The 130,257-nt window shown below is 46.4% G+C and overlaps 1 protein-coding gene and 1 long non-coding RNA gene across 4 annotated transcripts; one reads left to right on the forward strand and one right to left on the reverse strand.

The window, feature by feature from the left end:
* The first annotated feature begins 29,013 nt into the window (after positions 1-29,013).
* Positions 29,014-113,130, forward strand: LOC128323473 (uncharacterized). Of its 2 annotated transcripts, none has more exons than XR_008306283.1 (3): positions 29,014-29,146; positions 30,879-30,969; positions 112,653-113,130. It is a non-coding gene; the product is annotated as an uncharacterized LOC128323473 (long non-coding RNA). The 2 variants fall into 2 exon arrangements; XR_008306282.1 differs by lacking the exon at positions 112,653-113,130 and adding an exon at positions 31,110-31,467.
* ZNF706 (zinc finger protein 706) lies at positions 105,200-120,939 on the reverse strand. Of its 2 annotated transcripts, none has more exons than XM_053246678.1 (4): positions 120,759-120,939; positions 109,899-110,035; positions 107,690-107,794; positions 105,200-107,289 (listed from the first exon to the last, which is right to left on the reverse strand). In XM_053246678.1, the coding sequence occupies exons 2-3, from the start codon at positions 110,031-110,033 to the stop codon at positions 107,699-107,701; spliced, it is 231 nt and encodes a 76-aa protein (XP_053102653.1). In that variant the 5' UTR covers positions 110,034-110,035; positions 120,759-120,939; the 3' UTR covers positions 105,200-107,289; positions 107,690-107,698. The 2 variants fall into 2 exon arrangements, with proteins under 2 accessions (XP_053102653.1, XP_053102652.1); XM_053246677.1 differs by lacking the exon at positions 120,759-120,939 and adding an exon at positions 118,297-118,320.
* Between the last annotated feature and the right edge of the window lie 9,318 nt (positions 120,940-130,257).

Raw genomic sequence — 130,257 nt, forward strand, 5'->3', positions numbered from 1 at the left:
GGAAGGAGTGCTTCAACAAACAGAGCAGGAAATCTCTAAGTTTTAAGAATACTTCTTCAAGATAGGACCTGCTTCTGAGCAGCAAAGATGCCTAAAACTTCCACCATGCTTAGGCACAGGCTCCGGTAAGAGAGTAACTAGCCCTATCCAGCCCCAGCACAGTACCTCCAGTGACTGTTGCTGGGGTCTATCTTGTGTTTCTTTTTAGATTGTGAGCCCTTTGTGGACAGGGATCCAACTTATTTATTTATTATTTCTCTGTGTAAACTGCCCTGAGCCATTTTTGGAAGGGCAGTATAGAAATCAAATCAAATCAAATCAATCAATCAATCAATCAATAAAGACATGCACACAAGGATATACTGCAACATTTTGTTGTGGGTCCATACATGTGGAGAAGAAATACAGCAAGAAACTGCAGTGCAGACTGATTCACCAATGACATTTCCCAGTGATGGGCTCTGTGATGGTTGGCAGCAGCTCCAGTCCTGTCAATCACCTTTTAAGCCCAAGGAACTACCCTCCAGGTAGGATTCCTAAGGGAGGGGCTTTAAAATGGCGCAGGGAGTGGCAGTTAAACTGACTTTCTGTAAGCTCAGAGTGGGAGAGAGGGGCAGACAAGGCTTGAGAGGGGATCTCTAGAGAGATAGAGTCTGTTCTGGGACTGGTGGGGTTCCAGGAAGGGACTTGGTACAAGATCGGTGTCTATAGGTGATCCAACTGTGGCTACCTCAGTCAGTTTGCTCTCTATCTACACTGTACATCTACCCATGTACAGTGTGAAGAACATCTGTCAGTGGGTGAAGTCTGTGTGTCACAAATGTTACATGATAAAAAAATATGCACGGAAGCCAAGCCTTGTTATTGTTGTTATATAAACCATTATGAGTATGGAACCCTGCTTTGGTGGAGAGAAAGCTTTAAGCTGCTTGGACATAAATAAACTTGTGTTTTTTTTTAATGTAAAAGTCCATCCTGTGTCCAGTACGTTATACTTTCTCCTCATGCAGCCCTCAGCTACTCTTCCAGGGATGGTCCGGATAAAAACTCAAGCAGAAAGAGCTTGGTGGTGGTGGTGGTGGCAGCAGTAAAGGCTAGGTAAAAGGAAGTAGAGAGGAAATACACATTTCTCAGTGATATTGGTCCACATAAGAACAGCCTTGCTGGATCAGGCCTAAGGCCTATCTAGTCCAGCATCCTGTTTCACCCAGTGGCCCACCAGTTGTGCTGCTGGAAGCCACAGGCAGGAGTTGAGGGCATGCCCTCCCTCCTGCTGTTACTCCCCTGCAACTGGTACTCAGAGGCATCCTGCCTCTGAGGCTGGAGATGGCCTATAGCCCTTGTTTACATTGAACTGCATTTGCCATTTTGTTGCCCACTCCCCCAGTTTGGAGAGATCCTTTTGGAGCTCCTCATAATCTGTTTTAGAGAAATATAAGGTTGTTGACCTCTCTAGTTTTGGGTACAGACCCACCTCACTAGCTGTGTCTCAGGCTGACCAACAGGGTGCCACTCATCAGAGGCTCACTCTTGCCAGTGATTCCCATATACTCAAAAAAGCACCTGCAATTTTAGGTGGCAAATCCTTCAGGTGACTCTTAGTCAAGAATTATGCATAAACCTGAATCCCTTCTATTCCCCAATCTTGCCAGGATTCAGATCAGTTAGACTGCCATTAATTTTGGAGAATTCACAATGGAAACCTCTCTCAAGGTGATGGTTGGCATTTGTCATAAAAACCTATTCTTTGCTGATGACATGCTAATTTTCCTTCCAACTGATTGTGTCGGAGGAGTAAATGGAGCAGTGGGAAACTGATGTGTTAATGGAGATGTTAAAATAATTGCATGACTCTCTTAAACAACCCTTTTGCAAGCAAGTGTCCACTCCAACTTTATGACGTTTACAACCCAGGTGGGGCCATGAACTACCCAGGCATTGGGTAAAACACTTGGAATCCATGTCATACCTTGATTGCTGGGCAATATGACAAGTTCACTTCTGCCCTAACTCTTGGAGCTGCTCCTGCCCCCAAATAGAGAGCAAACACATTTGCTCCAAAAGATCCTGGGCATATTGGCTGAAATGATGAGGGAAATTACTCAGAGTAGTTCTATTGAAATTAAAAGGACAAAGTAGGCAATGCCTAATGTGCCCTTTAAATTTCAACAGGACTGCTTTGAGTAATTTTCCTCATCATGTAGGCCACTGAAAAGAGGCCTGTGGTTGTTGTTTCTAAATATACAAATACTGACAGAGGCAATAATAGACATAAAAGGGAAAGGCTGGATGGAAGGGAAGCCAGAGAGAGGACTCATACTCTGGCTACAGCTGTCCCTGTTCACCAGGGAGAGACCCTTTTTCTGGAATCTGTCCTCAGTAGATCAAAATCACTGACCCCTATTGATGGGAGGAGAGCTGGTCTTGTGGCAGCAAGCATAAATTGTCCCCTTTGCTAAGCAGGGTCTGTCCTGGTTGCATAAGAATGGGAGACGATATGCATGCACACTGTAAGATATTCCCCTTTGGAGATGGAGCTGCTCTGGGAAGAGCATCTGCATGCTTGAATGCAGAAGTTCCCAAGTTCCCTCCCTGGCATCTCCAAGATAGGGCTGAGAGAGACTCCCACCTGCAACCTTGGAGAAGTCGCTGCCAGTCTGTGCAGACAATACTGAGCTAGATGGACCAATGTTCTGACTCAGCAGATGGAAGCTTCCTATGTCCCTGTGTTCCTGTGCCTCTGTGTTTGTCACTTGAGGATGTAGTGTTCTTTTTCTTTTCTGGTTTGAAGAGTTGCTAAATGTGTCATTCTTCAGAATGCAACCCTTCATTGCATTCTGGGTGGGTGGATGCATTATGCCTCTAGTGCTCCTGCATGTCAATGGGTGCACAACACTAAGGTATTGTGCAATGTACAGTATACAGTGGGTGGAATCCAGTTTTTAGCAATGCATAATAGTTAGTCCTCCTTGGGCAGCAATCCTTAGAGGCTGTTCTCACACACAGCCTACCCCTGGCTAGGGAAGCCCAAACGGGGCTAGTCTGCTCATGAGAACTGCCAGGATCGGGACTGATCCCAGCAGAGCAGTGCCACCTAGTCCAGCTTTTAGCCTGGGTTAACAGTGCCAACACTCCATTAGCCCAGGCTCTAGGATCGTGTGTCTCCTTGGGCTTCATGTAGCCTGTGGAGACACAGAGACAGGCACCTGGAGTGCCTAGATTCTCCTGGGGGAATCCCCCAGTGCACACGTTGTCCTGGCCTCTGGAGTTCCTCACTGCCTAGTGCAGCGGAGGACTGCCTAGGAGCAAAGATAGATGGATCATCTGGGGGGAAGGTAAGCTTTTTGCAGCCTTCCCCCTGCATGCCCACTCCCCTGCCCGTCCAGCCATGTGGATAGTATGATACCTGGTTGTTGCTCATGTGTTCCTCTTTTCATCTGCAAAATGTTGGAGGGTATGCACTCAAAATGGCATTATTTGTGCAGAAATGATTGGAGAAACCAGGTACTGTTGACAGCAGAATTGTAGGACCATGTCTCTAGGATAGTTTTGAAAGTTTTTGTGAATGTACTGAAATCGCCTGTACTGTTGACTTTAGCCAAGCAGCATCCATTCCTGTTCCCCACTTGTGTCCCACACAGATTAGTACAGCCCATGCAATTTATTATTATTTATTTTATTATTTATTTACACCATCAGACAGGTGTTATTGACTGGTTTGCTTTATCGAGTCCTTCCCAAGGACCTGGGATGGCTGAATTTTATTGTCAATGGTTATAGATATCGTCGCAGAATATAGGCTGTTCCCAGTAAAGCTGCTTTTTGTAACTGGCTGATGGTGATTTCTGTGGCCCCTGTGGTGTTGAGGTGCTCTTCAAGGTCTTTTGGAACTGCACCCAAGGCGCCAATTACCACTGGGATTATTTTTGTCTTTTTCTGCCACTGTCTTTCAATTTCAATTTGTAGATCTTTGTATTTGGTGATTTTTTCTATTTCTTTATCTTCTATTCTGCTATCCCCTGGTATTGCTATGTTGATTATTTTGACTTGTTTTTCTTTCTTCTCAACAATGCTGATAATAAAATTCAACCATCCCAGGTCCTTGGTAAGGACTCGATGTCTGGATAAAACAAACCAGTCAATAACACCTGTCTGATGGTATAAACAATAATAATAATAATTTGTGTAGTATAACTTAGTGCTAACACCCCACAAAAACAAAGAACTTATTTTTAAAGGTACCTGCTAACTCCCACTTCATGGAAGTTCAGATATCATGTGGAACTTCAGTTTATTCCGTCTAATTGTGATAAGGTTGTATGTCCAAACCCATGCCAGTCAACAAGCTTTGGTTTATTTCAAACAGCTAAACCATGATCTGAACCCAAGGTCTGAAATTTGTTTGTTTGTCCTAACCATGGTATTGTGCGATATCTGAATGCACAATCTATTTATTTATTATTTATTTAAAATATTATACCCCACCCCTCCAGTACACTACTGCTCGGGGCGGCTCACAACATTTAAAAAACAGTTACAATATAAAATCAAACTAATAAAATTAACCAAATGGAACAAGTTAAAAATCCAAGCTAAAACCACAATCAAAATTATCTTTTAAAGTTCCAAGTTAAAATCTTAAAGCTAAAAACTAAGAATTATAAAAACTAAAAACTAAAGAACCTACCAGATATACACAGCAGGTGAAACATTTAAAAGCCTCTTTTAAAAGATGTGTTTTTAGTAGTTGTTTTTAAACATTGAGAGAGGGAGTATGGCGAAGCTCTTCAGGGAGGGCGTTCCAAAGCTGAGGGGCCACAACCTAAAAGGCCCTGTTGCTAGTCTCCGCCAATCAGATCTCTGTTAGTGGTGGGGCCATGAGCAGGGCCTGAGATGATGAGCGGAGGGCCCTGACAGGTCCGTATCAGCAAATGCAGTCCAAAAGGTACTCTGGACCCAAGCTGTATAGGGTTTAAAGGTCAAGACCAGCACCTTGAATCTAGCCCGGAAATTGAATGGTAGCCAATGAAGCTAGCGCAGGATGGGTGTGATACTCGTGAAGCAACTTGCACCCACAAGCATCTTTGCAGCAGCATTCTGAACCATCTGAAGCTTCCGAACCGTCTTCAAGGTCAGCCCCACATAAAGCGCATTGCAGTAATCCAATTTGGACATTACCAAAGCATGAGTGACTGAGGTCAGGTCATTCTTTTCCAAGTAGGGTTGCAGCTGGTGCACCAGCCATAGCTGGTAAAAGGCACTTGTGCACACTGTTGCCACCTGTGCCTCCAAGGACAGCGTTGTGTTCAGAAGCACCCCCAAGCTGCAGACTTTGTCTTTCAGAGGCAGTGTGACCCTGTCCAAGACCAGATTTACCTCACTACTTGGATAGTCAGTTTTACCAACCCAGAGCACCTCCATCTTATCTGGATTAAGTTTCAGCTTGTTTGCCCCCATCCAGTCCAGAACAGCCTCCAAACATTCATGGTTTAATTTTGGTTTATTTCAGTAGCTCCATCCTTTCAAAGCTGTTGCATGTAGAGAGAGGAAAACCTCGCTCACGGGAAGTAAGGGCAGGACCTGAACAAACCACAATATGGAAAAACAAACCAAGATTTGGTGATAATCTATAACAGGGGTTGCCAGTTGTTGCTAAACTACAATTCCCATCACCCCTGCTATAATTTATTGTGGCTGAGAATGATGGGAGTTGTAGTTTAGCAACATCTGGAGTACACCCTTATCTATAGCACCAATACCAATATGTTAAAATAAATCATGACTCTGTGTGATGTTTGAACCTGCCCCATGTCTTTTTGGTTTACAGACAAATCACTGAAGTGAGAATGTGGGAAGCTCTCACTTCCCATACTCACTCACACTCATACCCAAGAAGCATCTGATATCCAACTTTTCTTCAGGCCTGGGAACTGTAGTTCAACTTCAGAATTGTTCTTCAAAATACACAAATAATTTATTCACAGTTTCCATACCGCAAATTACACACTGCTACACAAGGAGCCATTTTGTTTTGTTTAACAAATGCAGATAAATATTCTGTCCTTATCCTTATTGTTTTCTTTTTTAACAAAAGGTCATTATGACATAGGAAATGGTACTATTACTTTGTTGGCAAAAATAAATAAATCTCCCTATTCAGTCTGTTTTGTACTCAAAGCTCATGTAACCTTCAATTAGCACCAGGGAAAGATTTCCTTTCTTAGAGTACATAATTTAATTGTGGGGGGGCGGGGGGGATAGCCTACATGTATATATGAATGTGGTACAGCAGAAATCTGATTGTATATTGCCATGTACAACATTTTACAGTTTAAAGTCAGGTATGTCACTTTAGCTGCAATCAATCAATATCTTTATTTTGGTCTTTGACCAGCACAAGGTAGAAAGAAGCAATAAATTTAACAATGGCATTAATAACAGTAAGGTCTATGCCTAAAAACAAATAACAACTATGGAGTTAAAAGGTGGTTGCATAAGAACTATAAAATTGCCCTGAAGCTATAATCTGTGAAAGTCTTCAAAAAGCTATGAAATTAGAACATCAGCTATAATAAAAATAATATAAACTATAATAAAAGTAATAAAGTATAGAGTGATACTCTGTGCTATTTAAAATGCTAAAGCGATAAGCTATAACAATAAAAGCAAAAGAGATAAGCTGTAGTAGTAAACACTATAAAACTTAGGCCGCCTTCAGACAACACCAAGCTGGAGATAAACGTGCCAGAGGTTCAACTTTGTGATCGTCCGAATACGTGAAACTGTGGTTTCATCACCCAACCTTCGACTGTTTTTTTACCCCAAATCATAATTTGAACCTTCAGTTTTTAGCTGGTTACGTTGCTGAAACCTGAGGTTTGAAGGTGGCATTGTGTCGTCCAAATTCTGCCGCCACTGTATCCTAGGTTCCAACCCCAAACTGCTCCTGCTACCTTCGAGAGGCCAGTTCAGAGCAGTCCCAAAATGCATCAGTTCTAGGGCAGCCACGTTTCTTACTGTCCACCTCTGATGCTCTACTCCCTGCCGTCTCCTTTCTCCTCCCACTGCTGCTTGGTAACAGGGATGCCATGTCCCTACAGTTCCCGCAGTTAAAGGGACATAAAAGCATTGGAGACAGCCAGCTTCCCCTTCATCTTTTGGACCTTCCCTGTTCCTTGGACAAAAAAGGATGGGAGAATAAGGTGGAGACTGAGTTGCTTGTTGCACAAACACATTGCTCCCCACTAACAGTAATAGTTGAACACATTTTTTACAACATACATCTCAATCGTCCTCAGTTCCCCCATCTTTCCATTGTACAGGACCTCTACCTGCAATTCATATAGGAAATGTTGTGACAGCTCCCAATTGAACAAGGAGAATAGGCACATGTGCTGGGAACCTATCAGTTGCCTAACACCTGACCTAGCGCATCTGCTGGGGGGACCATTCTGTTAAAGGTATTCCATGTGTTGCCTGTCCTGGCAGCACTACCATAGGTGTGTTCCATGGCTGGACATTATCTGTATATTTACTGTGGATGTGGACAGCAGTGTTCCCTCTAATTGTACAGAGGGATGTATGTAAATTCTTGGATATGGGGATATCTACAGATATACAACCTAGCACTCTGTTTAGGAGGCATCCTTGACAGGTGTGGTAGAATGCGTTCCCACAAAGGAAGAGCAATCATGAAAGGGACAACCCTTTTTTGGAGTGGAATGCCCAGCATTCTCTTCTTTCTCCTTCCTTTCTAAGAAACCCTTTCCCTCCCTTGTTAAACTAAAACAGCATGGGAGATTGTGTGCTACAGGCATGAGTGGGATTGCCAGGTGCAGCCAGTCTATCTTTAAACAGTTAAGGTGGGAAGAGAGGGACCAAATCATCTCTTCCTCTGGAGAATGGGCCCCCCAAGTCCCTTTTCCTCCAGGGAGATTAAAAGAGGACCACCACAAGGGGAACACAGGGATCCTTATATTAGGACGTAAAGGTAAAGTGTGCCATCAAATCGGTGTTGACTCCTGGTGACCACAGAGCCCTGTGGTTTTTCTTTGGTAGAATAAAGGAGGAGTTTACCATTGCCATCTCCCGCACAGTATGAGATGATGCCTTTCAACACCTTCCTATACCGCTGCTGCCTGATATAGATGTTTCCCATCGGGATTCGAACAACCATTTTTCTGGCTGTTTACTGATAACCATGGCCAGTAAGCCAGCAAGCAGATTCCTCCTAGGGAGAGTTCCCTTACTGTTCTCAGGCTGCCATCCGATGGCAAGGTATGCTTCAGCACTGTGATCACTAATGGTGGTGGTGGAGGAATCCCCACCACAGCCATTTTAAATGCAGTGAATGCAAACTAGGTGTGGAAACCCTCAACCCCTTCTTCAAAGTTTGGATACATAGACCATGGGTTACTCCTCCTAACCAAAGGTAGGGGCCACATGGCTTCATGAGGGCAGGTAACATCTCCCAGAAATCCCATCAGTAATTCATTTGCATGAAATCAACCCCAGATTCTGGCAGTGGCTGTGTGGTTGTGTCACTCGAGAAAGTTTTTCTGGTGCACCGTACCTTCCACCACTGTCCAGGCCAAGAACCCACCCACCCTTAGCCCAAAGTTCTCTGTTGCCATTCTGTGCGTATCCCCCAGGACCCCATTGCCATCTTGAAGTGCCATTCTGGAATATCAATAATTGTGCTTCCGCATGACTGTGTAGTTGGAAGTTCCTGCAAAGGCAGTGGTGCAAGTGATGTGAAGAAGGGGTCAAAATGCCCTTGCACTGCTGAAGGATAGGCGATCACGGCCAAAAAGCCATGATCACGCTGAGCATGCCACCTCAAAGATCGTGCCCAACGGTAGCCACTTTTCTGATGCCGTCTCCACAGTCTGGAGACACGAACAGCCCGTAGCTTGCTGGGATTCAGCCTCAGCAGACCAGGAAGAGGGAGGAGCTCCTTTGCCCAGAAGCCAGAGGTTGCCGGACTGCAGTTGAGGGATCGTCTGAGGGACAATTCCTGGCTTCAGAAATTAATCTTGGGTTCGACAACTCAAGGTTTCACACTATGTCTGAAGGCAGCCTAAGCAACTGGAAATCAGAGGCCACAATACAGGTATGAGCTGTGTCAGGTTTGGTTAATTCTTGCTGGTGGCTAGACCTCGTCAAATTTTGTATGCTGCCACACAAAACTTGGCAAAATGATGTGTTATAAAGGGGTTACAGTCAGACCTATATCGGGCAGCAGCGATATAGGAAGATGCTGAAAGGCATCATCTCATACTGCGTGGGAGATGGCAATGGTAAACCCCTCCTGTAATCTATCAAAGACAACCACAGGGCTCTGTAGTCACTAGGAGTCTACACTGACTCGACGGCACACTTTACCTTTAATAGGGAGACATAAAATTGGCCAGAGCGGCCTGGCAGCCTGCTAAGTAATAGAAGAATAAAGGTATTGCAGCTGTCTCTGTAGAATGAGCAATAAAGGAGGACATGCTCAGTGGTTTCAACTTGGCCGATGTTGCTGGGGCAGAGACGAAAAGGGGATCTTCCTATATCTTCCATCTAACGCAGCCAAAGGGAGGGCATGACAATGAGCTAAGGTGAAGGCCCTTCTATGGTTAGGGGCTTCTAGCTGCAAAAGATATGCAGCAGGTATTGCTATATACCTTAGACTTTCAGTGATAGATGTAAAATCCAAGCAAAAGAGTTGTGGTATGCAAGGAATCAGGAATATTAATAGTTTAATGAAATAGATATTATGTACAGAGAGGCAAGTGTGGACTGCTTTTTAGTGCTCTTGCTGCTGGCTGTATATTAACCCTGCCTCTACTCCAGGACCGGAATACAAGTAACTAAAGCCCCATTCAAAAACTGGAATAGTTTTTGATATTTAGTTTTTAGTTCAAGGAATAGATTAACCAAAACCCACCACAATAGGTAAGTTTGAAGCCCTGCCTAAATCGGTTTGGTGCTCTGTGTCCATGATGCGCTGTTTAAGGAGTGTTCTGGCCTCCTTAGGGAACCCAGGGAAAGTGGTGGTGGGGTGGGGAGGAGAGAGCCCAAGTAATGATAGTTTTGCTAGCAGGGGTCGCTTCCATGCAGATTGATAGCAATCTTCCAACATTAGAGGGGCTAGGCCCATTGGGAATAGGGATAGTCTCAGCCATTATTTGACTATGGTCAACCATACTCTGGCCTCCACTTTCACCAGGTCTGCCTACAATCGAAGATTGGCATTAGAGTCTCAGCGGAGTATCTGGAACACTGCTCTATAAAACTGGGACTGGACAAGCTCCAGAAAGGCAAAGTTGGGGAAAGGGTCCAGCTGAGTGGGGTAAAGGAGTTGTGCCAGTGATTTCGCTTCAAACAGTTTAAGGGTTGCAGGAATGTAGTGGCCTTCTCTTGTTCAGGAAAAATTTAGGATGGCAGCAGTGCTCCTTGGGGCATTTTGGACAACATAGCTGTTGTGAGCCTTCTTAGTACAAGAAGCATGAAGGACCACCCCCAGGTATTTGGAGCATGAGACCTTCTCAACTGTGTACCCATTTATATTCCAACAGTATGTCTTTAATCTCTTGGCAAAGACCATGATTTTGGTTTTATGGGAATTCCCCCCCCCCAATAAATCCTCCTTACAGTATTGGGCATGGGCTCTCAATGCTCTTCTGAGTCTTATGGGGGTCCTTGAGAGAATTGCTGCATCATATGCATAGAGCAGATGTGTTTCTTTGCCAACTTTGGAGGATGAACGTCCAAATTATTTAGGTGAGCCACCATGGCATTTATATACAAATTAAACAGGAGCGGGGCAAGTATGCAACCTTGTTTGATGCCCTTGTAGGTTGGGATGATGCTTGATATGTGACCTTGAAGGATGCATCTGGCTTTCAAGGACGTGCCATTGTGAAGGGTGCAAATGAGAGATAGCAAGCACCGGCTGATTGAAGAGGCTTCCAGTTTTGCTTGGGAAACTGGGTCAAATGCAGCCTTAAGATCTATGAAGGCTTCATATAGGGAAACTATGGTGTGAGTAGAATATTTCTCAATTAAGCATTGTAGTACTAGGCACTGGGTCAGTGGTGGATCATCCCTCCCTGAATCCGGCCTGCTCCTCCACTTGTTCCAGCCTGTCCCTTTGTTTCCAGTATATATGTCTGGCATAAAGCTTACTGACTGTGCTGAGCAGACTGTGGTGTCTATTGTTTGCTGGGTCATCCCTCCTACCTTTTTTGAAGATGGGGGAAAAAACTACTAGACCCCATTTCCCGAGGATACGACTGTGCTTGTCAATAAATGTAATCAGTGAGGCCAGAATGGGAGCCCTCCATGCTGAGTTGATTAACTCAGTGGGGATTAAATTATCACCAGGAGCCTTCCCAGGTCTTAACTCGGAGATCAAACCTATGACCTCAGCAGGTGTCACTGGTGGCCAAGCAGGCAGATCCTCAACATCATGCTGAGAGCATCCATGATCCACTTCTTTAACTCTTTACAGTTGACTGAAATTCCTTTCCCACACCTCTGATGGAATAAAGCTGCCCAAGGGTATCAGGCTCTTGCTGGGTTTATCATGGTGATGTGCCAAAATAGGGCCAAGTTGTTGGTTCTGACTGCTTGAATGAGATGTGACTAGGTGGCGTTCATAGAGTCTCTTTTCTTGTGTTTGAGAAATTATTTGTATGATCTCTTCTGCTTAAGGAGGTCCTGCACAGACATTGGTCTTATGTTGGCTTTATAGGCATTGTAGTAGGCGATAAGCATTTTAAAAAATTGCTTCAACACATTCAGAGTCAAACCATGGTTTGGAATGATACAGGTGGTGTTGGGGGTGAGCAGTATTTTTATGGGTTACGTGCTTTTGTAATTCCTGCATTAGGTTGTTATAGCTCTTTAGGATTGAGTTAGGGGACTCTGCTGAGAGCAGGTAGAGGAGAATGTGCTGGAAATGCTCTGAGGTAAGTTGTTCCATTATTGCTTTGTCCAGTTGGATGGGCCATTTGATGTGGCCGGCTCTTCCCACTAGTAGACTGTGAGGTTGGTATGGAGCCTCAGCTTGGGGCTGCTGAATGGAAGGTTTTAAGTGGAACATTTCTGATACAAATGGCTCCAGCAGACCCCTGGGTATTGCATGGGGCAGCTGCAGCTCTTGGTATGGTGTGGGTGATATAGGAACCTCTTCCTTTGGAATTGCTGTGTCTGTGCAAAATGCCTAGGGCTCTTCAGCATCAGAAAGAGGCATGCATAAAGGTATTATGAGCTGTGACTAGGTGATCTCAGGGGTAGCCCCATTCCTTGAGTTTGACTGGCATTAAGGGGAGAGCCTCGGCTATGTCTGTTTCACTGTCATTGGCCTCTGAGTCAGAGTCAAAGTCAGAAAAACGAACTGATCGTTTCCTCCTTGATCTTGATGGAATTGTAGCCTTGACACTTGGGTCGGTGCCCAGCGAGAGGCACGTGGGGTTCCACTTTAGCTTAATTTTAGCAGCTTTAACAAGCAAGAATGTTGTAGACAATATAAACGTGATTTGCAAAATTAAGGTAGGAATAGCTGAGAATGGCAAAAGCAACGTTGTGTGGGAACATAGGGAATAAAAGATGAACATTTCCAGGAAAGGAAGAAGGTTCAAGGGAAACACTCTTCAAAAAGTCCAGAAAAATGGCAAAGCTGAAAGGAAAATGGAAGAGTTTGTAAGAGGCAAGATGTAAATATAAATAGGGGGAAAACTGGGGTGCATATCCCCCCTAGGCATTTGAAGAGTTCCCCCCTTAATTTTAGGGAACTCCCCCAACACCATACCTAATAATCCATCTCTTCTCCCCAAAAATATCACCCCCAAAAAAACATTTAGTGAAGAGTTGCTGCTCAAGCTCTCCCTGTGTCTGCACCCCTGAAAAGGAATGAAAAGGCTATAAGAGTCTGCATAATTTTAGCTGCTTCTTCCTATGGTGTGTTTAGAGCCCACTATGGGTGGCTTCACAAGATCAGCTGCAAGCTGGTAACACTAAAATGTCAGGATGCGAGAGTTCATGCTCCTGGTGGGTGTGACATCTAAATCCACCCAAATCTGGTTCCCATGCTGCATTACTGAGATTCTTCTGACTTCTGTCTGAGATCTGTAACCAAGAATTGAGGTTGGGTGGATTCAGGAGAATTTCAGTAACGTGGTACGGGAACCAAACCAGACGCTGTGCCTGCTGGGAGTACATGCTTTTGCACCCCAATTTTTACCGACATATTACCAGCTTGCTGACTTGCAACAGGTTGTGTGAAGTTACACATAATGTTACACACAAAAGCGTGTAACACAGCTGCCAAGGCTGTTCCTTTAAATAAAGCAAAGCAGTTTTTCGGGAGAGTTGGTTCAGCAATGTGACAAGGATGGGGTGCTTAACCCTCCTCCCCCCACTTTCGGGATGCCATGTTACCTGGTTGCTTGGGTGTCCCTGTGGAGTCTGGAGAAGGGCGTGGCATCCCTCCTGTGGGGCTTTTGCTCCTTTCAAGGGGCAGTAGGGATGAGAAGGATCCAGGCTGGTCAGATCCCAATGGGGTCATTATTATTTATTCGATTTCTATACCACCTTTCCAAAAATGGCTCAGGGCAGTTTACATAGAGAAATAACAAATAAATAAGATGGATCCCTGTCTCCAAAGGGCTCACAAACTAAAAAGAACCAAGATAGAGACCAGCAACAGTCACTGGAGGCACTGTGCTGGGGGTGGATAGGGCCAGTTACTCTCCCCCTGCTAAATAAAGAGAATCTCCACGTTAAAAAGGTGCCTCTTTGCCCAGTTAGCAGGGGTTGTGAGGGCAAGGCAGGGAGAGCTGCAGGAAACAGCTCTGGGGAGACAGCTAGGTTGGGTGGGGCAGGAAACAGGAAACAAGGTCAGGAAGGGGGCGGGGCTGGAAGTGGGCTTTAAGCCCTGTCAGCTCTGCATTGGGCTATTTAAAGACAAGGCAGCTGATGAGGAGGGGCTGCTTCTGAGTATGGGAGCCAGGAGTTTTCCAGGAGAGGGAACTGGCTGAATGCAGCAAGCCAGGAGAAGGACCACTCAGGTGGCAATCTAACCTCCTCTCTTGGCTGTTTCTGAGGCTGACCTTTGCGGGTGGTGGTGCTGATCCAGTCATTTTGGAGTCCAAGAAGGGCTAGGAGCCCACCCCATCCCCTGGGAGTCTGATGACACCCACCTACAGCCTCTCTGCTTCAAATCACACCCTTCCAGCAGCGGCTGGTAGGCAGTGGGGCAGCAAGGGGGCAGGGAAGAGCCTGGTCACCTAACCCCCAGCTTCCTCCATACCAGCAAACCTGGGTATTTACCTAAGCCTACCAGCTTGGAGGAAAACAGAAAGTGGTGGTGCAGGGGGAGCAGAAAAGCAGGGGCCAAAGTAGAAAGCAGAGATATTTGGTGGAGCGGGGGTGGGGTGGAAGGCAGGCAGAAGCAGAAAAGCCAGAAAGGCAAAAAAGCAGAAGGAAAGGCAGAATCGTAGAAAGGCATCCCTGCCCATCCCTGCAGCGCTGCACCACTGTAGCCTGAACCAGGTCCAGTCTGCTTTGGCTATAGAACTGGGCTGAACTGGCTTGGGGGAATATGCTTGTAAAGGGGAATCCGGTGGAGGATTGCCCCTTTCAGGGGTAAGGGGTGGCTGAGCAGGGGTGGCAAGCGACAGGCGCAGAGCCAGCCGAGCTGCAGCCTGTGTCCAGCCCCGCTCGGCGGCCCCTTCCGATATGCCCGTGCGTGTGATGTCATGTGCACGGGGCGTGGCTCGGGCTCCATAGGAGCCTAGAGCAAACTCCCTCCTCCCATGCCCGGGCCGCTGAGAGCCTGGGCAAACTCTTTGTCATGTGTAAGGGGGCGTGGCCTTGGCTGCCGAGAGCCCGAACGAGCTCTCGGCGTGTCATTTCAGGCAGGGTTGGCTGCCTAATAGGACATTTCCCCCTTTCTCTGCCTCCAGAGAGGGAGAGGAAGGGAAAAACATTCTATTGGGCAGTCGGAGCTGCCTGAAGTAATTGGTGAAGTGTTTGCCAGGGTTCTCGGCAGCCCCGGCGTGGGAGGGGGGAGTGCGCCTATGGAGCCCGAGCCACACAGGGCGGGAATCTCTCGGCGGCCTTTTGCCATTGGCGGCCTGGGTTCTTTGAACCCTTTCGCCCAATGGTGGCTCTGCCTCTGGCAAGTGAGTAAATAAGCTGCTTAACTGGCTGGCGCAGCTGCCAACACCAGCAATCACTGGCACTCGCCCTCCCGGCAGTTCCAAGCAGCACACTCCCCCTTTTTGACTGAGGTGGTGGTTCGGCGGCAGCTTGTGAAAGAGGGGAGAGTGTATTGCTTGGGGCTGCCAGGGAGGTGAGCGGTGGCAAGTGGTGCTGAGCGGCGGAGGCAGCACCCCCGCCAGCCAGGTAAACCGCTTACTTGCTTGCTTGCCGCCCCTGCCCAGCCCCCTTATCAAGCCAAACTGAACGGGGCCTGATTCAGATCTATCAGGGACCGAACCGCCCCCAGTTTGTTCTACAGTTGAACTGATGAACTGGCCTCGGTTTGAGGCGAACTGGTTTGGCATGAACCATTTATGCCTGGACCTACTCAGAAAGGATTCCTGCTGTTGCTTACCTTCTCAGAAATGGCAGTGGAAATGAGACCTCTGCGGAGGAGATCTAATTGGTGCTGGATTTAATTGGCGTCCTGCTCACTAAAGGTCCGGAGGCACTTGCCACTGGCAAGTGGATTTTTAGATGTCTGTCTATATTTGTGGCTGGGGATGATAGGGTTTGTATTCCAACCATATCTGGAAACCCAAGATTGGGAACTCCTGCCTTAAAGGACTGACCTCATGGAAACAAGTTTCATTCCACACCTACCATATGCAATTCTTGGAATGCAAATTGGCAAAACTGGCATTACTAAGGCAGAAACACTGGTTGACATCCTGACTAAATTTACTCGAGGAAGTTAGCCAAGCCTAACTTGTCCAGTTAATTTCAATGGGACTTCTTTGATTACATTTAATCAGAATGTCAGCCACCATTTCTGCAAGGGAAATATTGATAGGTACTAACAATGCAGTTCCAGTAAGGGGCATGAAACTATTTCAGTGTGTTTAACAAATGCATCCTAATGTTCTGCCTTTAATGATCTCCCTTTTGCTTTCCTTCTAACAAAAGATCTCTGTGATCCAGCAAATTGTACTGTTACTTTGTCAGCTTAAAAAAAAAAATCCATATCCATTGTGTTTTTCACCCAGAGCACAGTACCCTTAAAATAGAATCTGGGAAAGAATGTCATATCTTAGCAGGCTACATAATTTAATTAGAAAAAAAATACACTTAGACAAGGTATTGCAGAAAGCGAAAGAATGTAATTCTGCAAAAGTACGGCCAAGGAAGGAAAAAGAGGCTTTGGGGGGAAAGAGTCAATTGTAGATGACTTGTATAAGACTTATTATGGCTTAGGGGAGACAAGCACTTTACTTTAACAATTTGCACAGCATTAAAAGAAATCCTTCTTTTGCCAAATGCATATTATTAAGCATAAACTTTAAAGGGAACTATCATACATCCTTATTTTTAAACTGAAAAGGAGTTACAGTTAACCTCCTGTGGCCATATTTAATGCTTCTAAAGTCCTGTTTTGGGGAACATAGGTTTAAAGTGATGTAATGGCCATGTGAATCGCTCTGAGGCCTCCAGTTTGGAGATTTAGTTAACATTTGATTGCAATTCAGGTTGATTACATGGGCAATTCTGGGCATTTCCAGACTGCAATATACTGTAGGATGTTCAAAGCTTTTGCATGACGTGAGTATCAAACACAATCTGACTCTCCACAGACAAGCTGCTGCAAGCTTCTGTGCTACTTCCTAGGGTGATCTTACCCTCTGTACATATACCAAGCAGGGAACTTGTGTGGTTTTTGCAGCGCCACCTGCTAGCCAGCTCTTGCTTTCTGAGAAGAACCTGCCCTTTTTTTATTACCACTTTTGTGGCCACTGGCGAAAGGGTGGGCTCTTCTTAGAATGCAAGAGCTAGTCAGCTAGTGGTGTTGTGAAAACCACGTGAGGCCCCTGCTCCTCATGTGTACAGCGATTGCAATAGGAGTGTGGAACCTGGAACCTTGCAGCAGCATATGCACAGGGAGTAAGATTGTGCTTGGAACTTGCATGAAAGCTGTGAACATCCTGCAGTTTATTGCCACCTGGAAATATTCTCTTTCTAAGGGGTCTTTCTAGGGTTGCCAACATTCCATTGCCCAAATAAAGGACAGGAGCGTGTGGGAGTCTGTGTGCCATACGTGTTTTTACCACTTTCAGCTTAAACTATAACTTACAACTGGGGCAGAGGGAGACCAACGGTGGCCCGGGTTCAGCCCGCCACCACAGCCCTCTAACCCCACCCCGCATAAATTGTACGCATCTGACATAAGATGCAGGGGGCGTAGTTAAGCCACACACCTTGCATCTCAGATGCAGGGGGCATAGCTTAGCTTGCAAACAGGGCTGAGTGGCCCCATTTGCAAGCTAAGTCCGTCCAACGCTGTGTTCAGCTAGCGCCTTTAAAAGGCAGGGAGAGCTGCTCCAGCCACACTGCAAACAGGGCGCTGGCCAGATTCTGCTCATCAACGGGACTGTGCAGCCCCGTTCGTGAGTGAAATAACACCCCTGTGTCTGATGTTGGATGCAGGGGCATGGCTGGGGCGCGAGGTGCAGCCCCTGAAGTGTGGCGGCCCAGGTTCTTCAAACCCGTCCAAGCAATGGTGGCTCTGCCCGTGCTTACAACTTTGATTGCTTCTCCTCTGTTTATTGATATAACCCTGGTTAGCCAAACTGGGTGTGATGCAATTTTGTTTTCTAGAAAGAGAAGTGTTAGCCAGTAAAAAGAGACTTCACACATGAGCACTATCTAGTAGTCATAGCTTGCATGATTTTCATGATCCCAATACCCGGAGAATGGTAAATTAGCCAATCATTGATGGCTGTTGCTTTCATTAATGTCCCCAGTACGGTACTGTTGGCAATCCTAAGCCTGCAGGCCACCAGAACCAAAGAGTACTCTAGTTGGGGAGGAAGAAGGGAAAGGAGTTGGGGTTCATGATCAGGACTTTTATGTTGTTGTTAGTGAAAATAACTGGTTTCATCTGAGCTATAGGTTCTTCCCATTAGCGAAAATATAGGGCAAATGACATCCCATAAGGGACAGACAGTTGGGGCTGAAATAAGGGATGTCCCTGCTGATAAGGGACTGTTGGTAAGCCTAGGTCTTTCCCATTTACTTTGATAGCCAGCTATCTGGAAGGTATCTAGAATGCATAAATATCACAACCACCCACAAACTATGGATGATTTAGCACAGCAATTCCCAAACTGTGGCATATGTACTCCTGGGGGATGCTTGAGGCTGTTCCATGTAGGTTAACATCTCCCTATTCCAGGCCTCTCCTTTGTTTGTTGCTTAACTGTTGAGGTGAAACACCAATGGCTTCTATGGTTACACAACAAAAACTGTACCATTCTTCTGACTAGGAAAGATCCCACTTGGAATGCTGTGTCCAGTCCTGGGCACTGCATTTTAAGAAGACATTGATAGATGGGAAGGGGTTTAGATGACGGCAGTAAAGAGGGTGAGGAGTATGGAAACCAAGTCCTGTGAGGAATGGCTGAAGGAGCTGGGCATGTTTAGCCTAGAGAAAAGAAGACTAAGGAGAGGTCTTTGAAGACAACTATCATATCTGAAGGGTTCTCACACAGAAGAAAGAGCAGACTTGTTCTCTTTTGTTCCTGAGGACAGGACTAGAACCAATGGGTTGAAATTACAAGGAGCCAAATGTAGATTAAGTATTAGGAGCAATTTCCTAACAGTCAGAGTAGATCGATAGTGGAACAGTCTGCCTTTCAGAGGTGCACCTAGGTAATTCTGGAACCTTGACCTAAAGGCATATTAGGCCCCTCCTCTGCTGCTGCCACTGCCACCACAAAATAAGCTACAATGCACTATTTTTTTTTTTTTACACCAGAACATGCTCAGGGAAAGTGGGAAACTTTTTTTTTTCCTTCTAAAAAAATTCCTTTTTGTAGAAGGAATTCTGAATAAGATACTTCCCACTGACCCACAGATATCAGTAGTGGCTGGTGCAGGTGCCATGTGGGCGGGGGGGGGGCAGCTAGAGGCACCTTTAAGGGTAAATTAAATTTTAATGGTGTTTTAATGTAAACCACCCTGAGCCTTTTGGAAGGGCGGTATAAAAGTTTTAAAAATAAATAAATAAATAAATAGATGCTTATCTCTGCTCTTGCCGCACCTGAACACTGCTTGGAGCAGCAGCATGCCGCCCAGCGCGCTACCCAGCTGGTGGGGGATCAACTTCATGGAGGCCAGGTGAGTGGTGGAGGTGATCCCCCAACACAGGAGGCGCTGGGTGGCAAACTGCTGCTCTGAGCAGTGTTCAGGTGTGGTGAGAGCGGAGGTGAGCATCAATTAATTTACCCTTAAAGGTGCCTCTTGCTGCCCCCCCCCCGCAGTGCCCGCACTGGCCACTACTGATACCACATTTTGCATGGACAATCCTGCCACTTCAGTTAACTGAATGCACTCACACACTCACTCACTCACTCGTGGTTACATGTGGCTGTTCTCTGGACTGGTCTGGTCTGGTGATATTTCTCTCTTGGCCTGTGTGTGTGTGTGTGTGTGTGGTGGCAAGCAAGGGAGGTGTGTGCTGGCTGGTTCACTGCAGGGGCTTGCCTGGCACTCCTGTTTGCTTCTGCCTCTCCGTCTCCACTCATGCCTGTAGTCACTGTGAGCTCGGCCTGTGAGGGGGAAGAGCCTCTCTCTCTCCCTCTCCTTCTCTCTGGAGCCTGGCTGATGCTACCAGTGCTGCTGCCTGTGCTTGGAGCTCCTTCGCAGCATCCTTCACTTCCTCTCGTGCTGCCCCGCTTCACCTCGTGTGACACATGTGTGTGCCGTTACATCATGTCATGTGCACACTGCTTGCCGGCAGTGACTGCACAGGTACAAGCAGGCCTAGGTGCACTTGCCCCTCAGCATTGCACCTGCTGCACAACAGAGGAGCTTGGCCGGGCAGGCTGCTAGCAGGGTGCCTAGCGGTGGCAGCAGTTTGCACAGCACAGGCCGGTGGCATGGCCACCACTTTGGTCCCTGGTGGGACATTTTGGGCCCACTCCTGATGGAGAACCAGATGTTGGACTGGAAGTCCGGTCCAAAGGGCACCACTGCTGCCTTTCACAATGATGGGCTCTCCTCTGGAGGTTTTCAAACAGAGGCTGAATGTCCATCTGTCAGGTATGCTGTGACCATTCCCTGCACTGTGCAGGAGATTGGCCTAGGAGACCTCCAAGGTCCCTTCCAGCTCTAGCATTCTGTGATTCTATTATTTCTCCTTTATAACTTATACAGAAGCAGAAGTACTTGGGCTTCTGTTTTATGCTGCTTCTTGTGTACTGTGGAGAAACAAACTATTTTTAAACTCTTCCAGATGGCAATAAACAACATTTTGAAAAAAGCTTGTGAATCCATTGAAGGCGAGAGCTTACTCAGCACCAGCACACTTTTGCAGACTACTGTTGTCTTTTCCAGCAGGATCTCACATGCAGGTCGCACAGTCATCAGGGACTTTGTGCAATTTCTGCAGCGCCACCTACTGGCCAGCTTTTGTTTTCAATAATGACTAACCCACCCTTTCCCCTGTTTATTGGAAAAGCAATACTGTAAAGGGGTGAGTTTATTACTAAATGCGAGAGTGGGCCAGCAGGTGATGCTGTGGAAATTGCGGGAGGTCTCTGCAGGCTGTGTGACCTGCATGTGAGATTGCACTGGAAAAGACAACAGGAGTCTATGAGAGTGTGTGGATGCAACTTACTCACAAGCTAACTGAGCAAAGAAGCACCTTTTAAAAGTGGTGATTCTCTTTATTTAGCAGGAGGAGAGCAACTGGCCCTATCCTTCCCCCAACACAGCATCTGACCAGTGGCTGTTGCTGGTGTCTAACATATTTCTTTTTCAGATTGTGAGGCATTTGGGGACAGGGAGCCATCTATATCTACGTAAACTGCTTTGGGAACTTTTGTTGTTTTGTATATACCACTCAACTGATAGTGGAAAGCACCACCACCACTGCATTCAAATCTAAAAACAAACAAAAATACCACGAATAAAAACCAACTCTAAAATAGTTTAAATAGCCAGTAAGCTAATGTTAGAAAACCAGCAATTACAAATTAAAAGCTTCCTGGAAGAGGAAGACTTTTGTCTAGTACCTAAATGTATACAAGGAAGTAGCCACGTGGGTCTCTCTAGGAAGAGTATTTCATAGATGGGGGGCCACTACTGAAAAGGATCTCTCCCTGGTAGCTACCCATTGTATCACTGTAGGCAACGACACCCAGAGGAGAGCCTCTGAAAATGATCTTAAAGAACAGGCAGGAACGTATCAGAGAAGGTGCTCCTTCAGGTAGGCTGATCCTAAGCTGTTGAGGGCTTTAACGGTCAACAGCATCACCTTGAAATAAGCCTGGAAATGCTGGCAACCAGTGCAACTGACATAACACTAGTGTAATATGTTCAAACTGGCCCAGATCCCAGTGAACAGCCTAGCCACACTGTTATACACCAGGTCAAGTTTCCAGATTAGCTCCAAGCTCCCTCCTCCTCTTTTTTATATATCACTTTCCCACAAAAGTTCTTAAAGCAGTTTACATAGAACAAGTTGTTCTAGTGGGACTTAATCTGCCTACATTCCTTTCACTATTCTTACAACCGGACTAAATTTGGTCCAGATCAGTTTGGCAGTTCACAAGTTAGCCCACTTGCACCTCAGACGTTCATGTGTCCGCCATCTTGAATTGGGGTGGATGATATCATCACAAACTATGCCCTTGAGCAATCCCTGTGTGTACCTACACCTGTAGCAAATTTGGTTTATATCGGTTAGGCGGTCCACAAGTTAGCTCACTTGCACCTCAAACATTTACGCATCCACTATCTTGAATTGGGGTGCATGGCATCATCACAAACTACGCCTACATTCCTTTCACTATTCTTACAACCGGACTAAATTTGGTCCAGATCAGTTTGGCAGTTCACAAGTTAGCCCACTTGCACCTCAAACGTTCATGCGTCTGCCATCTTGAATTGGGGTGGATGATATCATCACAAACTATGCCCTTGAGCAATCCCTGTGTGTACCTACACCTGTAGCAAATTTGGTTTATATCGGTTAGGCGGTCCACAAGTTAGCCCACTTGCACCTCAAACGTTTACGCATCCACTATCTTGAATTGGGGTACATGGCATCATCACAAACTATGCCATTGAGGTGCCCCTGTGTGTCCCTACAACTGTACCAAATTTGATTCATATTGGTCCATGCATTGCGAAGTTGATAGTGGGGGGACACACAAACACATGGGCGCGCACACACACACACACACACACACACAATGCTGGGTGATCTCATAACCCTACTGGAAAATAGACTAAAAATAAATAAGAAATAAATAAGATGGTTCCATCACTCAAAAGTGCTCACAACCCACAAAGAAAGAAACACACAGTAGACAACAGCAGTAGACAACACACAAAGAAACAGCATAGTAGACAAACAAACACACAGTAGACAACAGCCACTTTTGTGCTGGGGCTGGCTAGGGACGGTTGCTTTCCCCCTGCTAATAAAAAGAGAATCACCACTTTAAAAGGTGCTCAGTTAGCAGGGGTCAAAGGTAGCTCCATGCAGGATGCATTGCAATAATCCAGGCAGGAGGTTACCAGTGCATGAAAAATTCTTGCCAGGCTATCTCTGTCCAGGTGACAGAGGCTGGATATATAAGCACCCCTAGGCTAAGAATCTGCTGCTTCAGGGGGATTATAATCCCCCCTACAGCAGGTTGAGCACCACCACCTAACCAGACAGATGAGCCACCGACAGGAGCTCCAGCTTCCCTGGATGGAGTGTCAGTCTGCTGGCTCTTGTCCAGCCTGTTACCGAGTCCAAGCACCAGTTCAGGATGGCCACCACCTCACTGGTATTTGGTGAAAGAGATAGATAGAGCTGAGCATCATCAGCATACTGGTGACATCTTGCTCCATCCCCTCGGACAACCTCTCCCAGTCAGAGGCGTAACTAGGGAAAACGGCGCCCAGGGCAAGCACTGAAATGGTGCCCCCCCGCGCCCCTCCCAACATACTACATTATACTTAGGTTTTTCCTCACAAGCGCCCGCCGCCGCCGCCAAGCCAGGCCACTGACTGGCTGCCAGGTGCCAGCAAAGCAATGGGGGGGGCACAGGCGGCGCGGAAGGGACCACTCGTGGGGAAGGGGGCACCGACGCACTCCCTTGACTGCTGCAGCGCTGCTGCACTGAGCAGGAAACATTTGTATTAACAAAAAATTAAAAATTAAAAAAAATTGGTCATGGCGCCCCCCCCCACGTGACCAGAAAAGATGGCGCCCGGGGCACGTGCCCCCCCTGCCCCCCTATAGTTACGCCTCTGCTCCCAGTGGTTTCATGTAGATGTTGAAGAGCACGGGGGACAAAATAGAGCTCCAAGGGGCCCCCCAAACAGAGTCTCCAATCCATGGGGCAGAACAATAGACCCCAGCACCTTCCGGAGACAGCCATCTCAAATTATTGCAAAGATCATTAAAATCTAATTAAATTACTGATTGTAAAAAGAGAGAGAATAGTATTCCATGTCATTGGTGTGTGTGTGTGTGTGTGTGTGTGTGTGTGTGTGTGTGTTTGTGTGTGTAATCCTGACTTTCATGCTTCTTTCTGCATGTGAACACAGGTGAGCATGATCTCAAAGATGTACAGGATATTCTGTGGCGGTGCCACATAACTAAGAAGAGCTTGAACAGTGTGCTTGAGGACAATGTGTCAGAATCGATGACATATTGCTGTGTAACACTCTAGGGTGTCATCTCTGCAACTGTCTTTTTTGTGTCTAATGCACAATCCTGGCTGATCTCTTTTTGATGAAGTCACCTATCTCTATTTGTCACTGAGAGAAATGTTTTTTGATGCATGTCACTGTATTTGTAAGCCCTAAAGGTTTCTGCTTCAGTGTTTTTCTGTGAGTCATTGTGTATACCTTCTGCAGGTCTGTTCCCTCACTGTTTACATTGGCTACCCCTAGAGATAAGTCTTAGAGCTGATTCATGCATGTATTCACATCACCCAGTGTCTCTTCCACTAGTGACCTATCACTCTATGATTTGTAACAAAAAGTGAGAGCAGCCTCCATTAAAAATCACTGTGTTTCGGATGAACAGAGTATATGAAACCTCTTTTTGTGGGATTTGATTAGTGATGGGCAATTCCCACATGTAAATCTCAAGCAATGAGCGCATGGGTGAACTTGTCTATAATCCATCTTTCCTTTAGACAATTTTTACACTGCCTTTCCATTGTAATACTCACAGCATTGTATAAGATAAAAATGAAACACAACAAAACATAGTACAATACAACATAAAGGCAGCATTAGCCCAGCAGGGGAGAGACAGCAGCATAAATAATTAATTAATAGGGGAAGACTAATTTTATTTAAATTTAAAAGTATTTACCTGCCTATGAAAAGAGGCCAAGGCTTGTAGGCCTCAAGAGGGAGTGAGTTCCACAATCTAGGCGTCATCACAGATAAGGCCCTATCCTGTCCCTCTGATAAAGGTGATGAGGAGACCCACAGTAAACAGCCATCAGATGATCTCAGTGTTCATGCAAGAAGGGCTTTATCTGCAGGGGCCCAATCCAGTCCAAGTTGAGCACTTTTACATTCCAACTAGCCAACCCACACAGAGCATCTGTGAGCTCTTTGGGGCCAGCCGGCTGTTCCCCCCCTCCTGTCTCACTCTCTCTTGCCTCCCTCCTGCCCCACTCTTTCTTGCCCCCTCCCTCCTGCTCCCTCCCCACTCTCTTGCCTCCCTTCCCCTGCCCCACTCTCTCTTGTCCTACCTTCCCTTTCTCTTCTCCCTGCCCCACACCCCCACCCACACTGAGCAACTTCCAGCCGGACCTCACCGCCGCCTCAGCCAGGTCCTCCTTACCGGGTGGCAGAGGGCCGAAAAGGGCCCCACCGCCGCCGTTCCTCCTCCTGAGCGGCAAACTGGGGAGTCCCGCCACCTGTTTCCCTCCGGCCCCAGGCTGCCTCACTCGCTTCCCCCCCCTTGCCCTCTTGCCGGTGCCTTCTCTCCCCTCGCCTGTGCCTGGCCGTCCCGCCGCTGCCTCCTGCTCCCGGCGGCCAGACCAGGCCAGGCCACCGTTGCTGCAGCCTCCTCTTCCTCCTCCTCACCTGGGATGGCCTGGCCAGGCCAGGCCGTCCTGCCACCTCCACCTCCCAGCGGCTAGCGGCCAGCCGAAGCCGCCGCCTCAGGCCGTTTCGTGGCCCGCCACCACCGCCATTTTCTATTGCCCACAACTCTCACCCAAGGCGTTGCGAGAGTTCCGCCACCAAATCCAGGACACACATGCCGGCTAAGAGAATTAAATATATAGATTATTTCAGTGGGAGAATTCAGCATAGGCTTAAATCTTTCTCTTTTCATTATATTGATGGTATATGCAAGCGCTTAAGGCTGAAGGCGGACAATAGTTTTTAGGAGAAACCCTACTCAGATATTACATTGCATGTGTGTACAGATGTCTATACACAGGTGCATGTTTTTGTGTGAATGACTGTACCTGTGTTAATTTTAAAAGTGAACCCAGGTACAGACCACCTCAATTGCAGGTTACACATAGGATGTGCGCTGCTGTATGTGCATTCAGCACGACTTGTGTGAATAATTGCACATGCACACACAGTGCACAGACTGTATTGCATTAAACATGTGAATAGGGCTAGAGCTGCAAGTCGTTTAAGAGAGGCCTCACTAAGTTCCTGTGATGTACATAAACATTATTTTTGTCCCACTGTGCTTCTGCTCAAACAGGTTTTCCACTGTAGGTTTCTGCAAGAGCACAAAACCAGTTAGGCGAAGGTGGGAAGAGTATGCCCTCCACAAACGGCAGCCTCCCTTTCAAACCACCTCCAGCTCTTTTATTCTAAAGCCTAATCTTGCCTAGGTTGTGCCTTTAGTGTGCAAAAATATTGACTGAAGTGGTGCCTTTACTTTCCTGCTGGAGAGTAGGATTCCTCTCCTGTCTCTGCCTTGTGCTCTTCTTTTCTTTTCCCTTCTCCCCATTTGTTTTTTCTTGATTTTGTTTTAAAAGTCGCTAAAATAAATCACACCAGAGCAACCATAATGGAATATTTAAACTTCCATGTTGTAATTTGGGGGTTCTCAACCATGGCTGTAGTTGCTAGATTCCCAGCATCCCAAGAGCTTGTGACTCATGAGGCAGGGCAGCTTAATGCTGTCATAGGTTTGTCTCAACTTGAAAGATAAAAATCTGATACCTGGCTGGGGCTCATGGGAGAGGCTCCAGGGTGGAGCCCAGCAATTCCTTTTGCCCCGAACCGTTGCAGGAGTGGTCTTCGGTCTCCGCTTTGCCCCTGGTCTGTAGGATGCCCCGTTTCAACGTTGCTAATATTTCAAAAGAGATTCACCAGACCTTTGGGTGAAAATGGATACTGGCCAAGGCAGTCGCTGAGCTTTACCTGACCTCTGCTCTGAAGGAACACGCTACTGGCAGAAAGAACTCCTCCAGAGAAAAAGGATGCTCTGAAAATAGCTCGGAGGCCTGCATCATGAGTACATTTCAGCATGAAGCAAACTCGTAATAGTCAGACATAAATCCCTGAAAACTGGGATTCATAATACAATAAGTGTGTGTGTGTGGGGGGGGGTGTCTTTTCTTTTGTTTGATATGCATGGGTAGTTTTAGCAATTCCTTTCCTTGCGTAGCACAGCACCAAAGGCAGCATCATTCCATATCTGACCTGTGCACTGCTTGGAGTTTGTGCAATATAAATATAGCATATTACTCAAGGAGGTTTGAAAGCCTAACGAAGCCCTTCTTCCCATCAGTAATTGCAGCTCTCAGAGAGGCAGAAGGAGAAGGAGAAGGAGGAAAGCAATCCAGAATTTCCTCTGTCATTCAGGATGCTCTTCCAGCAGAGATATAAGCAAACAAGCACTTAATGTGCGCTGCATAGATAATTGCATGGGGAGGGAGAGAGGAGAGGGAGGGGAAAACGTGGCACCCTCTGGCATGAAATATGCAATAAGCAGCAATTCCACATAGCAGGCAGTGCCTAATGCTGCACTGGCTCCCTGCTAGCTGCAAAAGCTGCAAATTAATTCAAAGCTGGTTCTGATGATGGCGAGAAGGCGTTGAGAAGAGGTGGGAGCGAAGAACACGCTCCTCACTCATTGGTGCCTTCTGCAAAACTGGTGTGTGTGTGTGAGAGAGAGAGAGAGAGAGAGAGAGAGACTCACTCTGATCAAGCAGTCTAATGGATGCAAAAAAGCATTTACATTCAGAACCATGTGTGAGAGCCACCTCTGATGGAAATTCAGTTGCTGGGGAAATGCTGCCCTTCTCCACTGGAAACCTTTAGCACAAGGAGCCAAGACCATCACTGTCACAACTTTGATTAAGAATTAATGAGATGGAAGGCCAGTTTCAATGAGGTTCATTTCCCCCTTAGCATATTCCTAGGGTAACTATGAGTGCTTGTACTGGTCAGTCTGAAACAACTGCTGTGTTAGGATTGGTGTACGTCTGTGTGTATGTGTGTGTAGTGTAGAAAAGGAAGTTGACTTTTGTCCATTTGTTTGGGGGACTTAACCAATTGTGTGAATGATCCAGCGTGTCCAGATTGCAGCTCACTATGTCTTGGAAAGCCTTTGAAAAGGGAGGGGGTTCATCATGTGTGGCAAGGCATCTGCTGAACGCATGTTGCATGGTCAGCATGGCAAATGCATTGACTTTAGCAAATAAAAGATGGTCATGTGAATTGATTCTCAGAGATGCAAGCCCAGGGTTGCACAGGGAATTTATTTATTCTGTTTACATTTTTGCATGCTCAGTTCTACTGTCTCTGTCTCTCTCCTTCTCCTGAACCATCATGCACCTGAAGTGGGCTATTGCCAGAGAACATTTATGCCACAATAATGGCACCAGTATTTAAGACCATATATTTAAGATATGGGAAAAGAGAGCTGATCTTGTGGTAGCAAGCATGAATTGTCCACTTTGCGAAGCAGGATCCCTGGCATCTCCAGTTAGGGTGGGAGAGACGCCTGTCTGCAACCTTGAAGAAACTGCTTCCCATCTATGTAGACAATACTGAGCTAGATGGACCAGTGGTCTGACTCAGTAAATGAGGCAGCTTCCTATGTTCCTCTGGCACTGTCAGTTTGCTGCAACGGTCTATTATTTCTGAAATGTTCCTCCTATCTTTCTCCACACGATAGAGTCACACTATTATATTATGTTGAGTAAGGAAATGGCACTCCCATAGACTATGGTATGGCCCAGTGACTAATAGGAACTAATGACCACTGGATAACGCCCAAGGGTCAGGATGAAGAGTGCTATAGAAATGTAAACAAACAAACAAATGAATGAATAGATGGTGGCTGTGATTCCTAGCCTTTATATTGAGGAATCATATCAGTGGCACAGTGAATCAACTCTGGGGGCCTGTACCAATGCAGAATGAAGGTGGGAGAACTGTATGACCAAATGCTCCTTTGGATGAAATATGTCCTCCAGTCAGCAAACTAGTAGGGGTGTGCACAAAACCGGCTGGCCTGGTTCGGTTCAGGTCTGAACAGGATCCGGGCCAATTTGGTTTTGTAGCCCATCGAACACCCCCACCCCGGTTCGAGTGCGGGGGTGTTCATGATAATTCAATTTTTTTATTTACCCTCTCCAGGGGGCTTCTCCAAGGCCACAGGGGGGGTCCACGGAGGTCCCCCCTCCCCCACTGGTCTTCCTTGTGCCCAAAATCATGCAATTTGCCATTCTTCAGCCCTTTCTGGGCTTCCCCCCCTCACGGCAGCCATTTTGGAGGCCACCATGCATGCAGGGGCCCATTGCACATGTGCAGTGGCCTCCAAAATGGCCACCGAGATGGGGGAAAGGCCCGGAAAGGGATTGGAAGGAAGCACCCTTGCTGGTGGCTGGAACCCTTCTAAGTTTTGCTGAAATCAAGAGAAAGCAGAAACTGATGACTGCAGCGTTCCCTGGTTCGTTCGTTCATTTGTTTATTTATGTGAGAATTTATTTGATGCGGGTTGCAGAAATGACTGTGTTACAGACAAACTGCCGGTCAGCCGAGAAATGCCAGCATTTTATTAAACAGAGGGCTTTGACATATCTAATCAAAAAACAAGCTCCAGAGTTCATCCCCATTGAATGTTGCTATAGGCTTAACAAGGGATTCCCTCTCCCCACCGAAGAATGAGTGCATATTCTGGCCACAAACCAAAAGAATTAAGCCTTGGATTGCAAACCAAAGCGTGGGAGAGGAAGCACAGTGAGGTTTTCCCTTAGTAGCCCTATCTGTGATGAATTGCATAAAGCGCTTGCTCACTCAGCCTCCCCCCTCCCCCACGCGCTCACTCACTCAGCCTCCCCCCTCCTCACATTACTCAGCCTCCCCCATTCTCCCACCTCCCTCCCCGTTCTCTCAGCCTCCTTCCTCCCCTTCAGTTGCTCACTCAGGGAGAGTCTCCTTGCAAGGAGGATGGCCAGTCTGGGGTGGGAGAGCACACCATGGGTTGGCCTCCGTCGCCCCACCAAGTCTCCTTGCAAGAAGGATGGCCAAGCCAGGGTTTGCCATCTGGCCTGCATGGATGGGCCTCGATGCGCCTCGATTCATGGATGGGCCTCGATTCCGCGCCATGGATGGGCCTCGATTCCGCCCCGGCTCAGCCATCCTCCTCATGAGGAGACTCGGTGGGGCCACAATGCTGCTGCTCAATGTCTCTTCTGTTTCCTTCCACCTCGGCTCTTTCGCCTCCTCCTCGGCAGCAGCAGCTGTTTCTCTGTCCACCACTTAGCCCTACTCCATGCCTTCTCTCTCTCTCTCTCTCTCTCTCTCTCTCTCTCTCTCTCTCTCTCTGTCTCAACACTCTCTCACAACTCTCGCGAGATGTGCCACGCACCTCCCAAGATGTCCTACTTATGCCCTTAGGCTTAGATAGATAGATAGATAACTGCCGTCAGGGGAAGAGGAAAGTGGCGGCGCCGGGCAGGCAGGCGGGCAGGGAGAAAATGACGGCAACAGGTGGGCAAGAGAAAACAGCGGTGGCGGGGGGGAAGAGAGAGAGAAAATGGCAGCAGGGAAAACTAGAGGCGCAGATGCTCTGCGCTCGGCCCAGCTAGTTATCATCATTATCATCATCATCATCATTGTAGAAGGGAAAGAGTTGCGGCATGCAAGGACAAGGCAGAGGAGTGGAATCAGAAATATTAATAGTTTAATAAAATAGATATTATGTACAGAGAGGCAAGTGCAGACTGCTTTTGAGTGCTCTTGCTGCTGACTGTTTGTTAGCCCCACCTCTACTCTAGGACTGGAATACAAGTAACCAAAGTCCCATTCAAAAGCTGGCCTGGATCAAGGAATGGGTTAACTCAAAACACCACCACCACCACCATCATCATCTTTAGGGCTGATAAGGGTCAACATCATTGGACAGCTGCTGGGAACCAAAGACCCTCATACACTGGCATGGCTGGCCAATGGCTGTAATAAAAACTGACTGACATACCCCTGCAGATCTCAAGATAATCTCAGACCCCTGTGGATCTCAAGAATAATCCCTGTCCAAAAAGCATTCTATCAATACTTTATTATCCCTTTAGAAACGCTGCTTTTCCACCATACTTTTTTAGACTTGTATAATGGGAAAGGAGGGAAGAGCTAGTCGAAGAAACTGTCTCCATCTCTCCTTTTCTAATTCTAAATCTCAGGCTTTTAAATCAGAAATTCTGCATGGAACATCAGACAGATACACAAGAGAACTGTTGCTCCAGAGTACTTTCTGACAGCTCATTCTGACAGGTAAGACTATTGATAAAGGTCAGGAAATGATGACTGAGGTATAAAAGACACAGATTACTCAGTCTTACTCAGAATGTGCATGATTCCATTTAAAAGACACACGTACACACTCACAAAGCAAAATATTTATGTGGGTGCAGATTACCAAATCAGGTGAAGTCACTACAGGCCTGAATAAAAGAACTCTGTACCATCGAGAGAGGACCGAAGAGGAGAACGTCAGGTCAAGAAGCTCATGCCATCAGCTTCTGAAGAGACCAAAGGCCTGAGAGAATCCAACTGAGACAGATAATTCCTCAACTTTCAAGGGGTTACTTAACGATCTATTCATAATAGAACTATTCACACACTAAGGCAGTGGTGCACAAATCAAATGCCCCAGTGGGCAGGAACACCACATGACTTGGTGTGCAGGGGCTGAGGTCAATTTTCAGCAGGTTAATTTTTTGCATTAAAATTAATTATTAAAAATATTAATGCAAGTGAGGGGGCAGAGGGTTGGAGTAGTGGTGGGAAGGTGAGGGGAAAGAGGGCAGGGGACATTTGGTCTTAAGCGGTTAACTCCTTAAGAGGAGGTGCTGCTCTTCGTGAGCAGGACAGGCCAAGGGCTCTTCTTGGTTCTTGCAGAACATTCCTACCTACAGGCCAGCAAAAAGGTCTGTGGGACGGATCTGGTCCCTGGGGCCTTATGCCGCACAGGCCAGCACTAAGCCAGTTTACACAATCATTAATGGGGTAGGGCAAACATCCCACTCAGTTTTGGGAACTGTTTGTCTGTTCCCAGTTTTGGTTCAGTTCTAGCAAAAACCTAGGTAGGAGGAGGTCTTTGAAACAGGAGCTGGATATGGTAGCACTGTTTTACCAAGCTCTTTAACAAGGTAGGAGGAAAGGGTGTCCTACCCAGCTCCTGTCTCAGAGGCAATCACTCCCCACTCCTGCTACCTAGGTCTTTGCTAGCAGGCGAGTGGAAATTGGGAGCGCGCATAGCTCCTGAAGCTGGGTAGGAAGTCCTACCTAGCCCATTCACAACTGTGTGAACTGGCTTATTATGTTGTCTGGGCATGTAGATATCTGCACATACGTGTGTGTGTTTGTGTGTGTGAATGAGAATAGATGTGTTCATTCTAAAAGCGAACCTGGGCCCTGGGCCCACAAATGTCAGGTACAGGTAGGGATGTGCGAACAGGTTCAATGGTCTGGTGTTGACCCTCCCCCCACCCCGGTTCAGTTCGACACTGGACCAAAACCGGGCGTGTGTGGGGGTGTGGGGGTGTGTGTTTGCGTCTCCAGGGGTCCCCCCTCCCCCACCAGCCTCCTTTATGTGTGAAATCACCCTGTTCAGGCAGTCTTGGCCCGTTCCAGGCCTCATCCCTGTCACAGTGGCCATTTTCTGCTGCCACACATGCCTAATGGGCCTCTGCATGGCCTGGGCCATGACAGGGTAAGTCCAAAATAAAAAATTAAAAAAACATTTTTTTAAAAAATGGTTCACGAACCCCACCCCCCAACTGAACTGAGCCAGGGGGTGGGGGGTGGTTTGAGGGGGTGCTAGACTGAACTGCCCTAGTCCAGTTCAGGTCCAGTTTGGCCCCGAACTGAACTGGGCCGGCCAGTTTTGTGCACACCACTAGGTACAGGTTATGCATGTTTACCATCTGTATGATCCCTACCGCATGTTGAGGTCATCTGGAGAGATCTGTCTGGAGCTGCCATTGGTGCATCTGGTGGTGACTCAGGACCAGGCTTTCTCTGTAGCTGCTCCTGGGTTGTGGAACGCACTCCGTGTAGAAATTCATGGTTTAGAAACGTTATTGGCCTTTAAGAGAGCCCTTAAAATACATTTTTTTGGTCTGGCTTTCCAGGATTTTTAAATTGTTTTAACTGCTTTAAACTGTGACTGAATTGTTTCAGTTTTTATGTGGTTTTGAGTTTGATTTTCAGATGATTATATTTTGTTTTGGTTTTGTAAACTGCCCACAGCTGTTAGATGAGGCACTATAGAAATGGAGTGAATGAATGAATAAATAAATGTGTGCATATATACATGTGTACAGATGAACAATGAGTCAGTTCCAATGATACACCAAGGGTCAGTTTGGTCCAAATGATTGGGGGGGGGCATGCTGAGTGCACACCCATTGTGATGCCTTTTACAGGTTTCCTTACACTCTCCTGATTCATCCCTTTATCGTGGAGGAAAGGCTGCTTGGCCTAATGGCAGCTATACATGCACTTCAGATACAAGGTCAACTACACCCTACAGCTGCCACTTTCTTTTCTGGCAGGGGCAGCTCTTGTGCCTTTAATGTCTGCATGATGAAGGGATCCTAGATTTCCAAGGATGATGATAGCAGCAGCCTGAGCAGCTTTTTGGCCCTCTGCAAGACTAGCAAAAAGCTATAGAAAATGAACACATTTCCCCCACATATTCTGAATTTGCATAATCATCTATACAGGTCATAGTATTTCATTTTGTTGTTGCAGAATTTGGGTTACCATGGTGAAGCATTTTGGTCTATATTTTAAAAGCGATGATCTGTTCTTTGATAAACAAAAATATAACAAGTTCTGTGAAGTGCAGAGTTAAGATATGAAGTTAGGGTGAGTTTAACGTCATAAAGCTATCAATGGCAATATCAAGGTATAGTTTTAGCTTCTGCAGCATAATACATAAAATCTTTTATGTACTGTTTGTTTGTTTAAGAATTTATATAATTCATGATGATGCCCCACCTCCACCTTGGCAGGGGGCCCATTAGGATGGTCTGCCCCAGAAGGTTATTGCATCCAATAGGATTCCAAGAAGCCTTGGAGGGATTTAGTGTTGGTTCTGCTGGTGATCCTGTCAACACTCTGGATACGATCACTCCTAAGCATCTTCTCTGGCCAGTGGTGGACCACTGTGTGAAACAGGATGCTGGACTAGATGGGCCTTGGGCCTGATCCAGCAGGGGCTGTTCCTATGTTTTTATAACCTACTTCGAAACTGGCCCCTTGGTATACGGAAGAACTACAGGGGCTGAAGCAGCAAGGTAGATGACTAGAGCCCAAGTAGAGAAAGACTCGATTCAAATCTGACAGATTACTACATAGAGTGCATTTGAAGATCTATGCTCAGGTGATATGTGCGGCAAAGAAGTAATTCTTTCACTCCCATATTGCATCTGCAACTTCATATCTGGCGGAGTTGTTCAGGGTTGTGAAGGGGCTAATGTGCGCCTCTTTCCCCTTGACTCAGTACTTGGAACCAACAGTTGCCAGCTGTGACATTTTAAATGAGTTTTTTGTGTGGACAAAATCTCTCATATTTGGGCCAACTTAGATTCAAACTCCACAATTGTTACAGAGTCTGATGCCGATTTGTCTAGCAGCTCCTCTTTTGTAAAGACCCTGGATCAATTTCAGTTTGCGACTCCTGAGGATGTGGACAAGTTGCTTGGAATAGTGCGGCCTACCACCTGTCCTCTTGATCCTTGCCCGACACGGCTTATACTATCTGGCAGGGAGGCTGTTGTAGAGGGCCTGGTAGAGATTATAAATGTTTCTCTGAAGGAAAGCAGGATGTCTCCTTGTCTGAAGGAGGCAATCATTAGACTACTTCTGAAGAAGATTGCCTTGTATCCCTCAGAGTTAAGTAATTACAGGCCTGTTTCCAACCTTCCATGGTTGGGCAAGGTGATTTAGAAGGTGGTGGCCTCCCAGCTCCAGGTGGTCTTGGAGGAAATTGATCATCTAGAACCATTTCAAACTGACTTTTGGGTGGGCTATGGGGTGGAGACTGCCTTGGTCACCCTGATGGATGATCTCCAATTGGGAATTGAAGAGGGAGTGTGACTCTGTTGGTCCTTTTGGATCTCTCAGCAGCTTTCAGTACTATTGAACATAGTATCCTTCTGGAACATCTGAAGGAATTGGGGGTGGGAGGCACTGCTTTGCAGTGGTTTCGCTCCTATCTCATGGGCAGATTGCACATGGTGTCCCTTGGAAACTGTTGTTCCTCTAAATCTGAACTTTTGTATGGTGACCCTCAGTGCTCCATATTGTGTCTGATGTTGTTTAACATCTACATGAAACCACTGGGAGAGATCACCAGGAGATTTGGTGCAGGGTGTTATCAGTATGCTGATGACACCCAAATCTACTTCTCCATGTCAACTTAAATGCCTGCCTGGGGGCAGTGATGGTCTGGATGAGGGATAGCAATCTGAGGCTGAATCCAGATAAGACCTCCGTACTTATTGTCCAGGGTCTGAACTTGGGAGACAGTACTGACCTGCCGGTTCTGAATGGGGTCATGCTTCCCCGGAAGGAACAGGTACGCAGTCTGGGAGCGCTTCTGGATCCCAACCTCTCCCTGGTGTTCCAGGCTGAGGCGGTGGCCAGAGGTGCTTTTTATCAGCTTCGGCTGATTCACCAGCTGCTTCCGTTTCTTGAGACAAACGATCTGAAAAGGGTGGTACATATGCTGGTAACCTCTAGGCTGGATTACTGCAATGTGCTCTATGTGGGGCTGCCTTTGTAAGTAGGCCGGAAACTGCAGTTGGTCCAGAATGCGGCGGCCAGGTTGGTCTCTGGATCATCTAGGAGAGACCATATTACTCCTGTGTTGAAAGAATTACACGGGCTGCTGATACGTTTCCAGGCAAAATACAAGGTGTTGGTTATTACCTATAAAGCCCTAAATAGATTAGGCCCTGGGTATTTAAGAAAACGTCTCCTTCATCATGAGCCCCCAACCAGGGGCGTAACAAGGCTGGAGTGGGCCCAGAGACAAAATTTTAAAATTGGCCCCTCACTGACACACACACACACACACTTCACAATATATAATCATGTGACTTGCCTCTGGGGGGCCCCTTGAGGCATGGGGGGCCCCAGGCAGCCACCTCCCCTTGCCTAACTGTAGTTACGCCCCTGGCCCCAACGCCTGTTGAGATCATCTAGAGAGGTTCATTTGCAGTTGCTGCCAACCTGCTTGGTGGCTACTTGGGAATGGGCCTTCTTTGTTGCTGCCCCTGGACCTTGGAATGCGCTCCCTGTTGAAATAAGAGCCTCTCCATCTCTGGCAACTTTTTAAAAGGTGCTGAAGACACATTTGTTCACCCAGGCTTTTAATTAGATACATGGTTTAATTTTTAATGCTGGTTTTAAATGATTTTAATGTTAATGATTTTAATGTTTAAATGATTTTAATTGCTTGAGTGATTTAGTTTTGATTTTAACTGTTAATTGATTTTAATTGTTTTTATTTGTTGTAAACCACCCTGAGCCATTTTTGGAGGGGTGGTATATAAATAAAATAAAATAAAATAAAATAAAATAAAATAAAATAAAATAAAATAAAATAAATAGAGTTGTCTGTGTGCATTCTGTACTTTACACAGAATGAAAAGACAGGTCCTTGTCCCAAGGGGTTAACAATCTAAAATCTGTCCCAGAGCCTTTTGATGGGATGGTTTATAAATGTAATAAAAGAAAGAAAGAGAGAGAGAAAGAAAGAAAGAAAGAAAGAAAGAGAGAGAGAGAGAGAGAGAGAGAGAGAGAGAGAAAGAAAGAAAGAAAGAAAGAAAGAAAGAAAGAAAGAAAGAAAGAAAGAAAGAAAGAAAGAAGGCAATAGAAGAAGAGGGGAGGGGAGGAAGAGATGAGAGAAGAACAAGAGAAGAATATACAATGATTTCATTTACACATACCTGGGCTTAGTTACAACAGAGTATGGACAATATGTTAAGGTTACATAGGAAGCTGACTTAATTCCAAGTGAATACTCTCTATATTGACTGGCAGAAGCTTTCCAAGGTTTCAGGCAGGAGTCTTTCCCAGATACCTAGAAATGCCACCCATTGAACCTGGGACCTTCTGCATGCAAACAGACGTTCTACTATTGGAATAAGACTCCCATCCCCTAAACCAAATATCTTAAGATTCACATGTCTGCTACCCCAAGCAGTAGTGTACTGGAGGGGTGGGGTATAAATATTCTAAAAAAACAAACAGATGTGGTTGCCCATCCAAATGCAAACCAAGGCAAACCCTGCTTAGCAAAGAGGACAATTCATGCTCGTTGCTGTAATACTAGATCTCCACCCCTATGAACATTTGACCTGATAGCTCCTTAGTTTCAGACACAACCAATGAACGCATTACCCCATTTCTTATCTTTCTGGTTCTGTCCATGGCCACCTCTTGCATATTTTGAACAGCCATACATTTTTCTGCTTAGAACCATGAGAATGGGTCGTAGCTGACGAGAACTTTTTTACCACCTAGGAAAGTGGTTCAGCAAATTTATGGCAGTCATGTCCTTTTCTATTAAACTCTCAGTTCTCAGTTTTTAAAACCTTGTGAACACCACAGATTTTGCCCTTCTTCAATTCTCTCCTATAAGAATTGCCCTGAAGTGTAAAAATTATCTGACACGTTTTCCTAGAATAGGGATGTTGGTGTCCTGACTAATTTTCAGCTGATTAATTATCCTTCGGTACTATACAGCAGAGACGATTTTATTCTTTAATATTGCTTCCCTGAAAGCAGCACATACGTAGGGCTGCTGTCTGCTTTTCAAAGGATTGCTCCTTTCTCTTCAGAGGTTGCTATATTTTAGTGATGGCTGCACACAGAATGTAGACTATTATTAGAGAATGTTTAACACATGGTTTACAAAAGCAGTAGTGAATAGAGTTTCCCGATAAAACACGGCCGCGTACCAACGAATGTGTGGTTGCAAAGGCAGAGAGAATACATCACTGTACGCAAGTCCCTACGGGTTTGGGAAGAGTACGGTTAAAGGAGTCCAGTGAGAGGAGTGTCCAAAAGGTCCAAGGGAGGAACGAATCCCAGCCTCACCTTGGTATTACATACCATATGATTCCAGGGTGATTGTTGTCACACTATAGTTAGAGAGAGTACCTGTGCAGTTGTGCAAGGGAATACAGAATATGGGTTGAAGCTAGCAAAAGCTAAGCCCCTACCAGTCCTCCCAAAAGCAAATGGGGTTTAAGCATTTATCTGTCACAGATCTGTGTGTAGTCAAATAGTTTTCACACACAATACTAAACATCTGATTTGATTTTCTCTCTCTATCCATATTATCTGTGAGTGTTGCCAATGTGGGTGAGGGAGAGGATCAATGCAGGAGGGGAAATCACATATCTTTTCTAGTCAGTATAGGTTTTATATTTGTGTTCTAGACCAATTTAAGCCTCATGCTTTCAAGGAACTCAAGGCAGTGCATATGGTCCCTCCCTCTATTTTATCATCACAACATCCCTGTAGGTAGGTTAGGCCAGTGTTCTGCACTGTCAGGTCCAGAGGCCAGTGGCGGCCCCCATCAACCCTAAGTGCGGCCTCCTGTCTTCTGGGGGGGCCTCAAAATGTTCTGGAGGGCCACCCCAGAGCCCTGCCACTGCCCCACATCCACCAGGCAAGTAAAATCTTTTTTAAAAATCTTTTTTTTAAGCACCGCTGCACGGTGGGGATGGAGACTACCAGCAGGTGTGTCGGCCCTTGGGGGAGGGAGGAGGTGGCAAGAGCTCCTTCTCTGAGCCCACCTTTCTCCCAAATGACAGATCGAGCCATTTCCAGGCCATTTTGGGCCTCTGCGCACGTGTGCTTGCGTCTTTGCTGCAGAAAAATATAGATCTGGTGAAAAATCAAGACATTCTCAGCATGGCCTTTCTCTTGCTTCTATGCAAATAATATCACACACTCCCCCACACTCTGATCAGGAGCCAGCAGGTTGGCTGGGAGAGGACACCAAAGAGCAGGCTGTTTCCCAACTGGTGGGACCCCCTCCCTCATGGGCCCAGGGACCATTGTCACTCTTTGTTCGTTTATAGCTATGCCCCTGGAGCCCACACCTGAGACAACCGCTTTACCCTGCTTTATGGAAAGGATGCCTCTGGAAATAATTTGAAGCAGCATAACCTACCTGCAGCCCAAAGTAGTTCAGGTCACTCTACCACCTTAGGAGTCTATCACCTCATTGTATAGCCTGATTCAGACATTATGCTGTATGAGTATATAGATAATTGTACACTCGCACATGTGTTTATGTGAATGACTGTGCCTGTATTCATTTTAAAAGTGAACCTGGATACAGACCCTTCAAATGCCTGGTACAGATCGGAAGTGCATTTCTGTACCTGCATTCAGCATCCCATGTGAATGACTGTACCTGAGCACAGATCTGTACCTGCGTGCACTGTACACACGTTGTACTAGCGTTGAACATAACATGTGAATGGGACTTATGGGAAGACCTGAAGTTGTACAAAAGATATCCTAGTCTATATAATGGTGGTAACTGTGGCTACCCCCTCGCACTCCCCCTCCCACACACTGAAGCTCTGCCCTCATACAGATGCCCACTTAAAATACTCTCCAGATACAGAGCATTTCTCTGCAGATACAAATACTGTACTCAGGGAGAAATCCTCCCTGTGCCTGAGAATGCTGGATGTCCCCTTTTCTCAGATATGGGGAGGATCTTTCTCTGAGAACAGCACTGATCTCTGCAGTCAAATGCTCTATATGCTTAGAGAGCAGGGGGAGCGGCTGGTTTAAGTGTATCTGCACAGTGGCAGGCCTTGCTAGTGTGTCCCCATGGGCACTGTACCTGGGTACAGCATTTACAGTTTTAATAATGCCTGAACAGAGCTCAGGCCTCAAAGCAAGCCCATAGAACCCCAGCCTTTTCCTTTTGGGCACAGCTAGTGGAAAGCTGTTACTTTTTCTTTTCTTGGCAAACGTGTCTTAAATTTAATTTCAGCAAATGTTCACGGGTTACCAGACTGCCACAGCCTCCTGACCAGTGTCAGCTGTGCTAATCCTACACATGGAAAGAAGCTGTATGACAGATACTCTAGTCTATATCATAGTGGTAACTGTGGCAATCCCCCCCACACACACCCCACTCATACAAAAGAACCTTGTAGGTGTATGACAAATGTCTCAGCACAAGTCGGAATTATGTTCTGTGGAGAAGGAGGGAGAGAAAGATTTGGCAAGCAGCTCTGTGTTTTCTTAGAAACTCTCAGGAGGCTCTGGTTATGAAGGCAGAAAGTGGTAATGCTTTTACACAGTGTATCTGAAAGGACTGTGTTGAGGACATAACAATTTCTGGAATAATTTCAGTCTTTCTCTTTTAAAAAATAAAATCACTGAAACTGCTGCAGCATCTTATAATAAGCTGCGGTAGCGCAGAGGTTTATTTAGGAACTAGGAGAACCTCTTCAGTTCCCATCTGATTTGGCTTTCACACTGACACCAGAAGGATCAACAGAGGTGCACCTAGGAAATTTTGGAGCCTGGACCTAAAGGCCTTTGGAGTGCAACCCCCCCCCCCCCCCGCCGCATGTTAAGCATCATCCCCCTTACCACCTACACACCCCATGACACACGCAGTATTTTTAACACATGGGTTCTTGAGGGCACAAACAGCAAATGAACTCACAAGAATGTAAGAATATAAAACAGGTCTATTTATGCAAATATGCATCAGCAGATACATTTCAACATGCAACTTAACATATTCCCATCCCACATATTTCTTTCCCCATTCTCCCCGCTCCCCCAGTCCCTAAAGCAGAGATCACGCTTGGCCGCCTGGCGACCACACCACCTGGGGACAGACTAAAGAGGATTTGGGGGGGTCCCAGGGGAAGCTTGGACTTCAGCCCGGAAGTTCAGGGGTAAGAGTACCTCTGAGGATCAATGCCTTTGGTCATCTCCCCGCCTGTGACACTCTAATCCATAATGGTTTGACTGTTCTTGCTTACATTGTTATTTCTGACATTTTTATTGTTGTGAACTGTCTTGAGCAGCCAGGAAAGGTGGTATAGAGGTGTTTTCAGTAAATTTTGTAACTGAAACATCCAGAGAGATAACTGTGTTACTCTGCTGCAGCAAAACCAGAGAAAAGTATTGGGGCATCTTAAAGGCTAACTAATTTATTGTTACATAAACTTTAATGGTAAAGTGTGCCATCAAGTCGGCGTCAACTTCTGGAGACCACAGAGCCCTGTGGTTGTCTTTGGTAGAATACAAAAGGGGTATACCATGGCCATTTCCCGCACAGTATGAGATGATGCCTTTCAGCATCTTCCTATATCGCTGCTGCCCAATATAGGTGTGGGCACTGGGCAACATACCAGCGGAGATTTGAACCAGCAACCTCTGGCTTGTTAGTCAAGTGATTTCCCCACTGCACCATTATTATTATTTATTATTTATTCGCTTTCTATACCGCCCTTCCAAAAATGGCTCAGGGCGGTCTACACAGAGAAATAATAAATAAATAAAATGGATCCCTGTCCCCAAAGGGCTCGCAATCTAAAAGAAACATAAGATATACACCAGCAACAGTCACTAGAGGTACTGTGCTTCGGGTGGATAGGGCCAGTAACTCTCCCTCTGCTAAATAAAGAGAATCACCATGTTAAAACTTTGCCAAGTTAGCAGGGGTTGGCACTGGGCAGCTTTAGTGGATGGAAATCCTAAAAGATTATGCCTTTAGAAGGCAAGGGACTGTAACTCAGTGGTAGAGCATGTGTTTTGCATGCTGAAGGTTCCAGGTTCAATCCCTGGTATCTAGGTAGAGAGAGAAAGACCCCCTGCCTGTAGCCCTGGAGAGCCCTAACTGCCAAACAGTGTAGAAATTGGACCAATAGACTGACTCAGAATAGGGCATTTTCACATACACACTTATTATTTTTTACGTTTAAGTACTCAAGTGGTTGGATTTAGTGCTGACATTTGGTCAGCCATGTTGGGAAACATTGTCAGCACATAAACTCCGGACCTCTGTCTCTAGCATCTTCTGTATCCATCGCCCCCCCCATCCCCGACATGCTCCTTCCAAGCTTCATTAAGGTTATGAGGGGCCTATGAGGGGCAGGAGAGAGGCCCAATGGGAGGGTCTAAATTTCCAGAATGGTAGGGCCTAAAAATATGAGATCCTAAGGCTACAGCCTTATTAGTTTATAGGTTAATCTGGCCCCGGCTCCTTTCTGTTAAAACTCTTTTGAACTAGGCTCGCTCTATGTTCTGCAAGAAATATAATCTTGAACTGAGAAAGCCAACAGCCAAGGTCAGAGCCAGACCAGAAGTAAGATGAACACAGGCCACTGGGGCATTTCAAGGGACCACTTGGATACAGAGCCAGATCTGGTTGAAAGCTTGAGGTGGTCTGTCCCAGGGCGATTTGATCCTGACACTGAAGACTAGTTAAGTGTAATTACCTTCCCTGACACAGAAAATAGAAGCTAAAAACAGAATATGCAAGACCATGTATAATCTAACACTCCTTAGGGCTCCTTCATGGCAGAATTTTGGACAACCTTACTCCTGAGTACACCGCCCAGATGGATAGAGTGGTATAGTAGAAAGGATAGGGCGGTATAGAATGGATGGGGCAGTATAGGTATTTTGGATGGATAGGGTGGTATAGAAATGTAACAAACAAAATCTCAGGGGTCGTCCGCCCACCCCGCCCCCGCCCCAGAAGATACATGAGCAGGATCTAGGCTTGCCACCTGTTCTTTATTTCAAAGAACAGTTCTTTATTTAGCATTAACCTGTTCTTTATCAACTTAATACAGAACACAGGTTGTTCTATATTTTCAGCACTCTGAGGTAGGCCAGTCACTGACTGCAGCAGACACACAATGAAGAGGCTGGCTTCATGCTGCAGGCTTCTAGAAAGCCGTCTTCTTCAGCCCTTCAAGTTGGGTAGCAGATCGCACTCTGGTACTACAACTCCCATGATGGAGTTTGTTTTTGGAGCCAAAAATTCACCGTTGCCTCTGTAGGCGATAGGAAGAGGCTGAGCATTGTTGAGCAGAGGGCAGCCAGGCCTGTGAAGGCATGGCCCCTTCTGCAAAAGTCTCTCCCTAGAGTTGAGCAGCCTAACTGTCTGTCATCTTCTTCCACCCAACCGGCAGCAAAAAAGGCAGGAGAATGCAAAAATATCGTGAAGAATGGGGGAAAGAGTTGTCTAAAGTGCACGATAATGCTTTGAAATAATGCTTTGCATGATAATGTGCACGATAATGCTTTGTTGCAATATATGCAACATAGACCCTTTAGTTTCGCACGGTGAAGTGTGTGAGGTGAAACAGCATGCAGCTGGAGAAGGTCACGTTTGCAACATTCAAATGAGGGGCCAAAATCAAGGCATACCCAAGTTTCTTATTAATGAAAGTTCATCAGAAGCCAATAAGGTATTTCTTTTTATCATCTCTTGTCGTTTTACCAGTTAAATGAAAGTGAAATAAATTTGAGGGGCTTTCTCTGGTGACAAAGCTACTCTCACTTTATATGAAAAATATTAAGAACACTAATATTTCTTCTATGCTGGTAGTATGTGTATATTGCTGAGCCTGGATGGTTGCATCAAGCTTCCTTGTTTTACTTATTCATTAAAACTTTTGTGTCCTGCCTTTCTAGCAAGCTAGAACATAGGGATTTGCCTTCAATCAAGTCAGACCCTTGGTCCATCTAGCTCAGTATTGTCTGTCTTGTTTGTTTATTTATTCATTTAAAATATTAAAATACCCCGCCCCTCCAGTATACTACTGCTCAGGGCAGCTAACAAAATCTATAAAATAGTTTCAACATAAAATCAGATTAACAACACTAGCCCAATTAAGCTAAAGAAGTGAAAAATCCAGGCTAAAACCATAATCAGAATTACAGACTTTAAAATTTCAAATTAAAAGTTATTTTTAAAAACCCCTAAAAACTAAGAATTGCTACACAGACTGGCAGCAGCTTCTCCAAGGTTGCAGGCAGGAGTCTCTCTCAGCCTTATCTTGGAGACACCAGTGAGGAAACTTGGGATCTTCTGTATGCAAGTGTTCTTCTCAGAGCGGCCCCGATCCCTAAGGGGAATATTTTATAGTGCTCACATGTAATCTCCCTTTCAAATGCAAACCAGGGTAGACCCTGCTTAGCAGCAGGGACAATACATGCTACCACAAGACCAGCTCTCCTCCCAAGCTAGTCAAGGCAGCTTACAATACCAAAATTGTAAAAATATGGAGTAACCAAAAATACTGCAGAGTAACAAAACAAAAACAAAACCTCATGGAAAAGAAGGGATGCATTCTAAGGGCAAAAAGCAACTTTAATTTAACATGCTATCTGTTTTAAATGGGTTGAGATTGTACTGTTATCAGCTATTTTGTTTTCTTATAATGCTGCTTTTCAGATTGCTATTGCTTATTATGGGGTAGCATTCATACAAAGTCACTCATAAGAAGCACTATTGAAATATCTGAGAGTTATCTTTACTACCTTGAGGCCAATAAATTGCAATGGAACTCACTTATGGCTTAGTTTGAATGCTACCCATGAATTCTTAGAAAAGCAGTCTATATATCAGATAAATTTAATACATTCATACATTACACTACTAATACATTATTGTTCATGTTTTCATGGACACACTCGGAAGCTATTCTAACGATCAGTGGAAAGCAGACTAAGTGTGCTTAGCCCGCTCCCCACCAATCATAAGACCCACCACCCCTTAGGAACATAGGAACATAGGAAACTGCCATCTACTGAGTCAGGCCATTGGTCTATCCAGCTCAGTATTGTCTTCACAGACTGGCAGCAGCTTCTCCAAGGTTGCAGGCAGGAATCTCTCTCAGCCCTATCTTGGAGATGCTGCCAGGGAGGGAACTTGGAACCTTCTGCTCTTCCCAGAGCAGCTTCATCCCCTGAGGGGAATATCTTGCAGTGCTCACACATCAAGTCTCCCATTCAGATGCAGCCAGGGCAGATCTGCTTAGCTATCGGGGCAAGTCATGCTTGCTACCACAAGACCAGCTCTCCTCTAACCTAGGAGAGTGCTCCGCAAACCCGGTTTTTAAAATCGTGAGTAGCCACGGTGCGGCTCTGTGCTACGGCTACTCATGAGTATACTCTTGGCAGGAGGCTGAAAAGCAGCCTCCTGGCTCGGGGGTCTCTCCAGTATGCCCTGTGCACTCGCACAGGGCATACTGGAGCTTTCGGGGTCCGCGTGGCCCCCAATCCTCCCAGCCCCTGCCAGCTCCATCATGGAGCCGGAAGTTGTGTGGGCAGATGTGTGGGCGGCCGATCCATCATGGAGCCGGCAGTTGTGTGGGCGGCCGATCCAACCTCCCAGGGCTGCCGCCCTGCCGATCCAGCCCTCCCAGGGCTGCCGCCCTCCCTAGGCGGGTCTCTTGGATCGTGAGACCCGCCTCACAATGTGTCCATTGTGTGTCCAATAAGAGGAGAGCTAGTCTTGTGGCAGCAAGCATGACTTGTCCCCTTTGCTAAGCAGGATCCACCCTGGTTGCATATGAAAGGGAGACTAGAAGTGTGAGCACTGTAAGATATTCCCTCAGGGGATGGGGCCGCTCTGGGAAGAGCATCTAGGTTCCTGGTTTCTCCAAGAGAGGGCTGAGAGAGATGCTTGCCTGCAACCTTGGAGAAACCACTGCCAGTCTGTGAAGACAATACTAAGCTAGATGGACCAGTGGTCTGACTCAGTATATAGCAGCTTCCTATGTTCCTATGCTCCTAATGTCATTTTACTGAGGTCTTACAGTGAGGCTATTCTCACATGCCGCCTAACCCAGTCTAGGGATGCCCATCCTAGGCTAGACTGTGCATAAGAAAACCACCCAGCGGCAGCGCCACCTAGCCTGGCTTCTAAGCCTGGCTGTTAGCCGAGGTTAAGGGAGCAAGCACTCTCTTAACCCCAGCTACCTGCTCATGTGCAAGCACAGTCTGCTTCCAGCCCGTGCTGGAAGCAGACTAGATGAGTGCTTCCTAGAGTGCTCATCTCTCAGGGGAATCCCCCAATGAATAACGCGTGTTGCACGTTGCATTGTGGGATTCCCGCTGACCGGGATGCGTCGTCCTGGCCTCCGGAGCTTCACGCTGCACCACATAGCACTGCTTGTCTGGGAGCGCATTCTGCCCTCCCAGGAACATGAAATCGCTCATCTGAGGGGAAGGAGACTTTAAAAAGCCTTCCTGCCTGTTCTTTATATTGGAGCTCTCCAGGAGGCAAGCCTAGCAGGATCTCATTTCTTTCCCAGCCACTGTCTATATGTATTTCGAAGAAGAAAGCTGTGATTCAGTCAGACTGCAGAAAGAATGCATTCCTGCTCTGCATTTTGTACTCTGAAACCATTTCATGCCTTCTGTGTACTCCAAAACCCTAACCCTCAAGTAGAAGAAATGGATCATGTGCAGCACAGAGGGGCACATCTGGCACCCAAACTCAGCCTGCTGCATGTACCTTTAGGTTTTCTTGCTTCCCTCACTGTGCAGTGTGGATGTCATGTGGTTCTCTTGTTGCCATGGTAACTAACCTTGCTTAGTGAGCCGGGCTGCTGAGTAAAAATCCCACACAGGGACCATCCCTGTCAGATCTTTTCGCAAGCGTGATTGTGCAATGGCCTTCTGAGTGGTGCCTGCTAGGCTGCAGCCTTGCTTGGGTAGAGCCCTGTTCATTTTTATGATGTGGCTCCAGGAATGAGTTTCTTTCTTTGAGTGTGCTTAAAATAAAAACATGACAAACATGTCTTTATTCCATACAATTTCCATTTCCATTTGGAACGAAAACACGGAAGGAGGAGAAAGGCTCTGGATGCTGACAAGAATGTGAACACATTTGTGTGTGTGTGTGTGTGTGTGTGTGTGTGTGTCTGTGTGGGGCGGGGGGGGGAGTTTGTCTCTTTGTACAGGAGGGGGATAACCCTTCTACATGCAGGGCACCTTTCTTCTGTTCAGCAGACCCTGTGGTATTTCGGGAAACCATAACCATGAGAGAAAACCAACGGGAAGCTGCTATTGCTGCTAATGGACTGCTTTTGTGCCATAAGAAATGAGACAGAAGTGCTTTGTGTTCGACACAGACACAGCTCTGTCGGCAGAATACAGAAGCTGGGCCATTCAGGAGCACAGCTTGTCTCCCGCCTACACTGATAGGAAATGAATCTATTTGGGAAGAGCGGGATGCATTTCGTCGATTCGTCCGATGCAGCTGAGAGGGCCCTCCCACCCTCTGCCATATTTTAGCCCCGCACAATAAATTGCAACGGAAGCTGCTACTTAGCTGCTCTGTGAGATCCAGATGTCTTCTCTGAAGGAAGCACTTCTGTGTTGGGAAATGGCACTTCCTGGCTCTGATCCAAAGACAGTGGTGTAGCAATGTGTGCAGAACCAGGTGTAGTGGCTGGGGCCGTGTGCATCTCCAACTGTGTGGCAATGTGTGGATGGAAATGCACAAGGATGGCCTACCTGAGTTGTTGCAATTCATTGTAGCTGGGGATGTTGAGAGTTGCAGTTCAGCCACACCTGGACAGCTTCAGGCTGGCTGTCCCTGGCACAGTGTTTTCTACAGCTTGTAGTACAAATGGAGGTCACACTGATGAATTGCACCAAAGGTGCAATGTAGATATTTATCTGTGTGCAGGCTGCCGTGTGTGGTTCCCAGTCTAGGAAGGGATCCTTTGCTGGACTGTTGCATCAATCCACAATATTATCCACTGTAGAAAGGATATTATTCTTATCATAATTAGTGCTTTGATTACAGTGAAGACTGCTGTGTGGAATATTCTTGTACCATTGGCTCTGGGGCTTCTGGGTGTGGTTTGATTGTGTATCAAGGGAGAGTCAACTTATGTTTTGCTTTATTTCTTCAAATCTGAAAACGGTTCCACTTCCCTTCATAGATTTATCAAGCTGCTTACCAAATGGTTTGTGATGTAAACAGTCATATCAATGGGCAGTTCCCCACCCCTCTGGCTATTATTCAGGTATAAAATATATGGATTGCCTTTTTGCCAGTGATCTACAATCTATAAGAGGAAGCCATCAAACAGCTAATGCAGAAAATCAGCTGCTTCCAAAAACTTTGGTGCCACTGTGAAGAAGGCTCTGCCTGGAAGTCAGTTCTTACTTCACACCAAGAAAGGGACCAGGAGCAAGGCATCTCCCAGCAGACACCTTATTTTATGTAAACCTTTTTGAGAACTTTTTGTTCAAAAGTGGAATATAAATAGTAGCAGAAACAGATCACAATGAACGGGAAGATTAAATAACAACAACTCTGCTTCAAAGTGCTTCTTATGAATTATTATACTTACAACAAACCTGTATGGTACATAAGTAATATTTATTTATTTTTACATTTATATCCCACTCTTTCTCCAAGGAGCCCAGGGCATTGTATGTTATGTTTATCCACACAAAAGCTTTGCGAAGTAGATGAGATAGATCAGGGATTCTCAACATTGGGTCCCCAGATGTTATTGGACTTCAATTCCCATAATCCCCAACCAAAGGCCACTGGGGCTGGGAATTATGAGTGTTGAAGTCCAATAACATCTGGGGACCCAAAGTTGAAAATTCCTGAAATAGATAACCTACCTCACAGAGATAGGTGACTGGCCCAGAGTCGCCCAGTGAGTCTCATGGCCGAACAGGAATTTGAACTTGGGTCTCCCTGGTCCTAGTCCAACACTCTAACGCACACTACACTACACTCGGTCTTATTATCCCCATATCACAGCTGGCAAGTTGAGGCTGAGATGGAGTGGTTTGCCTAAAGCTACCTAATGAATTCATGGCAGAGGCAAGATACAAATCACAGTTTTCCTGACTCGCAGCTCAGTTCCTTATGCTATACCAGGTGAATTAGACCATTTATCTATTTAGGTTAGTATTGTTTACATGCTAACTGGCAGGAGCTCCCCAGGGTCTTGTTGTAGTCCAGGCCTGATTTATATACTAAATATGCTCATTAGGTAGCATACAAAATTAGGCCTGTCTCATAGTGTCACCAAGTGACCAAGTTCTTTTATATAGTGACCATGTAGGATCTGGAAGCAAGGAAGAAAGGAGATCAGACCAATCCTAAATGATTCAATGGGCTTTATTGAGTACTAGTGTTTTTAAGCCTGTTAAAATAACGGGCGCTAGTAGGGCGGCCTCTGTCGCCGTCTTTCCTCTCCCAGCGTTCAGCCCGCCCTCTCCCCCTCGCCCGGCTTCCTCCGCCGCCTCGGCCGTTTTGCTCTTCCCTGCGCTTGGTCCGGATCCTGGCTCCACTGTTTTTCTCCTCTCTGCGGTCGGGCCAGTCCCGCTGCCGCCATCTTTTTCCGCCGTATTCCCCCTCCCCGCCCCTGGCGGTCAGGCCGGTCCCACCGCCACTGTCTTTCTCTGCCCCACGGTCAGTCCGAAACCGCCGCCACCTCTGTTGTTTTCGGCGGCCGGGCCAAACCCGCTGCCACTGCCTCTCCTCTTCCAGCGGCTGGGCTGGACCCGCCGCCCCTGCCTCTGCCCTCCCCGTGGCTGCCTCTGGCCTTCCTGTGCCCGGGCCGACCAACCGGCCAACATGGCCGCCCCCCCGCCCCCGGCGTCTTTCCCTTCCCTGCGGCCGCCGCTGCCCCTGTTCTTTTTGGCGGGCGGGCCAGACCCGCCGCCGCCTCGCTATTCCCGCGGCTGGCCTGGACCCGCCGCTGCCGCCTCTGTTCCCCGGTCCCCTCTTCTTCTTCTCCCGGACCGGGAGCCAACATGGCCGCCGTGTCTCTGTGGCCGTATCTTTCTCGGACATTCTGGGCATGCGCTCTGCGCGTGCCCAGAACGGCCGAGAAAGACATGGGCGCAGAGACATGGGCGCACACCCTGGCTCTTTATTATAGAGGATAAAAGAATAACAACATCAATCTAACTGAGCAGAAAGCAGAACATTCTATCAGTATTACTAACATTTCAACCCTAGCCAGCACCAATATTCACCCAGTGTCCCTAACTAACACATGTGTGTGTATTAAATCTTCCTAGAGCCTAATACAATTCAGATATAGACGGAAAAGGGGGGGGGGGAGGTAAAGAAGTCTGAGGGCTGGCATGGTTTGGGGAGATCAGGAATTAGTAGAGGGACGAGGGGAAAGGAGAAGAAGGGGAAAGGATGGAGGGATCCAAGGCTTGTAGAGGCAGCATATTACCAGGATCAGAGGCTTGAGAGCGGTGGATCTTTCAGCTGAAGGAGCGAGGCTTTAGCTGGGGACAGGAGTCTTTAGAGCAATCATCAAGCATGCAGTTTGCTCAGAGCAAGGCTGAGAGTCAGAGCACCATGGTTGGGGGAAGTCTTGACTTCTCACTGCGCAGCAGAAGTCACAGAGTTCTGGTTCATGGACAGAGTTCCTGCTTGTTGCCCCGCGGCTTAGCAGCAAATTCTGGGATGGCTCTTGAGCAGATCTTGCTTGTAGGTGAAAGACTGCTTGTAGGCACAAGACTACTAGTCTTCTGTCCAGTAAGCTTCATTCTTTATAGTTGCATTTTCTTTTGATCTCTCATAGAGTCTATTTGAAATCTCCTCATCTTTTCCTGGGTCCCCAAAAAGGTGACAACTTGCTGTTACCTCCTGGATATCATCTTTTAATTATTCGGCCAGTCCAGAGAGCTCTTAATCTCATCTTCTGTTAGCAGCTATCTTGAGGAGGGGACATTGCCCAAAGCAAATCTGCATCTCTGAGTTGCAAATGGGCCCCTTCTCTTGTCCCAGATTTGCTAGCCTGGTCCCAAAAGGTGTTAAAAGTCAGGAGTTAGTAAGAGAGAATTAGTTCTATTTGTGTGAGACAGCAATTACATTATTTCTTATGTACCTCTATCCAGTGTGTAATTATAACAAGAGAATATTTAAAGTAACATAAAAAGGGGTGCATGTGTGAGACGAGTTAATCAATACATTTGACTGAGGCAGAAGCATCCTGTCAGTGAGGAAAAAGGATAATTTCAGCAGTGTGAGACTGGTAATTAAGCCCGACCCATTGAGTCTCTTGTGAGTTCCACAAACACTGATAAACAATGCTAGATTGCCCCTGCCTTTACAAATCATTTACCAAGCATTACCAAGGCAGATCTGGGTGTCAATTCACCCTGAGTCCAGGCATTAATTCCTGTCTTAATAAAATGGAACCAGACACAGGCCTGAATTCCATATACTTCTGGGTTGGTACCTCTGGGTTGAGGTTGGGGTACATGTGCCCCAACAGTCTCAGACAGAGAAAGGCATTTCCCAGCCCTACCTGCAGATGGCAGGGATTGAACCGGGGACCTTCTGCATGCAAAGCAGATGCTCTGTCTCTGAGCTATTGCCCCATCCCCATATACATGACCAAGAAACAAAGCCAAACACCAGTAGTGCTGTTGGCCTTGTTTGGTTGTATATTTGGGACTTAAATCCAATAACTACATATGAAGCAGACTCTTATTGAGTCAGACCATTGGTCCATCAAGATCAGTATTGTCCACACTGGCTGGCAGCAGCATTGCAAGATTTCAGGCAGGAGCTTTTCCCAGCCCTACCTAGAGATGCCTGGAATTGAACCTGGGACCTTCTGCATGCAAAGAAGGTGCTGTAACACTGAGCTACAGTCCCTCATCAGGTTCATACAGGAGGAAAAGTTCCTGTATTGAATGTCCTTATTGTGAATGCAGTATATATAGCAAAGAAATACTTTTCAGTTTTCCCTTGATGTGTGCTCTAGTTTTGCTGTCTGTCAGGCCAAAGATAGCTTCCCTGTACCATCAATGTGCCAGTCATAGAGAAAGAGAAAATGTTATCATGAGCATCAGCTCTGTTTGTGTTTTGTAGCTAATCTTTACTACCTGTGCCATTTGCCCCAAATCCTGGCATATTTCTAAAAGAACTTTGGCCGGAATTCTTTTCAGAAGTTTTTGAATGTGCCCAACATTCCTTTCTTCTCCAAAGTTTTTTAAAGCAGTGTTAAGAAAAACTTTTATAAAAGCTTCTAGCATTGGATTAGGCGCGTAGCCACAATTAGACAAGAGGGGGAAATGACAACCCCTGGGCTGCCACCAGGGGCAAAGCCACCGTTGAGCAAACGGGTCCGAAAAACCAGGGCTACTGCCAATCAGGGACCACACCTGGCACCCCAGACACAGGGGGCGTATCTTTGCTTGCAAATGATTCATTCAAGTGCTGGCTGGGGACTCCGTTCTCTGCCTTGAACGAAGCACCGACAGATAAAGCGCCGACTGAGAACAATGTGCGCACACACTCTGTTGGAAGTGAAGGACTTTGCGCTGTCTCGTGTCTCAGTGACAGAAGGGGACAGACTAGTGAGTCAGAGGGCTAGAGAGGTCAAGACTCTGTATGTACTCTTGATTTTTGGTCAAGTCTCAGCAAAAGCCAAGGTAGGAGGAGGTCTGTGGTAGGAGGAGGATTGTCTGTGAGCCAGGAGCTAGATATGATGGCACCATCCTCCTGGCTCAGACACAATCACTCTCCCCTCCCTTGGTTTTTGCTCACACATGACCAAAAGTCAGGAGTGCACACAGCTCCTGAAGCCGGGTAGGATGCTTGTTTTATGATCAATTTATGATCGTGTGAAGGGGCTGTATATGAATGATGTGGGGTATAAATATCTTAAATAAAATAAAATAAAGGCCTTTTCAAAGAGATAGGTATTTTCATGGTGGCATATAATAGGCCTCTCTAGGGAGGGCATTCCAGAGTGTTGGTGTCACAACCAAACAGTCCCTGCTCCTTGTACCCACCTGAAAATCCAGAGCAAGACATTAGATGTTGAATGGAATTAACAGGAGGGGAAATATGGAAGAAGGCAGTCCTTGAGGTACCCAGGTTCCAAGCCATTCAAGGCTGTTAAAAAATGGAACCAACACCTTGAACTCAGCATGAAAGCCCAGGCATGCATTATGCAATCTCACTCATGTGCACTACAGCAAAAGAAGCAGCAGCAGCTTGGATTCTTTTCCGCTGCCGCCTCCTCCTGTAACTGTCCAAGTGGATAAAATGCTGGCTAGTTGGCACCTCTACTCACTATTTTAATTTCTTGTGGAAGCAGATTTTGTAGCAGACCCTTCACAATGTGTCTTAATGAAACTGTTCCAGGGTGCTGACTAAACACTCCAGTGGTACTTTTGGACTAGTGTGGGGAATCAGCATGACTAAATGGAACAGTTTTACAGTATCAATTTGTGCAAAGTTTTCGTCTGGAAATGATGAGAAGACAGAAATATGGTACAATCAGATTTATTTAGGGTAATGGGGTACATGAAAATAAAAAGATTGATTAGGCAAGGTGAGAAGGCAATAAAATCTTAACAGTATTTAACTAGAGTCTCACATAGAGGTGGTTTAGCTTCAGGTCCAAATTGTCAATAAAATCAGCTTTAGGCTGTACTTCAGAAAGGACCCAAATGTAGACTAAGGAGAGAAAAGGAAGCGAGGAGATTTTAAAGGGATAGAAGGGATACCATTGGTGCACTTGCAGGCTGAGTGCGCAGGCAGATTTCCTCACAGGGGCAAAGCAGAAAGGCAGGAAAAAGAAAGAGCAAGCGGCACAAAGTTGCCACTCGCAAGCTAGGGAACCAGGATGCATTTGGATCCAGGATATGTACAGGGGTGTTTTGTTCTCCAGGGTCCTTCTCTGAATTCTGTTGTGTTTTCCCTCCTAACCATGTGTGTGGGTCAGGTGTACAAATAGGCAAGTTCATACCCTGGGCAATGCATAGGTCATGCTCCCTTACTGCAAAGGCTAAAACTTGCATGTAACAAAGAAGTTCATGTATGCATGAATCAATCAAGTAGGTGTGATCTTTAAGAAACATAAGATGAAATGGCTGGTTGAGAGGTGTGCGTGGAGTACTGAATGGGTGAACCCAACAGCTTTATCTGAGATCGGGACGTCTCTTCTTGGGGGGGGGGAGGCTTTCTTTTCCTGTTAACGATCTTCCCTCTGGTCATTGCTAGGGATGTGCATGGAACCGGCGACTGCCGGTTCGAAGGTGAGGGGGATAACTTTAAGGACTGGGAAGGGTGCTTTTCTCCCCCCACCCCCCGGCTGCATTTCCCCCACCGGCACTGTCCTGAAAAACAGTCCCATGGGGAATCAGTGTGCCTCCTTGTCACCCGAGTGAGTCGCGGACCGGAAGTACCTGGAAGTGCCTGGTGCACATTGTGATGTGAGCATGCACACAGGCACTTCCAGGTACTTCCAGTCCGCGACTCAGCAGAGCGGCAAGGAGGTACACTGTCAGCACGCTGGACCATTTTTCAAGACAGTGCCAGAGAGGGAAATGAGGCAGGGGAAAGCATCCTCACCAGTCCTTAAAGTTATCCTCCCCACTCTTCAAACCAGCTAAACCGCCAGAATTTCGAACCGGTTCAGAGGGCCATAAAAGGCCTCTGAACCGGTTCCGTACACATTCCTAGTCATTGCCAGCTTATTATTATTAGACCATTGTGATAGGAGGCTGGGGGTGTGTCATGCTTACCTGGGTTGTTGTAGGAGTGATTAGCAAGGCTAATCCCATTGCCAAGGAAGGGAGTTACTATTGCTCTTGTGAAGGTATCTTTGATCCAGGCTGCTTGCTAGCTTCCTCCTTTTTGCAAGAGAGGCCAGGGGGGACTCCCTATAGTCCTTTGTTATTCTGACCTTGGGCAGTGTTGCCCCATGTTTGCTTGTGCTAAGTAAGCAAACATGCTTGTGCAGAGTTCACATACAGATTCTGAGGAGGATGGTGTCATATCCTTAGCTCTAGATCATCATGGGTTTGGAAGATGTGGGGAGAGAAAACTCCAAGAGATCTAAAGTACTGTTGCAGATACATTTATCCTCTATGAGTAATTGTACAGGAAGCAACTTTAACTGAGAAACAAGAGTTTTTATATATATATATATATTACTAACTAAAACATAGGCTAAGAAAACAATAAACAGACTAACAGTCTCTTATGCAGAGAGAGGCAGAACCTCTCAGTTTGAATTCAGGACAGCCCCCAAGCCAGTACACAGACACATTCAAATATATACACGCATGTCCAATATAAAGAACTGAGGCAATGTCCATGGCAAAATCCCAACACAGTCTCCAGAAGGAGCCCTGGCCCCTTGGTGAAGACTGGAGGTCTATTCAGACATTACATTGTACATGCATACAAGTATCTGTACACATGCACATGTGTTTGTGTGAATGACTATACAACTGGGGCAACTGGCTCTATCCAACCCCAGCACAGCAGCCCTCCAGTGGCAGTTGCTGGTGTCTATCTTATGTTCCTGTTTAGATTGTGAGCCCTTTGGTGACAGGGATCCATCTTATTTATTTATTATTTCTCTGTGTAAACCGCTTTGGAAACTTTTGTTGAAAACTAGTATATACATATTTGTTGTAGTAGGAACTGTATTGTGAACGGATCTGTATGTGCATACACCATACATAGATTATATGTGCATTGAATGTAACATATGAATGGGGCTTGGGTCTCTTAAGCTACATTCTGGCTTGGACCCTAGCAGTCTTGTATCCTCTGAGAGGAAGGATAAGTGTTTGGGGTAACAGGTGAAGGCAATGGCAGCTCAGGATCTCTGTGTGGCTGAGGCAGAGTGTCAAATGCTGCTTCACCCTGTGTGCACCCATATCCCCCCTCTTTCCCTTTTTAAAAAGCAGAGCATCTTGTCGCCTTGCTTGTATGCCAACAGTCTGCTGCCTGTGGCAACTGCCTCACCATGCCTCATGGAAGGGCCACCCTCAGAGGGCTTGGCCAGGCCACAGATAAGCCAGGCTGGTGGTTCCTGACTAATGGCTGCAAAGCCAAGTTGCACCAAACCATAGAATGGCATCTTTGAATTCCAGTCACCATGTTGCCTTCTGCTGATTCCACAATGGCTCAGTCTTTGGCAGTGGGGGAAAAAATGTATTTCTCATCCAGTGATGAGCAGTCGGTTAGGTCATAGTACCCTGGTTTTTAGCACTGTCTAGGGATTGCACACTTAGACTGTACATTTAGCACTGTCTAGAGCCAGCTGTCTCAAACAGTCCTTTCTAATCAGGAATGACAGCCTTCTGTCAGCCAACAATCAAGTGTCATTAGTTCCTGCAAGGGCTTAAAATAAGAAGAGCCAGCCAATTGTTTATTCAAATGCAGTACACAGGTGCATGTCTTTGTAAATAAAAAAATGTGCAAGATCTGTACAGCAAAGATCAGGTGCCCGAGTTCAATGAAAAACTTAGCAAGCCTTTGAAAAGGTGTGGACATGTCAATCACAATCAGAGGAACCGTGCAAGGCACATGTGCAAGGGGGGCCTCCCCCTTAAGCAGGCACTGGTGAGTGGCCCCTATGATCGTAGTTAGCTTCCTGCCTGAAACTCTTGAAGAATGTATTTGACCATGATTCAAGTGGTGGTTTGAGCTGTCTCATATGGGAGATCTGAACACCAGTGAATACTCATTGCATGGGCATATTCATTTATTGTTCAATTCATATAATTCATCCCAAGGCAGTATACAAATCATAAAATTCATCCCAAGGTAGTATACAAAAGTTAATCTATATCTATCTATCTATCTAAAATACAATAAGGTTGTATGTGGCATACCCCACCCACACAGTGCTTTACCAATCGGAGGTAATAGAACAGAAGCACTTGGTGATTGGGCAGTGGGGATTCCATATGCAGATAGGGAAGAGGAGTGGAAAGGGAGTGAGTGAGTGAGTGAGTGGGCGGGTGGGGAGGGAGGTGAGCAGGGAGGGGGCGAGTGAGCGGCCAGGAGGGGTGAGTGAGTGAGGGAGCAGCAGGGAAGGGGTGAGCAGCGGGGAGGGGGCAAGTGAGTGGTGGGGAGGGGGCGAATGAGAGTGGTGGCTGACACTGAGCAATAAAGCAGGGGCTGTGGCGGAGCGCAAGGAGAGCAACAAAGTCCTAGTGCACAGATTATCTATGCAGGTTCAGCTAGTACAATACAATTCCATAAAAAACATAAAAACACCAATAAGCAACAGCCGTAAAAAGCAAAGACAGAGTGTCTGGAAAGGAGAGATTGGCAACCCCTAAGGGATAAAAGCCTGAACAAACAAAAGAGTTGCTGGTTCTTTTTAAAAAGCAGCCACAGATGCCAGAGAACGGACACCCACCAGGAGAGCATTCCAGAGCATGGGGGCAACAACAGAGAAGGCCCTGTCCCATGTGTATAACAATTGGGCCTCCCTCAATGTTGGCACATGGACTAAATCCCCCTCTGATTACCTTGTTGGGCAGTCATATCCATATATGGATATATTCATTTATATAGGGACCGACATGATGCACCCTTCCAACGGAGATGGTACGACTTGTGGCACTTGCTGCTGGAGACCCAGAAGTAGCTGCACCGCTATACAGAACTGGCGATAGAGCTACTGGCATCCCTGTACTTTCCCCCATTTGGAACAATGGGAATAAATAGAGTAACGCTGGTAGTGCTCCCACCGGTTCTCCACAGTGGAGCTGCTGCTTCCAGGTCCGCAGCAGTGGCACAAGTTCTAATGATGTTAGAACTGCACATCATGTCCACCAGTGTCATCTGCGTGCCTCGCGCTTTATACAGAATGACAAGATGGTTCCCTGCCTCAAGGGGCCCACAATGTAAAAAGGAGTACAAGAGAGAGAAAGCAACAGAAAAAAGTGAGGAAAGTGGAGGCAAGGGGGACAGAAGAAGAATACGTCTTAATGTTTCATGTATACATGCTTGGGCTTGGTTACGGTTTCATCCTGGGCCTTACAGGCCAATAGAAGGAGCCTTGGTGTCTGGCCTCTCTCTCTGCTGCAGCCAGCTGGAAATGGCCGGAAAATGGTGGCAAGAAGCCACCAGGATTAATTACCAATGCTTTCATGCCCTGCTTGTAGGCTTCTTGGAGGCATCTGAGTGGTCACTCTGGAAAGCACGATGCTGATGGACCTTTGGTCTGATCCAGCAGAACTTTTATTTTGCTAACAAGGAGCCTCTTGACCACCTGTAACAGGGATTCCCAGATATTGTTGACTGAAATCCCCAGAATCCCCAGATGTAATGGTCTTTGGCTGGGGATTATGGGAGTTGTGGTTAACAACATCTGGGAATCCCGGTTACAGGGAATACTGCTCTTGACCTATTACATAGACCTTTGAAGCTATGCATGGCAAGAGCATCAACTGTGCTCACCTACTGACCCTGCCCAACACACCCTCCATCTCTGCACAGAACTGTCATATGTGGACAGGGACATCGGACATGCAAGCCCTAGCTGTGTCATCTGTATCTTGCAGTCAGAGCCTTTTTTATGCTGAGCTCTGCTTGTTCAGACTCCTCTGCTGATGGTCCGATGGACAGGTGTCTAGGGCAGGCACATTAAGGGGCAGCTGGAGTGCTGAAGTGGCAAGGCAGGCAAGTGAGACCCTTAAATATCTTTCCTGGGCTTCTGTTTTAGTGGTGCAAGCTCCATCAATAAAATTATCCTCGCAACTGTTCAGGGAACCAAAAGCTTGGTTAGGACGACTCTTTACAATTGAAGCACTATTTCATGAAGGCTCTTGAGAAGTATAACAGCACCTTGGTTTATCCTGTGGCTGGAATGATGTGCAAGTCCATGCTGATGTTATTTTGGAATATGATGCCATAGAAGCATCAGAGCAGCATTCATATTTAATGCCCACATCAACACTAAGAGTTAGTTTCTTTCTAAGGGTGCTCTATGCATCATTCAGTGGTTTTTCCTAAGCCTTTAAAAATATAAGATGAGATCATAGCTAGTCCATTTCTTGTTCCTCTGCCATTCTAGCCAGCTGCCTGAGTGGTTCAGTGTGTAGTGTAACAACCTTGGATCTGGAGAGATACAATCCAAATGACTGCTAATGAGATCTTAATGTCTTAAGTGAGGTGTGTCAAGGATCAAGTCTGTCTGGGTGTTTATGCTCTGGAAGCTTTTTCTCCTAATCAGAGATGAGCAGAGCCATCCCATGTGCTTGCTAAGTAACCAGTGGCAGTCACATATTTTAGTCTGGTGAGAGACAGACTGGGGTTCTTCTTTGACCTTGTGCTGTGCTTTAGAGGCACTCAGACAGCAGCAAGAAAAAATCACTGCTTTCCAAATGCCTCCATAGCACAAGGTCAAGAATCTAATCTCTTGTAAGATTAGATTGGATCAGTTTCAGTTTGTGACTCCTGAGGATGTGGACAAGCTGCTTGGAGCAGTACAGCCTCCTATCACCTGTTCTTTGGACCAACATGGCTGATTTCATCTTGCAGGGCAGTTGTTGGAGCTGGCCTAGTTCATATCGACACTGAGGGTGGGAGGGCAGGATGCCACCTTGTTTAAAGGAGGCAGTGGTTAGACCTCTTCTTAAGAAGATGGCATGAATGCATTGTTTTAATTGTGGGTTTTATGTCTTTTAAAAAGTTGTTGTACACTGCCCAGAGCCTCTGGATGGGGCAGTTTATAAACGAAACAAACAAATAAATAAATAAATAAATAAGAAGCCCATTCTGGATTCCCTAGTATTGGGTAATTATAGGCCAGTCTCCAACCTCCCATTTTGGGGGTAAGATAATTGAAAGGCTAGTGGCTGACCAAATCCAAGTGGTCTTGGAGGAAACTGATTATCTAGACCCATTTCAAACTGGTTTTGGTGGGTTTCAATGCTTTCTGGGGTTCAGACAGCCTTGGTCGGCCTGACTGATGACCTTAGCCAGGGAATGGATAGGAGGAGTATGACTCTCTGCTGGTTCTTTTGGATCTTTCAGTGTCTTTCAATACTGTCAATCATTGGTATACTTCTGGATTGCCTGAGGGATTTGGGGCTAGGAGGCACTGTTTTACAGTGGTTTTGCTCTTATGTCTTGGGTAGATGGTGGTGCTTAGTTGCTCCTCAAAATGGGAGCTAGTGTATGGAGTCCCTCAGGGCTCTATTCTGTCACCAATGCTTTTTAACATCTACATGAAACCTCTGGGTGAGGTCAATGTGGGATTTGGTGCTGGGTTTTATCAATATGCTGACAACACCCTTGTCATCAGTATCAGTAAATGGCATTAGTCCCTTAAATGCCTGCCTACAGGCAGTAGTGGTCTGGATGAGGGATAATAAACTGAAACTGAATCCAAGCAAGATGGAGGTGCTCATTGTTGGGGGTCACAATATGCAAGATGGGATAGAACTTCCTGTACTGGACGAGGTTACACTTCCCCAGAAAGAGCAGGTTTGTAGCTTGGGAGTGCTCTTGGACCCAGGTCTCACCCTGGTGATATAGGTTGAGGCTTGGGAGTGCTCTTGGACCCAGGTCTCACCCTGGTGATATAGGTTGAGGCCAGGAGTGCTTTTTTTGAGCTACAATTGATTTGACAACTCTGCCCATTCCTTGAGAATGAACTAAAAACAGTGGTGCACCAGCTGGTGACCTCCAGGTTGGACTACTGCAATGCGCTCGGTGTACGGCTGCCTCTGCATGTAGTTCGGAAACTTCAGTTAGTTCAAGATGCGGCAGCCAGATTAGTCTCTGGAGTAGTCTCCAGAGAGACCGCTTTATGCCTTAAACAGTTGCACTGGCTGCTGATATGTTTCCAGGCAAGGTACAAAGTGCTGGTTATTACCTTTAAAGCCCTGAATGGCTTAAGTCTGGGTTACCTGAGAGAGCACCTTTCTCTACAAGATCCCCACCACTCATTGAGATCATCAGGAGGGGTCAGTCTTCAGGTGCCCCTGGTTTATCTGCTGATGATCTGGGATCGAGCCTTCTCAGTTGCTGCCCCTAGATTGTGGAATGTACTCCCCGTGAGCATGAGAGGAGTATCTTCCTTGGAGGCCTTCAGGAGCTTTAAAGACCTATTTTTTTAGCCTGTTCTTTAATTATATCTAGTTTCAGTTTAGATTTTAATCTGGCTTTTTAATTTTAATTGTTTTATTATGTGTGTTTTATTTTAATGTAAACCACCCTGAGCTACTTTAGGAAGGGTAGTATATAAATCAAATAAATTAAACAATTAATTAATTTTTTTTAAAGGAAACTCCCTGGTCTTTTCCAAGCTCAGGAGAGGGGCAGGCAGTGGCAGTGGCAGGCAGCTGCCTCTTGGGGCTGGTGGAGAGGGGGCGGGCCAGAGGGGAAGGAAGGGTGCAGAGGGGAAGGAAGGAAGCCGGGGGGAATTTAGGCAGGGCTAATAGTAGGCAAGTCCAAACCTAAGTTAGAAAGAACCAGCCCATGCTTTTCTTCATCTGTAAAGCTGTTTACTTGTCTCAACCAAAATCTCCATCATTCACACCTGGGCGCTTTCCAGATTAGAACCTGCAATGGGGTCACGGCTGATCTAGGAAGTGTGCTACCACACTTCCTGTGTTGTGACACCAGAGTCCCTACACGGACAGCAGGGTGCCGTTCAGATTTCCAATGCCTTGTTTAGAATTTAATCACTGTGATATAGAGCTAGGACGTTGTATATCCGGCATTAAAAAGGTGGTGTTTTTTCAGGATGCAAGTTTTTGTGCGGCTGCTCCCCCTGCAGGTTTTATGTTTTGAATGCGATTTGCCGGAACGAGGCATTTAGCCGCTTTTCAGCGGCTAATCTGGAAAGCACCCAGCACTTGGCCGTTGGCTATTTAGTGCGAAATTCCCCCTTTGGTTTGCTGATCAAGGAATCCTGCCCTTCGAGTGGTTAATTGTAGATGTCAGTGTGGAAAGTAGCAATGCCCCCCCATAAGTCCCCATGCCTCTTCTTCCCCTCAATAGCTCCATCCCGTCTTCTCTCAGTATTGGCTCCACTTCTCCCCCTCCTTGCCATCTCAGCCCTCTCCTCCTCACCCCATGCAGGACTAGGCTAAGAAGATCAACTGAAGTGTGGGGAGGGGTTGGAGTCTTGAGCGCCTATTTACAGGTAGGACCTGCATACACACGTTTCACACCACTCGAAAATACCTCGGTGGATTTGGCCATACACAGAGCCCGCTAGGTTCCTTTCTTCTCCCAAATATGCACATACAGTACATACTTTGAAACAAAACAACAACAACAATGCCTTATTTCTCCATTTCTCACAATATAAACATTTCTGCGACATGTCCTTGGGCTGCAATCTTATGCACACAGCAGTTACTTGGGAGTAAGCCCCAATGAGTTCATTAAGGCTATATTTGGAATAGACTGTATAGAACTGGCTGCAGTTCCATGCAACATTTACATGAGAGGGTCCTTTATCAGGTTTTTAAATTAAACTTTGCAGGTCACAAACCTGCCTAAGAACCTATGCTGAGGACTTCTCTTTTCAATACGAACACATACACACCCCACACAAAATAACCAACCAACAGCCAACAAAAACTGGCATAAGGATAGAGAGTGGTGGAGCTAATTGACTATTTTGGATGGGCCTGGTTTCCAAGCTGTGCCAGTTAGGTTGCCTATGAAGAGAAGGCAATTTTGCCACGTGATCCACTTGTGGAACTCTCTGCCACAGGATGTGGTGACAGCCAACAACCTGGATGGCTTTAAGAGGGGTTTGGATGACTTCATGGAGGAGAGGTCTATCGATGGCTACTAGTCAGAGGGCTGTGGGCCACCTCCAGCCTCAAGGGCAGGGTGCCTCTGAGTACCAGTTGCAGGGGAGTAATGGCAGGAGAGAGGGCATGCCCTCAACTCCTGTCTGTGGCTTCCAGTGGCATCTGGTGGGCCACTGTGTGAAACAGGATGCTGGACTAGATGGGCCTTGGGCCTGATCCAGCAGGGCTGTTCTTATGTTCTTACTAGTGACTGTTAAGCCCGTTACATTAACGGGCGCTAGAAGAGTTGTGAACAGGGGAGCCAGCTGCGTGCCTGCGCCGGCTCAGTCCTCTCTCTGACTCGCTGGAGAGAGGACGTCCGTAGCAGCTCCTAGGCCGGTCAGGAGCACGTGGCCAGGCCTAATAGGAGCGGCTGCGCTGGGGGCTGTAGCGGCGGTGGAGGGCTATTAAACCCCCCTGCCAAGAATCAAGGGCGGCCCCCTGCTTAGAGGCCGTGGGTGCGGCCTCCCTCAGTGGCGCCGCGGACGCGGCATAATCGAGCGGCCGCTCCCGGGGGCTGTAGTGGCGGCGGAGGGCTCTTAAGCCCTGCCGCCGGGGATCCAGGGCAGCGAGCGGCCTCCCCACCACCGGAGTGGCTGCTCTGGCCCAATCTGAGCGGCTGACCCGGCCCAATCTGAGCGGCTGCTCTTGGGGACTATAGCAGCGGCGGAGGGCTCTTAAGCCCTGCCGCTGGGGATCCGAGCGGCCTCCTCACCAGCGGAGCGACGCATGCGCCACGCATGTGCAGAACACCTGCAAGAGACACGGACGCAGGTACCTTAGGGTTTTATTATATAGGATGATGTAAACCGCCCTGAGCCATTTTTGGAAGGGCAGTATATAAATCAGATAAATAAATAATCTCAGAATCCTTAAAAAATAAAAACAAACATTTCTGTATAAAAGATACACATGTTTCAAACAGCATAAGTTTGAAGTTGTCCAATCAGTAATTTCAGTTAAAATGCCCTGTCTTATTTGGAAGCCATAACTACCACCACCCTCTTTGGCCCTCAAGAGAAGTGAGAGAGTAAGAGAAAGAGAAAGGAGCTAGCAAGAGGCTTTGCTTAAAGTCTCAGAACAAGAGTGACGGCAGGGGATTGCTTGCTTGTTAGTAACTACCCGAAGGAAGTGCCAGACCACCATATCTCCCACTTTCCCACTCATTCTCCATATCTCTGCATGCTGCCAAGATTTGCCAGTGGCAATTTTTTTAAAAAGGGGGTGGGGGGGGATGGAAGAGGGTTCTCAGCAAATGCAGGAGAAACCCAATGCCTCCTGAGGGCTTGGTCAGGTGCTAAGAGAAAAGGGCTGTCTTTCCTCTGGAGAAAGGTAGCCAGGGCTCCTACCTGTTCTAAACTCCATTTGCTTGCAGACTGGGTGCTCCCATTCTTCACAAAAATCTCCAAAAGGTCTGCTGAGACTGTCTATAAGGAAATCAGATTACTGGGCTGGCTTTATTTGCTGGCAATTGGTCAGAATAGGTGCCTGTAAGCTATTCTGACTTCTGATTGGTTTGGGGCGGGGCTAGCCCCTGCCCACCCTTGCAGGGGGGGCGGATAAAAGAAAGGCATATCCTGATTGGTAGTGACACACTAAATATGCAATTTGGGTAGTGACTAAGTATGGTAATTACTTCATTGGGGGGCACTGGATCCTACTCTAAGAGGGAGGAAATGGCTTTACAAAAGAATTTGGAGGAAAGATCAAGAGCCAGTGCAATCTACTGGCAAACAGCAGAAATGCAAGAGTAACATTCAAGCAAGATAAACAAACAGAGAGGAAGAGATGATATGTTTAGTGAGAGAATGAGGGGCTGGCAAGAATGTGGGGCTGGCAAGGAGGGGAGGGAAATCCCCCTCTGCCCCAAACGAGGAGCCTCCATTGGAGAGGGATGGTTTCTCTTTCTGATCTCATGCTGGGCATCAGAGCCTTCCCATGCCTTCCAAGCACCTATGAAGCTCACCATGACATCCGAAACATGAAGCTAGTCCACATGATCCTCACTTGAGTAGGAGGAGTGCCCAGCCAGGGTAGCGGGGCTGGATGCTCTCTCTATTTGCAACCGTGTGAATCCAAAAAGCAATGTAGGAGGAGGGGTGTGGGAGGCGGGCCTAGGTCGAGTGAGTGTGACCTACCCAGATGGATGAAAAGTAGTCCAACTCAGCTCCTGCCTCCCACATGATCACTCTCCCCTCCTCCACTTTGCTTTTTGAATTCACACAACCCTGAATGGAGAGCATGCCCGATTCTGCTACCTGGCTGGGCATTCCTACCCAAGTGAGGACTGTGTGAACAAGCCTAAGATCTTGCCCCTCTCCCAAACTGGGATGGGATCGACAGTGACCACATATTTGGGCTAGCAAAGTCCTACATGGCCTAGGGTCAGATTATCTTAAGGACCACCTACACATCCAGAAGAACTCACCTGAGAACACTACAGGCATTGCTCTCTGGCTCATTCCTGTGTCAGGTTTGGTTGGTAGTGAACAGGGACAGGGCCTTTTTTTTTTTTTTTTTTAAGTGGCCCTGCACCTGTGGAAAGGCTTCCCCAAAAAGGCACACTAGGCCCCTTCTTTGGTGAGCTTTAGGAGAACTGAGCACTTCCTGTTCGCCCAGGCTTTTGCAGATGGGCTTTAGCTGGCTTTGCTGATTTTAACTCTCTTGGCTTCTGGTTTACAGACATTTTAGACATTGTTTTTTTTTTTAGTTGATTTTCATCTTATTGTTTTTTATTGGCTGATTTTAATTTGTAAGCTAATTTATAAAGCTATTATGGTCTGAACGTAAATTATAAAGTTGTGCACCTTTGAGCATGTACAGAGTGTGTACCAGTCCGTACATGCTCACATCTTTATAAGTACTGCCAACATATCTAGTCCTGGGTTCTGACATAGAAAAAGAATTTTCAAGGCTACTCTGCCATGGCTCATATAACACCTTGCAGGAGAGTCACAACCTCCATGAAGCACAGTCTTAGCTTCCCTTCTTTCAAAACGCAGAAGAATAGTGGCCCAACTCCTAAGATACCTGCGAGCAACTGTGCAAGCAATGTGCACACTATAATGCTATAGACCTATCAAGCTTATGTTTTTGGACTACAATTCCCATCTTCCCTAGCCACAGTGGATGAAGGGCATTGTGGCTGGGGGTGATGGGGGTTGTAGTCCAGTAACATCTCAGGACCTAGCTTTGAGAACCTTGGCCTTAAGTTAATGCCGCATGGTATGAAGCGGTAGTTTAGGAACAAAGGAACATAGGAAGCTGCCATATACTGAGTCAGACCATTTGTCTATCTAGCCCAGTATTGTCTTCACAGACTGGCAGCAGCTTCTCCAAGGTTGCAGGCAGGAATCTCTCTCAGCCCTATCTTGGAGAACCCAGTGAGGGAACTTGAAACCTTCTGCTCTTCCCAGAGCAGCTTCATCCCCTGAGGGGAATATCTTGCGGTGCTCACACATCAAGTCTCCCATTCATATGCAACCAGGGCAGATCCTGCTTAGCTATGGGGACAAGTCATGCCTGCAACCACAAGACCAGCTCTCCTCTCCTGGTCTCCACAAGACCAGCTCTTCTTCTTCTGTCTCTCCTGAAGCTTCTGAATGAAAAGTAAGGAGGACACATGTGTCATAAAGAAAGAAACCATATACAGAAGAATATGTATATAAACCATGTATAGTAATCTATTGAAAAATTACACACCATAAATCAATATCGTATTACCAGAAAATCATTGTATCAAAAAAATGCCATACAAACAAGTTCCTTACATATCTGTAGTAATTCACAAAATGGACAATTGTATGGATGTATTAACAATAAAGAAACACACAATGGCAATGAAAGAGTCCCAAGGTAGTAGCTGAAGGGTCAAAAGGTGATCAATAGTTCCTTTTGGTGTACAATAAATCAAGAGCTTTATTGTGTCACAGGAGCAGTTCTTACATTTGCTCAATCTTGCTACTGCTCCAAAAGATCAATTCTTGCTATTACTCACTGTTACTCAACAGGTATCCTAGGTAAGCAGGTATCTAGGTAGTTTGTAGCCTGTTTCCTCCTGCTCTAAGCAGGGCTTCATCAGGAGAAGTTTTTAGCAATTTTCATTAGTGGCTCATTCTACAAAGAATCAAAGAAACCACAATAATACAGTGATCCCTTCACTATTAAAATACTCTCAACAGAATTATTGATCACCTTTTGGCCCTTCAGCTACTACCTTGGGACTCTTTCATTGCCATTGTGTGTTTCTTTATTGATTTATGGTGTGTGATTTTTCAATAGATTACTATACACGGTTTATATACATATTCTTATGTATATGGTTTCTTTCTTCTCCTGAAGCTTCTGCCAAGCCAGGAGGGAATCGCTGCTAATCTGCAGCAAGATCCAAAGAGATGAACGACCTGAAGAGGTCATTTGCTCAGGAAGAGGCAATAGCTTCAGAGTTCCTGATGATGGTGGCAGGTGAGCAGGACAATTAGTGTGTTAAGGAGAGAGCCAAGTGGCGAAATCTAGGTCATGGAATGGCACCTCCTATGCAGCCAGAGAAGAGGTGGGATTTCGACTTAAGAAAAGAAAAGGAAGGAGCTCTGAATTAAGGTGGATCCCGGCATTTGTTCAGCATGAGATCAGCCGCAGCCCCGTTTTGGCAATTCTGGGAGGAGAGAGGTCTGGAGGTACAAATGGTAAACCCTGGGCCAAGAGTGCCCTGGACTTCTCTCCAAAGTAGCCACTATTCACTACCCTTCGGTTTGTGTCAAGGCCACAGGGCTGCCGCCGGTTGCTCCTTCACTGGAATTGCATCTTCTGCCTGCAGAGAGCGGCTTCATGTCGGATGGCCCCCTGAGCTGCAACCAGCCCATCAGCCATGCAGATCAGGGTGGGCCCCCAGGGCAGTCACTTCTTGCTGGTGGGGGGGGGAGTGTGTGCCGTGGCCCTCGCTGTGAATAGCTACTCTCTGCATGGTGAGGGAGGCAGGGGTGGTGGTGAGGAAGGAGCGGCTACCTTTTAAAATCCACAAGGCTGCTGCCGCCACCCAGCCCCACTGCCAAGCTCTGCAGTGGCAGAGGGGGTGGAGGATCATGCAGACTCCATGCAGCGCTGGGCAGCAGGGCGAGGTGGCAGTGGCGGTCTTAGGGATTTTCAACAGCAGACTCTCGTTCCTCATCCCCTGCCCCAGTCAGTGCCAGCGGCAAAGTATGACTGTGGGTCAATATAATATTGCCCAGTGTACATCACACGCGGACAACAGTTGTGCTAGCGCAAGAGGGTGTGGCAGCGGCACTAAAACGGGATTTGCACAAGCATGCTACTTCACTATTGCGCTCTTGTGCAAAAATTTCCATCAACACAGATGAAGTGGGCTACAGTTGTGTAACACTCGAGTGGGACACAAGCTGCAGCCGTAGCACAACTAGCTGGCACAACAGCTTCACCCCTCCCCACCCACCACCCACCGCTCCCCCCCCCCCATGCAGTACACGGTGTAGTGTGGGCCGATGTAAATAAATCAGCTTAGTTACCAAGAGCTGGGTGGAGAGCCTGATTTCACTAGCAAAGGTGCAACAAGCAGTATTCCGCCCCCACCAAGGTGGGTGCGGGAAGCTGGATTGTGTGCATGGTTCTCAAACCAAAGCCTGTTGTGGCTGGGGATGATGGGAGTTGTAGTCCAACAACATCTGGAGACCCAAGTTTGGAAACCCTTCTGTTAAAGTGCTTCCAAGGAAGTAAATTAATTCTGGCTGCAACCCTCAAGGTTGTACACTGGTGTTGTTGGCCGGGCACCTTGCAATGTGGTGATTGTCTTGTATCTAGCAGGGCAAGAGCAACTGGCCCCATTCACCGCCAGCAGAGCATCACTCCAGTGGCTGTTGCTGGTGTCTACCTTGCGTTTCTTTGTGGACTATGAGCACTTTGGAAACAGAGAACCATATTAATGTATTAATTATTATGCTATTTACACACAGTCTGCCAGATGTTATTGACTAGATTTGGTACTTTAAATATCAAGCCCTTTCCAAGGGTCTAGGATAACTAAAGAAGAATTAAAGATACAGTGGTCCCTCTACTTATGAAATTAATCCGTTCCGAATGCACATTTGTAAGTCGAAAAGTTCGTAAGTCGAAAAGCGGTTTCCCATAGGAATGCATTGGGAACAGATTAATGCGTTCCGGAGCCTAGAAAAAAGACCCAGACCCCCAGTAAGGCTTGCAAACTGCACAGGAACATTTCTTTTCAAGAATAAACAGGCAGTAAACAGGCAGGCAAGTCAAGGAAACTGCATGTAAAATTCGTAAGTCGAGGAAACCCCATCTAAAAATTTGTAAGTCGAAAAAACCGCATCTAAAACCGGATGTAAAACTGCCGTTTGTAACTCGAAAAATACTTATGTCGAGTAGTTTGTAAGTCGAGGGACCACTGTATTGTCATAGTATTTGTGCTGTCCCGAGTAGTGTGGCCTTCTGTAATTGATGTGTTGTAATTTTATTGATGCCCAAGGTGTCGAGATGGTGTTCAATTTCTTTTGGTATTGCACCAAGGGCACCAACAACTATTGGCAATCAAGGTATTAATTATAATAATAATAGACTTTAAAGGCCAAGTAGAAGACAAATCATCCTGGAGAGAATCTATCTATGTGGTCGCTAAGAGTCGACACTGACTTGATGGCACTTAATCAATCTATTTATTAATTATTAATTGTTATTATTATCATCATCTACATATCTAATTCTCCTAAATGTACCCGTTGCTAATCCCATGTGTGGCAGCACTCGCAAGAGTGCCCAGTTACCCCTGCTAACTGGACAAAGAGGCACCTTTTACCATGGTGATTCTCTTTTATTTAGCAGGGGGAGAGTAACTGGCCCTATCCACTCCCAGCACAGTACCTCCAGTGACTGTTGCTGGTGTCTATCTTATGTTTCTTTTTAGAATGTGAGCCCTTTGGGGACAGGGAGCCATCTTATTTATTTATTGTTTCTCTTTGTAAACTGCCCTGAGCTATTTTTCGAAGGGCGGTATAGAAATCGAAATAATAATAATAATAATAATAATAATAATAATAATAATAATAATAATAATATGCCAACAAGGAAATAATAATTAATAATAATAGCAGCTGCCTGGGGATAGCGACGGTGATGGGAGATAATGGTGGTGGTGGCGGCGGCAGCAGATCGGTAGGCCAGAGGAAGTGGTGGCAGGCTGGCCTGGCCCTGGCCCGGCCGCTGGTCAGCTGGAGGAGGTGGCAGTGGGCTGGCCAGGCCCAAGCCCAGCTGCTGGTTGGCCGGAGGCGGCGGGTTGGCCTGGCCGTAGCCTGGCCACCAGTAGGCTGGAGGCGCCGGCAGGCTGGTCAGCCGGAGGAGGCAGTGACAGGCCTGCCTGACCCGACCGCCTGTCAGGAGGAGGTGGAGGGCTGGCCTGGCCCGGCCGCCAGGAGAAGGGGATGGGAGGAGGTGGCAGGCCGGCTTTCTGGCCAGCCCCAAGGCAGAAAGTGTGAGTGTTGGGGGGGGGAGAGGAAGTGGGCCAGCCAGCTGGCCCGCCAGAAAATGCGGGGAGGGGAGAAGCAGGAGGCGGAGGAGCGACCAGCCAGCCAGAAAGCTGGGCATGCCGGCAGGGTGGTGGGGGACAGCGGTGGTGGGTGGGCTGGCCGGAGGTGCAGATACTCTGTGCCCGGTCCAGCTAGTTATTATTATTATTAGTAGTAGTACTGCCACCTTAAGTAGCACAGCGGGAAAATGCTTGACTAACAAGCAGAAGGTTGCCGGTTCGAATCCTCACTGGTACTATATCAGGCAGCAGCGATATAGGAAGATGCTGAAAGGCATAATCTCATACTGCGCAGGAGGAGGCAATGGTGAACCCCTCCTGTATTCTACCAAAGACAACCACAGGGCTCTGTGGGCGCCAGGAGCCGAAATTGACTTGGCAGCACACTTTACCGTTACCTTAATAGCATTAGTAGTAGTAGTAATAAACCACTTTGAGAACTTTCATTAAAAAGCAGCATATAGGTAGCAGGAGTAGTGTTAGCAGCCTCTTTCCTTCTGAAGGGGGTTCGTTCCACTTGGCACTTTGAGGTAAGCTCTTCTTTCTTCTTTGCCTGCTGAGCTCTCATCAACATTACTCATATCATCAGGAGGAAATGAAAATCTCTTATCTTCCCCCCACCCTTCTCTTTCTGTCTGCAGGGCTGGCCTTATGAATAATACAGTACATTTTAAGTTGAGCATTTACATTATGAAATTCCTTGTCTGCACGAATTAGAAGAGTGGCCTACATGAGGCATATTAAAATACCTGCCTTTTAGGGATTATCGGCCTACTTGAACTGCCTGTCAGAAGCCATTGGGGAAAATGCTTTTGTTGCTTTTATGTTCGCAGATGCTTCCCCATGAGAGGAAAAATCCCTACTCATAGAAACCTAGGGTATCAGTGGAAAGTGTCTTAGATGGAGCAAGGGTCCCTGACCTCTGCTACTGCAGATGTTGCTGAACTACAACTCCCATAATCCCCAGCCACAACAAATTGTGGTGGTGGTGGGGGTTATGGGAATTGTAGTTCAGCAATTAGGGATGTGCACGGAACCGCGGAACTGCAATCCGACACTGGGGTGTGTGGCTCTTTAAGGGCAGAGGAGGGTGCACTTACCCCTCCCGCCGCTTTCCCCCCACCAGCGCTCTGTTATTTTCCAAAAATGCATGGGGTGGCAGCGTATGTCCCTGCCGCCCCTTCCCCTGTTGTTGGCTGGAAAGGCGGAAGTATAGCCTGCGCGTGCGACCGACGTGTGTGGTGGGCGCGCGTGCACACAGAGGCAGGAGCACACACAGGCTATACTTCCGCCTTTCCAGCCAACAACAGGGGAAGGGGCGGCAGGCACATACGCTGCCACCCCATGGATTTTTGGAAAATAACAGAGCGCTGGTGGGGGGAAAGCGGCGGGAGGGGTAAGTGCATCCTCCCCCACCCTTAAAGAGGCCCCCCCCCCGGCGTCAGACCACCAGAACCACCAGTTCTTCAAACCAGTTCAGAGGCCCATAAAGGGCCTTCGGACCGGATCCGTGCACATCCCTATCAGCCATCCGGAATGCCACAGGTTAGAAACCCCTGGGATTCTATGATAGCAAATTAGAGTGGATTCATGGTGTCTCATTGAAAATCTCATTTGCTATCATAGAATCTACACTCAGAATACCTCAGAAACAACAGAACCCTGTACGCCATGGGTTAGAAACCGATGGGGGTGGTTGGCACCCTATGTGCACTACACCACCACTCTCTCTGGGCCACCCCAGCACCCCCCAAGTGCAGTTATGGGGTGGCTGAAAGCTCCATTATACCTTATGAGGAAAAACCTTAAAGACGCGTAAACTTCAACAATTCACCAAAAATCAGCCCTCTGCCCAAATCCTTTGAAAAAAATTCAGGTAGCTTCCTTGCCCCTACCTGGCACTACCACCAACCCCACACTGCTCTAGGCCACCCCTTTCCCCCTGACGTGAAGCGATACACCCTCCATTATACCTAATGGGGGAAAACCTTAAAAATGCGTAAACTTCAAAAATCACTTAAAAATCATCCCTTTGCCCAATTCCTTTCAAATAATTCTGATAGCTTCCTTGCCCACCCTAGAAACTACCACCCACCACACTCCACTCTACGACACCCCTTTCCCCTCGACGTGAAGCTATACATTTGCTGCAATCCTAATTATTCTCTATGAGTAATTCAAAAATACTTTAACAATTCACCAATAATCAGAGGAGTGTCCAATTGCCTTGGGGTTTTGTGGGTGGTAGGCATCCCTGTCTGTCTACCACCCACCCTGCTTTTGTGCCCCTAGGTGCTCCACAAAAGGGGATATGGACTGGCTCGGGTCCGATTATACTCTATGAGAAAAATAATTAAAAATATTTCAAATATTCATTTAAAAAATCATAGGGGTGTCTGATTGCTTCGGGGTTTGCATGGTTGTTGGCACCCATGGGTGCTCCACAAGAAGGAATAATGGGCTGGTTCAAGTCCCATTATATCCTATGAGAAAAAAATAAAAATAATTTTCAAAAATTCATAAAAAATCGTACGAGTGTCCGATTGCTTTGGGGATTGGGTGGCAGGTACCCCTGGGTGCCAGCTACCATCCTACCAATTTTTGGGTGTCCAAACCGGTTCAAATCGGTTCAAACTCGAACCGAACCAGGGGATGGTTCGAACAAAACCAAAACTGAACCACCCCCTCCTGGTTCGAACCCAGTTCGAATTTGAACCGAACCGGGCGAACTGGTTTTGTGCACATCCCTATTGCAAATGCAGGCACTCTCCATGACAGCCACAAGCCATACTCACTCTGACAGCCACGCCCACCCCAGTGGTCACACCCTTCACTTCGATAGATGCAATGATTTGAGGGGTTCTGCTACAAGAGGTCAAGGATCATGTAGACTCTAGGGAATGTACTAGAACGAATGCCAGGGAATGCCCACTGAGAAGCCCTGGTTTCTTCCAAATGGCCATAGGGACGCATGGAACTTCCAAATAGCCATTGGCCATTTGAAAATTCACTGCATTCCAATGCATTTCAGTGTGCATTCCCTGCCACTTGTTTTAAGATGGCCCGACACTAGTCCACTGTAGGACTTGCATGATGACGGTCCCAGGTTCAATCCTCGGTGGCATCTCCAGGGAGGGCTGGGAAAGACTCCTGCCTCAAACCAGGGAGAACTGCTGCCAGTTAGTGTAGACAGTACTGAGCCAGATAGATCGATGGTCTGACTTGGTAGAAGGTAGCTTCCTGTGTTCCTAAGACAGCTAAGAAATGGTTGGAATAGCAAGAGCAGCACATTATTCCCATGTAGAAAGCAAAGGGCTTTGCATCCCTGCTGAGACCCTGGAGGGGGGAAAGTACCAGGACTACGTCCCTGCCCGTCCCTGCAGCACTACACCACTGTGCGATATCAAACTTGAAAAGCAGAACTGGAGAAGAACCTGATACTTAGATCTTCTATAGCAAAGCTTTCTTCCAGGAGCAGATAAATGAATCTACTACTGTCAAATGATTTGTGTGGAGCACTCATCATGTCAATAGCTTGAACAGGCAGGTAAGGAGGAAGCCGGGGCTGGAACGTGCTTGACAAGGCAGGGAGCCCTCTGCCCCACCCTGGTGCTGCACTCACAACCAGTCAGCACATCCCAACAATGTTGCACATTGGCAACAGAATGATTGGTGTGAATTTGGACACTTTCACTGAGAACAAGCTCCTTAGAAGCAGGAGGGGTGGGGACCCAAATTCCTCAAAGATCATCCCCTTTGCCTTCTTGATGGCCAGTGCCTTGTATTGCTGAACTTTCATCCTTCCAGGCACTGAGCTCCGTTGCCCAACTCTGCCATGTGTTTGGGCACATGATTGATTTTAAGACGCTGAGCAATTCCACTCAGCGCATTGCTATCCATGCATTAAGTAGTACCTGGTAGGATGGAGCCGAAATCTCCCTGCCCCAGATGCTTAGCAGAGGTCAAGTGGGAAAGCCACACTGTCTTCAGTTATGCAAAGGCCACAAGGCCTCTGGCAAGCTGGCCCCAACAGCTTGGCTGCGTCCAGGGCCATACCTAGGATTGCTGGCACCCTTGGCCAAGTATGACTTTGCCGCTCCACCACAGTCTGTTAAAATTATATTCTGTAATGTACATAATATAATTTTAACTGAAGGGGACAGGGGACTAAAATCATATTTGATGGCTCGCGCCAGCACTGGAGGAAAGAGATTATTATACCTTTAAAAATCTGTAAGACAACTGCTATCACCCCACACTGATGCCCAGGTTTGCATGGAGTCCACACCTGCTGTGTGTCCAACCTCCATCAGAACCAGACAGTGGTTCATTTCATGCAATAGAAGCGGGTCAAACCCATTCAATCTGGTTCTGCATGCTTGCAAAGGGGAATCCAGTAAGGATTCCACTTTACAAGCAAAGGGGGGGACCTAGGGGGTTAAAAAGAGGGGGCAGGTAGGAGGTCACCTTAGGCACTGCAGTGGCAGTGTGGCTCCTTGTCGGCAGGCTGGCGGTGGCTCCCCTAGGAATCGCTGGCACTCCCTCCCATCAGTGCAGACTGGCGGGGGCCTGGTTCAGGCCTCCACGCAAGTGTGAAGGCCATTAGAATGACATCTACCTATACATAAAGGCCATTGCATCACCACTCAAATTAGCATCGCCACACAAATCCTTACCGGATTCCCCATTGCAAGCAGGCCAAACTGGGCTGAACCAGTTCGATCCAAACCAGGCTTGGTTTGGCTTAGACCAGCCCCCCGTTTTTGGAGGGCTGGGCCGGTTCAAGCACGAACTGGTTGAACCCGTTTTGCACATCCCTACTCCACTGCTCACCTGGCTGGTGTGCATGTGCAGCAGCCAGGTGGGTGGCAGGCATGGACTCCACATGGAGCTAGGGCAGGAGTGACGTTCTTACAGATTTTAAAAGGTAAAATCTCCAGCTCCAGCTGCCACTGCTGCAGCCACCATGCAAAGGGCACTGATTCGTGGTAGACCCACCCCTGCCCCGCACCACCTAGGTCAGTCTAGTGCAGGCCTGCTCAACTCAGGCCCCCAAGCTGTTTTTGGACTACAACTCCCATAATCCCCAGCCACAGCGGCCAGTAGCCAGGGATTATGGGAATTATAGGCCAACATCTGCAGGAGGGCCAAATACATTAGATGGCTTCAAAGAAGCCATGGAGGAGCTGGGGAGCATCTGGAGGAGGTGCTGAGCTCCCTGCCATGCAGTGGCGGCTGGTGACTCCTGGGACTGGGTGGGCGCCAGGCAGGACAGGTGGTGGGCAGAGCCAAAGTGGGCAGCACAGGGGTGGAGCAAAACAACAACAACTACTACTACTACTAACTCCCATTTGCATATAGAAAGTAAAGGTAAAGTTGTGCCGTCAAGTCAGTGTTGACTCCTGGCAACCACAGAGCCATGTGATTTTCTTTGATAGAATACAGGAGGGGATTAACACTGCCTCCTCCCGCACAGTATGAGATGATGCCTTTCAGCAACTTCTTATATTACTGCTGCCTGATATAGGAGTTTCCCATAATCTGGGAAAATTCAAACCTCTTGCTCCCTAGGCAAGTTACTTCCCTGCTGTGCCATTAGGTGGCTTGGGCATATGCCAAAAAACTCCCCCACCTCTCTACCCAGCAGCTCCCTGAAAGGTTGCTGGGGGCGGGGGGCGGAGTTGTTATAGGAACCTTGGGAACAAGTTGGGATGGGACACGGGAGGATGAAGGGGACACTCCTCAAAACCAATGCAGGAATATTTCACAAATGACCTTATTAGGTATGTTTATTTCCAACATACTGTATATTAGCAACATGCCCTTCACAATAACAACCAGCTCCTACAATAAAACAAGAGTCTAAGGACAAAACACATAAATACATTATTTGCACAAATTGGAGGAGGAGCGCTGTTCCAAAAAGAAAAGGAATGCCAGTTCTTTTAAGGTCTTTGATAAAAACCAATGTTCCACAGGTGCAGTTTCCCCAACTCTTAAGGGCATGTCTACACTACAGATTTTAAGCCAGATTCAAACCTGCTTAATCATCATGGCCCCTCACCACCCAGGCACTGGGAGCTGCAGTCCTTTGATGAAAGGGTTCTAATAAAGGCTTCTCCGCATTTGCACAAAATTGCAATTCCCATTGGGGTTTTTTTGGAGGGTCGAGAGGCCCAAAATGATGAAAGCTGTTTCAAACCCTCTGGGGACAGGGATCCATCTTATTTATTTATTATTTCTCTGTGTAAACCGCCCTGGGCCATTTTTGGAAGGGCGGTATAGAAATCGAATGAATGAATGAATAAATAAAAATAATAAACTAGTTTAAATGTGTGGTCCATTCTCTTTTGGAATATGATCGCCATAGCACAACCCACCACATAACCCTTCTCATTCACTAGCCAAATTACTCTCCATCTCTCTTTAACAAGCCTCCATCAGTTTGAGATCTACTGTGGAAGGTGGACAAAATAGGTGAGTGATCCCTTTTTAATGCAAATACAGAAGACCTTAATAATGTCTGAATAAACAAAACAGAACTGTTAAGGAGGCAGGAGAGAACAATATGAAACTCAAAGGGGGAAAACATTCCTCTAGTCTTCAGAAGGGAACTATCAAATTTGGGCTAACAGGTTGAAAGATTTACCTAAAGATTTAATTAGGAAAAGTAGGAATCCTCAAGACCAACAATTAAATGTTAAATACTGTATTTGCGGTTATAAAAACTACAAAGCAAAGCTAGCCATCCACCATTTTAAGAAGATGGAAATGATTCATTTTGAGAGGGGTGGGAGAGAAGCAAAGCTGGCATATTTATTCATAGGAATAGAAGGCGCTTTTGAAAAGGGTTCATGCAATTGATATTTACTTTAGGAACATTTTGGAAACACAGCAACTGCCTTGAAGGGTAGCTTGGTTTCTGAACATAAGAAAAACTCTCAAATACAAACAAGTTGAAGCACATTCATTCAGGGCAGACAGGGAGACAAATTTCAAGGGTACAAGACATATACTCGCCACCACCACTCAAATGTTTTCCAGTCCTATATTAACAATGGAGTTTGTTTCTTTGCTGAACTAAACATCTCACTTTCAAGTCAATTCCTCACACAATGCAGGAGGAACTGTTCCTACAAACACTGCAGTGCTAAACAAAATGGCGATTCCTGCTCTCTCAAAATAGATGGCCCTCCCCTCTGGTCACTCTGATTGGCTGATAGAGTAGTCAATCCACATGATGCCTCCTATCAGGTCATTTCAATTTCTGCCCACTTTATGAAAACAAAGGCAGGCCTTTTCATTGGCTGCTGCTTCATTAATATTTAAATGAAGGGTGGAACACTGTTCAGTCTTTTCAGTAGGAGCCTGCTACCGGCACTCACTCTATGTAAACATTGCTGGGCAGGCAAGCTGCAGGCAGGGAAGTGTAGAGGGCAGCCACACACAGGGAGGCAGTGAGTTATCAAAAATGATGGTGGCATTGGAATTTTGGGAGGGTGCTGCCCACTTTGCCCTAAGTGAAGAGCCTCCCCTGCTGCCACCACCTCCCTTTCTCCCAGCTCTGCTCCTCCTCTTTCCATTGGCCAGACTCTTGGTGGGTAGAAGGAGGAGCACCAGGATGGAGTGCCATCCTGGTCAATGGATGGCGCACGCACACATGGCCCATCGCCGTAGCCAGCCACTTCCTGCAGTGGCTGGCCTGGCTCTGCACCTCTTCCTTCTATTGGGGAGGACTCCCTTCCTTCCTGGAAGGCAGGAGTCCCGGCAGATGGAAGGAAGGCGTGCCCGTGGCTCACCCATCACCAGCCGCTTGGCCCGCTGGGCTCTGTGCCTCCTCCTTTCATCGGCCAGGAACCCAGCCAATTGAAGGAGGATCGGGGTCACTGTGGGGAGGGAGGGAGCCACCCGTTCATTGAACATGGGCCCACTCTCCCCTTGCTACGAGCCCCTGGTTAGGCCCCCTGCCCAGAACTGGGTAACTTATGCACAGTTAAGGTCCCTTCTGCTGAAATCCCAGCTTTCTGCAGCTTCTATTGCTTGCTGCCCTGCTGTGAGTCATCTCAGAAACTGTGGTGCAACAAACAAATGAACAAACCCCAACCCCAAACCCTCAGACCTGCTGGTTGATGTTATTCAACAAGCTGATACCCAGCTTTCATCCACTACTTCTGACTCAAATTATTCCAAAATGAAAGGAAAACAATAAGTAATATAATATTGTAGGCTTCCCAGGGGCGTCTGGTTGGCCACAGGGGCATCTGGTTGGCCACTGTGGGAAACAATATGGTAGACCAAATGGACCTGCCATCTGTATCCAGCATTCCATTCTCAGTAAAGCTTTCCATTGGCCAGACTCTTGGTGGGTGGAAGGAGGAGCACCAGGATGGAGTGCCATCCTGGTCAATGGATGGAGCACGCACACATGGCCCATCACCGTAGCCAACCACTTCCTGCAGTGGCTGGCCTGGCTCTGTACCTCTTCCTTCTATTGGGGAGGACTCCCTTCCTTCCCGGAAGGCAAGAGTCCCGGCAGATGGAAGGAAGGCATGCCCGTGGCTCACCTATCACCAGCCACAGCCACTGGAGGGATGCTGTATGGGGGCTGGAGGGCAACAACTGCGCTGCTCCTGCTCCATATAAGAGAGTCATCCTGTTAAAATATGCCTCTTTGCCCAGTTAGCCAAGGGAATTTCAGGCTTCCCATCATCAGTATGTATGTTTTGTATGGGCATATAGCATATTTTATTCCTTCGGTGTGAAAATCACACTGAGTGTTTATGTTTAAAGTCTTCCTGTTTAAAATCATGTTAAAGATCACCCTCCCCACCCCATGACGTGCTACCCAAGCAAAGCTGCAGGTTCTTACTCCCACATGGGAGAAAGTGTGTGCACGCGTGTGCGCATGGATACTTTACACAAAAGGCCAATATGATGCCTTTTGCAACAGAGCTTCTTCTAATTAGATTTTCTTGAATCTGCACACCTTTGGGCTGATTTGCCTTTGTTTAAGTATGACCATCGAGGCCTATTTTTGTGCTTCTGTTTAGGCTGAACATAGGACAGGTGCCTCAGTTGCCATACCCTAGTTAGACTAATAAGCCACCCCATCTGTTTCTGGGGGGACTGGAAGAACCACTGAAACAGGCCACCTGATTATCTAAGTCTAGAGGTGCCCTAAGAAGGCAGAAGCACAGATAAGGTCTCTCTCTCTCTCTCTCCCTCTCTCTCTCTCTCTCTCTCTCTCTCTCTCTATATATATATATGTGTGTGTGTGTGTGTGTGTGTGTGTGTGTGTGTGTGTGTATACACACACACATACATACATAGAAACATAGGAAGCTGCCATATACTGAGTCAGACCATTGGTCTATCTAGCTCAGTATTGTCTTCACAGACTGGCAGTGGCTTCTCCAAGGTTGCAACCAGGAATCTCTCTGAGCCCTATCTTGGAGATGCCAGGGAGGGAACTTGGAACCTAGATGCTCTTCCCACAGCAGCTCCATTCCCTGAGGGGAATATCTTACAGTGCTCACACTAATAGTTTCCCATTCATATGCAACCAGTCCAGGGCAGACCCTGTTTAGCTAAGGGGACAAGTCATGCTTGCTACCACAAGACCAGCTCTCCTCTCCTGAGGAGAGGAGACACATACTATTACACACACAGGCACACACCATTGCACGTGCGCACTCACACACACATATGTAACAACAACAAATTCTGCACCAAAGTAATCCACCAGGAAAAGCAGATTATTTAGGCCTGCATAAATTATGCAAATTAGCACACAATGTAAGCAAATTAACACCTAATCCCCACTCAGCCAAGAAATTGCCGCGGTGATCTTGGTTACAGACCAGCCCTATATCACAGCTGAACCTACCTCACAGACTGTGAGGATAACATGCAAGATGGGTAAGAAAGAATCATGTATGTTCTGATCTCCTCGGAGGACCGGAGGGAAATAGATAGACAGATAGGTGTGATTGATTACCTTTTCCTCCCCATAATTCTACTTGTGATAGCCTTGACGAGGGGCACAGAGCTGTGCATGACATTTAAAGCCCCTGTGTCTGATCCCTGGAAATCATATACAGCTTCCCCCCAAACCTCACTATGACTTTTTGAGATTTCATTTTGCATTGCTCACACATTTTCAAGACTATCTACATAACCTGAAGGACTAGAAACTTGTATTTTAAAAAGAAGAGAGAGAAGAAGCTGAGATTCTCAATATGCTGAACTTTGCACTCAGTGTTAAACATCCAGGCATGCTCAGTGTAGCTGCAGAAGGGAAATAGGCCTGCCATAGACCTATGGCCACCCTCCACTTCCTGGTGACAAAACTGACCTTGGACCAAGCCACTCCAAGCTCCAGACCTGAGATTTAGTCCTGAAATCCACTTTAGGCCCTAGATGAAAGCAGTTTGGGATTTGGAGAAGTTGAGCACATTTGGCAACTAGTGATTTCACGGGGCTCTCTCAAAGCTCAGCCTCTCTGGAATTTGGGCCCCTTTGATTTCAGTGCCATAAAATGGGTTTATGGGGCTAACCTTAAGCATTCTGCTCTGAATGCTTTAATCTCGTTGCTTCAGCAGCTCTGATAATCTGGGAGGCAGCTAGCAGAACTGGTGCTACTCCCAACTTTCCCTCTGCTTCTCCCTAAATAACACATAAGCCATGCAAGCTATGGCAAGTATGGCAGCTCATGTGGGAGTTATGAGTCAAACCCTGACTGCCTACAATCCTTAGAGCAAAGCATGATCCACCACAGCTTCAAAGGGAAGCTTTGCTCTGCAAGGCCTGCCCACAGCTTTTACTGGTGGGGATCCAGTTAGTGGCGGGTGTGCCACTGGCGCTTCACAGAGGCGCTCTGTGCCTAAACATGCCTTTCTCTCCAGGAGACACTTCGTAGGTCTGTAGCTCCTGTTTCTGTCCCTGTGGATACAGCTCATCCCATTCCCAAGCCAAACAGCAAGTGGAGATTCATAGGACCCAAAAGGCATCAAAGAGAACCTTGCAGCCCCAAGACAGGATCTTCACCATCCCAATTCTTCCCCATACAGGATCAGACTACTGCTAGAAACATAGGGAGCTGCCATATACCGAGTCAGACCATTGGCTCATCTAGCTCATTATTGTCTACACAGACTGGCAGCAGCTTCTCCAAGGTTACAGGCAGGAGTTTCTCTCAGCCCTGTCTTGGAGATGCCAGGGAGGGAACTTGGAACCTTCTGCATGGAAACATGCAGATGCTCTTCCCAGGAATATCTTACAGTGCTCACACATGTTTCCCATTCAAATGCAAACCAGGGCAGACTGTGCTTAGCAAAGGGGACTCGGGGAAGTAACTTGCCTAGGGAACAAGAGGTTCCTGGTTCAAATCCCTGCTGAACACCTATATTGGGCAGCAGTGGTATAGGAAGATGCTGAAAGGCATCATCTCATACTGCATGGGACGAGGCAGTGGTAAACCCCTCCTGTATTCTACAAAAGAAAACCACAGGGCTTTGTGGGTGCCAGGAGTTGACACCGACTCAATGGCACAACTTTACCTTTACCTTACCACAAGACCAACTTTCCTCTTCTTCCTCCTCCCCAACCCCCTGCTATGGATGTTTATATACCACATTTCAACAAAAGGTTCTTCAATAAGTTTACACAGAAAAAGAAAAAGAGGGTTCCCTGCCCTGGAAAGGCTCACAATCTACAGCAATATTCTTCCCTATAAGGCCCAGGACACTGACCCTAAGTGCAGCTCCCTGATTCATTGTTGCTTAGCCCTGTGCAAACCTTTGGCTGAAGCGGAATACTCCACCTGGCCCCCTTGGCACCATGGGGAGGCAGCTGTTTCCACAGCCCAGTGCTGAACTTTGCCCAGCACCAGTGGGGCTCCTTTAAGGGAAACGGAGCCCTCTCAAGCCCCAGCGCCATCTTGGAAGGCATGCACAGAATGCTGGGAAATGTAGTCCTTCCCAGTGTTTTCTCTTTAGAACTCTGCAGGGAAAGCACTGGAAATGACTACACTTCTAGCGCTCCATCGTGCATGCCTTCCAAGATGGAATCAGAGCTTGAGAGGACTCGGTTTCTCTTAAAGCCCCCACCTCTCCCCACCCACCCAACACTGGGGAAAGTGCAGCCCTGCATGGAGGTCAGCTCAGTGGGAAACAGCTCTCACGTTAAAGGCCTTTTGCCCAAGTGGTCCGTGCTTAAAAAATAGTGAAGATCCTAGATCTAAAAAGAAACATAACAGCCACTGGAAAAATGCTGTGTGAGGTCAGAGGCAGGATGCCACTGCATACCAGTTGCTGAGGATCAAGAGCAGTGGCACACCTAGGTCATTTTGGAGCCCAGACCTGAAGGGCTTTGGAGGCTCTCCCTTAATTTTTTTCTTCTTCTTCAAAATAAAGCCTGCCAGAACTTGCCTGCCACTGCCCCGACATGCCAAACTTTGCAATTTTCACTGCCATTTGCACGGCTAGGGGGTGGGGAGTGAGTTGAGCAGGCCTCCCCCATGGCGGTGATGGCGGCAGGTGCAGCAGCTGGTGGGCACCAGGCACGATTTTACAAGCCTTCATCATGTCCCTCCTTCAATCTTCTCCCTCCACAAAGCCAACGAGAGAGGGGGCAGGGAGCCAATGAGTTCCACTCGCCTCTTCCTCCACAAGGACAAGAAAAGGTGAGGCTGCCTCAGAGAGAGACTGTCCTGCTCACAAATTCTAAAAGCGGATGGCAGAAAGCTGCTTCCTTCCCATCCAGATCCGGCAGGAGGGAGTCCTGTGCCCAGCAAGCTGGCTTGGCTGGGCTCTTGCAGACTCCCCACCTCGCCTCACGCCATACTTGCATCCAGACCCCGAAGCTTTGGGGAAGAGGATGCCTGCTCAGCTCATCCCACCTCCACCCCCAGCTGTGCAAATGGCGGTGAAAATGCCAAAGATCGGCATGGCGGGCACAGGGTGGCGGCCTCCAAAATGGCCCCCAATCAGGAGGGGGAAGGCCTGAATGGGCTGAAGAGCCAGCCAAATGGGCCAGTTTGGGAGGCAAGGAAGCTGGCTGGGGGAGGGGGAACCCCCACGGACCACCCACCACCACCATGAGCAAGTCTCCTGGAGTGGGTAAGTAGACAGACAGACAGACAGACAGACAGACAGACAGATAGATGAGGGGATTCGTGAGCCCCCCCGGACTGGACCAAATTGGGAGGGGGTTCAACGGCAGGGTGCTAGACCAAACTGGCCTGGTCTGGTTCAGACTCAAACCGAGCCAGCCGGTTTCGTGCACACCCCTAGCTCTGACCTAGCAGGGCTTGCTTTCTGCTCCAGCAGCCTGCATAATCAAGACAGCAGCAGATATTTCTGGACTTCTACCTCCAGAAAGGTTTGCCCTGAGCTCTGGAGGAAGCAGTCAGTTCTGGTATTCTCTAGACCAGGGGTTCTTAACCGTCGTAACCCAGCATCATCTTCTTAGCCCATCACCCCCAAGGACAGTGGCTGAAGTCCCACAATGTCTGGGCACCCAAGGTTAAGAACTCCTGGTCTCCGCTGCTCCTAAGGTAGACTGGAGATTACACAGCCACCCTGTACAACCCATTTCACTGCCCAGCTGTTCTGAACGCACTTGATACAACCCAAGCGGTGTTGGCTGGGAAATGGGTGACCACCATCCCTTCTTCTTCTCTGATCACCTAGAATAAATGCTTTAAGCACCACAAAGCACTTCCTGTTATCTTGACCCAAAAATCCTGCAGTTGATTTCAGGAAGCATTTTCCAGTATCTACCATAAAATCTACCCTGCTTGGTTTTTAACCCACTGCTCCTTCTTTGTCCCTTGAATGCTGCCCCCCGTGCCCACTTCTTGCAGCTGATGGGAAACTGTGTGTGCAGGTTGCAAGAAGCCAGTGGATCTTGAGGGAGGGCGGCCCAAGGTACTGCGGTGCCTGAGATGAGGTGCTGAATGCTGCCTTGCCCCACATCCCTGACAGGGGCCAGTCCCCTTTCAAAACTGAGCCTTGCAAGCTTTGAAAGTAGTGCGGGGGGAGGTTGCCAACAGCCTCCTCTTCTCTCGTTGTGCTTCTTGCGAGCTCTGCAAGGTGTGCGAGGAGAGGCACTCCCTGCAAAGTTTGCAAGGGCCAGATCGGCCCCGAAGAGCTGCTCCTATGGTGCAGTGGGAGGGGCATCTTGCTGCCCTGCTGGTGCCCCAGTAATCTGCCACCTGAGGTGACTGCCTCAGCTTGCCTCATGAAAGGACCACCCCTGCTCTAGGGGCAATGGCACTGATGGTATACGTGTTGTCAACTGGCAGCCTTCCACAGAGGCGTACTAATCCCCTGACCTTGGGAACCGGGTCCGGTCTGCCACGGTCTGGGGTGGGCCTCCAAATAGCCTTGGCCGGGGGGCCTCTGGCAGCTGCCCTGCGCCCGGCAAAGCTCCGCTTTTTAAAAAACATGCTTACTGCAGCTGAGGGGTGGCTGCGGGGGGTGGGGAGGGAAAGGAGCAGTCCTTCTCCCCTCCCTGCCCCTGGTGGCGGCAACCAGGAGAGACACTGGACCCATCTGTTAGGGCCAGTGTCTTTAAGAAACAGCGTGCCTGCCCCTCCTCTGCACAAGCGCACTTTTTCTTAAAGACAGTGGCCCGAATGGATGGGTCCAGCATCTCTCCTGGTTGCCACCACTGACACCGGAGAACGGAGGGGAGGGAGAAGGACTGCTCTGCCTGTCCCCCGCAGCCACCCCTCTGTTGCTGTAAGCATTTTTTTTTTTTAAAGCAGAGCTTTGGTGGAGCAGGCCCCCCAAAGGAGATTTCGGGGTGTGTGTGGGGCAGGGGGTGTGTGTCTCATGGCTGGGTGGTCCGGGCACCGGAATTACTTTGGTGCACCCCTTGCCTTCCACCCTTGGTGGTAGCCTTCCCAAATGCAAAGAGGCTCCTCATAGTTCCAGGAGAACGAGAAGCAAGGAGGTCATATATACATCAGGCAGAGCTCACCGTGAATGGAATCTGGAGATTGCATAGGAAGTATACATCAACAAACAACATATTCATGCAGGTGCTAATAATAATAATAATAATATTTATTTACACAGTCAGACAGGTGTTATTGACTGGTTTGTTTTATCCAGACATCGAGTCCTTCCCAAGGACCTGGGATGGCTGGATTTTATTGTCAATGTTGTTGCTGTTATTCTAGATATTGTCACAGAATATAGGCTGTTCCCAGTAAAGTTGCTTTTTGTAGTTGGCTGATGGTGATTTCAGTGGCCCCCCTATGGTGTTGAGGTGCTCTTCTTCAAGTTGTTTTGGAATTGCACCTAGGGTACCAATTACCACTGGGATTACTTTGGTCTTTTTCTGCCACAGCCTTTCAATTTCAATTTGTAGATCTTTGTATTTGGTGATTTTTTCTACTTCTTTTTCTTCTATTCTGCTATCCCCTGGTATTGCTATGTCGATTATTTTGACTTGTTTTTCTTTCTTCTCAACTACAGTTCCAGCTGGTGTATTGTGTGGCAGATGTTTGTCTGTTGTTTGTAGTCGGAAGTCCCATAATATTTTTGCATCTTCATTTTCTACCACTTCTTCAATTTTATGGTCCCACCAATCTTTGGCTACAGGTAGCTTGTATTTTTTGCAGATGTTCCAGTGTATCATCCCTGCTACCTTGTCATGCCTTTGTTTGTAGTCAGTCTGTGCGATCTTTTTACAACAGCTGATTAGGTGGTCCACTGTTTCATCTGCTTCTTTACAAAGGCGGCACTTGCTGTTTGCTGTTGATTTTTTGACTTTTGCTCTTATTACATTTGTTCTTAGTGCCTGTTCTTGTGCAGCCAGTATTAAACCCTCTGTTTCTTTCTTCAAGTTGCCATTCTTAAGCCATTGCCAGGTCTTGGTGATGTCTGATTTTCCACTTATATTGTGCAAATATTGACCATGCAGTGGCTTCTTTTTCCATTTTTCTGCTCAGTTCTTGACTTGTTCTTTCTTGTAGGCCTGCTTTATTTCATTGGTGTTGAATAGTTTCTCGTTATTGACCATTTTTAGTGCATCTTCCTCACTGTCCTTTATGTATTCTTCAAGGCCTCTTTTCTCCTCCTCTACTGTTTGATGGACTTGCAGCATTCCTCTTCCACCTGAGCTGCGAGGGAGGTATAGCCTATCTACATCACTGCGGGGGTGCAGAGCATGATTGATGGTCATTATTTTCCTGGTCTTACGATCTAGCGTTTCTAGCTCTGCCTGGGTCCAGTCTATTATTCCGGCAGTGTATCTGATAACAAGTATAGCCCAGGCGTTTATGGCTTGTATGGTGTTCCCGCCATTGAGTTTGGACTTTAGGATTTTTCTTACTCTCCCGATGTATTCACTTCCAATTTTTCTTTTAACTTCAGTGTGTGCAATGTTATCAGCCTGGAGTATGCCCAAGTATTTGTAAGGTTCTTTCTCTTCCAGGTTCTTGATGTTGCTTCCATAGGGCAGTTCTATTCCTTCTGTTTTTCTTATTTTTCCTCTGTTCATTATTAATGCAGCAATAGCAATAGCAATAGCACTTACATTTATATACCGCTCTATAGCTCTAAGCGGTTTACAATGATTTAGCATATTGCCCCCCAACATTCTGGGTACTCATTTTACTGACCTCGGAAGGATGGAAGGCTGAGTCAACCTTGAGCCCCTTGGTCAGGATCGAACTTGCAACCTTCTGGTTACAGGGCGGCAGTTTTACCACTGTGCCACCAGGGGCTCATTTGTCTAGTCCAAATTCCATTGCTATATTGCTACAATATACGGACAGTGTTTAGCAGTGATTCAATTTCTGACTGGGACTTTCCATACAACTTCAGATCGTCCATGTACAGCAGATGGTTGATTTTACTTGATGTTTTAGATGTTTGGTATCCGAGGCCTGTTTTGTTTAGTATTTGTGAAAGTGGAATCATGGCGATTACAAACAACAGAGGGGATAGTGAGTCCCCTTGGAAAATGCCTCTAATGCTAACCTGTCCAAGTGTCTCACCATTGATTGTTAACTGTGTGCTTTTTTAAAATAAATATCTGAATGTTTTTGCTGACACCAGTTGTTTCTAAACATTTTAGTATCCATGTGTGAGGCAATGAGTTGAAGGCTTTCTTGTAGTCAATCCATGCAACACTTAGATTGGTTTTTCTTCTCTTGCAATTTTCTAAAATCATTTTGTCAATCAGCAGCTGGTCTTTTGTGCCTCTGGTGTTTGGGCAATTTCCTTTCTGTTCAACTGGAAGCTGTTTGTTAGTTAATAAGTGTTGCATTACTTCATTTGCTATTATTCCAGTTAATAATTTGAACATGGTTGGCAGGCAGGTTATCGGTCTATAATTACTTGGAACTGCACTTTTTGCTAGTTCTTTCATGATGAGATGAGTTTTCCCAGTTGTTAGCCATTGTTCAATATCACCTCCTTGCAAAATGTGATTGAACTGTTTTGATAGTTGTTTATGAAGGCTTGTTAAGTGTTTAAGCCATGCAGTTCATCGTCGCCTGGTGCAGTCCAATTCTTAATTTTCTTCGCTCTTTCACTTATTAATTCTGGTGTTATTATTAGATCTTTCATTTGTTGGTTACATTTTTTGACCTCTTTCATCCAGCCTGCTTTTTTATTATAATCTATTGGATTGTCCCATAATTTCCCCCAGAATTGCACTGTTTCTTCTTTATTTGGGGTTTCTATGTTTCTTGCAGTTTCTCCTTCTATGCTTTGGTAGAAACGTCTCTGAATCGACTGGAATTGGAGATTCTGCCTGTGTTGTGTAATTCTGGCTTCGTATCTGCTAATCTTCTTTGACACTGCTGTTATTTGCTACTTTATTATTTCCAGGACTTCTCTAATTTTCCTTGAATCTAGGTGGTATTTTTGGATCAGATACTGTTTAGTGTTTTCATTCTTCAGCTTCTTGTCTTTCATAACTTTCAATTTACTAGCATCTGATCTAAGCCTGGCGATTTTATTTTCTAATCTAATCTTCCATTTAGGAGATGTACTACTTTCTTTTTTTACTGGTCCACTGATCTTATATCCGAGTTATTGTTGCTGCACTGTACATTAGTTGGTTTGTTTCTTGCAAATGATTGGTTGTTATTTCTGCAAGTGCAGCATTGACATATTTTAATGCCTGAGCAAGTTGTTTTTTGGCAACTGTTTTTGGCGCTGGAAGTCGAACTTCGGTGGTTCTTTGGTTCATGTGCTCAGTTATTTTTTGCTTTAGTTCTTGTTGCTTTTCTGTTAAACGGCATTCGGGTTTTTGAGGTGAAGGCAAAGGGGAGGTTGCCTGGTTTTGATTTTGAAACAGTTCAGCAACAGTGGCATCCTCTATTTCCAACACCTCCTCCACCTGCGCCTGAGCAACTTCTTCAGTTGGTGGTAATTCTTCTTCCATATCTTGAGCCTGTGTTGCTCTTTGCAGTTCTTCCAGCTCAACTTCTGTGAATACTTTATTTCTTATTATGAATCGTCTCTGGTCTGCTAGCCTTTGTTCTGTTATTTCTGTGTCTGGATGCTTCTCTTTCCAAATTTGGTACGTTCTTTTTAAATAACCTCTTCTAGTTGGACTAGACTTGTAATAGCAGATCATTATTTCCTTGCTGGCATTTTTCGTATATTTTTTTCGGTTAAGCGACGTTTCTTCCAGTAACCTTGCAGTCGCCAGCCCTGGTTGTTCAACTGAAGATCCTGAGTCCTGTAGCCCACTTGCCAACAGATATCCAGGGACTCCAGCACCTGGTGTGGTCCTTGTTGACTTGGGTGACGAATGATCCGGTATAGATTTATTAAAGTTACATCTCACCATATTGTTGATGGGAGAGGCACTCTTTGTCTGGCTCTTCTGGTGAGACCTGTCCAGTATGGTTGGACCTCTGGCATAGCTCTCACCTTCCTCAGAGCACACAAGCCCCACAACTACGCCAAGGTAGTGCCTCACTGCCGGGATGATATTATATTATTATTATTATTATTATTCCAAAACACCTCAACACCATAGGGGCCACAGAAATCACCATCAGCCAATTACAAAAAGCAACTTTACTGGGAACAGCCTATATTCTACTATGATATCTATAATAATAATAACAACAATGATATCGATAATAAAATCCAGCCATCCCAGGTCCTTGGGAAGGACTCGATGTCTGGATAAAACAAACAAGTCAATAATACCTGTCTGACTGTGTAAACAAGAAATAGTAATAATAATATAAAAAACAACTTTATTTATTAGCCACCCCATAACAAATAGTTGTCTGGGCAGCTCGCAACAGAGAATTAATTGGTTTTGAACTCATTGCTCCTTCTTTTTTTCAACCCATTGGGTTCAGAACCCATTGCTTCTTGAATGCTCACAATTAGAGCATTAGTCCATTGTCCCTTGAATGCTATCTCTTGTTTCTTTATAAGAAAGAGGAAGAGCGGAGAATAGTTGCCAAAGGAGAGAAGAGCTGGCCTTGTGGTAGCAAGCATGGATTGTCCCCATTGCTAAGCAGGGTCCACTCTGGTTTGCATTTGAATGGGAGACTGCCAGACAGTGTTCCCTCTAAGGCGTGCACACATACATGTGCTCACAAGATTTTTGATGTCCGCTCCAGGGGCGTAGCAAGGTTGGAGTGGGCCCAGAGACAAGATTTTAAAATGCCCCCCCCCCCGAAACTCAGCTCATGAAGTAAAGAAATCTTAAATGAGGCTGAATAGTGGTAACAAAAAGCATAGTAAAATTGATATAGAACATCATCCTAAATTATTTTTTTAAAGGTTTTGTAAATTGTGGACGATGCAAGTCATTTAATGGTACTAGAGAAAGACATGCCCTTCTGGTAGCTCCAGGTCTTAACACTCACATCAGTTTCAGAGGATGAATACAACTGAAGGAAGCACGGGCGGGTGCGTGGCTGGGGGAGTCAGTCGTGATTTTCCTCTGGGGGCCCCCCAAGGCAGTGGGCCCCCAGACAACTGTCTCCCCTTGCCCTGTTATAGTTACACCCCTGGTCCACTCAGTTAATTTTAGACCCCGCTCTGGTTGAATCACGAAGGCCCCACTCTGAATGCAGGTGCGCACACACTGCTTTGATACTGCCGCCCAGAATAAAACTCATTCCTCATACAGATGGGGAAGATAAACATACAGATAAAAAGTTAGAGAGAAGACTGCTGCCAGATAGTCCCCTCAAGGGATGGGGACTGCTCTGGGAAGAGCACCTGCATGCTTGCATTCAGAAGGTTCCAAGTTCCCTCCCTGGCGTCTCCAAGAGTGGGCTATGAGAGCCCTCCTGCAACCTTGGAGAAGCCGCTGCTAGTCTGTGCAGACAACACTGAGCTAGATGGGCCAATGGTCTAACTCGGTATATGGCAGCAGCTTCTTATGTTCCTACTAGTCTCATTAAGCCCGTTTCAATAACAGGCGCTCTAGTTGGGCTCTGCACTGCCGCCCGCGGCTCCGGCCGGGCCCGCTGCCCGGCTTCCCCCGCCGCCGCCTTCAGCTGGGCCCACCACCTTCTCCGGCTTCCCCCAGGCCCGCTTCCCCCGGGCTCCGGCTTCCCCTGGGCCCACAGCCTTCTCCAGCCTCCCCTGACACCTCCTCCCGGCCAGGCCCACCACCTCCTCTGGCTGAGGCAGCGGCTCTGCCACCGCCTCGCCTGGCTTCCCCCGCCGCCTCCTCCCGGCCAGGCCCACCGCCTCTCGGCTCCTCGGCCTGTCGCCGTTGCTGCCAGGCCAGGCCCTCCAGCGGCCATGGCCGCCCCCGCCAGTATTCTCCGTCCCCAGCCAATCAGGATCCAAGCCCAGCCGCGCATGCCCAGAACACCCGAAAAAGACAGGGATGCAGACACCAAGCATCTTCATATATAGGATTGAAAACCTTGCACAAGATAGATTGGAATCAGGCGTTGTGACCAGCGGCCTCCTCTGATCCCCCTTGGCAACGGCATGGGAAAGGCAAACCAGTTAACCTTATCTCTGCAAAGATGCTGGGGCGGGGCGGGGCAGTCTCACCCTGCAAAGCAACTCTTTTGAGCCGCTTCTTTTGAAGTCTTAATTAACCCACCAAGCAGGGCGTGTGTTCACAGGCTCGCCTCGCAAGGCCGTTATGGCAACGACGTGTGTGTGTCATCTCGGGCACAGGAAGCCGCCAGCTGTTGCACTGCCTGGCAACATCCTGTTTTTGAAGAGCCGCAGCAGCAGCGGCTCAGCCTTTTCGGATTCGGAAACTGTGCGTTGCTCTCCTCAGCGGCGGAGGAGGCTGAAACCTGCCCAGCAACTTTCCGGCGGCCGCCGCCGCCCGCCGCCGCCGCCTCTTGGAAGGGTGTGGTACCCTGAAGCACGCGGGAGGAGCTGCCAGCCGCCGTCTTGAATGATTCATTGGGCTGCAATTAATTACTTCATTCGCGGGGCAAGTTGCTGCAGGCGCGCCGTAGGAGCTGCGGGGAAAGCAGGGCTGGCCCTCCTCGGCTCAGGCTGCTCATTCGGCTGCTGAAGGCGGCGGCGGCTCTAGCCTGCCATTTAGTTCTTCTCCCCGCCAGTGGCGGCGTTAGGAGGGAAAGGCGGGGGCGGGGGCACAGGAGGGGCAACCAGCATTTCTGGTTGGGGGAGCTGCTGTGCTCGATTTCTGAGACAGAAATGGAAGGGCAGGGGGCAGCCTGCCTGCCTGGGGGATTCCCCCCTCCCATCCCCTTCCCACCACTGCGGATTCAGAGAGCCCTCCTGGGCTCCCGATCAGCAGCGCCGCCGCCACCACGCTGGGCTCTGCTGTCCTCCGAGAGTGTCCCAGCTCTGGACTGCTCCCTAGCGCTCAGGTTCCCCGCAGTCCCGCAGCTTTGGAGCCAAAAAGAGTTTCTCCTTATGGGACGCTGTTTCCCCGACCCCCGCATTCAGGAAGCTCCCCCGCCTTCTTTCCCCTTCACATTCGCCGCCGCCGCCTCCTGCTCGCTCCTCCCTCCCTGCGCCTTCTTTGAGACCCTCCCACAACGAGGGCAGCCAGCGCCACCAGGCAAGCTCTCTCCACCGTTGCTCTGCCCCATCCCACGCTGCCTGCCTGCCAGCCAGCAGCTGGTGAGGCGCGCAGGTCAGCTGGCTCAGGAGCACGTGCTTGCGCGCGCACCCTGGGTGACTCTCCTGCTGAAGCTGAGTTGCACGCTGCCCTCAGCCTGGACAATGGACTCTTTTCTGTGGTTGCTATTGCTCTCAGGCAAGAGGACGGGGATTCGGGGGGCGGGGGGGGGGGGCGGATGAAGGCAGCAAAGCAATAGCGTGGTGGACCCTTTTGTTATCTGCTGCTCACAAGAGGAGGGGGTTGTGTTGTTGTGGGAGGGGATAGGCAGCAGAAGCAACACAAGTGGGATGAGAGCGGATCTTGTGGTAGCCGGCATGAATTGTCCTGTTGCCTAAGGAGAGTCTGCCCTGGCTTGCATTTGAATGGGAGGCTACACGAGAGCCTGTAGGGAACGAGGCCACTCTCAGAAGGGCATCTTCTTGCATGCAGAAGGTTCCAAGTTGCCTCCTTGGCATCTCCAAGAGAGACTTCTGAGAAGCCGCTGCCAATGGGTGCAGACAATACAGAGCTAGATGGACCAATGGTCTGACTTGGTATAAGGCAGGCAGCTTCCTATGTTCCTATGAGTGTACTTGCAGGAGCTGTAGCCTGTGCTGTTGGCTGGCTGGTAGTAAGAGACACAGCCCCCTTTTAAAATAGGTATAGACAAAGTAATCCTAGAGCCAAAGATGGCAGGTTGAAAGTCCAAGTCAGTTTCAAACCCATACCCATGTAAAGAGACCAGTTAGACCATTTACTGCTCTTTAACTTATTCATAAATGATCTAGAAATTAGGGTAATCAGGAAAGTGGCCAATTTGCAGATGGCACTAAACTATTTAGGGCAATGAAATCCAAAACACATTGTGAGGAGCTCCAAAAGGATCTCTCTGAACTGGGTGAAGGGGCAACCAATGGCAAATGCAGTTCGATGTAAGCAAGTGTAAAGTGAGACATGTTGGGGCAAAAACTAGCCCGCCCACCCACCCAGCTTCACATGTACACTGATTTGGTCTGAGCTGTCAGTGATTGTTGACCAGGAGAGAGATGTTTGGGTCATGGTGGACAGCTCCTTGAAAGTGTTGACTTAGTGTGTCACAGTGGTGAAAAAGGCAAATTCTATGCTAGAGATCATTAGGAAGGAGATTGAAAATAAAAATGCCAATATTATAATGCCCTCATACAAATCTATGCTACAGTCACATTTGGAGCACTGCATACAGTTCTGGTCACTGTATCTTAAGGCCACTAGAACTGGAAAGGTACAGAAGAAGGCAACCAAGATATCAGGGGCCTGAAGCGCCTTCCTTATGTGGCAAGGCTACAGCAACTGGATATTTTTAGTTTGGAAAAGTGATGATTATCGGGAGACATGATAGAGGTGTATGAAACCTAATGGCGCAGCGGGGGAAGTAACTTGCCTAGGGAGCAAGAGGTTGCTGGTTCGAATCCCCACTGGTATGTTTCCTAACAAAGCCAACGGTGTGCATTCTACCAAAGACAACCACAGGGCTTGATGGTTGCCAGGAGTTGACACTGACTCGAGGCACAACTTTACCTTGACCAGCTGACTTACTACAGGAACCTCTGATGAGCCAACCAGCTGACCTAAGTGCAGAGCTGAACCACAGCTATCAAAGGCAGAGGTCTAGCCACACGGCAAGCAAACTCAGTGCTGGGTTGCAAAGCAGCAAAGTCCAAGAGTAACTCTTGTGCCATTCCACAGACACACCTAAGAAAATGCCCCTAGCTTCTAATATAGGTTACATACCTCTGTGTTTGTCACAGGGGATTGGCATAGGAAACCACCCAATACCAATCAGATCATCCAACTCAGTCTTGTCTACTGGCGGTGGTGGCGGCAGCTCTCCAGGGCTTCAGACAGGATCTTTTCCAGCCCTACCTGGAGATGCTGCTGGGTTCCAAACCTGGGGCCTCCTGCAGGAAAAGCAGATGCTCTGCCACCAAGTTACGGCCCTTTGATCTTCCCACAAGACGTCACTGGATGAAACTGACGACCAACACAGGCTGTCGTACTGATGACAGGCTCTGTCTTAGATGGAGCAGATGCTCCTTTTTAAAAGGAGTAGAAATCTAACATCAGTTATTCGCCATGAATGAAACCTCCATGTTCAGCAGCAGCCTATCTCCAAGTACTAGATGCTGGGAACAAATGACAGGGAAGGGCTGCTGTTTCCAAGCTGGGTGCTTGTGAGCCCCAGAAGCATTTTGTTTGTTTGCTATCTTGACCCACGCAGGGCATCTGTGAACTAGTACTTGCAGGTGGGCGGCACCCGCTGAGGGGAAAGAGGCGGCGGAGAAGGGAGATGACACTCCGGGCCTGGTGGGTCATGGCCTCCCCACTCTGCTGCCTCCTCCACTGAGGGGCTGGGAGGACACGGAAGCAAGCAGTACGAGGTGGCCTGGCCTTGCCTTGCCTGCATGGCTCTCCCCCTCCCTCCCTCCCTCCCTCCCTCTCCTGCTCAACCCCTCCCCAGCTGGAGCCTAGCAGGTGGGCAAGTGAGTGCAAGCCAGGCCCATCGAAGGCGGGGGGGGGGAGGTGTCAGCCTGCATCCTCCACTGCCCTCAACACGAAGACAGCCACGGCAGCTACAGGTCGTGAGCAACACCATGGAGCCCATCCAGGGCTCTCCCTCCTCCTCCTCCACACATGCACTCCAGGAACCTCCAAAAGTCTCACAAGAGGGAACTTTACCCTCTCACGAGATGTGCCACGTACCACCTAAGCAGACATTATATATGAATGATTGCATTTATATCCCACTCTTCCTCCAAAGAGCCCAGAGTGGTGTACATGGTTATGTTAATCCTCACAATGACCCTGTGAGGTAGGTTAGGCTGACGGATCATTGACTAGGCCAGAGCCACCCAGTGAGTTTCATGGCTGAACAGGGATTTGAACTCGGGTCTTGATGGTTATAGTCATCTTAAGTGGCGCAGCGAGGAAATGCTTGATTAATGAGCAGAAGGTTGCCGGTTCGAATCCCCCATGGTATGTTTCCCAGACGCAGCAGTGATATAGGAAGATGCTGAAAGGCATTCTCTCATACTGCGCAGGAGATGTCAATCGTAAACCCCTCCTGTATTCTACCAAGGAAAAACCACAGGGCTCTGTCAGTGCCAGGAGTTGACACCGACTCGACGGCACACGTCACCTTGCTGGCCCTAGTCCAGCACATTACACCATGCTGGCTCTAAAATTATTAAGACTAATGAAAGCGATTAGAAACTAGACAAACTTGCTAGTGTGACTGGGCGGCCCTGAGGGCCCCTTCCTATTGGATTATTGACTCCAGGGCTGCAGAGCAGACAATGCAGATGGATGGTGGTGAGAGCGGACTGCCTATTCAGTGCAAGCTGATGTCAACCTGAGATCTCCCATGATTCAAGCCAGTGACACATTAGCATAGGAATCCAGGGCCACCTACGGCAATGCTGGCATCAGACGCCACCCGTGGGTTGGGAGCACAATGCACTAATTGCCCAAATGCCACACGCCCAGGAGGCCATCCTCTGGGACATACTTCTTGCCACCCTTGCAAAGTATAGGGAAGGAGAATTCTCATTTTGGAGTAAGCTGTAGTTCAAATCCGATTTGAGGTCAGAGTTAAAATCAGAGCATTGGAAGCTTCTAGCAACAGATAAACCAGGGCTTCTCAAAACTTGGGTCCCCAGATGTTTATCTATCTAAAATGTTTCTCTATCTAAAATGTCTCTATACCACCCAAAACTTGTCTCTCCGGGCGGTTTACAATGAAAATCACTTAAAACATCAAATTAACGAACAATTAAAATCATTGAAAACATTGAAAACCCAATATTAAAATTATACATCTAATTAAAAGCCTGGGCGAATAAATGTGTCTTCAGTGCCTTTTTAAAAGTTGCCAGAGATGGGGAGGCTCTTATTTCAGCAGGGAGCGCATTCCAAAGCCCAGGGGCAGCAACGGAGAAGGCCTATTCCCGAGTAGCCACCAAACAAGTTGGCTGCAACTGCAGACAGACCTTTCCAGATGATCTTAACAAGCGGTGGGGCTCATGTTGCATCAGCTTCCCTACAGCCATCATTCAGGGGATGATGGGAGTTGTAGTCCAACATCATCTGAGGATCCAAGTTTGAGAACTACTGATATTAGGGTAAAGGCATCTATACCATATTTCTAGCATATGTGGCAGAGAAGCGTTTGATATGCTTTGATTCAAAGGTCAACAGCATATTTAGCACATACAAGAAGCACTCTCTTGAAATTAGGAGAAACAGATTTTTTTCACCAGCTCATATATTTATTTTCTCCCCAGCATGTTAGGATTCAGCAGAAGAGCAGCAATAAATGGGTTTGTGATCCTCTTTCCTACAAGCTGAAGGTTGGAAAAACTATGGAAAAACTAGAGCCCCTGGTGGCGCAGTGGTAAAACTGCTGCCCTGTAACCAGAAGGTTACAAGTTTGATCCTGACCAGGGGCTCAAGGTTGACTCAGCCTTCCATCCTTCCGAGGTCGGTAAAATGAGTACCCAGAATGTTGGGGGCAATATGCTAAAATCATTGTAAACCGCTTAGAGAGCTTCGGCTATAGAGCGGTATATAAATGTAAGTGCTATTGCTATTGCTATGCAAAGGCATGCTGCTGTTAGGAGTTCGGGACTGCTCTTTGAACTCTGGATCAAAATGGACTTTCATGCCTACAGTTTGTATCATTAAAGGTAGGCTCCCCCTTGCCCACTGCTGCAGACTAGTGCTCTAGTCCATCTCATTCAAAACCATTTCCATCTGAATAGGACACTACCTTTTCTTTAATTCAAACATGCAACCCCATTTTTAACCACAGAGCGCAGAGAAAAGTAATTCTAAGTCCTGGATTTTACAGAACCCTTTCAGAAAGGCACAGAGAAGTCTGCAAATGAATGAGTTTTTATGGGCTAATTTGTAATAAGGTAGTTTGTACACTGATATATCATAATGAGATAAGAAAGGAAGATGGTAAATATTATTTTTACTTTGTTATTATTTTTACGTTTATATCCTGTTCTTCCTCCAAGGAGCTCAGAGCAGTGTACGACATACTTAAGTTTCTCCTCACAACAACCCTCTGAAGTAGGTTAGGCTGAGAGAGAAGTGACTGGCCCAGAGTCGCCCAGCAAGTATCATGGCTGAATGGGGATTTGAACTCGGGTCTCCCCGGTCCTAGTCCAGCACTCTAACCACTACACCATGATGGCAAATTAGGCAGTTTATGGGACGAGGGGAAAGAATTGTAGCCATAATAATACTAGAGGGCTTTTAGCTCTAGTAATGGCATTTCTTCCTGAAGTTCTTTTTAGCCTACTTTCCTTAAGGAAAGTAAGCACCCAGCAGAGCGAGAGAGAGAGTCCCCCACTATCAACTTCACACCTAACTGATTTGAACCAAATTTGCTACAGCTGTAGGGACACCTTAATGGCATAGTTCATAATGTCGTCACCCACCCTGATTCAAGATTGCAGATGTGTGCATGTTTGAGGTGCAAGTGGCTAACTTGTGGACCACCTAACCAATCTGAAACAAATTTGGTAGAGTTGTAATGAGTGACACATCGGGACACCTCAATGGCATAGTTTGTGATGATGACATCCACCCCAATTCAAGATGGCAGACATGTGAACAGTTAAGGCTGAACTTGTGAGCATGGTAATGATCAATTAAGATTATAATGAAAGGAAAGTAGGCAGATTAGTTCTTACCAGAACAACTTGTTAAGCATTGACAGAGGCTTCTCCAGGGTTGCAGGTAGGAGTCTCTCTCAGTCCTCTCTTGGAGAAGCCAGGGAGGGAACTTGGCACCTTCTCTTACCATGCTCCCATGTAGTCTCCCATTCAAATGCAAACCAGGGCAGACCCTGCTTAGCTAGGGGGGACAATTCATGCTTGCTGCCACAAGGCCAGCTCTCCTCCAGGGTTGTCTTTTCCCACATGCACCTGCCTACCTATTAGCTTCATGGGAGGTGCTTCTCGGAGTGCTGCTGGGCTGGAGTTGAGGCAGGCAATGGAGTCCCCACCTGTAGCATGTTCTCTCCAGGTGCTCACCCTGCTGTCTTTTTGGCCCTAAGTGAAGACCTTTAGACTTTCCCCCAGGATTGCTTAAAAGCAAGCCATTGATTTGCCTGCTGACTCCTGTTAATGGCGTGGTGCTTGATGGTTGTGGTTGTTGCCTGTTATTGTGTCTTTGTGTTCTGCTATTTTATTTGTAGAAGTTCTAATGCTGCTCTGGGAATATTTCTTGCTGAAGTTTCAAGGTATGAATAAATGAGCCTATCTGACTTGGCCAATTATATTTATATAAGCCGTGTATGCCGCTTTTCACCACATGGCCTTAGTTAACCAAACACTCTTTTCTGCCCCTCAGCTCTCCAGTGGCCAAGAATAACATGTTTCTGTGCATGTGCAGTTTGCATTCATCAAACATTTGCTTGATAGGTTTATGCATAGAAGCTTCTCATTTTTAAACCCTGACTCCTGTAGAGCTCACTGATGCTCATAGGAAGCTGCTGTATACCAGGTCAGACCACTGGTCCATCTAGCTCAGTATTGTCTACTCTACACTGACTGGCAGCAGCTTCTCCAAAGCTGGAGGAGTCTTTCCCTGGAGATGCCAGGGATTGAACCTGGGGCCCTCTGTATGCAAAGCAGATGCTCTACCATTGAGCTACAGCCCCCATCCCCATCATGAGAGCTGTGGGAAACCAACATGCATTTAACATTAAAGGTAAAGTGCCGTCGGGTCGGTGTCGACTCCTGGCGACCACGAAGCCCTGTGGTTGTCTTTGGTAGAATACAAGAGGAGTTTACCATTGCCATTTCCCATGCAGTATGAGATGATGCCTTTCAGCATCTTCCTATTTTGCTGCTGCCCGATATAGTGTTTCCCATAGTTCGGGAAACATACCAGCAGGGATTTGAACCGGCAACCTCTGGCTTGCTAGACAAGTCATTTCCCACTGTGCCATTAGGTGGCTCTGCATTTGACATTACTGTGCTGCTTTCAGGGTTGGCCGATACCCCTGCCCAAGCAACCATTCCTGGCATCTTCTCATAGGAACTCCTACTCTTCCGCTTTTGGAGAGGTTTGCGTGCATATAGCAGCAGCACCCTCTCCTAAGTTTCCCTGCCTGGGCACTCTCCTGCCTCAATCTGGGGACTTCCCCAAGGAGTTGTGGCCCCAGCAAGGGTGGCTTATGACTTTTTGGGGTTTCCCCCAAGTGTAATAAATCAAGAAAAACACAAGTTAGACACCAGCAGCTACCCAAGGAGGAATGCTGTTCTAGGGTTGGATAAGGACAGCTGCTCTTTCCGGCTAAATATAAGAGAATCGCCACTTTAAAATCCATGCTGAGTTAGCAGGGAATCTCTAACAACCTAATAAGTTTGTGACTACATGTGTCCATTTCTTTGTGCGAGAGAGAGACAGAGAACTACAGCCATTATCTCAGCTTCTTTCCCCCTTTTTCCTCGGGTGCTTTTTGTACTGCGTTGGTTAGGCAAATGTATGGTCGCCCTACCAGACCCAGAAGAACAACTTCATTTTTGTGTCCTGCTGCATACTGTAAAACCAGGTAGGCAGTAGGTACAGGGCACCACCAAGAAGCTAGCCTACATCTCTTAACACACTTTTACATCATGCCATTCCTGCCGAGTGACAGGTTGCTCAGAAGATAGCTGGGAAGATAGCTGGGATAGCTGGGAAGATCTTTGCATTTTGCAAAGTGATACAGATAGCATGCAACACTGCTTTAGAAACCGATAGGACTGCTATGTTATTAACCGTAGTCTAATACAGACTAGAGTCAGTTAATAATGTGGCACACATGATTTTGTAGCCAGGTGATGAAGTGGGGGGGGGGGGGGAGTTAAACACCAGCATACATGTTTGAAATGCTAAAGTGCTTATGATTGACTGCATCTATTACAGAGGCATGGTGGGGGAGAAGAAAGAGACAGACCAATGCAGTGCTAGTGCACCCCTGCAGAATCCTCCTTTTCCCATCTAGATTTGCAACATATTCCAAGAGAAGCACAGCCAAGCTTTGACCTACAGGTGAAACTCGGAAAATTAGAATATCATGCAAAAGTCCATTAATTTCAGTAATGCAAATTAAAAGGTGAAACTGATATATGAGACAGACGCATTACATGCAAAGTGAGATAAGTCAAGCCTTAATTTGTTATAATTGTGATGATCATGGCGTACAGCTCATGAAAACCCCAAATCCACAATCTCAGAAAATTAGAATATTACATGGAACCAAGAAGACAAGGATTGTAGAATAGAACAATATCGGACCTCCGAAAAGTATAAGCATGCATATGTATTCAGTACTTGGTTTGGGCCCCTTTTGCAGCAATTACTGCCTCAATGCGGCGTGGCATGGATGCTATCAGCCTGTGGCACTGATGAGGTATTATGGAAGTCCAGGATGCTTCATTAGCGGCCTTCAGCTCTTCTGCATTGTTTGGTCTCATGTCTCTCATCCTTCTCTTGGCAATGCCCCATAGATTCTCTATGGGGTCAGGTCAGGCGAGTTTGCTGGCCAATCAAGCACAGTACACTGTATACTTTTCAGAGGTCCGATATTGTTCTATTCTACAATCCTTGTCTTCTTGGTTCCATGTAATATTCTAATTTTCTGGGATTGTGGATTTGGGGTTTTCATGAGCTGTACGCCATGATCATCACAATTATAACAAATTAAGGCTTGACTTATCTCGCTTTGCATGTAATGTGTCTGTCTCATATATCAGTTTCACCTTTTAATTTGCATTACTGAAATTAATGGACTTTTGCACGATATTCTAATTTTCCGAGTTTCACCTGTAGATTGATATTCTCCACTGTAAGGCCTGGGGGCCAGTGGCAGCTCCCATCAACCCCGATTCCTCATTACACCTGTCTGAAGCTTTGGCCGCAGCAGAATGCTCTTAACCCCCTTGGCACTGGGCAGAGAGGACTGTCCCCACCATGCATTGCTGCACTGTGCTCAGCACCAATGAGGCTCCTTCAAGGGAAACAGAACCCTCTTGAGCCCCAGCCCCACCTTGGAAGGCATGCGGAGAGCATGGTCCCCATAGAATTCCATGGGGAAACCTCTGGGAAGGTTGATACTGTCCAGCACCCTGTGCTCATCTTCCGAGGTGGCTCTGGAGCTCCACCGGGCTCTGTTCCTCTCAGAGCGCCCCTTCCTAGCTCTGAGAAAGGGGCAGCGCTGCGCGGAGGTCAGTGCGGCCAGAAATGGCTCTTACACCCAAACGTATGCTTTTGTTTGCTTTCTGCCAAGTGGCTCCTACTTGGAAGACAGTGGAGATCTGCGAGTGCGATGGTAATGACCAGAGCTTCTGAGTGCAGAGCAGCAAGCAGAGGTGCACCTACCCGTTTCCCCAAAAGTTAGACCTACCCCGAAAGTAAGACCTAGCAGTAATTTATGTTGTACCACTAATTGCCCTAGTGCATTTTTGGGGGCTAAAATTAATATAAGACACTGTCTTATTTTTGGGGAAACACGGGTAGGAAGTGTTGGAGCCTGGATTTAAAGGCCTTTTGCCCTGCCCACAAGATGCAATTTTTAGAAGACATTCTCCATAAGATACATCCCACTAATCTGCACATATTGCATTTTGCATGGACAGTCCTGCTACTCTCCTCTCTTCCTCCCTTGCCTGTCTGGAGGAGGCCCTCCAGACCCCCTATTTGGAGGGAGCCCCCCAGGCCTGCAGGGGACCGGACTTTGGACCAGAAGTCCGGCCTAAAGAGCACCACTGGCAACAGGTCTTCTCAGGAGCAGGTGCACAGCTATGAGGAGCTGCAGCAGGACAGAGAGCCCAAGAGAGGCCTCTACCATCAGCAACAGCCCAACCACTCACAACTCTGACGCCAGAAGGAATACTCCGCAGGAGAGGCCCCTGGGTACCTGTTAGCTGGCAACCTGTGCAGGACTCTCACTCAGTCACAGCAGCCAATTTGCTCACCCTGCCAGCACCATCTTCAGAGAAGCGTCCTGCTGCACTCAGCCCTGCGGAGGAAATGACAGACCGCGCCAAAGCATGGCAGAGCTCTCGTTGGGTCATTTTTATCAACATAGCAATAAGTAGGGAGCATTACAGGGCACACGGGCTGCTCAGAAGAGAAGGGGGCTGATCTAGGTCGATACCCGACTCTCACCCTAAAGAGGCCTGACTGGGCAGCAAATCCTTCAGCTGCTGTGCCAAGTCCAGTGCTTTGATGAGCCATGCAGTGACACGGCTGGCAGTTAAGCAGTTGAAGTGCAGCAAGCCTTTGGAATCCATCGAGTGCTGGGCAATGGCACACAGCCACTGGCTCACAGAATTCACCGGCCAAGGTACGGAGCCCTCCTCTGTGGCGAAGGAGCCTGATTTCTCAGATGTCGCACAACGCTGCGTCTTCCAAGTGGCCAACATTCCAGGAAAGATCCACTGTTCTTGCTCTGTCATTCTGGCTCTAGCAGAAATACTGAGCACCCCCATTCAAGGACCACTTGAGAAAGCAAATGGAAGAGTGTTTCTGGCCTCAGACCTGTGTCCATCCAGCTGCCAGACCAGCCAAAGAGGATTCTTCAGATGAATAGGCTGTCCTATTGCCCAAACCTGGACACCCAAAGTGGCTTACAACAAAAAGCAAACATTATGCCCCATAACCATCCACTGGATCCCACACTAGTAACTCATAAGGAATTCTGGCGGGGCATATTATAAAATCCTTGCAAATTGGGAAGAGGTACTTGTTAAAGTGATTTTTTTTTTAACCTTTTATATTTCGCTCTTCCTCCAAGGAGCCCAGAGCGGTGTACTACATACTTAGGTTTCTCTTTCACAACAACCCTGTGAAATAGGTTAGGCTGAGAGAGAAGTGATTGGCCCAGAGTCACCCAGCAAGTATTGTGGCTGGATGGGGATTTGAACTCAGGTCTCCCTGGTCCTAGTCCAGCACTCTAACCACTACACCACCCCAGCATAGTGTCCCTCCAGTGGCTACCACTGGGGAATCCATTCTGTTTCTTTTAGACTGAGCCCCTTCAGCAGAGGGAACTTTTCTTTTTTTGCACTATGCAAATTGCTTTGATAACTTTTGTTGTTGAAAACTATTAACGTATACTGGGCATGTGCATGCCTGGCTGGGGAAGATGGCAGAGTGCTGCATATATACACACAGAGCCCCTTCTAGTCAACATTTAAAGCTATCAAACTGAAGAGGGTTTTGTTGTGTAGTTTTTTGCACTGTGCCAAGAATGTGGGCTGAAAGTACCCCATTTCCTTGTACATAGCTAAGAGAAGCTTGCTGCAAGTTCTAACCATTTGTTCACTCCTGAACTACACAAAATTTATTTTCAGTAACGTGTCATGAACAACCTAAATGCTATTCCTAGTGTGTTCATACAATCAATCAAGTCTTTTACAAAGACGATTCCATTCGTGCTATTGGATCCAATGTATTCATATCATTCTATCGGGCAACAAGCTAAGACCCCATGCAGCAGAGAGATGAAAAGGTAAGAACTCCCTGTTTTATCAGCAGCAACATCCTGTTATCCACAACAGCTAAATACTACCTTCACGTGCACTTCTCAATTGTACCTCTAAAAATTAGGTGGTGATGGGCAAACGGGAGTTGTTGCCTCTAGAAGACCTTCAAATACAGCATCTGGCCAGCCACTGTGGAAACAGGACACCAGACTAGAGAGGACCCTGGGCTGTGAAGCAGCAGAAGAAGGGTGGGAGGAGAAGGTCAATATCTCCAGGCGTACTACTGTCTTTACCTGAGTCCAGGACTGGGTTCCCCTACTCTCAAGTTCTTTGATGTTAAATTGCAGGGACGGGTGTGTGTGTGTGTGTTCCATCTTAAATTCAGAGTGCTGTTCCTTTTGGATAAATATAGGTATAATCTGTATTTAGCTTCTATTTATTTAAGGGGTCTTAAATTTAGGGTCATCTTCTATTCAGGTAAATATGGTAAGGGCCACCTCCAGCCTCAAAGGCAGGATGCCTCAGAGTACCAGTTGGAGGGGAGTAACAGCAGGAGGGAGGGCATGCCCTCAACTGCCTGTGGCTTCCAGCGGCATCTGGTGGGCCACTGTGCGAAACAGGATGCTGGACTAGATGGGCCTTGGGCCTGATCCAGCAGGGCTGTTCTTATGGTACTAACATGTAATCATCAGCCAAGGTTCTAATTTGCCACGAGCTGAATCCAGAGAAAGGTAGTCATAACAAAGTACCACTGACAATGACACAAGTTAGTAGTGACTAATGGGTATTAGTCATGACTAATGTTTTTAGATGCACAACTCCATGCTTTAACAGAAGCAGCATTCAAACCCTTTAAGTAATGTAGATGTTCTATTTTAAGTTTTTGCAAATTGTAGTGGCTTTACAAGAGACTTGGTTCATGCTCAAATACCATAGTTATAGCTCAGCTCCTCCAGTTATATTGGAATCTCCCTGTTGTATTATGCAGCTGTCACTTGAAGATTTCCACAGCAATGCTTACAGCTGCATCCTAATACTACAGATGTATGATTCCCTAATCGGATGAAAAGCATCTAGTATAACATATAGCTGGAGTGAAGAGCACTAGTTTCTTAACTTGGAATGGCCAATACAAATTTGAAACATTCAAACGATTAGATACATTCTAGCAACAACCAGTATTGAACTGTATGCAATACTGCAAAGACACAGATTTTGCACTGTGCAATTTTACAACTATTCTTGCTAACACCCAGACTTCATAGTTCGGGAGCATTACGGAAAAGAAATCCACATTATTTCACAAGAATGCTGTTTCAGCAAGTCTTATAAATAGTCCTCAAATCTTTGGTATGAGTACAACCAATTTGATGCTGAAGAGTTAACGCCTGAGATTCAGCAAATGCATCACAGTGCACTTTTGCAAATCACATCCTATCCATCTCAAGTGTGATATAGCAACAACTGAATGGTTGTTTATTCAACTACACAAAACAAGCTGGCTTAATCCCCAACAGACAAATACAGATAAAATCTTTTGGCATTTCACCAAGATCTGTGCCAAGCATGCCCCCCCCCCCCCCCGCCCAATTTTTGTTGTTTCCAAACCCAAAGTTACTCATGTCTGGAGAGCTGAGTGAAATGTCTGCTGTCACTTCCATTCTTTGATGCTAAACAGAGAACTAAAGCTGCCCAGCCAGCATCAAGCTTATCATAATGACACTTGCTTTGAACAGGCAGGAAATATCACATTTTACACTTTTGCTTTTAAAAAGATTTTAATCAGACACATTACAATGCACAATTGTGTCTTTTTATCCAGAATTAACAGGGTACCATCCACAAGATTTGGAAAAGGTTTCCACACCTATCCCTTATCCCCGTCCCTTAAAATCAACACATAAGATTTTTCATGGTTTCTACCACCTCAGCCCCACTCCCCCCCCCATGTGTTGGAACGTCAAGGTCCTCTGTTGGCTTTTAATTGGTTAGAAACGAAGTTACATTATCCATTTGTAACAGCTGCAATAGTGTATAAAACCAAGATCTAACTTGCTCAATGCACAGAAACAAGCTACTGATGTCAACAGTTTAGAAAAATGCCAAGTTTGCATATAAGTGGGTTACTTGCCCTACATCTAGTAGGCAATTTATGGTTTATTGTTCCCAAGTAATTTCATAAGAGAACCCCTTATTTGCTGCTAAGTATTCTGAACGACATTACAGGTATTGGTTTTAGGAATGAACTTCTTTGAAAGCAGCCTCTTGAAATTCCCTCCAAAACAAGACTATTAAAGTTAACTTAGTGAACAAATGTCTCATTTAACTACATTTTATTTTTTAAAAACCCTTCAGTCTCAACATTTAAGTACTCCAGTGTTTTGGAAGGCAGACCTCTTGCCTACTAGGACTAGTCATGCTAGGATTGGGTTGATATCAGGTGAGAAAACAAAATGAACCAAGAGCTATATTCTATTGTCAGGTGTACAAGTGCAAGACAGCTTAATAATTGGCAAGGCTCATCCCAGAGAGTGACTACAATAAAGGCAGCTTAGCTGAAATGGTTTAGCAGAAGGGTAAACTAATATCTGAACTGCTTTTACCTTTATGTACCAGATGTGCAACTCGTGTGCATGCTCCTAAGTGATGAGTTACTTTATTTAAAGGGAACTATTATTCAGAAGATGAATGATCCAGGCACAAAGCAAGAGAAATTTGAGCAGCATTTCCTTCAATGGCCAACCAAGAGATATAAAAGAAGGCTCCTAAAGAAGTCTCAGTCTTAAAGTGGATCAACAGTTCTTTGAGTAAAAAGGAACTGGGACAGAGTTTATCCTGCACCTGAGATTAGAATCTATTTCAAAACATATTCTGAGTAGTCCACAAACAGAAACCACTGCTTCCAGATTCCCACATGAATTTAGTATCTACCTGCCACCTTTAAGCAGTCCCAACTAGTCAAAGCGTAATTAGCTCTACTATTTCTGTCTCATGTGCCATTCTGTTTTTTCAAATCAACATTTGCTTTCAAAGAGGGATTTACATTCTCATAACGTGCATTTAAGAAGCTACACAATGGAACTTCACAACAGAAACTAATTATTTTAACTTGCTATAGCAAGTGTAACCAGTCAGATAACGTAAAAACAATGTCAAGTTCTACTACGATATCTTCACCAGTCCTAAAATACACTGTTTGGCCAGTCCTTTGCCTAAATGTCTCCAGTGCATAGGTACAAATGCCTTTATATCCAAGACTCCAATTTCATCATCGTCAGTAGAACAGGCACTCCAAATTAACAACACACTTCTTCAGTCAAAGACATTAACTGTTTTGGAAAATAAACCAGGCTCAAAGTAAAGAGTATACTGAAAGGAGAAAGAGTTTTCTATTTAATCTGAACTCTGCTAACAGTAACGAAACTTGGGTTTTAGAATAAACGATACTGCTTGGTTTTTGGCAGGGGGAGAAGTTCACTTTAAGTGTTTTTTTTTAATATAAGGCAGGTAAAACAGATACTGAAACAGACCTTCTACAAGCATTTGACCTGTGATATTGTAAAATCAAAGTACTATTTTATTAAATGAGTTATTTTACACAATATGAACATCAATATAATTACAACTGTAAAAAATTTAAGAATGAACCAATTTTCAGATTTCCAAGTAGGGCACAACTGTACAGTTACATAGATTTGTCTTTACATGAAGCCCAAGAGGAACAGCATAAAAATATGAATGTTTCTATAGCCCCTTCATTTTTCTGATCAACAGTTTGTTAGAAAAGCAGCTGCAGGTTTGTTATGCAATGTCTGCCAGTAGAAGAGTCAATAGGTTCCATGAATTCACCTGCAACACAAGAGCAATTCTGTTAAGTGAAATCACTGTGTGATTGTCATGTAGTCATTAGTGTCCAATGATTAAGTGTGATGCAGTTTCATAAATGAACCTCCCTGAACCTGTGTAACAGAACTTGCTAAAATCAAGCAACAGTAGAACACATGCTATGCTTCCCACTGATTTATTGCCAATTTGGCAACTGTCCTTGTTGCTGTGTGATAAGCAGCTTTGCAAGTTAAAAGTTCTAAATACAACAAGCAGCCAACAAAATTCACCCAAGCACCTGCCCTTTACACTTGTTCTCCATTTTCAAAATATGCAAGTAAATATAAAGCAAGATTTTGGTCTAAACTTTTACCTATGGTTTGAGCTACATTTATTAAGGACTAATTAAATGGTATAGAATCACCTGTGAACTTTACCCCTGAACATCTGCCAGTTCTGGAGGGAGAGGAGTCTTCGGATGCTTGCTCTCAAAGTGCTGTTTGAAGGTCTTGGGATCTGGCATCTGTGTCTGATTGAGAGAATGAAACTTTACACAAGGCAAAAACAACAACATAAGACTTCAGGACTGCTCCTGTTCCTTGGATCCTCAAGTTTAGCAGAATTGACTTGGTTCTTTTGGATGAATAGCAGTCTGTTTAGGAAGTACTGCTCCCAACTCTTTGCCATCTCCTCACAGCCCTACTTCACCCACCTCTCTTCAATTCTTATATTTTCCACAAGCTTGTATGCAGGACTGTACACTTCCTTGACTAATAGTCTGCTGGCTTCAGGAAGGAATACTGGCTAATTTTAAAATTACAGCTTTTAAAATATTGGGTAATACAAAGTGCCATGTAAAAGCATTATTAAAAAGCATGTTTTATTTCAGATGTGTTATCTGAATTAGTACAGTGTTACTATGTGTTATCTACTGTGTGTTATCTGTATTAGATTTTTGTTTAGTTTCCCGATGTCCTGATATTCTTATTACATCATGACAATTAAGGAATATTTAAGATTCGCCACCTACTGCATCCCCACATACACTTTTCATCAACTATGACTTTACTTTCTGCAACAACTTGATCAAAGCTTGGCATGCTACTTGTTTTCCTCTATACTACAAACCATTTCCAGTCAGAAAAACCCACTTCTCCATCTATGAATGATTAGATCTATATAATCTCACCAGAAGTCTAGAACTCCAAAATGTAACTAACAGCTGAAATGAAAAGCTGGTACAAAGTTATCCAAAAGGTTCTTTACTGTGTGCACACCAACACACACACACACACACCCCTCTGTTATCCAGTAGTTAAGAACAAGCCTGATAGTCTGCCATTTACATGTACCCAACTCCACCCTTTATAGTCAACACGATTTAGAAACAGGCAGGTCTCTATGCAGAGGATTTCCCTGCCCAGTATTTGACCAAAGCCCTTGCTCAATTGCTTCACTTACTCACTTGTGTGAGGGTCATTTACCTTTGTATGCTCACATTCATTCTATCCTAACTGCTTTCCCCATGTCTGTTACTCATAAGAAAATACTGTCCCTTGCCCAGACCACCACAAAGCATGGGTGTTTATCTCTTCACTGATCATTCAAGCTCTTGAACAGCAAACACATATTACAAGTTGCATAACTAGTTATACCCTCCAAATGTCAGGAACACAGGGCATGCGATTCCCCGATAGAAGCAGTCAGAAGCCACACAGCACATGCATATGTTTTCATTTGATGGTTACTGCTGTCTCCAACATAGCATTAAGAACTCAGTATGCAAACCACCTGATTATGGTTCACTGCCTCTGCATTCAGGGCCGTAGCTATAATTGAGCAAAAGGGTTCAAAGAACACGGGCCCCCAGCTCCACCCCTCCCTATTTTCCTCATTATCTCCCACACTCTGGGGGGCTGCCAGAAAGAGGGCTGAACACGGGGCCCCTCTCCCATAGCTATGCCCCTGTCTGCATTCCTATAAAGGGGTTCTCACTGGAGGGTCTCTCTCAGGTGAAAGGGTACAGAAGGACTAGATGCACATTAATTCTCCACCCAAATGGTACTTTTCCCATCTGGAGAGATTATGTTCCACACAAACACAACAGGGAGACACTCTCACACAGAAGTAGCGTGAATGGGCGGTGGGGGGTGGGAACTGGGAAAATTAATAGCCCGCACACATTGAGTTAACGCGGTGGCGGGTAAGTAAGGCAGAGCAAGGCGGATGAGGCAGGGAGAGGAGAGGAGAGCAGAAACAAGCCAGACCTGCCGCTCATTTACTGCCTCCTCCACCCCCTGCCTTTACGGGCTGCTCTCTCACACAGATGATTTGCTCCTTTCTGCATTTTCATGCTTAGGATTTCATTCTTTGGACCTAGAAATACAGGCCCTCCCTGAGTTGAAAACATCCAACTTACAAACACCCATATTTAACAAAGCTCCATAACTTATTACACTAAGGAAGTCCCCAACTAGCAAATGTTAACCCGCATGTGCAAACAAGCCGTCTCTCTTGGGAACAATTTATGTTCAGTGTTTTAAACATCTGACAGACATTTGGAACACAGCCTGTTTGTGATTTGGGGACCTCCTGCATTGCCATAGGGACACTTTGCTTTCAGAGCCTCTTACCCTACAAACAGTGCAGGTATATATTAAAGCAGCCTTAGCTGCTGCCTTCTGGTCATGGCCTTGTTTCTTTTTCTGTCCAGCTTGCTTTTTGGCATTTTTCTGCTGTGACTGAATCTTCTGCTGTCCACGAGCCATATCTAAAAATAAGTGCAGAAGTCATTATAGCAGACTGCTCATATACAGCACAATCCTAAGCATATTAACTCAGAAATAAGTGCCCCCGAGTACAAATAACTTACTCCCCTTTGCTAAGCAGGGTCCACCCTGGTTTGCATTTGAATGGGAGACTACATGTGTGAGCACTGTAAGATACTCCCCTTAAGGGATGGGGCATGGAAAAGGTTACAAGTTCCCTCCCTGGCATCTCCAAGACAGGGCTGAGTGAGACTCCTGTTTGCAAACTTGGAGGAGCTGCTGCCAGTCTGTATAGACAATACTGAGCAACATGGACCAATGGTCTGACTCAGTATAAGGCAGCTTCCTAAATTCCTATAAGTTTGGGAGCATAGCCTTAAAGGCTATACTCTGCAGCACAAACTCCAGGTATTCACCTGTGACTTCAGAACAAGACCTGTATGCTTTGATAAATCAATACTAACAGAACTTTTAAAAAAATATTCACACAAAAAAGAATCAGGCTTAAACAATGTGGAGGAATTGGAAACCGAGAACAGAACTACACGTTACAAGCAACACAGAGCTGCTACTGAAACCAGCAAATCCAAGTTAAGTTTCCTTTTCTGTACATTTTGTGCAACTTATCCCTTATGTCATTTGTGCTGTTCATTTCCCTGTCTCCACCAGCAATGATGTTTTTGGTGGTAGTCCCATCTTTCTTGTAAAGTTTTGTTTCATTCTTAGTCAACCAAATAAATTCTACTCACATTGCTTCAGGGTGGATTGGTTTAATTCACCAAGAAAAAACAACAACTCCATTTTTAAAAAAATCACTGATTTAAATCAAGCTTCTCATGAATACTTCTTCACATATTTCTTAAACAATGGTGCAAATCTGAATACTAACACATTTACAACTCTGCAGAGCATTTGCAACATCTAGAATAAGAAGGGTATGTTGTGCGTAATTTTTTTGATTTGTACTAATTTGATTTTTTTTATTTGTACTAATTTAGGAAACAGTATATAATACCTGGGCTTTCTAGGTAATTGATTTACTCAATACCTGGGGTTAAGCTGCCCTGCATCTTCTTGGTCCATTGCTTACACCTGACATAGTTCTTTTTACCTAGGAAAGGCATTTCTTCAGAATATTCCCAGATAGGGTATCTCTTATGCCCAGAAGCTAGGACAGTTTTTCTGTGGCAAAGTATGGGATAATATAGGAAGCTGTGTACTCAATAATAATGCCTTTTCCTTTTCTTACCACTGTTTTTCTACACCACTTCCTTTCCTATATTATGTGTCTGTCTTAACTCTTCTGCCTTGGCCCAGTCTCACAGCAAAACAACTGAGATTGCTACCCATCCCATGTCTTTGGACATGTGACTTTAGTCTGCTTATGAACAATGGAAAACTCAGAAATTTCCAAAAGCATGAGTTGGCAGTTGCTTGGAAGATTAGAGCCATTTGTATGAGATGAAACTGAAATGAGTCCATGTTTGGTAGGTAACAATGTGTGCGACTGGAGAGTCCTTAATTCATTTTTATGAAACTGTGTTGCTGTAGCATTTTGTGATGGGACTTAATTTTAACCACAATTTTTTTTAACATAAAAATTTTAAATTTAGTATTTTATTTGCATTTTTTAAAAAATCCAATTTAAATTTTAAAAATCCATTTTAAAACACCTATTTTGATTGATACTGAATTGCTTCAAATCCTTTACCATATTCTAAGAATTCAATACCTTTAGTACTCTAGATTTCAAAAAGCTCCAGTCTTCCACTAAAGATTTGCCAACAATCTTTGGATAGCATGTAGCTGTCTTCACTTGCTTCAGGTAGATATTATATATATGCCAATGCTCACTAATATAGTTAAGAGAGAACAATGATTGAGCAGCTACTAAAGGCCACAAACAGTAGAAGGGCAATAGGTGGGGGGGGGGACACACAAGATAATCTGTGACAGACCAGGGAGACTGACAGTAAGTGTGTGTAGCAAGGGCAAGCAAACTGAACAATGGCCACATATTACAAGTATGTTTAACCAAGCTTAGCTGTATACTGATGTGCACAAGTGGCCAAGACAGCTGGATAATATCCAGCAAAGTACAGTCAATGCAGTTATAATCTCAGGATCTGCCAGTGCCAGAGTAGTATCTGCTCTGGGATGTCCTCATGTTTGATGTAAACACATACTGCATCCCTTCCATCTATCTCTAGAGGACAGCAAAAAGCACATGCATAGTAACCATTACAGCATAAGATGGACAAGTTCAGGTTAGTACATTAAAAGCATATCTGTATGTCAGCTACTGTTTAAAGTAAAATGAATATGTTGCTTCAACACACCAAATCAACCACTGCATTTATGCACGAAGCATTTGGGAATAAATGTGGAACACGTCTGAAACAGCAGACATCTTTCAGCAAGCTCGCTAGAACTAAGTTTTTGTTTTTCTTTAAACCTGGTCATTTAATTTGTGTTTATTTTACAATTTCAGTTGTACTGAGTATATTTTAAAACTGTCTAATTTACAGCAAAATCTGGATTTAATGTAAACTCATATTCTTAATCTGTTAAAAAACTGAGTCCATGACTGTAAAATGGAGTTTGAATCTGTTTACCTAGGACTATGTAAAGAGCTACGTGGAAAGACGCTGGACAAATCTAAGTGATCAGGCATTAGAACTTGTTATAGATGACACAACAGGATGTCCATAATAAAATGCATGATCTACCAGAACCATGAGATGCTAGCAAGAAATCAGAGATGCTAGGAAGAATCCAGCAGGTACTGTCCTGCATCTCTAAAGCAGGTCTTGAGAGAAATGTTATTTGGATCTAGGAGCCAGCCAATGGACACTTGGCAACATTATCAGATTTAGTGATGGACATTATGGCAGGCGGTGGGGAGGAAAATTGGTTTATCTTTATCTTCTTTACAAGCAACACACTTAGAACAGAAACAGGGCTGCCTAAGGCAAATAAAGATTTTTATTAAGTAACTGTACCTCTGAATATCCTAGTATAGGTGTCATGGTTAAATTTTTAGGTGCCATGGCTCCCTGGCACATGTCAACCCTTGCCACTGTTCCGTCTAACAGGGATTCCCAGATGCTGCTGACACTCCCAGAATCCCCAGATGCAATGGCTTTTGCTTGGGGATTCAGAGAGTTGTAGTCAATAACATCTGGGAATCCCTGTTAGAGGGAACACTGACCCCTGCTCTAATGTAACACACACAAGTGAGCTCACATCCTGATTTTATGACCTCCAACTATCCAAGTTCTGTAGTGTGTTCAGTTATATTGTGATAGATAGATACTTTATTTACGGCCAATGGCCAAAACATTGTGAATATGTATGACCCTTGACTAAGAGCATTCATTTCCCATCCCATGGAAAAGACATTGTTATGCTCAGGTAACTACCAGTGCTTGCTTCTGAGAAAGTAATTTTCAAAGAAAACTGATATTTTGAAGAGCAGAACTACATTTTGCCCTCACATGCCCAGAAATCCACCAAGGTAATGCAGATGCAAGCATTTGTAGGGGAGACTCTCTATATGGGTGTGTACACTTAACATTTCCCATGTCCATCAGTTCTTCACAGTAAGTGTCCCGATTCTCCATCAGGCCAGACTGTCATCCTATCTTGTAACCTAGCAAGTAGCTCCTCCCACTTACTAATTCTTCCTTTAAAATGCTCCTTATACCCATACTAACACTACAAAGCAAGCATAGGGTAGGAAACATGCACTTGCCTACCTTATGCAAGATTATTTAGCCCTTAACATCCTTACACATTTATAAAGAGCAGACAAAAACCCACTGATTTCACTACTGACTCCCTGACTCTAAGGTAAATGTCCTGTCAAGTCGATTTTGACTCCTGGCACCTGCAGAGGCCTGTATCTAAGCAGTTATAATTCTGCAGTGCAAAAGGGTGGGCTTCATGACCAATGGTTTTGCCTAGGAGGACCATCCAAAAATGGCTTTATTTGGTTGTAAGCCAGTATCTTTCAATTGTTGCAGCAATCAATTAGTATACATGCCTGTTCCTTGATATATGTGAAGTTATAAAACAAAGTACTCCATTTTAATTTTGTTCCTTGGCCATTTATATTGACCTAGCCCATTTTCAAAATGCAGATTTCCTTTCTATAGTTTATGGTGATACAAAAAAATGTCTCCACGTAAATTTTGATGTTTTTGTATTCCACCCTCCCTCAAGGGCAGTATGCATTTGGTTATCCCCTTGTGTCCTTAAACAACCCTGTTAGGTTGGTTAGGCAAAGTATACATGACTAGCCCAAGATCACTCAGCAAGCTGGGATTTGCACAAACTCCAGTTTTGCAATCAAAATTGGTCTAGCAACTCTGATCACCTTGCTGTCTGCTCATTCCCCATTATTAATCAGGTGAGATATGAACGGAGAAAAGTGAATTTCCACTTGTACTGGTTTGCTTTTGACTGCTCCTTGTGTCACTTGTGCAAGTGTATAATATGAAGCTATGGCAAACATGCTGTTTCAGTTTGACATGGGAAGTGGCAATGGACATTTTGTTGGATAAGGCAGATACAACTGAAGAGTGGCAGACAACAAAATCCTGCCCACATATCCAAAAGACCAATGTATTCTTAAAATATGGCCATCTGGTTACTTTTTAAGGATTCTCCTCTAATTTACTGTTAGCTTGGTCAAGCTGCAATTGCCAGTGCAAGAGGGCAACAAACACTTCAAAACTGAATGATTGAAAGTTAATTTTTTAAAAAAGAACATCATACAGATGTATGTCTCACTGCCATTCACTCTGGGGTTCACATGGCTACTTACCAGGGCTGTCCTACAATTAAAGATATCTTAGTTGATTAATTGTATGAGCTGTACTCATTTGCATGCAAATATGAATAATTCTGAGGCAAAAAGCACACTTGCTTTTCAACAATGCACTCCTCTATTGTAGCAGATATCAAGAAAAGGGTCAACATATTTTGGCTGACCTTAATGGTCAAATAAGTGTGGTTGCCAGGTCACTCCCCAAGGGTTGTCCTGCAAAATGCAACACTCAGTCAGAGATCAACTGCTAGGGATGTGCCACGAACCAGCAACTGCCACTTTGAAGGTGGAGGGGGGAATAGTTTTAAGGACTGGGGAGGGTGCTCTTAACGCCACCCCATCACACTTCCCCTACCAGCGCTGAGGTTTATAACAGTCCCGCGGGGTGGCAGCATACCTCCTTGCTGCCTCAATGCGCGTCAGACTGCAAATACCCGGAAGTGCCTGGTGCGCACGTCGCGCTCACCAGGCTTTTCTGGTCCAATGTGCACCGGAGCGGCAAGGAGGCATGCTGCTGCCCCGCAGGGCCATTTTAAACCACAGTGCTGGCAGGTGAAATGTGGCGGGGGGAGCACCCCAATCCTTAAAGCTATCCCCCTCACCTTCAAACCGGCAGAAGCACCAGACTTCTGAACTTTTGGAGAGGAGAGCTGGTCTTGTGGTAGCAAGCATGACTTGTCCCATTAGCTAAGCAGGGTCTGCCCTGGTTGCATATGAAAGGGAGACTTGCTGTGTGAGCACTGTAAGATATTTCCCTCAGGGGATGGAACCACTCCAGGAAGAGCATCTAGGTTACAAATTCCCTCTCTGGCATCCCCAAGATAGGGCTGAGAAAAGAGGTCCATTCCAGTGCAGAATGAATATTGTTCTGGGTGGCAGTATCAAGGCAGTGTGCACGCACCTGCATTCAGAATGGGGCCTTCCTGATTCAACCTGAGCAGGATCTAAATTAAATTGAGTGGACATCCAAAAACCTGTGAGTGCACGCATGTGCGCATGCCTTAGAGAGAACAGTGGCTGAGAGGGACTCCTGCCTGGAACCTTGGAGAAGCCGCTGCCAGTCTGAGTAGATAATACTGAGCTAGACGGACCAATGGTCTGACTCAGTATAAAGCAGCTTTCTATATTCCTATGAACCAGCTCAGAGGTCCATAAAAGGGCCTCAGAACCTGTTTGTGCACATCCCTATCAACTGCGGCTTCTTTTCCTTCCTTTAAAGCATGAGAGAGGGGTAGGAGATCATTCCTAGACCCCGGAAGATAGTCATGTGCACGGACCGGTTCGGAGGCCATTCTAAAGGCCTCCAGACCGGTCCGGACACGGGGTGGTTTTGGTTCGGGAGGATGGGGTGGGGGGTTCCAACAAGAAATGGGGGGGCGTTACTCACCCCGGAGACAACCACACCGTAATTCACTGAGCAATCGGGCGGCAGGATATCTCCCTGCCGCCCGCTTCATTCCCCGCTCGGCGGCTCCGTCCTCATGTACTGTAAAGAATCGTCCTCCTTAAGCATTTAAACCCTTCAAAGCCCCGCTGGCGCTCGGCTGGCAGGCGCCCCAAGAGGACCCCTGCTGCCCCCAAGAGGACCCCTGCCACCCCCATCCTTAAGAAATAACCTCCCATTGAAAGGGGACGGCAGGAGAGCTGCCTGCCGTCCCCTTCCGCTTTGCCGGTCTGGCTGCAAAGGGCTTCTAAGAAGCCTTTCGCGCACGCGTGCAAAGGGCTTCTTAGAAGCCATTTGCAGCCAGACCGGCAAAGCGGACGGTAGGGAGTTCTTCTCCCGCCGCCCGATTTTTAAGTCGGGCGGCAGGAGAAGAACTCCCTACCGTCCACTTTGCCGGTCTGGCTGCAAATGGCTTCTAAGAAGCCCTTTGCGCGCGTGCGCGAAAGGCTTCTTAGAAGCCCTTTGCAGCCAGACCGGCAAAGCGGAAGGGGACGGCAGGCAGCTCTCCTGCCGTCCCCTTTCAATGGGAGGTTATTTCTTAAGGATGGGGGTGGCAGGGGTCCTCTTGGGGGCAGCAGGGGTCCTCTTGGGGCGGCCGCCAGCCGAGCGCCCGCCAGCCGAGCGCCAGCGGGGCTTTGAAGGGTTTAAATGCTTAAGGAAGACGATTCTTTACAGTACATGAGGACGGAGACGCCGAGCGGGGAATGAAGCGGGCGGTAGGGAGATATCCTGCCGCCCGATTGCTCAGTGAATTACGGTGTGGTTGTCTCCGGGGTGAGTAACGCCCCCCCATTTCTTGTTGGAACCCCCCACCCCAGTGCCGGACCGCAGCTCCACGGTTCCGTGCACACCCCTACCGGAAGAGGGGCAAAGGCTTGTCTAACCGATGTGTTTGCAAAGCATTCCTTGGAAAAGCAAGCTGTTTGCCTCCTCTCCAGCTTGGAGCTGGAGTGGGTGGAGACGACATGAAGGGCTTCGCAACCGGACACTGTGCTTCTCAGACACTCAGGAGTACCTGCAAGTGCCACATCTAAAGCAAGCCTGTGAACTTTGCCCTCTACTCCGAGCTGGAAGGGAAGATTATGCTTGTTTGGCTGCTGCCTTTGCAGTGGCCAAAACAAGCAAGTCTTCTGCCGTGCTCCCTGTAACACAGATTCCAGATGTTGTCGACTACAACTCCCATCATCCCCAGGTGCAATGGCCTTTGCTAGGGATTATAAGAATCATAACATCAGGAGATCCCTGTTTCAGGGAACACTAGTCATCCGCCCTCTCCAGCTCCAAACTGGAGGGGAAAAGCAACAATAAGTATCTCCTGCAGTGGCAGAACTACCCCCAGCCTTCCTTCCTATCATGGAGCTGCAAAGGGGTGAAGAAGCACAGCACAATTACAGGGATGTTTTCATCCTCTTCGCAGCCTTGAAGATGGGAGAAAGGCTGGGGCTTGTCATGCTCTCCAGAGAGTGGTGACATATGCCATGTGAGTGAAAGTGTGGAAGCCAGAAGAGATATTCCCTCCTCAGTGTGTGAGCCACCTGAAGTTTAACAAGTACTTCTATTGTAAATAATACATTTTAAAAGAAAACTGTTGCCTGGTTAATAAACTAGAGCAGCAATTTATAATTTAAGACCTTTTAATCAATCCAATTAAATGCTGAAATCCTACTGCTAACAAATATAAGCAAAATTATGGGGTAACTGGACAATTTCTTGGAGAAAATGAGCTTGGGACAGGACAGCAGTAAATACCACCTTCTAGTGTTTGGATGAGGAAAATGGAACAAAAAGAGAGATATGGAAGTACATAAATTGTCACAGGAATCTTGGGCTTAGATTGACAGTCTACATCTCTTCATACTTGTTCCTAGGAGAAGGAACGTTTGAGGGGGGCTCTGGTTTCCAGGTGAAAAGTGCATACCATCTTTCACATGCATACCGGCAAAGTAATTCAGGAAGGAAAACTGGACAGACAGGACATTAGTACTTACCACTTGCAATAAGTGTTAATTACTTTACAGTCTTTGTGTTTAGCCACACAATAATTCTTCCATGATGCTCCCTGATTCTCAGGTTACAAAAATAGAACTGTGAGAAAGACTTCAGCCTCAGATACACACTCACAGGGAACCCATGGATTCAGTTCTCAGACTACAGACCACATCGCTTCTCAAGTTCGTCTGATCATAGCCTGCCTGCTTAATGTTTACAGTCCATAAGTATTCTGAATCTTCTGCCTTACACCTCAGTTTTTTACAAGTCTTAATATTACTATTAATAATTACTGGGCTATTTGCTTTACTACAGTATCAAAGTAAATATTTTAAATGGGATCTTTGGCTATACAGTTCCTGTCCATGGTAACCCCCTTTTCTGCACAAAGCCAGTCTGCTATGGTCAGTAATTCTGACAGTTATTACACTGAGTTAAATTGATCTCAACTTTAATAATTAGCCTTTAAGTAGTTGCTTGCTGATATCCTGGGATGTTTTCCTTGCCAAATAAAACTCATAGAACTATTTTATCATGCCTGCAATACACTATGGGAACAGCTGAGAATTTCAAGGAACAGTGCCAAATGGTTCTTTGGGCAGGATGTTCATTCTAATAGTAAATATTCTATCCATCCTTGTGACTGGACATGGTTGACAATATGCGAAGTCCCACACAAATGTCACTGACATAATGTCAAACAACTTCCCTTCTGGAGTTGCATGTAGTCATACATCATCAGGCTCGTTCTGGTTTTTCAGCTACATACAGATTCTCACAATCCAATATATGCATCATCCTGATGTAATGGACCTCTTAACTGCGCAAATATCCCAATAAACTACAAAACATATTCTTCAGTGATGTTCATATGTTTGTATTAAAAAGGCAAACATGAAGTATAAAGAAACCCATGAAATATAATACCATTTGGCACTCCTTATAAAGAGAAATCAAACAGCTACACTATTTTCAGAAGGGTGAGAAACTAGGTGAAAGAGCCTTCCAAGCTGCATATACAAAGTTCAGGGGGGAAAGCAAGAACAGATTAAGCCAAACATATCCCTTGCGCAATAACTTGTTTTCTAGGAGGAAGCATGCAAGTCTGCAAACAGCCAGTATATGCAACCGAGAAACAAATGGTAATGAGGTTTCATGTCTCAGGTCTGACACCAGCAGCTGCTTTTCACATATATATAGTAGCTAAATACAGATTAATTACCCCACAACTTCATTTGAGCTCTATGATATACCCTTATATTTCCTTCTAACTGTGTTCAAAGTATAGAACTGCATTCCAGCCCCCTTTTACACTGTTTCAGAGGAGAAAGGAAAGGACTGAACTAACAAAAACGCCAGGAATAGTGTTGACATGAAAAAAGTTAGGGATCAAGTGCAACCAATGAAACACAGCTCCTCTTGTTTTGCACCCTCAAGTGCAAGAACCATAGACGGAAGTAAAAGGCAGAACTCACCATCTCCATGTCTGGTTTTCTACACCATTTAAGCCACCATAAAACCTTTTCTTTTACAGGGCTAAAGACCACAAGAGTCTCACCTCAGCCTCAGAAACACAAAGCACAAACCCAACAGAATCGCCCCCCCACACATCACCTTATTCAAGGTGAGTAGGTGTTCTCTTAATAAAACCACTGCTGCTCTGCATCAGCGCCAACATAAGGTTCATCCAGATGGCAATAAAAAAAAATATGACACACTACACAACTAGGAAGGTCTTCTGTTGTTGTTCAGCATACTACACAAACATATCGTTTCCTGACGGAGTGGCGGGGTCTTTTCTTGTTTAAAGACACCTCTTGGAGCGTTATCCAGCACCCACAAGGTCCAAAGAGTGCCTTTATACAAGAAGAGACCTCACCACTACTCAAGGGAAGAAGAGTCAGTCCTCAGTATAAGCTCCCCTTCCCCATCCAGATGATAACGCCTTCCAATGTGAAAAGGGGGGGATTCAGTGGGGCGCAAAAGGAACCCAAAACATACAAGAGAGAACCCCCAGCCGGGAGGCAGGAAGCAGCCCCCCACACAACATAACAACATCATAGACTGACCCACCGCAAAACGCCTCCTGGGTCACGAAGGAGGCGCCCACATCTCTCTCCCCTCCCCCCCACACACACTACAAAAAGAGGCCTTTTCTTCATATTTCGCCCTCACCCTCCCAAACTACCGCTCAAGCCCTTCCAACTACCAACCCCTGACAGGAGGAAAACTTCCCTTCGGGCAAGACAAAAAGGGAAGCAGCAAGAATTTTAAAAGCAACAACCCCCCTCCCCGCAAAATCCACCACCACCAGCACTCCTCCTCCTCCTCCTCCGGTTAAGGAAGCGAGGAGCGGGAAAGATTCAGCGCCGAGCAGCAGACTTGCCGCCAGCGCAGCGGCCTCCCTCTCAGGCCCAGCCACGCCGGAGCGAGCCAGCCAGCCCTGCCCTGCCGCATTTACCCGCGTTGTGGGATGCCGCCTGCCAGGCGCCGGCCGACGACGACTTCGGGAAGGCTCCGCGCGGCCCAGCAGCAGCAGCCGCCGCCGCCTGCCCTGGAGGATGGAGAAGCCTATGGACGTCTCCCTGTCTGTCGGTCTGTCCCCCCGCCCCCTCCGGCCGCCCGTCAGCCAGCCGCGCCGTGCGCACGCGCCGCCCCTCCTCCCCGCCGCCCAGAGCCGGGCCAGGCCGCTTTCGCCAACGCCTTATCCGGCTGCCCCTGTGCTAGCCAATGGCGGCGCTTCCCGGTTACATAACGCCGCCGGGAGCGCGCGGCTCTGCCTCTGCGGCCTTGGCGGGGAGGAAATGGAGGCTGCGGCGGGCCCCTTAAAGGCCGGCCAAGTGTGACACCCGTGCTATTGCCCCCACGCACCCCGCTCCCCTGAGGCTTTTCCGGCCAGAAACAGAAATATAGTCATGTCGCTTCGCCGCCCTGCTCCATTGTGGAGCCTGTAAGGGACTGATTAAGGGAAGCTGCCCCACAAGGAAGCGCGACAACGAAACCCATTACTAGGAACCCCCGAAGAGTCACACAAAGTGCTTGGCTCTCAGATCAGCGTGGTGACTTTTTGTTGTTGTTGGCTTTGATAAAAGGGGACAGGGCTCATGCCATGACTGTCTATCTATCTACTTACTTACCATATTTTAAAGACTTCCTAATGGACCTTTAAACTTCCTAATAGACCAACTTTACTGGCAAGCAATTTAGAGATTCTCATCTTGATTCGTTGAGAAAGACTCAATTATTTTTCACTTTTCATTTGGCCTTTGATGTACGTCGGTCAGGTCAACATGACTCTGTCCCTGGGCTGGCAATAATTGTTGTGGCATACTCAGGGCTATAATGGAAATAAAATAAAACCAAGTTGCCCAGATCAAATGTGGAAAAATCTATGGCAAAAGTCTCCTTTGTGCACTGAATTTTGTCCTGTATGTATGTGTGGGATAGACTATTCTGACATGCTGATCCCATACCTGCCAACATGTCCCTATTTCCTCATTCACTTGAAAGGGAAAATAGAGCCATGTTGGCAGGTATGTGATCCTACATGAACAGCCAGGCTGCATGGAAACAAAAGGCAGGTGTCCTTGCACTGCCCTTCATTCAATCTGGTTTCCTACATGGAACACACACAATATGTATGTTAATGTGTATGCAAGGTGAGATGCAGCAGCTGGCTGTGTCTTCCAACATGAGATGCTGCAGTCGGGGATACACTTCTGAGGGATGGTGGAACATAGGAAACTGCCATATACTGAGTCAGACCATTGGTCTATCAAGCTCAGTATTGTCTTCACAGATTGGCAGCAGCTTCTCCAAGGTTGCAGGCAGGAATCTCTCTCAGCCCTATCTTGGAGGTGCTGCCAGGGAGGGAACTTGGAACCAAGATGCTCTTCCCAGAGCGGCTCCATCCCCTGAGAGGAATATCTTACAGTGCTCACACTTCTAGTCTCCCTTTCATATGCAACCAAGGTGGACTCTGCTTTGCTAAAGAGACAAGTCATGCTTGATACCACAAGACCAGCTCTCCTCTCCTCTCCCTGAGTGGGGCTCAAGACCCCTCTGGGATTTCTGTGTGAAGGGCCATCCACAGGGGCATAGATGTCTCAATTGGGGGGGGGGGCACAGGACACATGGGAGGAGAGATCCTGTGATAGCAAGCATGAATTGTCCTCTTTGCTAAGAAGGGTCCCCCCTGGTTTGCATTTGAATGGAAGACTACACGTCTATATTCCCCTTAGGGGATCCCCATCCCCTTAGGGGATGGGCTTGAGCCCCCTTAGGGGATGGGGGTTGTTCTGGGCAGGACAACTGCATGCATAGAGCACTACTTCCCCCCCCCCCCCGTGTTTAAATTTTTATTGATTTTAACAATATCTTAACCTTCACATCACATTAAACAAATATTGACTTCCCGCTCACACCTCCTCATGAATCACCAACTATAGAATTAGCCCTTGCTATAATAGTAATTCAAAACATATATCTTAAACCTTACAAACTCGATTTTGATCTACCCAACCTGCTATTATTACTAAATTTCAAACCCTGTTGTAAAATCAATATTAGGGAAATAGTTCTTTAAGTATAATAAAAATGGTTTCCAATCTTCTTTAAAACATTCCAAATTTTGATCTCTTATCAGTGCTGTGAGTTTTGCCGTCTCCGCATATTCCAAAATCTTTATCAGCCAATCTTCTTTTGAAGGCAGTTCATTACTCTTCCATTTCTGCGCATATATTATTCTGGCCGCCATAGTAGCATACATAAAGAATGTTAAATTGGTTGCAGAAAACACGCCTTGCGTTATTCCCAGCAGGAAGGGATTCCTAAGAAGCCAGAATCCTTCCTGCATAGAGCACTACTAGCTTTTCTCCTTGTTATGCTACTTCTAATTAGAGAATCATAGAGCAAAAGGGCCCGGAGAGGCAGCTGTGCCTCCTAAACTTTCTGCTACAAAGACAACACAGGACTGACTGTGTTGTTCAATTGACTGATGAAAGCTACCTGGCGGGGGGGGGGGGCATAACCTCCCCCAGGAAATCCGGAGGAGGGCTTGAGCCCTGCCACCCCCACCTGGCAGCCCAGCAGGGGCATTGCCCCCTCCAGGAAATCCCGGAAGGGGCTTGAGCCCCACTGCCCCCACAAAGCTTACACCCCTGGGCATCTGCACCTTCAACATCAACTTTTTATTTTTATTTTTATTTTTACATTTTATATCCCGCTCTTCCTCCAAGGAGCCCAGAGTGGTGTACTACATACTTTAGGTTTCTCCTCACAACAACAACCCTGTGAAGTAGGTTAGGCTGAGAGAGAGTGACTGGCCCAGAGTCACCCAGCTAGTTTCATGGCTGAATGGGGATTTGAACTCAGGTCTCCTCGGTCCTAGTCCGGCACTCTAACCACTACACCACGTTGGCTCCATCTTCATCAAGCAGTCCCTGCCTTACCTTTGAGGGGGCTCAGCAAATCCCTGCTATGGTTTTTGTTTGTTGCTTTTTTAAAGTTAATAAGGGTAGGGGGCTCTCCAGGTGGCAATCTTTGTCTGAAGAAGCAGTGGAAAGAGAGGAGGAGTGTGTGTGTGGGGGGTCAGGCTCGGACTGGCCCACAGGACAACAGGGCATATTCCCAGTGCGCCCCACCACACTCACCATCAGTGAATACTCCCACCCTTAAGTACCTATTGTGCTCAAAACCCAGCGTCCTCCCCACATACATTCCACTGCCCTCTCAGTGATCTCAGTCCGGCCCTGATGGGGGGAGGCAGGGGGGAAAGATTCATAGAACCAGTGAATGCATTGCTGGGGAATCCATCCCTCAGAGCCTCAGAAGTTCTGCTTTGGCTTCAGAAGGAGCAGTTCTCTTCTGCTTGGGGAAGTTGGGCAGAAGAATCCTTTTAAAGAAGGATTAACTTTAAAAAAAACAATTAAAAGAAATTCATTCAGCATTATGGAAGTTTTAACATTGTCTACACTGAATGTGAATAAATCCCAGAACATTAATTTATAATAAACTGACTGAGCTGTTCCATATTACAAGTTAACATATGTAATGGTATCAGGAATGCTTATCATGTGACAGATGGTGTCCCGTCCTTGGGCAGCACAGTCAGTTTCCATAAACATGCACTCTGTGGCCATTCCTGAAATAGCTTTTGCTTCCTCACTTCCTAAAGCTGTGATACAATTGTGCTATTGTAACTCACTGTGCAATACCCTTGTCTGTCACAGTATAGCATTTAATATTCCTTTAGACTCCGTGCTGAAGAGAAGGCACTTCTCAGCAGACCGAGCACAAGAATGGAGAAAGTGGAAGGCAGTGATCAGCCGAGGTTGGAGAATATAAGGAGAATCTGACAAAGGGGGTGGGCAGGAAATGCGTCCCGGAGAGGACTGTTTCTCTTTCCTACTGAATCTCAATTTCACAACTTGGGGCATCACTTGTGAAATTGAGATGCGGTTGGTAGGAAAGAGAAGCAGCTGAAGGGAGGCACCAGCAGAGAACTCATAATGGCCTAGAGAAGAAGGGAAGGAAGGTTTCTAAAATTACTTGAAGGTTGCTTGTTTGGAAAGCACATAAGAAGCTGTCAGACCATTGGTCAATCTAGCTCAGTGTTGTCTACACAGACTGGCAGCGGCTTCTCCAAGATTTCAGGCAGGAATATCTCCCAGCCCTATCTGGAGATGCCAGTGAACCTGGAGTCTTCTGCATTTGTGCACACAAGCATGCAAATATTCTTCTACAGAGCTATGGCTCCATCCCCTAAAGAGAGTATCTTACAGCTTTCACGTGTCGTCTCCCATCCAAATGCAAACCAAGATGGATCCTGCTTAGCAAAGGGGACAATTCAGCTAGCTATCCAGATGGGACAAGTGTTTGCCCAAGAGATTGAGTGAAAAATATGGGATGCTTTGGGTGGTAAGACTGTGAACTCTGGCTTCTCTATTTTGTTTGAGATGTTAATTCAAGAATATGCCATATCCTTTACCTTGTTCAGTTCAAGGGCTTTTTTAAAATGTTGGACCACTCTTTCTCTCTGAATCTTCTCTTTCTAGCCATCACTCTTATATAACCTGTCCCACTTGGCAATTCTTTCACATGTTCCTTCAGTGATATCCCATGGAGCAAGCTCTGGTTTGGGGGCCTCGTCTGACTTTCCCTGCACAAATACAAAATACACAAATGGTCACAAGATTTATATACACACACTCTCACTTTCTCATGGGAACACATGACACAAGAAACCCACTTTGCCATGCATATAAAAATAAACATACAGAAACCCACTCACACACATCAAGGAAAAGACCCCTATTAGGGGTGTGCATGGAACCGGCTGGAACTGGGGTCAGACTGAACAGGGGATGGTTCGGTTCAAACCCGGACCGTTGAACTGGTTTGACATAGAACTTATTGAATGTCAAACCTGTTCGCACAGCCCTAACCCCTATATTCTCATTCTCTGACTCACCAGAACAAGTAACCTGTGCAGCTGCCCCAAACAAATGGACGGATGGGGTGGCTGACAGGTGCAGAGATTCCTGAAGAGTTCAGGGAACCCTGCTAGAATCTGCTCTGTTTGACATGATTCCCCATGCTAGAGAGCCTGGAAGTTGCAGTGAGCAAAGCAGTCTCAGAGCTTATGCTCTCCTGGACTTCATATCAACACCTAGGCTGAATTAGACCGAATGCTGCAACTAGCTGGGCTCTGTGAATCCTGCAACAAGAGATTCAGGGGATTTGCTTTCAACTTCGCAACGCCTAGACCAATATGAACCAAATCAGGTACAGTTGTAGGGACACATAGGGACACCTCATTGGCATATTTTGTGATGATGTCATCCACCCCAATCCAAAATGGTGGATGCGTTAACATTTGAGGTGAAAGTGGGCTAACTTGTGAACCGCCTAACCAATTTGAACTAAATTTGCTATAGCTGTAGGGACACATTGGGATACCTAAATGGTGTGGTGTGTGATGATGTCATCCACTCCAATTCAAGATGGCGGCAGCATGAACATCTGAGCCACAAGCGGGCTAATTTGTGGACTGTCTAACCAATGTAAACCAAATTGGGTACAGTTGCAGTGAGTGGCGCATGGGGACACCTCAATGGTGAAGTTTGTGCTGATGTCATCCACACTGATTCAAGATGGCAGATGAATAAACCTTTGAGGTGCAAGTGGGCTAACTTGTGAACTGCTTAACCAATTTGAACCAAATTTGCTACAGCTGTTGGGACACATAGGGATGTTCCAATGCTGTAGTTTGTGATGTCATCCACCCCAATCCAAGATGGTGGACATGTTAACATTTTAGGCACAAGTGCATTAACTTGAGGACTGTCTAACCAATTTGAACCAAATTGGGAACAGTTGTAGTGAGTGACACACAGGGACACCTCAATGGTGTAGTTTGTAATGATGTCATCCACCCCGATCTAAGATGGCAGACACATGAAAATTTGAGGTGCATGAGATCTAACTTGTGGACCTTGATTTGAACCAAATTTAGTCCAGTTGTAGAGACAGTGAAAGGAAAGGAGTTCTTACTAGAACAACTTGTTTATTCCTGTTATAGAAATGCACCAAAACCAAAACAGCACACACACACACACACACACACACACAAGCAAACCAGTGTGCCATTCTTGCAGCCCCACCAATTAAAATGGTCTCACATAGATGAATCAATTCCACATTTAGTTGCTTAATCTATGACATAAAGCTTACAGTCCTAATGTATTAAATGTTATCGTTTTCTCAGAATTAAAATCAAGCATATAATGCATATGAAACGAAGCTTTATAGAAGCAAACTGAACACAACAAAAGTCTCAACTCCTAAGCAAATTACTGTGACAATTCAGTGCATGCTGAAGTTCTACACAAATGTATGCAGTAGGAATGGGAAGCTTAAACTTTCTGACCTCCTTTGAGTACACTTGATCAACATTGGACTGGAGAAGATTTATAAATGAGCTTGCAGCTTCTTCTGAAACTGGTTAGTACTGTTTTAAGAACAGGGCCATTATTCATAGCAATTTACCCACATACCTTTCTGTATAATCATCCCATTAATTTGCTTTAATTGGGTAAGGCATTCATTTCCTGTTCTCACTTCTCATTGGCTGTGAAAGAATGCTGTTGCTGCTTTCCCGAGCACTGTTGTGTTCAGCCTAAATCAAGACTGAAATAAAGATGTTGATAAGAGTTTCCATCTGGTTTTTACTTGGGGGATTGCCATGGGATTGCCTGATTAAAATTTCAAGAAGGATCAGTTGTGGTGTCTGAAGCACAGGGCATCCATTACATTCTATGGAAGTCTGACATTTGAAAATAAGGGACATCCATTATGTTCCCTGGGGCAATGTTTGGCTTTCTAAGTATTTTCAGGTCACACTGTTAAGGCTTTTGCAGAGTTAAAGATTAAATTGCCTTTGACCCTCTCCTGCTATTTATGTTGTTGTCTGATTGTTGTCTACAATCTGAGGCATTTTTGATGAGAATTAGTATTCTGGCTGATGTCTGAATTACAAGCCCAATTAAAGCAAAGTCATCCAGGCATCTGTACTGAAATGCTTTTGTTCATAAGGTACAACAGATTTGGCTGTTTGAACATCTTACAAACATTACGGCATCTCCAAAACTGCCAGTCTTAATCTTAAAAGCAATTGCTGGAGTGCTTAGGGAGTAGCAGCCCCACATATTTGGGGATCAAGAATTATGTCATAAGGTACATGGATGAAGCAAGCATCTGTTGCTGAAGAATGCACAAAATTCCAGACTGTCCAGTCTGATCAATTATATTGGGCCTTATCCCAAATCTGATCCTGTCACAAAGGGGTAATTATGATGTATAATTATGCCATCAGGTACATGGCTGAAACTGGTACCAGTTGGTAGAGATCACCTTCCTTTTTAAAAAAAAATCATCCAGTCTAACTGCTACAGATGAGGCTGATCCCAAATCAGACCATTTAATATAGACAGGGCCATAATAAATGTATTGTGTGAAAATGCCCTATCTTGTGCAACATGTGCTTTTGCATTGTGTGCTAAAGAGCACATGATTATTGTTTGTTTGTTTTAATTCAGTGTTTAGGGAACTGAGCTTCATAGTTTTTCTAGCAGGGGGCCACTTTGGCAACACACTTTCAATGTGAGAATCATTTCCTATTGTGCCGACCTCTACACAGTACAGGTGAACCTCATTATCCACAAGGGTTCCATTCCACGGGGGAACCACGGATAATGGAACCGTGAATAAACGGGGCAATAAAGAAAATGGGATGGGTGGGGATTTGGTTCCTGAAGACTGGAAAATTGGCCCAAAATGTGAAAAGGGCAAATAAAGTGCCCTACCATGCTCTGTGGGTGTCCAGCTATTCAGGAATGCACCCCCCCATCCCAAATTCCCAATTTTTTCATGAAAAATCACAGGGGAGAATGCTTTTTAAATAAACAAATGAGCCACAAAATGGCTCCTCTTGATAAAATGGTGGCCAGAACCACGGATACATGGGTTTTAATCATTTTGTATCAGCGGATATTGAGGTCAGGTGTCAATTAGACACCCACAGATAAACAGAACTGCAAATAGCAATACTATGTGTAGCAAGGTCCACCTGTACTGCATTTTTCTCAGTGCTGGGAGGGCCCTTTAAGAGAGAAGGGGCCCTCTCTTAAGAGTTCTAGGCGGAAAGCACTGAGAAGGGCTACACCTCCCAGACTCTGTGCATGCCTTTGTGCAAGGGCTCGAAAAGGCTCCATTTTCCTTAAAGAAGCCACCCAGAGCTAGGCAAAGCACAGCACTGTGCAGCGAGAACGGTCACCTCCACAAGGTGCCTGGAAAACTGTGCAAAGCCCGCCCCCCCCAAATTAGTCAGGGGCCACACTCAAGGTTGATGGGGGCTGTTACTGGCCCATGGCCCTTACAGTGAAGAATATTGGTTATGGGTATGGAAACCCTTCAGTGTATCTCTCACCTGCCACTGCAGAACACAATGTACATTTGTGGAACAAAATGCTCTGTTAATGGCCCCCTGCTAAAATAAGAGCCTCTTCATCTCTTACAACTTTTAAAAAAGCAGTAAAGGCACATTTGTTCACCCAGGCTTTTAATTAGATTTATGGTTTTTTAACAGTTGTCAACAGCTTTTAACCTTGTGTCACATTTTAAATGGTTTTAATCTGGGCTTATAAGAAACCAAGAGTTAAGTTCAAGATTATGCAAGATGTTAAGGAACGGGGAGGACTGGCCATTCCCAACCTGAAATTATACTACCATGCCAGTTGCTTGACATGGATTTTGGATTGGATTACAGTACCATATGGTTTGTTCATGGATATGGAAGGATCAGATCTATCAGAAGGATTACATAAATGTTTATGGATAAATACAATAAAGAACAATGCAGAGATAAAATCCCACTCAATTAGAAACAGTTTGCTGTATGTTTGGGACAAATATAAGAAAAGGATCAGTCCGGATATATCACCTCTTGCATCTATTCTGAATTTTTTTTTTTTTTCATGAAGAAGAAAATTCCAAGTCTGATCCTTGGGGAGAGAAAGCATACAGCTTGCAAAATTTAACTACTGGTAATGTAAAACCTAAATCATTTCAAACTCTTATGCAAGAATGGTCTGAGGAACCTCCATGGTTCCAATATTTACAAATTAGCTCAATCATGAAGACAGTGTTACAAAAACAAGGTGGGAAGCTTAGAGATTTAACAGAATTTGAGGTATTAATAACTACAAGTTTTGACCACTTACTGGGGCGAATATACAAGCTGTTGTTGAAATACAACACAGAAAAAGAACAGGTTAAAGGCTGTATGATTAAATGGGTGTGAAACTTGAATAAAACTATTGATATGCAAAACTGGGAATACCAGTGGAAAGTGAATATTAAATTCACCGCAAATAGTCGTTTAAGAGAAAACTGGTATAAGA

This window comes from Hemicordylus capensis, chromosome 4 (assembly GCF_027244095.1).
Source record: "Hemicordylus capensis ecotype Gifberg chromosome 4, rHemCap1.1.pri, whole genome shotgun sequence".
Taxonomy (NCBI): domain Eukaryota; kingdom Metazoa; phylum Chordata; class Lepidosauria; order Squamata; family Cordylidae; genus Hemicordylus; species Hemicordylus capensis.

Excerpts from the sequence above, each read along its gene's own strand:
- ZNF706 (XM_053246678.1), bottom strand. The coding sequence starts at position 110,033 with ATGGCTCGTGGACAGCAGAAGATTCAGTCACAGCAGAAAAATGCCAAA. Across the intron at positions 107,795-109,898 it reads ATACCTGCACTGTTTGTAGG|ACACAGATGCCAGATCCCAA; the intron begins GTAAGAGGCTCT and ends TCTCTCAATCAG.